Source organism: Oncorhynchus nerka, linkage group LG23 (genome assembly GCF_034236695.1).
Source record: "Oncorhynchus nerka isolate Pitt River linkage group LG23, Oner_Uvic_2.0, whole genome shotgun sequence".
Taxonomy (NCBI): Eukaryota; Metazoa; Chordata; class Actinopteri; order Salmoniformes; family Salmonidae; genus Oncorhynchus; species Oncorhynchus nerka.
The window spans coordinates 33,246,103-33,390,281 of NC_088418.1; the positions used below are offsets into that span (position 1 = coordinate 33,246,103).

Here is a 144,179-nt window from a genome sequence, read left to right on the forward strand (position 1 = left end):
CCATTCTTCCCTCCCTCTGAAAACTCCACTGCATTACCTAAAAGTCACATGTAAAGCAGTACATGTACAATTCCATTACACAAAATAGTGTGGAGGGTATTTGTAAAGCAAGACAAAAAGTTCAGTCCAAAAATAGTATAAACCTCAACTTACTCTGATCTTGTAGGTACAGTGCCGCCACAGTTCCCACTGATCTTTGTAGGCTCCCCCAGTGCCTCTTCATCTCCCGGACCAGGATCCTCTCTTCCTCCTGCAGTCTGTTCACTAACATCAGTCTGTTGAAGATTGCCTTTTGATGGCAGTTGCCTGTGAGCTGTAAACCCAGAGGTATATAACAGAACAGCAATGATTGCAGCCTACGCTGAAGGTAAACATTCAATCACAAAAGATACTTTCTGCAATCATATATTTACTGGTGCCAAGTCTCTCCCATGGCCACAGAAAGTTATCAGTATTGAGCAGCTCATCCACTGTGGGGAGCCTAAACTCTGCCTGCTGCTCGTGAAGTTGAACAATGGCAGCTGTCAAGGCTGCTTTGTCCTCAATTTCTCAGAATCAGATGCCGCCTCTTGTTGCCGTCAAAATAAAAAGGGTGATTAGATGGACTGTATATTCAGATATATTACATGACTATAAGTTAGAGCTACTATAGAGGCACAAACAAAGAATACAAAGCAAGCAACTCATTTCCAAAGCATTTGTCGTCATGTAGTTAACATTACACAAGGCATGCAGAGGTGTGGCTCACAAGAGGTTCATGGTCACATGATTTCTCAGTTTAATTACATGTTTTGCATTAGATCAATTAATAACATAGTTCATACCTACATTTGATCATTAACATGGTCTGATGTGTATGACTAATGCATTCTCTTTCACAACTCACTTTTACTGCTTGATTAATAATGTGTTTGCGGTCATACTGTTGTTGGGACTTACCTGTCAAAAGGTAGAAGTAGTTTCCTCTTTCACACTGTGGTAAAGTCCTTCAAGCTTCTTCTGGAGATGCCCCATCTGACGATCCTGAAGTGTGTCTGTCAAACATGACTCCACTGACATTAATGCAATTATGAAGTTGAGACAGAAACTGTCATTTTTCTACCTGTTGGATTCTGGCTTGAAACATACTTATTCCTGTCATCATATTAGAACGTATTGATTACTTTACATGTTAGGTGTCAATGAAGGGTGAATAGGAACTTTGGGTATGGAAAGTTACTGAGTGAGACAGGGGAAGTGCAGAAAGTTCATATTCTATTCAAACATGTTATTGCTGAATATTAATATTTCTAAGTAAGGAGGCAAAGGGTAGCAGTTAGGTTTCAGTTACTGATAAGGCAGGCCAGTTCTTGTGGAATTAGGACAATGAGGGATGTGGAACTCAACTCAGGATAAGGTCAGCAGTTGGAGAGAAGACACTGCTGGGAGGGGGGGCCATAGGGGGCCCACCCCGAAAACCATCTGACTACAGTCCTATCCCATACACACTTCCACGCCCATGAGGTTCCTAGACTTAGGCAACTCCCACCTAGTCGGAAGGTATAAATATGTGCTTGTGGGTAGAATAAACTTGGTTTGAGATTTCTGGTTGTCTGTTTCAGTTTTTGCTCTATTTGTTCAGAACCTAACATACCATCAGGCCACTGCTGGACCTCAGTAATCCACTCCTGTAGCACAGCGGTGTTGATGTCTAGCTCTTCCCGCTTTTCACGAGGCTGGTCTCCTCCAGTCTTTTGACATTCTGAAAAAATGCAATTCAATGAATGAACAACATGAGTGAAGGTGAAGGTTCTACTTTTTCAAGTGAATTACACTAAGATATTTGACTTTAATGTATACAGTCATCTTGATGTTTTCATACATCAAGATGACTAATAAAATAAAACGCTGAGCAAGGGTTGAAGACATGTAGAAAAAGAATGAGCAAGCAGATACAGGTAAAAAAAAAAAAAAATTATAATAATAATGTTCACATCTTTGCCAACATGCGATGTCACGCCCTGACCTTAGAGAGCCTTTTTTATGTCTCTATTTGGTTTGGTCAGGGTGTGATTTGGGTGGGCATTCTGTTTTGTATTTCTTTGTGTTTGGCCGAGTGTGGTTCCCAATCAGAGGCAGCCGTCTATCGTTGTCTCTGATTGGGAGTCATACTTAGGTAGACTTTTTTCCCCACCTATGTTGTGGGATCTTGTCCTTGTATTGTTGCTGTTGAGCCCTTCAAGGCTGTACATTTCATTGGTTCTCTCTCTCTCTCTCTCTTCTTTTTGTAGTTATCATTAAAGAATATGATTAACCTACCCCACGCTGCATCTTGGTCCACTTCTTCAAACGAGTGTTACATGCGATCCATGTTGGTGAACTTCCTCTTATTCCAACCCATTGACTGTTGTGTAATAATCTCTGTCCGTACTGTTGGAAAAACATCTTCAGTCAGTGATTCTAATAATTTACTACTGTGTGCCTAACCAATCAACATAAAGATTGCAATTACAGTCGTAAGATAAAAAAATAATTATTAACCTTACATAATATCATAGCATCATCAGTTATGCCCAAAAAGTAAATGTCCTTCACTGTCTGCTTCTCCCTTCAGCAGTAACATGTGTCCCCAAAAAATGTCCTGCTTTGGGACAATTTATTTGGTTTCCATTCGGCAATGTTTCTGGGGTTTTTTCTGGGATGGGGTAGTTAGCCCCACATGGAGGACCATGGACTGCTTCCTACGATTCGACCTGGCCGGCTTGGTTGCACCTGCCGGGAGTATAAACCCCACCCGGCTTAGCGCTCAGGGTCATTGGAGTATGCAAGCCTCCCCACTGTGGCAAGGTGACAGTCCAGGAGGGGCAATTAGGTTTATCTTATTCATTGAAGTGTGCTGGAGCTCAAATATAAAGGACCACTTAATAGTTCAACAATAAGGGAATTATGTTGCAATCCTAAACCTTATTCAGCATTAGTTATGTTATCATAATACAATTACCAGTCTTGGACATGTAATTTGTCGTGACAGCAACTCTGGATATAAAACTATTCACCTGCCCGACTTCTCTCCGGTTGTGTTGCCGGCACCAGGCTGATTGCGGCCTCTCCATTTGTGCTATACTGCCATAATGAACAAATAATAATAAGTTATGTATTAATTATATTATTTAAAAAAGCATTACAATATCCTTTCTGCATAACACAAAAATAGTCAAGGAAAACAATTACCTCACAAGACCATTCATGTGCCTTAAGCATGAATAGCGGAGAGGGTGCCTTTTTAGAAGCTCCTCCAACTCTGTGTACGCCTGCACAACGATCTGCAAATATGGCCAGTATTTGCATGCAACAGTGCAGCAGAAAAAGCCCACCGTGCCAGCAGTAGACAGCTTCTTCTGCAAGTACATTGGCATGTATCTCGCTTCTGTACATGTTGAGGGCCTTGAGGAGCACGTTGTGTCGGCAAACTGCTATCTCAAGGCCCTCCTCTACTTTGGCAGACAATTTTCCTGACGTCTTTGGCCGCTGTCCATTCTGATCTGCCACACACTCCTTTGCCTGGCGTCTACAACATTAAAATCACAGTGAAGTGCAGATATCAACTTTAAAAGAAACAAGCTCTAAACTGGGTGACATTAAGCAGTGTTATAGAAACTGAGAATGATTGGTCTTTGTATGGACATGTTTGATGAAGGATGACACATCATCTTGTTTCTCCAGGAAGACATCATAGAAGCCCTTCTCAACATTCACATAGCCTAGAGAGGTGGGTTGCTGGTTTAAATCTCAAACATCTGACCATGTTGCTCCAACCTGTGTGTCTGAGGGATTTGGATAACGCAAAGAGACAAATCACTGTCCCACAATTTCTCTTCATGGAAAATGACAATTCATCTTCTAAAAAGATGATCAACGGCAATATAACAAACATATACGTCATAACAAAAAGACCAGCATGCACTTTAAAAAGGTATAATTATACCCTGAACAAAACACAAAAGGTAGTACAAACCCTGAGGCTTTCCGAAAGCAGTATTGCTTGCGATTCCCATCCACTGATATAGCATGCATCAGGACAATGTAGGAGATCGCTTCCACAAAGCTTGTCTATTTCAAACTGCCCGTATGTCCACTCGAGGAATGCTTTCTGGAACGTGTCGCCACATATCTTTCCACTTTAACATGCAAAACAGAGGGGACATACAGGGGAAAATGTTATATTATGGACAAATATTAACCACTAATTCATTCATATTATTATTTGATTAGTATATACACTTACCCTGTCAAAGTGCTTTGCTCTTCCGTCAAGCATTCCCACAAAGGCTTGACAGGAGCATCCTGGGGCCAACACCTTCATGTCTTCAAAAGACTTGAAGTGGTCCACTGTGAAGATGGTCTGGTGAGTCACGGAGCCTGGCCGGTAGCCACTCTTTACAAAATTCATCCAGCCCCACTGTCCAATGTCTCAGACACCCGGGTAACATGTTTCAGGAGAAGACCCAGATGCAAAGAGTGTCAAAGTAACACAAGTTTACTAGAACAGGGGGCAGGCGAAATGACAGGTTAAGGGCAGGCAGAGGTCAGTAATTCAGATCAGAGTCCATGCGGTACAGAACAGCTGGCAGTCTCGGGGTCAGCGCAGGGAGAGGTCAAAAATCCAGGCTGGTGTGACAAGGTACAGAACGGCAGGCAGGCTCAGGGAAGGCAGAAAGGCAGAAAAAGACAGGCGCAAGGGGGAAACCGCTGGTAAGCTTGACGAACAAAATGAACTGGCAACAAACAAACAGAGAATACAGATATAAATACACTGGGGATAATGGGGAAGATGGGTGACACCTGGAGGGGGGTGGAGACAAGCACAAAGACAGGTGAAACAGATCAGGGTGTGCCACCCGGAGCAGTTCAGAGCAGGAAGGGACAGGTTGTAGCACCCTGAATCAGGAGTAATTATTAGGAAGTAATTAATTACATTCTTTAAAAATGTGAATAGAAGTAAAGTCCTTAAAAAACACACACTTACCAATTATACCAATCAGGATGACCTGCTTGCCACTTGCCACTGTCAGGGTGCAACCACACAACTGTGGCACAGCCATGGGTAAAAGACAAAGTGGAAACCAAAATGTGACGCCAAAGAATCCCAAATAAATGTTTCTATATATTTGGACTGTAAATACTTGTAGTGGCAGGTAGCCTAGTGGTTACAGCGTTGGGCCACTAACCAAAAGGTTACTGGATCGAATCCTCGAGGTGACAAGGTAATAATATGTTGTTTTGCCCCTGAACAAGGCAATTAACCCACCGTTCCGGGGTAGGCCGTCATTGTAAATAATAATTTGTTCTTAACTCACTTGCCTAGTTAAATATGGTTCAATCAATACTGATCCATTGAAAATTGTGCAGCATGACTAAAAAGTTGGTATTGCAGGATGTACTATCAGATTTAATTTGAAACACCAAAACAATAAGCACACCGTGCTCCTGGAAGGCAAGGGACCCCTCATCATCTTGATGAGTTACGGTGGTTGGGGACAAGGGGCGATAAAACCCTTCAACCCGAGATTCCCTGTTGTGCAAAACCTTGGTGCTATGGGTGGCCAAGTCACATGCGGCACAGAGAAGATGCCTGGGCAGGCAATCTCTCTACGCCGCACAACCGCATCCTCACTGTTGCAATACTGACACTGGCCCAACACAGTACCTGAGAGAGCATGCCTCACTCTTTTCAATCACCCTTTTATGCACACAAGGTCTGCATCTCTGCCTAAGTCACCTTTGGGGTTACATGACAATCTGGCCCCGTGAAACTCCCCATCAGCTCCTGTAGGTCCTGCATCAGGGAGTCGTGTGGAGATAAAAAATAATAATACTAAAAAAACATGACAGAACTCATGAAAAGAATAGCTGTATGAACATTCTTTAAGGTTGGCATGGTATTTGTTTGACATTCTAGGACACTGTAGCTGTATCTTGTGGGGATTAGGTGCAGGAACATGGGTACTGTAGGAGGATCGGTACAGGTACTGGAAACTATTACCTAAAAATTTAGTTATATTTCTTCATCAATGCAACTAAAGTATAACTTACTATAACTGTGTTTTTTGGGTGAATAGATGAGAATCCACTCTGACAGATATGTCGTAAAATTATGATATATATCTCAAATAATAACATACAATAACATATAAGTCAGAAGTTTACATACACCTTAGCCAAATACATTTAAACTCAGTTTTTCACAATTACTGACATTTAATCCTAGTAAACATTCCCTGTCTTAGGTCAGTTAGGATCACTGCTTTATTTTAAGAATGTGAAATGACAGAATAATAGTAGAGAGACTGATTTATTTCAGCTTTTATTTCTTTCATCACATTCCCAGTAGGTCAGACGTTTACATACACTCAATTAGTATTTGGTAGCATTGCTTTAAATAGTTTAACTTGGGTCAAACGTTTCGGGTAGCCTTCCACAAGGTTCCCACAATAAGTTGGGTGAATTTTGGTCCATTCCTCCTGACAGAGCTGGTGTAACTGAGTCAGGTTTGTAGGGCTCCTTGCTCGAACACACTGATCTCAATCCAATAGAAAATTTGTGGGCAGAACTGAAAAAGTGTGTTCGAGCACGGAGGCCTACAAACCTGACTCAGTTACACCAGCTCTGTCAGGAGGAATGAGCCAAAATTCAGTCAACTTATTGTGAGAAGCTTGTGGAAGGCTACCCAAAACATTTGATACAAGTTAAACCATTTAAAGGCAATGCTACCAAATAGTAATTTTGTGTATGCAAACTTCTGACCCACTGATGAAAGAAATCAAATCTGAAATAAATAATTATTTCTACTATTATTCTGACATTTCACATTCTGAAAATAAAGTGGTGATCCTAACTGACCTAAGACAGGACATTTTTACAAGGATTAAATGTCAGGAATTCAAAAAAACTGAGTTTAAATGTATTTGGCTAAGGTGTAAGTAAACTGTATATACAGTTGAAGTCGGAAGTTTACATACACTAAGGTTTGGAGTCATTAAAACTCGTTTTGCAACCACTCCAAATGTTCTTGTTAACAAACTATAGTTTTGGCAAGTCGGTTAGGACATTTACTTTGTGCAGGGCACAAGTAATTTTTCCAACAAATGTTTAAAGACAGATTATTTCACTTTATCACAATTCCAGTGGGTCAGACGTTTACAAACACTAAATTGACTGTGCCTATAAACAACTAGGAAAATTCCAGAAAATTATGTCATGGCATTAGAAGCTTCTGATAGGCTAATTGACACAATATGAGTCAATTGGAGGTGTACCTGTGGATGTATTTCAAGGATTACCTTCAAACTCAGTGCCTCTTTGCTTGACTACATGGAAAATCTAAATAAATCAGCCAAGACTTCAGAAAAAAAATTGTAGACCTACACAAAACTGGTTCAACCTTGGGATCAATTTCCAAATGCCTGAAGGTACCACGTTCATCTGTACAAACAATAGTACGCAAGTATAAACACCATGGGACCACACAGCCGTCATACCGCTCGGGAAAGAGACTCGTTCTGTCTCTTAGAGATGAACGTACTTAGGTGCGAAAAGTGCAAATCAATCCCAGAACAACAGCAAAGGACCTTGTGAAGATGCTGGAGGAAACAGGTACAAAAGTATCTATATCCACAGTAAAACGAGTCCTATATCGACATAACCTGAAAGGCCGCTCAGCAAGGAAGAAGCCACTGCTTCAAAACTGCCATAAAAAAAGCCAGATTACGGTTTGCAACTGCACATGGGGACAAAGATTGTACTTTTTGGAGAAATCTCCTCTGGTCTGATGAAACAAAAATAGAACTGTTTGGTCATAATGACCATCGTTATGTTTGGAGGAAAAAGGGGGAGGCTTGCAACCCAAAGAATACCATCCCAACCGTGAAGCACAGGGGTAGCAGCATCATGTTGTGGGGGTGCTTTGCTGCAGGAGGGACTGGTGCACTTCACAAAATAGATGGCATCATGAGGAAAGAAAATTATGTGGATAAATTGAAGCAACATCTCAAGACATCAGTCAGGAAGTTAAAGCTTGGTCGCAAATGGGTCTTCCAAACGAACAATGACCACCAAGCATACTTCCAAAGTTGTGGCAAAATGCCTTAAGGACAACAAAGTCAAGGTATAGGAGTGGCCATCACAAAGCTCTGACCTCGCCCTGTGTGCGAGCAAGGAGCCCTACAAACCTGACTCAGTTACACCAGCTCTGTCAGGAGGAATGGGCCAAAATTCACCCAACTTATTGTGGGAACCTTGTGGAAAGCTACCCGAAACGTTTGACCCAAGTTAAACAATTTAAAAGCAATGCTACAAAATACTAATTGAGTGTATGTAAACTTCTGACCCACTGGGAATGTGATGAAAAAAAAAAGCTGAAATAAATAATTCTCTCTACTATTATTCTGACATTTCACATTCTTAAAATAAAGGAGTCTTCCTAACTGACCTAAGACAGGGAATTTTACTTGGATAAAATGTCAGGAATTGTGAAAAACTGAGTTTAAATGTATTTGGCTAAGGTGTATGTGTACTTCAGACTTCAACTTTATATATCTAGAATTAAAAATAACACCACCCTACTCCACTAGGCCATAAATATTTAGGGTTAAAACTATTTAGTCCTACCTCAGGCCAACAACCTGAAAGGATGGGACACCACCACTTAACACACCTTGTAACTCTTCTGATGTCAAGTCTCACACACCCAAATACCTCTCTGCAGCTGCCACCACAACCTCAATTTTCTGCGACTTACAGTCCATCCCTGCAGTACAGTTGATAACCATTGCTATAAATGCTAAAAATACAATCCTACTGAAATATCCATCACTTGTTGGCCTACACCTTCGTACTGGTACAGATCCACTACTCACACCACTCCTCTCAGGATCCCTCCCCGTTGACCCATCTTCCTCTAATTTCTTCACTGTCTCAGCATATGACAATATCTGCACTACTCTAACCCTGGAAACCTCAACCTGCCTCTCTTACACAGGAAATTTCTGATCCCCAGCCCCATGGGCACCCCTACAATTAACACATACCACTACTTTCCCCAATGCTACACATTTCTTTGTCTCATGCCCTTCTGCACAATTCTCACACATAGGAACCTCCCTCCTGCACACTGCTGCCACATGCCAATAAGCTTGACACATGTAACAACTTAATGTATTTGGCACAAAAGCTTGTACAGGATAACTTATATATACACTACTAACATCACTTTGTCAGGCAAAGACTCAACATCAAAACTCAATGACAATGACTCTTCTGTTTCACCACTCAAGCCACCCTGTCTGCGTCGCACCAAACAACGAGCATCACAAACACCGGGAATCTTCCCCTTCAGTTGGTCAACTTTAAATGTACTGCTACCCCAGTAATCACTCCTTTCAATGGCGCCCTTTAATTGGGAGCAAACAAATTCACATTTCTTGCTCCCTTTCCTTTAACGCGGAGCGCCTTCTCCCTCTTACCAGCAGAAACACAAACAATTATCACAAGACCACTTCTGGTTACCCTCACCAATTCCACAGCACCCCTCTGTTTTCACCCACCCTGAAACCACAAATGGATCAGCCAAAGGGCAAGGGTCTTCCAAAAACTTCACTCCTACTGTCACAGACTCATCTTCATCCTGACCCTCGGTGCAAGCCTATGGCTCCAAGAACTTCACTACACCTCCGATACTTCGCCCTCATTCACTTCCATTTCCCCTGCTGTCTTCGGCTTACTCTGTTTACACTTTCTACCATTCTTCTTTAACAACCAGTCTACCTTTTTTCCCACAATTTTTAACCGACTCAAGCTCACCTTCTTCCTCCCTCTATCTCTTATACCTCCTCTGCCTCTCCTTTTCCCTACATTCCTCCTCCGTATTCCAAGTATGCTTCTCCTTATGAAAATACTGCACTTCTCCTGACATACATCTTGTTCTTGCCTCTTCTCAAGGGACGCCATTTAACCTGCTGTCCTGTCACAATATCCGTACAATAAGCATGAACCCCTCGGGATATAGCTCTCAAAAGTGCATCGAACTTATAAAGCAGCTGCTTCCTCTTGCTGTTCTTCTTTATCAAAGGCTGCCGCGATGCTTTTCCATTTCAAACAAGTGCGCTCTTCCAACCACCACATCTCGCTAAATGGGCTTGATATGCTTTCACTTTTTCATTGACAGTCCGTCACTCACTGCCAGACACTTTTAAATCATTAAATAAATACTTCAATAATTCACTAAAAAGTATTTCCATGTTTAATATAACTAAACCAAGTTACAGGCTGACTACACCGCTCATGTCGCGTGCGCGAGCGTTGCAAAATACATTTAGAAATCTATATTATTCAATTATTGCATCCACACTGCTCGTGCGTGCCAACAAGCATCTGCGTTGCCAAGGGCTAAAATAGAAGTCAGTTCTATTTGTGACGCAGATCACGCTGCAAGTCCTGCCTCCATCTCCTCATTGGTTTATAGAAGTAGGTACCAACGTGTCATCTCCTCATTGGTTATACCCACATGGGTGACTGAAAGAGGAACGAGGTCAGTGGCGGTAATGCACCTAATTTATGAATGTTGCATTTCTGCATATATCAATGATGTTGCTCTTGCTGCCGGCAATGCCCTGATCCACCTCTACGCAGACAACACGATTCTGTATACTTCTGGCCCTTCCTTGGACACTGTGCTATCTAACCTCCAAATGAGCTTCAATGCCATACAACACTCCTTCCGTGGCCTCCAACTGTTCTTAAACGCTAGTAAAACCAAATGCATGCTTTTCAACCCTTCGCTGCCTGCACCCGCACGCCCGACTAGCATCACCACCCTGGATGGTTCCGACCTAGAATATGTGGACATCTATAAGTACCTAGATGTCTGGCTAGACTGTAAACTCTCCTTCCAGACTCATATCAAACATCTCCAATCTAAAATCAAATCTAGAGTCGGCTTTCTATTTCGCAACAAAGCCTCCTTCACTCACGCCGCCAAACTTACCCTAGTAAAACTGACTATCCTACCGATCCTCGACTTTGGCGATGTCATCTACAAAATAGCTTCCAATACTCTACTCAGCAAACTGGATGCAGTTTATCGCAATGCCATCCGTTTTGTTACTAAAGCACCTTATACCACCCACCACTGCGACCTGTATGCTCTAGTTGGCTGGCCCAACGGTCCTCTACTCCAACAATTAATCCACACATAAAAACGGTCAACTAAGTAATTTCTAGTCATCTCTCCTCCTTCCAGGCTTTTTCATCGTTGAACTTATATGGTGATTGGCATCTAAACTTTCATAGTATTACCACGACAACCGGCAACAGTTCGTCTGTCAATCACCCACGTGGGTATAACCAATGAGGAGATGGCACATGGGTACCTGCTTCTATAAACCAATGAGGAGATGGGAGAGGCAGGACTTGCAGTGCGATCTGCGTCAGAAATAGGAATGACTTCTATTTTAGCCCTTGGCTACACAGATGCTTGTTGGTGCACACGAGCAGTGTGGGTGCAATAATTGAATAACATAGATTTCTAAATATTTTGCAATGCTCGTGCATGCGAGCGGCGTGGGCAGCCTATTAGACCACAGCCTGTCGTTTCCAATGGGAACATATTGTGCAGAACAAGCAAGCTGGGAGGGCAAAGCCAAGCCTGAGCTAGCGAGATCCTATTGGTTCGTTTCAGCATACATATTCATATTTCCGTAAGGGAACGCCTTCTCTGTGAAATACGAGCCTGCAATAACTCAATTCGACTTTGCACTCCTAAACAACGCGATTTAAAACAACTTTGACAAAGGCTAAAGTCTACAAAACTTAGTCCACTCTGTTCATAACATATTCTAGTTTTGGGAACATAAAACAACTGTATTGAGATCAAATGTTTCATCGCTGAGACCATTTACAGAATCATCCATCTCGTTCCATTTTCTCCCACTGCCCCCCAGTGGGCTTCCTCTTACTACCATATTTGGTAGTGAGAGAAAACACCAAGAGGCTGCTTCATATTTATACATACAGTGAAATATCTGTCTCATTGTTCTATCTGTGATAATACTGTTGGCCAGAGCGAAAAATCACTTCCTGTCTACAAGATTAGCCAATATACGTAACTGATTAAAATACAATACATTAGAATTATGATGGCCGAAATACAGAAAATACTAGATTATGTGTCATTTCTTGTCCAATAACGTACCTCATTCTCACTGTAAAATAGCTCGCTAGCTTCAACTAAATAAGCAGTTGTGTTTATTTGTACTAATAGCAAACTCAGGGCGCGGCATCAGATGTATCGTATCTGGCGTTATTGAGTATGATTCGCCATACGTTTGTGCTATTAGTACATAAAAACATTGTGCTTATTTGTATATACTTAATAATGAGAGACTGGGTTGAAAATAAGGACATTTTCCGCTATTACTTCAAAACTACGGCAACAGCAGGGGTACATGGTAACGTTATGAAACTGGGCTACACGGCGGATGCAATGAACTAGTTTTTAATCAGAAAAAAGCGTTGTTAAAAATGTGACGTGTCCAGTCTACCAAGAGGGCAGATAACTAATACGGTGCTTGGTTAAGTTATCTATTTTTCCTGCAAGCCACCTAGCTAGCTGACTTTAGTATATCTACTGAAACATATATTTCTAACATACTAATGTGTTACAATGTGTAGGGAAATCGAATAATTGTTATGTTTGCTAACTTATCTAGCGAACTAAGTTGGCTAAACAACTACCGCCCGGTAGCCATATCTATGACTAAAAATAAAATCGTTTTTAGAATTTGAGATCTTCTGTTTCTCGATTGTAAAACCCATTCTCTTTTTAGTCATAGATATGGCTACTAAACAGCAAGCTATAACCAGCCACCTAAGCTAGGTTTACCAGGAAACGTTACACATGAGTGATGTATTACTTGATTTTGCTGGCAAGTTAGCTTGTAAATGTAATATCTGTGCCTATGTATGCATGTAAACTAGTCTACCCTAATGTTGATGTTATGCTGGAACAGTTCAACTATCGTTCAAACTGTACAATAGACTAATTTATTAGGTGACTCCTGAGCTGAATGGCAGTTTGATCATGACAACACTCCTCCCACAACTTTACAAGTATTCCCTGAACATTAGTACACTGACCATAGTATATGTTTCTTTGTGAGTGGCATTTTAATCATGACCACCAGTTCTCTTAACTACAGTACAAGTTGTTACCCCAGATAATGTGATTTAACCAAAGATTTTTGGTATCCATTATTGGGAGTTACAAAATAGATCATGTTTTTGGTGTAGCGCAGAGAATTGGACCAACCTTAGCGAGTCTCAAAATGTCTGTGTCCAGTTGCAAGGGTCATTTTTTAAATTTAGAAAATGCTCCATTATTAAAATAACAGTTTTTGCATCATGAAGTAATTCAACAATATGTGTGCCGCCATGTTGTCTATTTCAAGTCTTCTCTCACGGATGGAGACAGTTCTCTATCATCATGACATGCAGCACTTTGGGGTGGAAACCCACCTGTCTTGATCAATGAGAGAAGACTTGAAATAGACAAGATGTCAGCTAAAATCTTTGGGTAAATCACATCTGGTGTAACAATCTGTAGCTACAGTACTCTACACTTGGGTGTACACCTCATACACACTGAACTTTACTACACTGTTCATGCTATATTTTTCTGTGTGTTACTTTTACCATCACATGTTTGTTGAACACCCAGTTGTCTTGAACTAGCATTAAATAGTGTAAACACCCCTGTATTTTAGATTGACAAATTAACATTATTTGGATATCTGAATGTCTAGCATCTGTTTGATGCTACAGATGCTACAGAGCCCTGTAAATAAATATAAATATAATATTATAAATATATTCTGTGAATCCCTCAAGGCAGAGACATTTAAGATTGATATACAGTGCATTCAGAAAGTATTCATACCCCTTGACTTTTGCGTTACAGCCTTATTCTAAAATGGAGTAAATCCCCCCTCCAATCTACACACTACCCAATAAAGACAAAGAAAAAAACAGGTTTTAGGAAATTTTAGCAAATGTATTCAAAATAAAAACTGAAAATATTACATTTGCATAAGAATTCAGACTCTACTCAGTACTTTGTTGAAGCACCTCTGGCAGTGATTACAGCCTTGAATATGACGCTACAAGCTTGGCACACCTGTATTTGGGGAGTTTCTCCCATTCTTCTCTGCAGATCCTTTCAAGCTCTGACAGGTTGGATGGGGAGCGTCGCTACACAGTTATTTTCAAGTCTCCAGAGATTTTAGATCGGGTTAAAGTCTGGGCTCTGGCTGGGCCACTCAAGAACATTCATTGTCCCGAAGCCACTCCTGCGTTGTCATGGCTGTGTGCTTAGGTTCGTTGTCATGTTGGAAGGTGAACCTTTGCCCCAGTCTGAAGTCCTAAGCACTTTGGACCAAGTTTTCATAAAGGATCTCTTTGTACTTTGCTCCGTTCATCTTTCCTTTGATCCTGACTAGTCTCCCAGTTCCTGCCGCTGAAAAACATTCCCACAGCAAGATGCTGCCACCACCATGCTTCATCGTAGGAATGGTGCCAGGTTTCTTCCAGGTGTGACACTTGGCATTCAGGTCAAAGACTTCATTCTTGGTTTCATCAGACCAGAGGATCTTTTTTTCTCATGGTCTGAGAGACTTTTAGGTGCCTTTTGGCAAACTCCAAGCGGGCTGTCATGTGCCTTTCACTGAGCAGTGGATTCGATCAGGCCACTCTACAATAAAGGCCGGTGGAGTGCTGCAGGGATGGTTGTCCTTCTGGAAGGTTCTCCCATCTCCACAGAGGAACTCTGGAACTCAGTCAGAGTGACCATCGGGTTCTTGGTCACCTCCCTGACCAAGGCCTTTCTCCCCCGATTGCTCAGTTTGGCTGGGCGGCCAGCTCTAGGAAGAGTCTTGGGGGTTCCAAACTTCTTCCATTGAAGAATGATGGCCAGTGTGTTGTTGGGACCTTCAATGCTGCAGAATTTGTTTGGTAACCTTCCCCAGATCTTTTTTTTTTGTTAACCTTTATTTAACTAGGCAAGTCAGTTAAGAACTAATTTTACAATGACGAACTGCCCCAGACAGATTTGAAAAAAAATTGATTATCTACACAGGTGTACAAAGGTACAAATGCCCATTATCAGCAACCATCACTCCTGTGTTCCAATGGCATGTTGTGTTAGCTAATCCAAGTTTATAATTTTAAAAGCCTAATTGATCATTAGAAAACCCTTTTGTAATTATGTTAGCACAGCTGAAAACTGTTCTGATTAAAGAAGCAATAAAACTGGCCTTCTTTAGACTAGTTGAGTATCTGGAGCATAAGAATTTGTGGGTTCAATTACAGGCTCAAAATGGCCAGGGTAAGCACAAAATTCCAGCAGTGCTAATTAAAATGATAAACTTGGATTAGCTAACACAATGTGGCATTGGAACACAGGAATGATAGTTGCTGATAATGGGCCTCTGTACGCCTATGTATGTCATCCATAGAAAATAAGCCGTTTCCAGCTAATAGTAATTTACAACATGAACAATGTCTTTCTAATCAATTGGATGTTATTAATGGTAAAAAGAAAAGTGTTTTTCTTTCAAAAACAAGGACATTTTTAAGTGACCCCAAACGGGCTGGGGGGCTCAAGAAGTTGTGAAAAGTCTTAGGGGAGCAGTTCTTACACAGTATGAATTGCTGTGAATGGGAGATTTAAGAAATGGCACTTCTCAATCGCTCTGATACACAATACATGTACTGTCTAAGCACAACCCTGCACTACCAAAACCCTCTTCCTCATCTCAAAGTACTGTCTGTGAAGCTCCCCAATCCATTGACTTTGACAGATAATTCTTGTCAATAGTAGCCCTTTGCAGGGTATTTTTGTAGACATGTCTTTTGTATTTAGTTTTGAGAATTCACAGAGAGAATAATGAGTTGATTGTGTCATCACTGTTGTAGTCTTGATTTCATTATCCCTTGCTAGCTTATGTCACACAATCTTGTTGTGCTCCATAACCACAATGTGCGTCCACTCCCTCTTGCTCGTGTACCCAAAATGCTTCCGCTTTGAGGTATTTTTCATAAGGGCACTACTTTCAGAAATGGAAAGGGTAAAGCCAAAGCAGTGTCTGTATTCTTGGAACTTATATTTTAACATGTTGGGTGGGACAGACATTCAAAAATGAAATGTAGCTATTTATTTCCTACCTATAACATGTATTTACTATTTGGTATTATCAGAGTGGAAGAGGGGCCCAACTCGATGGAAAATATGTCTCCCTCCAGCAGGTGGCGGTTTTTCTTTGTTTTGCCCACCAAGCAAGGAGTTTTTGTATGGAGGTCAATGAGTGTTGAATTTGGCCCCCAAAAAACATATGGCTAATTTTCTGAGTGAGGTTTATTTGATCGAATAGAAGTTTCGTAATGCTAGAGTTGTTACGAGTATGCTGATATAAGTAGGCCACGTGACATCTCGGCAACTTTGAGAAAAAACACTATATCAACATTGTCTCGAGATGGCTATGCATATTCATGTAATGAAGCAAGTAGCATAGCGTCACTCTCCATTGAATACCGACAGTTGATGTCAACAACCCTTATCGATATAAAAAAATATGACAATAATTAGATATATCCACTAATCCAAAGAAAGGATTAGGCGGAGCCGCTTTATGGACAACTACTAAATTTGTTAGGGCTTTCGTGTCATGGAATCAGTGGTCCTATATCCCATGGCATTTATGAGTGTGTTTGTAAATTAAATCTGGAGTGCCAGAGTGCGCTCTGGGAGTTCGTAAATTCAGTGTTGTCAGATTATCGTTTCGTAAATTCAGAGCGTTTCGCGTTCAGCGCGCACACGCGACGCTCTTGCAGAAAGTAGAGTTGATTCGAGCGTTCTGACCTCACAACGACAGTCAAGCACCCAAGCTAATTGGCTAGCTTACTTTCAGATACAAATAAGAGTCCACCTCACTCTGAACATTTTACTCACCCTGCCAAGTAGAGCTGATTAGGCTGTTTTAGTGTTATCCAGAGCGTTGGTGACTGTAACTCTGCTATTGGCAACAATATAATTACGCATTTTGCCAACGTTTACTGACACCGGCCATATTCAACTGGTGTTGAGCATTCGTAAATTCAGCAGTTCTACTGTGGTCTGGCGAGAGTGCTCTGAAATCGGAGTAGATAGCCAGAGTGAATTTATGAACGCACCCTATGTCTCCTATTGTTCCAACCATAGGGTTCCAACAAATTTAGAGTACCATCTGCTGGTCTCATGTCAAAATGCAGGGAAGCTGTTGTACAATATTAAAATTGTAAAAATATATATATACATTTGATTTCCAGGGCTATCTGACATGTAGGCTATTCAATTAATTAAATAAGTATCTATTTTCACAGGGTTAGTAGAGGAATTGGACATAACATTTAGCTGACAAGGTAAAAATCTGTCATTCTGCCCCTGAGAACAAGGCAGTTGACCCACTGTTCTTAGGCTGTCATTGAAAATAAGAATTTGTTCTTAACTGACTTGCCTAGTTAAATAAAGGTAAAATAAATCAAATAAAAACTGTAAGTACAACACCGATGAGGCCTGGTAAAAAAATGACTTAAAGTTTGAGTAATAACATTATTGTTCACCTACAAAACAAAGGTTTTGAACAATATCTGCCCAACAGTCTGGGTGAATAGGTATCTGGATTTTTAGACTATACACATATTAAATTGTAGAGTTTGAATGGCAAGTAATCAATTTTAAATCTATGAGGTTTGTTTTTTGTTTATTATGATATGTTCATTTGTAACGAACAAAACAGAAACAATATGGTTTGCTAGGCCGAAACAGAACCGGTGAATGGAGGACAGAAAAAAAACAGATTGCGCGTGTGCTTGAGAGATGTGAGTGAGGGGAGGGAGAAAAGAGAGCGAGCCAGCCGCCTTCAAACATGGCGTCTTCATAGGAAAATAACAAAAAAATATTTTAAAAAAGAGGCCTACTTCTACCGTCTTCATTGATTTTCGGAATTTAGATTATGGTTTCCAGACCTCGCGATATCGTCGTTATCACTATTTTCTAATGTAAAAAGAGAAGGCAGCATAGCAGGCTTTATAAATAGTAATTCCGTTTTATTTAGATGCGTCGACAGGGCTAGCTAGCATCTGCTAATGTAGCCCACAACAATTTTAGGGTGGGAAGGTATTTTGCATGCTAAAAAAATTCACGATAATATGATCTCTTATCGTTTGATACATTTTGCAACAATCGTGTGATATCGATGGTAATTTTATAAATCTCGGAATATGTTCAGTAGATAAAATAAAGGGGTTGAGACACGGCAGGAAAGGACGCGTTTGATCAAATGTTTCTCTGCAACTTATCGATGATTGACAAATACAAAAGTGTTATCATGATCATGCATAACTTCGTTGCAAATTGGCAATTGTGGAAATGATATTTGGAGAAAGTGTAGGAAAGGACAGACTGATTTGAGGTGGTTAGAGTACACCCCCAGACCCCCCTTTTTTCATCCAGATTTCTTCTCCCCTTCATTTCTCTTTCAATATGCTGTTTTCCATGGCCAATGACTTGTTTATGACAAGGGGGGAAATAGTCTAAAGTCGATCACGGGAAGACGGATACCCCACTTCTGTCATAATTGCTTTCGTCCTTGTCACACACCTCGTAAATTCAAAATGGATAGAAATTACCCGGGAACAGGGTTCGGTGATTTGGGCGCAGGATGGAGTTACGAAAGATCCGCGAAAGCAAGGTAAGCCACTGATTTAGTCCATATAATGTTTACACACTAGCTAATATATTACATTATCGTTGTTTTTTTTGTAATCGATTGGGCGTTAATTTGGTACATTGACGTCGAAATGTATCCTGCTTATTGGCAGCATCGCGATGTTGTTACTATTATAAACAGCAGGGAATGGAACAAGTGGGGTGGAAAGACTAGCAAGTAGAACTCTTAACAATGCGATTGACAGACAAGATGCGTGGTTTTAGGTATACAGACAGGGAGGGAATGGGAGCAAAATGGGATGGGTTGGAACTAGCTGCTCTTAGCAACGCAGGTGTATTTACATACACTAGCGTTGCTTTCAATTATATTGGGTTGCACCAAACAGTCCACGGGAAGGCAGAAATGTAATACAATTCCATTTCAATTTACTGTGCCGGTGGGCAGGGAATTTGGTCATTATGACGGGGAAATCTGATAAAATATCTCTGATCGTATTATTAAACAGACATTCCAAACGTGGATCTGTTGTAGGGTCACTTCCGATTACCTCATGTCAAAATAAAAGTCCTGTACGTGCGCAATGTGTAAAAAAATATATAACTTGTGTGGGACGTTTATTTTGAATAGCTTGATGCCCAATTTGTATCTAACCAGTTTTCTCCTGTGACATTGCATGATACCATGTTTCGCATAGTAAGAGAGATCACTCAGCCCGTGAAGTATCAAAAGTGTACAATTAAAATTTTTGAGTGGCAAGTAATTACCATTAGGGAGATTACCTAAAAACACACCACTTCGACACAGTTATGACCGGAAGTGACATTTTCATAGCAGATTAGAAAAGCATTTTCGCTAACTTTAGGAGAATTAGGAAAGGTTAAGGTTAGCGAAAATGCTTTTCTAATCTGCTATGAAAAGTCACTTCTGGTCGTAGCTTGCTTTTAGGGAGTCACAGCACGAGGTGCCAGTGGTCGAATGTTGGCAACTCTTATGCTATGAAGTGTGATAATGAGAGTCAACACATTGACTCCTTAAATAACACCACAACTTTAGGTTATTGTGGTTAAGTAAATTACAATGCATTACACCCAGTCTTGCTAGTGACCAAAATACGTTAGTTAAATTTTTATTTACATTTCTCTTATCAGTGTTTTCAGCATATTGCCATCAATCTGATAGACCATATGACTGGACAGGAAAAGGACAAAGCATCAACTGAATGTTAAATGTGTTTCCTGTCAGGTATTTTAATTGTCTGTACTGTCTACTTGTTGAATGTTTGTGAAGACTTGATTTGTGGTTGTTTGTAATGTCTTGTTATTTGGTGTTGGACCCCAGGAAGATTAGCTAGCGTTACAGCGTTATCTAATGGGGATCCTAAATAAAAATTACCCAAAAATTATAATAATCCATAGGGATCTCTACTATGATTTGGATTGCTAGCTAGGCTACCTAATGACTAGGGCTGACCCCATTTAGTGGACTGGTCAATTGTTTGGTCGATAGGTTGTTGGTCGGCAGTGTAGCCTAGTCGTTAGAGCGTTGGACTAGCAGCCGAAAGGTTGCACGTTCAAATCCCCGAGCTGACAAGGTACAAATCTGTCATTCTGCCCCTGAACAGGCAGTTAACCCACTGTTCCTAGGCCGTCATTGAAAATAAGAATTTGTTCTTAACTGACTTGCCTAGTTAAATAAAGGTTAAAAAAATATATATATAGATTTCTTTAGTCGAGCAGTAGCAAAAAAGACACCTGTACAAGACATCTGTCTGGTCTGTGCCTGTCTGTGCCTGTCTAAGTGGACAAATCCATTGTGGAGACCTTGGGGATGGCACAGTCCATCAGTTTAAGACATGTCCTACTGAAATTGTATATGGTTATATTATGTAAGAACAAGGGAGCAACACAAATACAAATATTATTTTATAACAAATGCGCTTTCTCCAGTTGGATAGTGGTCGCAGTTCTGAAACACATCAATGCACTGTTGTATTGGTGCCTTTTTCTAGACCATGTTACTATGTGCATAATAGCAAAGTTAACCAGCATGTTGGTGTTGAGAACAATGTGGTGGAGGTGGCAGCAGCAGAGTTAGGCAATGAGAAAACAGCCCTTTGCTTAATTTTCTAAGAAAAGTGAGAAGAGAGGAAACCACAATTTAATTAGGTCTATAATCAATAGCCTAACTGTTAAATGTGCCTGATTTTATAAATCATCCATATACACTACCGTTCAAAAGTTTGGGGCCAATTAGAAATGTCCTTGTTTTTTAAAGAAAAGCAAAAAACGTTGTCCATTTAAAAGGACATCAAATTGATCAGAAAAGTTGATAGTCATCACGAGGTCTGTTGCGTTGACCATATTACCGGCAGTCATGACTGCAGTAAAATTCTACATGACCGCTGAGTCATGGTAGTCTCCTCTTATGCACTCTGGACAAACATTAGTAGCACCCAACTCGCCTGGTACTCAGGCCTCTATTGTCTTTCTTACCAGTCTGACATCAATGCAAATGCAATTAAACATCACATCAAACACTTATCATCAAAACAGTATGTGTTTTTAAAACTCACCTCACTGTGATTGATCAATTTAAAGAAAGAAGTTAAACAACAGGTTGCAACTGAGTGGAAAACATGGTCGTTATGGATGTTGTTTCAAAGCCTAACACAAGAAATGGACAGCACTTTCTAAGGTGAAGGTTAATTCAAAACACCCATATGCATGCATATTAGAGCTGTTCTGAACAAAATGAGTAAAAACTCAGGGACAACTAGAAAAAGCTCAAACCAAGTTTATTCACCCACTGGGTCATACAGCTACAAAGACAGTTTTACACAAGCACATATATTTATACCCTCCTCCTAGGTGCAGTCAACTCCTTACACATCTAGACAGCCAATACATCTCTGTTGCTAGTCAGGGACTTAATTGGTTCCTCTCACTAGCGATGTTAGTGCTGACTAGTTTCTATGGAGTGAAGCTGGCCCCTTTTCCCAACGAGGTGGATGTTTTTACTGACCCACATTGGCAAATGAAACAGTTGCCCTTGACAACAGTTTGCCCCGGCAACAAAACTGCCCACACAGACTGTGAACAAGCGATTCGGTGGCATTCTCTCTTTGTGTCGCCACCATGCTCGATGCTATGTACAAGGACCGCTACTTCGATGCAGACAAGAAAATGGGTTTATGTGAAATGTTACATGCACAACTGGACAAGATGGAAACGGACACAGCGACAGTGTGCACCGAGGAAGAGGCCACGACATGACCATGGTGGTGGCAGCATCATGCTGTTGGGATGTTTTTCAGTGGCAGGGACTGGGAGACCAGTCAGGATTGAGGGAAAGATTAACGGTGCAAAGTACAGAGAGATACTCGATAAACATCTGCTCAGGACCTCAGACTGGGGCGAAGGTTCACCTCCCAACAGGACAACGACCCTAAGCACACAGCCAAGACAACACCGGAGTGGCTTCGGGACAAGTCTCTGAATGTCTTTGAGTGGCCCAGCTATAGCCTGTAATTGAACCCGATCGAACATCTCTTGTGAGACCTCAAAATAGCTGTGCAGTGACACTCCCCATCCAACCTGACTGAGTTTGAGGATCTGCAAAGAAGAATGGGAGAAACTCCCCAAAATACAGGTGTGCAAAGCTTGTAGCGTCATACCCAAGAAGACTCGAGGTTGTAATCGCTGTCAAAGGTTTTTAACCCCGTTCAGCTAGCGGAACTCCCTCGCCAACAGCCAATGAAATTGCAGGGCGCCAAATACAAATCAACAGAAATCTCAAAAAAATCAAATTTATCAAACATACAAGTATTAGGCACCATTTTAAAGAGCAAAAGCTCCACAAACGATTGTTGGGTCACCACCAAGTCACAGAAAAACCCAGCCATTTTTCCAGCCAAAGAGAGGAGTCACAAAAAGCAGAAATATAGATACAATTAATCACTAACCTTTGATGATCTTCATCAGATGACACTCATAGGACTTCATGTTACATAATACATGTATGTTTTGTTCGATAAAGTGCATATTTGTATCCAAAAATCTAATTTTACATTGGTGTGTTATGTTCAGTAGTTCAAAAACATGCTGTGATTTTGCAGAGAGCCACATCTATTCACAGAAATACTCATTATAAATGTTGAGCCTGTTCATACGTTTTTTTTAACGTAGTTATTACACATTGATTACACCATCACTCGTATTTAATATGTCACAACGATTCATCGATACGTATGCTATGACGCTGGTAAGGTTGTCTCACGCACCTACAGTGCTGGTCATAAAAAAAAGCTAGCTAGCTCATGGATGCAAACATTGTTCTTCCCCAAAAACAGCTAAATGACATCTGCAGCTCAATTTTACATGGCGTAATTACGTCATGTACCTACACTACCATTCAAAAGTTTGGGGTCAATTTCCTTGTTTTGTCCATTTGAAATAACATCAAATTGATCAGAAATACAGTGTAGACATTGTTAATGTTGTAAATTACTAATGAAGCTATAATAAAAAAAAATTGTAGGATATATACAGTCGTACAGAGGCCCATTATCAGTAACCATCACTCCTGTGTTTCAATGGCACATTGTGTTAGCTAATCCAAGTTTATAATTTTAAAAGGATAATTGATCATTAGAAACCCTTTTGCAATTATGTTAGCACAGCTGAAAACTGTTGTTCTGATTAAAGAAGCAATACTTTCGGCCTTCTTTCGACTAGTTGAGTATATGGAGCATCAGCATTTGTGGGTTCGATAACAGGCTCAAAATGGCCAGAAACAAAGACCTTTCTTCTGAAACTCGTCAGTCTATTCTTGTTCTGAGAAATTAAGGCTATCCCATGTGAGAAATTGTAAAGAAACTGAAGATCTTGTACAATGCTGTGTACTACTCCCTTCACAGAACAGCGCAAACTGTCTCAAACCAGAATAGAAAGAGGAGTGGGAGGCCCCGGTGCATAACTGAGCAAGAGGACAAGTACATTCGAGTGTGTAGTTTGAGAAACAGACTCCTCACAAGTCCTCAACAGGCAGCTTCATTAAATAGTACCCGCAAAACCCGTCTCAACGTCAGCAGTGAAGAGGTGACTCCAGGATGCTGGCCTTCTAGGTAGAGTTGCAAAGAAAAAGCCATATCTCAGACAGGCCAATAAAAAGAAAAGATTAAGATGGGTAAAATAACACAGACACTGGACAGAGGAAGATGGGGGAAAAAAGTGTTATGGAAAGACAAATTTAAGTTTGACGTGTTCGGATCACAAAGAAGAACATTCGTGAGACGCAGAACAAATTAAAAGATGCTGGAGGAGTGCTTGACGCCATCTGTCATGCATGGTGGAGGCAATGTAATGGTCTGGGGGTGCTTTGGTGGTGGTAAAGTGGAAGATTTGTACATGGTAGAAGGGATCTTGAAGAAGGGAGGCTATCACTCCATTATGCAACACCATGCCATACCCTGTGGACGGCGCTTAATTGCAGCCAATTTCCTCCTACAACAGGACAATGACCCAAATCACAGCTCCAAACTATGCAGCAACTCTTCAGGGAAGAAGCAGTCAGCTGGTATTCTGTCTATAATGGAGTGGCCAGCACAGTCACCGAATCTCAACCCTATTGAGCTGTTGTGGGAGCAGCTTGACCGTATGGTAAGAAGTGCACATCAAGCCAATCCAACTTGTGGGAGGTGCTTCAGGAAGCATGGGGTGAAATCTCTTCAGATTACCTCAACAAATTGACAACTAGAATGTCATAGGTCTGCAAGGCTGTAATTGCTGCAAATGGAGGATACTTTGATGAAAGAAAAGTTTGAAGGACACTTATTTCAGTTAAAAATCATTCTAAACTTGTCGAACGTCTTGACTCTTTCCTATTGATTTTGCCAATACTTTTATGTATGTTTTCATGGAAAACAAGGACCTTTTTGAGTGACCCCAAACTTTTTAACGATAGTGGGTGTCATTTACGTCATGTACCTGCGTTTATATGTATGCACGTCAGCTTTGACATTGGTTTTGCACGTAGGCATTAAACTAGACATCGGGCCGATAACGATGTTGGTATTTTTAGCTAATATCGGCTGATTACGATATGTTCACAGATATATTGTGTATCCCTAATTAATATGCAGTTGGTCCCCCCTTTGCTTCCATAACAGCCTCCACTATTTTTGGAAGACTCTCCACTAGATGTTGGATCATTGCTGAAGGGACTTGCTTCCATTCAGCCATGAGCATTAGTGAGGTCGGCCACTGATGTTAGGCGACTTAGGCCTGGCTCGCAGTCGGTGTAACAATTCATCCCAAAGGTGTTTGATGGGGTAGATGTCAGGGCTCTGTGCAGGCTAGTCAAGATCTTCCACGCCGATCCCTGCCAATCATTTCTGTATAGACCTCGCTTTGTGAACAGGGGCATTATCGTGCTGAAACAGGAAAGGGCCTTCTCCCAACTCTTGCCACAAAGTTGGAAGCACAGAATTGTCATTGTATGATGTAGTGTTAATATTTCCCTTCACTGGAACTAAGGGGCCTAGCCTGAATCATGAAAAACAGCGCCAGACCATTATTCCTCCTCCACCAAACTTTACAGTTGGTACTATGCATTGGGGAAGGTAACGTTCTCCTGGCATCTACCAAACCCAGATTCGTCAGTCAGACTGCCAGATAGTGAAGTGTGATTCATCACTCCAGAGAAGGCGTTTCCACTGTTGCAGAGTTCAACGACAGCGAGCTTTACACCACTCCAGCCGACGCTTGGCATTGCGCATGGTGATCTTAAGCTTGTGTGCAGCTGCTCGGCTATGGAAACCCATTTCATGAAGCTCCCGACAAACCGTTGTGTTGACGTTGCTTCCAGAGGCGGTTTTGAACTCGGTAGTGAGTGTTGCAATCAAGGAGAGACAATTTTTAGGTGCTACACGCATCAGCACTCTGTGGTCCCATTCTGTGAGCTTGTGTGTGCCTACCACTTCGCGGCTGAGCCGTTGTTGCTCCTAGACATTTCCACTTGACAATAACAGCACTTACAGTTGACCGGGGCAGCACTAGCAGGGTGGAAATTTGACCAACTGACTTGTTGGAAAGGTGCCATCCTATGATGGTGCCATCATAGGAAAGTCACTGATCTCTTCAGTAAAGCCATTGCATGGCAGTGTGCTCGATTGTATACACCTGACAGCAACGGGTGTGCTGAAATAGCCAAATCCTCTAATTTGAAGGGGTGTCCACATACGTTTGTGTTAATATATAGTGTACAATTTATACACCAGACTCCAATATTGCTTGTTCTAATATTTCTTAATTCCATTCTTTCACTTTAAGATTTGTGTGTATTAGATATTACTGCACTGTTGGAGCTTGGAACAACACCCGCAATAACATCTGCTAAATATGTGTATGGGTCCAAAAAAATTTGATTTGAATGCACAGAGTGACAGTGACGTGCCATTCATCACCTCATGTTTCAGCATGACAATGCACAGCCCTATTTCGCAAGGATCTATATACAATTTCTGTAAGCTGAAAATGACCAATTCTTCCATGGCTTGCATTGTCACCAGACATGTCATGTCATGACCTGTTGCCTTGGCAGCAGCTAATGGGCATCCATAACAAATACAAATCAACAGCCTGATCAACTCTATGCGAAGGCAAATGGTGGTAACACCAGATACTGACTGGTTTAATGATCCATGTGCCTACCTTTTTCTTAAAGGCATCTTTGACCAACAGATGCATATCTGTATTCCCAGTCATGTGAAATCCATAGATTACGGCCTAATGAATTTATTTCAACTGACTGATTTCCTTCTGTGAATAGTAACACAGTAAATATTTGAAATTGTGGCATGTTGCGTTTTTTATATTTTTATGTTTGTTCTAGCTTATAGGCTGGATGTTTTAACAAGAATGCGCCATTCTATCGATCTACTTTAATTCTTGAAATGTGCTTGTTAAGCCCACACTTAAAATGAGGTATTATGCGTCATAATAATAATTATAACATCCCTAGGAGGGGGTACAGGCATAAAGTAGAGTTGGTCAAATATCAAAGATAGGAATTGTGAATAAAGAAGTCTACAACAGGCTTTAAGATCTTTTTGATTTTGTTGATAAAGCTAATTGATTATCTTCTTACTGATTTTGTATAATCCATAGCCACATTTTTTACAATGCCAAGAATGGTGACCTAAAGTAATTATGCCATATTCATTTTTATTAGGATGGAGATGCACTCTAAGTTGACTGATGTATCTGAATAACTTTTAATACGATTGCAAGGTTTTCTAAACAGAGTGTTGTACTTTGTCATGACAAACAATCCACTTAGTATTTACATAGTCGTTGAATACATTTCAATTTCACAGCCTCTCCCTAAAGGTTACCCGTTGGAAAATTTTCATATGAAAATGGACTTGAACGGTTAAGTTAATTACCTCTTCTCCTCTTCCCCAGTCTCGTCTATGGGAGCTCCAGATCATCACACCCTGAGTCGGAGCTTCTCCATCGACAAGCCTACGGCACTCCTCACCCTCTGCAGGGCTATGCCACCAATCACCACCCGGGCAGCTCTGGCCAAGGAGGTGCTTGGGGTGCAGGACGGAGTTTGGGTGAGAGACATGTCACACACCTTACTATTTTGTCGCCACTTGCCACAGTACAGGGCTTTCGGAATGATATATGACAGGCCATGCTTTTGGTAGTAAGGTTGCTGCCACTGACAAATGCATTTCACCGAATTCTATTGGAGGCAGTTTCTATGGAAGCCACTTGTGTGGGGGGAAAAAACTGTATTTGTTTTTACAGAGTAACATATAGGGCCACATTTTATTTATAACATCTGTTAGGCCTACGTATTATGGTGAAATGGACACTCCTTGACCTATTCAGTACAGTTATACAATTCTATAACATAGGTACAGCTGTCTTTTGTTAATTCCCTGTGCCCGGTTTCCTGATAGAGGTGGAACTTAGGCTTACAAGTGTTTTAACGATGCATCATTCCTACAATGTCTGAAGATGTAACATGCATTTCCCAAATCACCCCGCAGAGATAACGTTCGCTAAGTACGTTGCTGGAGCATGTGTCGATACTGATACGATCGAAAGAAAGCAGCACTGCTCTCGGATCAGCTTTCTCCGTTCAAATCTTACCTTAAAGTGGCAGTGCATTTAATGAGATTTTCCTGTTTTTTTATATATTTTTAATGGTATTTCCAAACTAACACTGAAATTGTGAAAATTATGATTAATACCCTTTTTGTGTCAGTGCAGTTTGCAAATATGGCTTGGAATTTCTTATTGTTCAGGTGGGATTTAGTGTTTGGGCCGCCACATAACATCATACAGCGATCTGATTCTAATAGACCAATTCATTTTTTATTTGCATATCCTCCTACACTGCTGTTGGCCCCGCCCGGTCATATTGACATTCCATTCCTCAATGTTGGCACCGTGCAGAGATAATTCCTACTTCAAAGCAATGAGCAAAAGGAAGAGAAATTGTGCAGTAGCTGGCTGCAAGGCAGCAAATGTTTCTTTGTACTGTCTTCCACCTGAAAAGTCAATTTGTCTGATTTGGCCAGAGAAGTTCAATCCATTGTTATGAGCACACTTTACATTGGACTGCATTGCAAATCAGGCTATGTACAGTTCATTGGGAAAGTATTCAAACCCCATGAATTTTTCCACATTTTGTTACGTTACAGCCGTATTCTAAAATGAATTATATATTTTTTTCTCATCAATCTCCTCACCATACCCCATAATGACAAAACAAATACAGGTTTTTAGAAAATAAATACAATCACATTTACATAAGTATTCAGACTTGGGGCTCCCAAGTGGCGCAGTGGTCTAAGATATTGCATCTCAGTGCTAGAGGCGTCAATACAGACAACCTGTATCACAATCCAGGCTGTATCACAACCGGCCGTGACTGGGAGTCATAGGGCGGCGCACAATTGGCCCAGCGTCGTCCGAGTTTGGCCGGTGTAGGCCGTCATTGTAAATAAGAATTTGTCCTTAACTGACTTGCCTAGTTAAAAACAAAAATACCTTTTACTCTACTTTATTGAAGCACCCATGGCAGTGATTACAGCCTCAAGTTTTCTTTGGCACACCTGTATTTAGGGAGTCTCCCATTCTCTGCAGATCCTTTCAAGCTGCCAGGTTGGATGGGGAGCGTCGCTGCACAGCTATTTTTAGTTCAATTGGGTTCAACTCCGGGCTCTGGCTGTGCCACTCAAGGGCACTCCTGTGTTGTTTTACCATGTGCTTAGGGTCGTTGTCCTGTTGGAAGGTGAACGTTCACCCCAGTCTTAGTTCCCGAGCGCTCTGGAGCAGGTTTTTATGAAGGATCTCTGTACTTTGCTCCATTCATCTTTGCCTCGATCCTGCCTAGTCTCCCAGTCCCTGCCGATGAAAACCATCCACACAGCATGATGCTGCTGCCACCATGCTTCACCATAGGGATGATGCCAGGTTTCCTCCAGACTCGACACTTGGCATTTAGGCCAAAGAGTTCTATCTTGGTTTCATCACACCAGAGAATCTTTTTTCTCATGGTCAGAATCCTTTAGGTGCCTTTTGGCAAACTCCAAGCGGGCTGTCATGTGCCTTTTACTGAGGAGTGGCTTCAGTCTGGCCACTTTCCAAATCGTGGACTCCAATGAAGTTGTAGCAATAACTCAAGGATGATCAATGAAAACCGGATGCACCTGAGCTCAATTTCGAGTCTCATAGAAAAGGGTCTGAATACTTATTTAAATAATGTATTTCTCTCTGCAAAAATGTCTAAAAACCTGTTTTCGCTTTGTCATTATGGGGTATTGAGTGTAGATTGATGAGGTGAACAATTAATTTAATACATTTTAGAATAATGCTGTAACAACATAATGTGGGAAAGGTCAAGGGGTCTGAATACTTTTCAATTGCAATTTACACACATGGATTTGCCAGTAGCTTGTTCCTCCACTCCCATGCATCTTGCACCTGGCAGCGGCAGCAACCATTCAAGAAGTGTCTAGCTAGAAGACTAACTATTATTAAAAGGACATGCTAATCACGGATTGCACGTTCCGTTTTGAATGTTCTTTTGAAGACTGAAAGCTAACTTTAGCATCGCTAACCTCAGCTTTTTTTTACAAACTTGGCTAGCTAATGGTAACATTGTCATCTCTCTAAAGTAAATTTGATGACATCATAATGATGGAATAGTTGTTTCCTATTCATTATTTGACTACTTTAGCAATCTCATCCTGTTTCCAGGTCACTATAGTGTAATTTAGGCGAAACAGTCATTAGCTAGCAGCAGCAAAACTGGCTAGTTAGCTAGCTATGTTTTAGCAGCAGCATCATCAATGCTAAATTGACAACTTGATGAAAAGTTAATTTACAGTTGCTGTAACTTAGTTATAACTTGTTTACTACTTAACAGTACCAGTCAGAAGTTTGACATACCTACTCATTCTGTTTTTTTTTTTTTTTTTACAGTTTTCTACATTGTATTATAATAATAGTGAAGAACTATGAAGTAACACATATTGAATCATGTAATAACCAAAAAAGTGTTAAACAAATCAAAATATATTTGAGATTCTTCTAAGTAGCCCTTTGCGTTGATGACAGCTTTGCACATTCTTGGCATTCTCTCAACCAGCTTCGTGAGGTAGTCACCTGGAATGCATTTCAATTAACAGGAGTGCCTTGTTAAAAGTTCATTTGATTTCTTTCCTTAATGGGTTTGCCAACCAGTTGTGTTGTGACAAGATAGGGATGGTATACAGAAGATAGCCCTATTTGGTAAAAGACCAAGTCCATATTTTGGAAAGAACAGCTCAAATACAGTTGAAGTCGGAAGTTTAGATACACTTAGGTTGGAGTTATTAAAACTCGTTTTTCAACCACCCCACAAATTTCTTGTTAACAAACTATAGTTTTAACAAGTCGGTTAGGACATCTACTTTGTGCACGACACAAGTAATTGTTCTAACAACTGTTTACAGACTTGTTGGAATCTGTTTACAGATTATTTCACTTATAATTCACTGTACCACAATTCCAGTTGGTCAGAAGGTTACATACTCTAAGTTGACTGTGCCTTTAAAATGTAATGGCTTTAGAAGCTAATTTACATAATTTAAGTCAATTGGAGGTGTACCTGTGGATGTATTTCAAGGCCTACCTTGACCTTGCTTGACATCATGGGAAAACCAAAAGAAAATCAAAAGAATTCAGCCAAGACCTTGGTAGACCAAAAATGGTAGACCTTCACAAGTCTGTTTCATCCTTGGAAGCAATTTCCAAATGCCTGAATGTACCACGTTCATCTGTACAAACAATAGTACGCAAGTATAAACACCATGGGACCACGCAGCCGTCGTACCGCTTAGGAAGGAGCGGAGTTCTGTCTCAATCCCAGAACAACAGCAAAGGACCTTGTGAAGATGCTGGAGGAAACGGGTACAGACGTATCTATATCCACAGTACAACGAGTCCTATATCAACATAACCTGAAAGGCCACTCAGCAAGGAAGAAGCCACTGCTCCAAAACTGCCATAAAAAAAGCCAGACTACGGTTTGCAACTGCACATGGGGAGAAAGATTGTACTTTTTGGAGAAATGTCCTCTACTCTGATGAAAGAAAAATAGAACTGTTTGGCCATAATGACCATCGTTATGTTTGGAGGATAAATGGGGATGCTTGCAAGCCGAAGAACACCATCCCAGAACCAGGAACACATCGACAACAGCCACCCTCGAAGCATCGTTACCCATTGTTCCACAAAAGCCGCGGCCCATGCAGAGCAAGGGGAATAACTATTTCAGGTCTCAGAGTGAGTGACGATTGAAACGCTATTAGCGCGCACCCCGCTAACTAACTAGCCATTTCACATCGGTTACAACAGCCTAATCTCGGGAGTTGATGGGCTTGAAGTCATAAACAGCTCAATGCTTGAAGCATTGTGAATAGCTGCTGGCAAACGCACGAAAGTGCTGTTTGAATGAATGCTTACGAGCCTGCTTTGTGCCTACCATCGCTCAGTCAGACTGCTCTATCAAATCATAGACTTAATTATAACATAATAACACACAGAAATACGAGCTTTAGGTCATTAATATGGTAGAATCCGGAAACTATCATCTCAAACAAAACGTTTAATTCAGTGAAATACGGAACCGTTCCGTATTTTATCTAACGGGTGGCATCCATAAGTCTAAATATTCCTGTTACATTGCACAACCTTCAATGTTATGTCATAATTACGTAAAATTCTGGCAAATTAGTTTGCAACGAGCCAGGTGGCCGAAACTGCTGCCTATACCCGGTTGCAAGAGAAGTGACACAATTTACCTAGTTAAGAGAAATTCATGTTAGCAGGCAATATTAACTAAATATGCAGGTTTAAAAATATGTACTTGTGTATTGATTTTAAGAAAGGCATTGATGTTTATGGTTAGGTACACGTTAAAGCAACGACAGTCCTTTTTCGCGAATGCGCACCGCATCGATTTTAAGCTAGATGAACTAGTAATATCATCAACCATGTGTAGTTAACTAGTGATTATGATTGATTTATTGTTTTTTATAAGATAAGTTTAATGCTAACTAGCAACTTACCTTGGCTTCTTACTGCATTCGCATAACAGGCAGGCTCCTCGTGGAGTGCAATGTAAAGCAGGTGGTTAGAGCGTTGGACTAGTTAACCGTAAGGTTGCAAGATTGAATCCCCGAGCTGACAAGGTAAAGATCTGTTGTTCTGCTCCTGAACAAGGCAGTTAACCCACCGTTCCTAGGACGTCATTGAAAATAAGAATGTGTTCTTAACTGACTTGCCTAGTTAAATAAAGGTGTAAAAAAAAATATATATATATATATATATATAAAATCGGCCAAATCGGTGTCCAAAAATACAAATTTCCGATTGTTATGAAAACTTGAACTCGGCCCCAATTACTCTGCCATTCCGATTAATCGGTCGACCTCTAATTCCTACCGCAAGCTTTGAACCTTTTCTCCTGGATCATCACAGCTAGCTAGCTGCTAACCGAGTGGCCACTCCTGGTTGACGTCTCTGTCCCGGTGCAAGAACCAATTAGCCTGGAGCTAGCCCTGCTAGGCCCATCTACCAGCTAGCCGAAGAGGTCCATCAGCCACTCCTTGGGCTATAATACCTATTTTGCCAATCGGCCTGGACCCCCGCCGACCCATCATGACTGGACTACCAACGTAATTTGCCCGAGGGGGTTTATCAACTGGCTCCTCCGTTGCGATGTCCCCTGAATACACATCTGCCTGCCCCGGCCCGCTAGCTGCCTGAATTGCCTCGTCTCCGGCCCGAGCCACTTACTGGACCCCTATGATCACTCTGCTACGCATGCCTCTCCCTAATGTCAATATGCTTTGTTCATTGCTGTCTTGGTTAGTAATTATTACCTTATTTCACTGTAGAGCCTCTAGCCCTGCTCAATACGCCTTAGTTAACCCTTTAGTTCCACCTCCCACACATACGGTGACCTCACCTGGTTTTAATTATGTTTCTAGGGACATTATCCCTCTCATTGCATAGGTTTACCTCCACTATATTCACATCCTACCATACCTTTGTCTGTACATTATGCCTTGAATCTTTTCTACCGTGCCCAGAAACCTGCTCCTTTTACTCTCTGTTCCGAACGTACTAGCCGACCAGTTCTTATAGCCTTTAGCCGTACCCTTATCCTACTCCTCCGATGATGATGTGGAGGTTGATCCAGGCCCTGCAGTGACAAGCTCCACTCCCATTCCCCAGGCGTTCTCATTTCTTGACTTCTGTAACCGTAAAAGCCTTGGTTTCATGCAGGGTAGCCTAGGATAGCCTAGTGGTTAGAGCGTTGTACTAGTAACCGCAAGGTTGCAAGTTCAAACCCCCGAGCTGACAAGGTACAAATCTGTCGTTCTGCCCCTGAACAGGCAGTTAACCCACTGTTCCTAGGCCCTCATTGAAAATAAGAATTTGTTCTTAACTGACTTGCCTGGTTAAATAAAGGTAAAAATAAATAAAAAATTAACATTAGAAGCCTCCTCCCTAAGTTTGTTTTATTCACTGCCTTAGCACACTCTGCCAACCCAGATGTCCTAGCCGTGTCTGAATCCTGGCTTAGGAAGACCAACAAAACCCCTGATATTTCTATCCCTAACTAAAACATTTTCTGACAAGATAGAACTGCTAAAGGGGGAAGTGTTGCAATCTACTGCAGAGAGAGCCTGCAGAGTGCTGTCTTACTTACTATCCAGGTCTGTGGCCAAATTCAAGCTCCTACTTTTAAAAATTCACCTTTTCAGAAACAAGTCTCTCACTCACAGTTACCGCTTGCTATAAACCACTTTCTGCACCCAGCTGTGCCCTGGACACCATATGTGAATTGATTGCTCCCCATTTTCTTCAGAGCTCGTGCTGTTAGGTGACCTAAACTGGGACATGCTTAACAGCCTAACTGTCCTACAATCTAAGCTAGATGCCCGCAATCTCACTCAAATGATCAAGGAACCTACCAGGTACAACCCCCAAATCCATAAACACGGGCACCCTCATAGATATCATCCTAACCAACTTGCCCTCCAAATACCTCTGCTGTCTTCAACCAGGATCTCAGCAATCACTGGCTCATTGCCTGTGTCCGTAATGGGTCTGCGGTCAAATGACCACCACTCATCGCTGTCAAACGCTCCCTAAATCACTTCAGCGAGCAGGCCTTTCTAATCGACCTGGCCCGGATATCCTGGAAGGACATTGACCTCATTCCATCAGTAGAGGATGCCTTGATATTCTTTAAAAGTGCTTTCCTCACCATCTTAAATAAGCATTGCCCGTTCAAAAAATGTTGAACCAGAAACAGATATAGCCCCTGGCTCACTCCAGACCTGACCGTCCTAGACAAGCACAAAAATATCCTGTGGCGTACTGCATTAGCTTCGAATAGGCCCGGCAATATACAACTTTTCAGGGAAGTTAGGAACCAATATACACAGGCAGTTAGGATAGCGAAGGCTAGCTTTTTCAAACATAAATTTGTGTCCTGTAGCACAAACTCCAAAAAGTTCTGGGACACTGTAAAGTCTATGGAGAATAAGAGCACCAGCTGCCCACTGCACTGAAGCTAGGAAACACTGTCACCACCGATAAATCCGCGATAATTGAGAAATTCAATAGGCATTTTTCTATGGCTGGACATGCTTTCCACCTAGCTACCCCTACCCCGGTCAACAGCCCTGCACCCCCCACAGCAACTTGCCCAAGCCTCCCCATTTCTCCTTCACCTTTATCCAGATAGCTGATGTTCTGAAAGAGATGCAAAAGCTGGATCCCCTACAAATCAGCCGGTCGCTGAAATTGTTGCAACCCCTATTACTAGCCTGTTCAACCTCTCTTTCATATCGTCTGAGATCCCCAAAGATAGGAAAGCTGCCGCGGTTATCCCCCTCTTTAAAGGAGGAGACACTGTAGACCCAAACTGCTACTGACCTATATCAATCCTTCCCTGCCTTTTCTAAAATCTTCAAAAGCCAAGTTAACAAACAGATCACCGGCCATTTTGAATCCCACCGTACCTTCTCCGCTATGCAATCTGGTTTCCGAGCTGGTCAAGGGTGCACCTCAGCCACGCTCAAGGTCCTAAACGATATCAAAACCGCCATCGATAAAAGACAATACTGTGCAGCCGTCTTTATCGACCTGGCCAAGGCTTTCGACTCTGTCAATCACCACATTCTTATCGGTAGACTCAACAGCCTTGGTTTCTCAAATGACTGCCTCACCTGGTTCACCAACTACTTCTCAGATAGAGTTCAGTGTGTCAAATCGGTGGGCCTGTTGTCTGGACCTCTGGCAGTCTCTATGGGGGTGCCACAGGGTTCAATTCTCGGGCCGACTCTTTTCTCTGTATACATCAATGATGTCACTGTTACTGCTGGTGATTCTCCGATCCACCTCTACGCAGACGACACCATTCTGTATACTTGTGTCCCTTCTTTTGACTCTGTCTGGAGGTGAGTTAACACAATCTTCAATGCCATTACAACTCTCCTTCCGTGGCCTCCAACTGCTCTTAAATGCAGGTAAAACTAAATGCATGCTCTTCAACCGATTGCTGCCCACACCTGCCTGCCCGCCCGCCCAGCATCACTACTCTGAACGGTTCTGACTTAGAATATGCGGACAACTACAAATACCTAGGTGTCTGGTTAGACTTTAAACTCTCCTTCCAGACTCATATTAAGCATCTCCAATCTAAAATTACATCTAGAATCAGCTTCCTATTTCGCAACAAAACATCCTTCACTCATGCTGCCAAACATACCCTCGTAAAACTGACTATGCTACCGATCCTTGACTTCGGCGATGTCATTTACAAAATAGCCTCCAACACTCTGCTCAGAAAATCGGATGCAGTCTATCACAGGGCCATCCGTTTTGTCACCAAAGCCCCATATACTACCCACCACTGCAACCTGTATGCTCTCGTTGGCTGGCCCTCACACTTCATATTCATCGCCAAACACACTGGCTCCAGGTCATCTATAAGTCTTTGCTAGGTAAAGTCCCACCTTATTTCAGCTCACTGGTCACCATAGCAGCACCCACCTGTAGCACGCGCTCCAGCAGGTATGTTTCACTGGTCACCCCCAAAGCAAATTCCTCCTTTGGCCGCCTTTCATTCCAGTTCTCTGCTGCCAATGACTGGAACCAACTGCCAAAATCACTGAAGCTGGAGTCTCATATCTCCCTCACTAGCTTTAAGCACCAGCTGTCAGAGCAGCTCACATATCACTGCACCTGTTCATATCCTATCTGTAAATAGCCCATCCAACTACCTCATCCCCATACTGTTATCTATTTTATTTATTTTTGCTCCTTTGCACCCCAGTATCTCTACTTGTACACTCATCTTCTGCACAGTTATCACTCCAGTGTTTAATTGCTATATTGTAATTATTTTACCACTATGGCCAATCTATGGCCTTTCCTCTGGTATACTATCTCATTTGCACACACTGTATATAGACTTTTTTTCTACTGTATTATTGACTGCATGTTTGTTTATTCCATATGTACCTCTGTGTTGTTTGTGCTGCGCTGATTTGCTTTATCCTGGCCAGGTCGCACTTGTTCTCAACTAGCCTTCCTGGTTCAATAAAGGTTCAATAAATAAATAAATACATAATTAATTGGACATGATCTGGAAAGGCACACCTGTCTATATAAGGTCCCACAGTTGACAGTGCATGTCAGGGAAAAAAACAAGCCATGAGGTCGAAGGACTTGTCCGAAGAGCTCCGAGACAGGATAGTGTTGGGGCACAGATCTGGGGAAGGGTACCAAAACATTAATCACTCTGACAGAGCTTTAGAGTTCCTCTGTGGAGATGGGAGAACCTTCCAGAAGGACAACCATCTCTGCAGCACTCCACCAATTAGGCGTTTATTGTACCACTCTTCAGTGTAAGGCACATGACTGCCCGCTTGGAGTTTGCCAAAAGGCACCTAAAGGACTCTGACCATGAGAAACAAGATTCTCTGGTCTGATGAAACCAAGATTGAACACTGGCCTGAATGCCAAGCGTCATGTCTGGAGGAAACCTGGCACCATTCCTGCGGTGAAGCATGGTGGTGGCCGCATCATGCTATCGGGAGGTTTTTCAGCGGCATGGACTGGGAGACAAGTCAGGACCGAGGGAAAGATGAATGGAGCAAAGTACAGAGATCCTTCATATGAACCTGCTCAAGACCTCAGACTGGGGCGACGGTTCACCTTCCAACAGGACAACAACCCTAAGCACACAGCCAAGACAACGCAGGAGTGGCTTCGGGACAAGTCTTTGAATGTCCTTGCAGAGCCCAGACGTGATTCTGATCAATCTCTGGAGAGACCTGAAAATTGCTGTGCAGCGACGCTCCCCATCCAACCTGATAGAGTTTGAGAGGATCTGCAGAGAAAAAATGTGAGAAACTCTCCAAAAACAGGTGTGCCAATCTTGTAGCTACATACCCAGTAAGACTTGTGGCTGTAATCATTCCCATAGGTGCTTCAACAAAGTACTGAGTAAAGTGTCTAAATATGTATGTAAATGTTATATTTCAATTTTTTTTAATGAATTTTCAAGAAAAATACATTTTAGAATAAGGCTATAATGTAACAATGTGGAAAAAGTGAAGGGGCCAGACGACTTTCCAAATGCACTGTATATTGGGGTAAAAAATTAGACCGTAGCCTTCAATTAGCAAATTGGAACATGAAAGTGTTTTTATATGATTTTAAATATATAGGCCTATATGCCTACTGTATTTTATTTTATTATGCGGTCGTCTCGTTTTTGTATTTGAAGCGTGTTTTTATCCTTTAACTTCAGCGGTGACAGAGAACTTGTTGATTCTATGTTTTAGCGGAGATCTTCTTTGTATAAAGTGATGAGGAAAGGTGGCAAAAAAGCATCTAAACGACGCACTTAGCTCTTCTACGAATGGTCTGTGGCAGTCGGTAAATAATAAGCGTTTTCAACTCCAACTTCAGTCACAATGGTTTTGGGGAAACAGCTCTTTGTTTTACCGATGCTTCTTTGACAGTTCTAATGATATACCTAGCCTTAAGATGCTTTGGAGAAAGCGGGTCCTGTTGAGTTTGCTGTCAAATAAGGACATGGTCATCACGGTTTACTCATGGTTGTATTTGTCTCATCAGGTCTCTCTGGACTATTTGACACAGGTCTGCACCACGCCAGCCCCTCTGGCCCAGATGCCTCAGTCATGAATCTGATCTCTGCTCTTGAGTCCCAGCGGGGTCCCCAGCCTCAACCCTCCGCCTCCTCCCTGCTTTCCCAGTTCCGCACTCCGTCCTGGCAGACAGGTAGGCATGTGACCAGGCATGTGACCAGACCTGTGTTAATGTGTTGACATTCAAAACAGGGTTGCAAAAGTCAATATGACATTTCCAACGCCAAACAATGTCGAATTGTTATTCCTCTCTCGCGCCTCGCCTTATTCTGAACGGTGATTACTGTCAGTGATTTGTATTGAGGTTATGTTGGTGTCATTTGGATATTGGTTTGTCTTATCTGTTTAAATTTTACAGGAGGGGAGTGGGTTACAATTTATTTACTCATGCTTGTCAGTTTTTTCAGTTGACGGGTGTTGAATAATCGTCCTCTTGTCTCTTTATCTGACCCTGACAGCGATGCACACCCCTGCCCCTGCCGAGCTCTTCATCTCCGGCTCGGGCTCCTTCCCCTCTTCCTCTGCCCTCTCTGCCTATCAGCACCCAGCCTCCTTCTCCAGCCGCTCCTTCCCCACCCTCCAGGACACTCCCACGTTCAGCCCTACCTCCAATGGACTCCTCTCCCCCCACGACCCTCTGCTACACATTAAGGGTCCCGCCCAGTCCAGCCTGGGCTTCGACCGCCTCCTGTCCTCTCAGGGCGCCGCCGCAGCCTACCGTGGTGCCCAGGACTCCACAGGCGCCGCCTCCTCGGCCCAAGCTTCGTCGGCGCTACACATCCAGTCCCACCAGTTCAACCTGCTGTCCTCCCAGCTGCAGGACCAGTCCTCCCAGTTGTACAACGCCTCAGTGTTCTCCTCAGCCCAAGCTCAGGCTCAGGCCCAAGCTCAGGTCCAAGCTCAGGCCCAATCTAACTCGGTCCAGGAGAGGGCTGTGCCCCGGCAGGACAGCGTAATCAAGCACTACCAGCGGCCCACGCCGTCCCAGTCACAGCTCTCCTCCTCTGCAGCCCACTCCCTACAGCAGTACCTCAGCTGCGGAGGAGCCGGGTACCAGCAGATAGCCCACCCCCGGCATGCCGGCCTTTCCTGCAGCCCCCTGGGTGACCAGAGTCCCTCCTCGGACCACAAGGCCTCTTCCCGGACAGAACAGGTTTATCGGCCAATCATCCAGCCCCCTTACTCGTCCTCCTCCTCTTCAGCAGTGGGGAAGGGCGCCAAGAGCAACTCTAGCAGCGGCTACTCCTCTGCCAGCTCGGTGTCCTCCTCCCGCACCCCTCACACGCCCCCTTCTGCATCCTCCACTTCTTCGACCTCTTCTTCTTCCTCCTCTGCCTCGGGAGCCCACCCCTCCAACTCCATTCCCCCCTCCAGCTCTAGCTCGGGCCCCTCTAGACAGCAGCCTCCCACCCAGAGCGCTCCCCCAGCTCCCCAGCAGCAACAGCCCCCTCCAACCTCATCCTCGTCTGCCCAGCAGCCCTTACCCAAGCACAGGCTCTCGAGCTACAGCTCACCCGCACCCCTTGTGAAACCCCCCACCGCTGCCCTCGCAGGCCAAACCCCGCCGCAACCGCAGACCCAGTCATACTCACCCAGTCAGCCCCCTCTCTCCCACCTCCCCCAGTCATATGGCGGCTTCAGCTCCCCTCAGGCCCAAGACCTGAGCTCATCCGGGGTAAGAAAAGGCTATGGGAGCCTGGGAGGGCAAAGCCAGTCGTACTCTGCGGATGTGGTATACGGGACTGACTCTGCTTACGGTTCCCTCCCCTCCTCACTAGGCGGAGAGGGAAGTCCGTCAATAGGTTACGGCCCAGGCCACTCCCCCGCCCTTTTACGGTCGGGTGGGCCGTCTGGGGGTGGAACCTCAGGAGGCGGTGGTAGTAGCAGCTCAGGAGGTGGGACTTCCGGCTCAGGAGGAGGAGCCACAAGCAGTATGGTAAATGAGAGAGGAGGTGGCGGAGGAGGGTCTTACCATATCCCTGAGTCGATCCCCTCCCCGTCGGCCAACTCTGGGATCATCCGTCCAGGGTTGCACTCCCCTGCCCCTACCTGCCCCACCAAGACCCCAGGAGGAACGGGCTCCAACAAATACATCTCCTCTGTCCTTTCCCCCACCTTCATGTCCTCCCCTCAGGGCTACCCTGACACCAGAGGCCCTCGGCCCCAGTCCTACCACCCCAACTCCAGCAAGACCAAATCTGACCCCAGCAGCATGCTAGGTGTGGGCTCTCAGAGGTCTCAAGAGGACGTGGATGACGACTTCTTGATCCAGCACCTTTTCCAAGCCCAGGCCAGTCCAGCGTCCCAGGAGTCCCATCACCACTCCCAGCAGCAACAATCTCAACAGACGGCCCAACAGCAGGCACCTCCACAGCCCGTCTCCTCCACCACAGATGGCGGCAAAGGGCTGTCGTCCTATGAGCTGGGAAAGAGCTCTGAGGAGAGGTGCCACCTCCAGAGCGTTATCCGCACTCACAGTGCCACCTCCAGCACCGAATCGGGCGGGGGGGTTACTGGCCTAGACAGGCAGCTGGAGATGTCTCTCAAGAAACAGCAGCAACAACAGAGGAATGACAGACGAGGTGGTGGCAGGATTGGAGGAAGAGGAAGTACTGAGCAAAGTCACCCCCTCCACCACTCTCTGGGATCAGTGGTGCACTACGGCCGGGGCGACCCATACTCCCTGGGCCCCCAACACACCTCCCACCCGCAGCAACAGCACACTGCCTCCCATGCCCACCTTCAATCCCTCACTCAAATGGACCCGCAGAAGAAGCCACAAGAGCACTCGGAGCTGGTGTACCCACGCAAGACCCCCGAGGTCCAGCAGCAACAACACTCTCAGTCTCAAGCCTCAGCCACCCTCATGGATTCCCCCACACACCAGTCCCGACAAACACCCCACCTGCTCCAGTCTGTGCTGTCCCACACCACCCGCAACAAGATGGAACCCCATCAGCAGCAGCAGCATTCGGTGAGCCAACAACAAGCTATGATGGATGGAGCCGGAGGGCGAATGGGCCCGAATAAACACCAGACTCCGACCCAGCAGGCTTCCCAGCTTCAGCTACAACTCCAGTCCCAGGCTTTGGAGGCCGCAGTGGCGGCCACTCACTACAGCCAAGGACCTCCTCAGCAGGACCAGAGCCAATCCAAGCAACAACAGCAGAGCTCGGTGGTGTCCTCCCTGGACATGCTGGAGTGCTCGCTCTCCCAGACCTCCAGTACGGATGGAGGGGGAGTGGAGGGGAGGAGAGGAGGAGGGAGTGGTGGAGGGAGCGGAGAGTGCCGCATGCAACAAGAGCAGCAGAGGCTCTCGTCCCACCACCCTCAACACTCAGAGGTCCACTCATTACTCTCTGAGCCTGACATGGGCTTATCCGCCTCCTCGCAAGTGCACCACCTCCCCCAGCACCATCAACAACAGCAACACCCCAACTCACACCACCAGCAAAGCCACTCAGGGCACCACTCCCAAGGCCATGCTCACCCCCTGTCTAACCACTTGCCCCCTCCCTCAGCTTCCACACACTCACAGCAACAGAAGTCCCAGTCCCACCCTTCCCAGCTCACCCTGGGCCAGCAGGTCCAATTGGACCAGCAACAGCGCTCTGAGCAGAACCCGTTTGACACGGTCAGCCCTGTGGAGAAAAGCGGCGGCCAGAGCCAGAACCACTTCGTCCCACTCACCTCCATCTGCTTCCCGGATTCGCTCCTGCAAGACGAGGACCGCTCCTTCTTCCCTGGCATGGAGGACATGTTCTGCTCGGACGACTACTCCAAGTCTAGCTGCACCGGAGGAAGCGCTGGCCCAATGCAGGGGGAGATGAACAAAGAGGGACCAGGAGATGGCCATGAGGAGACCATGAAGGCTAATTCAGGTGGAGGAAGTGGAGGGGGAAGCGGAAGAGCCAGCTACGACATGCATGGCCACCACGGCGGCGACCAGGGCTATGTGCAGTACTGCCACGGTCTCTCCGAGTCAGGCACTAGCACCATGGATCTGGACTCCCTTAAGACCCACGAGCTGCCCTCCACCGTCAATACGGAGCAGCTGGGCCTGATCCAGTTGCAGGGCCCTGGAGGCATGGGTGTCACTGGCCCGGGGAAATTGTCCTCGAGTCCAGGTGGGGGCGCTGGCGGTACTGGTGTCAGTCCTGGAGGCCTCACCTCACCCATCTTCTGCTCTTCGCGCCCCAAGAAGCTACTCAAGTCGAGCTCGTTCCATCTGCTCAAGGAGCGCCGGGACCCCAACACGCTGCCCAAGAAGAGCTACGCGCAGGAGTACGAGTTCGAGGATGACGAGGACAAGGACAACCAGCCGGCAGACATCCGCCTGAACAGCCGCCGGCTCCCTGACCTCCTCCCTGACCTGGTCTCTAGTTGCCGTAAGACAGGAGTTGGGGCTGGAGGAGGAGGCACGCTCAGCCCCCTCATGGGAGACCTTAACTTCTACCACACGACAGGCTACCCCCCCCTCGGCCCCCCTCCCCAGCTCATGTCGCAGGACATGGTCAAGAAGAGGGGCCGTAAGCCCACCAAGCAAAAGAGAGATGGGCCTCCCAGGCCCAGGGGTAGGCCTCGCATTCGCCCGCAGCCAGAGCAGCACACGCCCTGCGAAATGTTGACCGGTGAGATGGGAGGAGGAACCGGAGTAGGAGGGGGGAATGGAGGAGGAATGGAGGGTAAACTGGGCAGGGATCGTGGTGGTGGATGCCGGGTGAGGAGAAATGACATGTTTATGGAGATGACTAGGAAGGACCACATGCAGCAACACCACCATCAGCAACAACAGCATCAGCTCCACCACCAGGCTCCACAGCATCAGGAGCCCATACCACCTCTCAAGGTGAGTGATTGAATTGAACTTTATTAATCCCCAGGGGGAAATATAGATGTCATAGCAGGCCTATACTTAAAGGGACATTACACTTTCAAATCAAAGATTGTCAGACAGTTTCAGATCTCTAAAGTAGTCAAATGTCAAGATTTAACCACTTCCCATAAATCTGGATCTACACAACTGATGACATGGGATTTGAATGCATCATGACATCTGACAGCTTTTCATTTTGGAGTGGAATGTTCCTTTAATGTGGCGGGCATAGCAAAGTTTACTGTACTCTGTACTCTATTGGCGTTTTAACAAAACCTTTCCCGTTTTTTTCCTGTCGTAGATCAAACTGCCCATCGGCTCCATGTCCTCTTCCGACGACCTGCTGAGGATAGACTCTCTGTCTGGTACAGACCCCGCTCTGTCGGACGGCTCGGTGGGCTCGGCACCCTCCCTTGGCCTGAGTCCCGGACCCCCGTGCGGAGGGACAGACTCCAACAGGACCCAGAACAAGAGCAAGCAGAACAGCCAGATGCTGAGTGATGGAGTGGACGGAGAGGGGATGGATGGAAGGGTAAAGGACTTTCACATTTGTTTGTCCACTGAATCGGTTTAAATTGTTTTATCCTTTGTGTTGTATGTGACAATATTACCCTTCTTAGTTGGTAAAATGAAGAGTGGAAAGCAGTATTTCCCCTCTAATCTATTCCCGACCCGCTCCCTCTCTGTCTCGCTCTCAGGTGGAGGAGAAGGATTCGGAATCTAAGGCAGGCTTCATGGCCTCCTTCATGGACTTCCTCAAGTCGGGAAAGAGACCTCAGGGCTTGGAAATGCCTATGGGAATGGAATCAGGACATGGTGACACCTCACCTCTCAAATGTGGCGGTCTCTGTCCCTTGTCCCCAGTGCCGCCTCCATTCGGGGAGGGTGAGGGCAACGGCGGCCTGGCCCTGGTTGGCTGCCCCAGCCCCTGCAAGCGCACCCTCGATGACGAGCTGAAGAGGAACCTGGAGACGCTGCCCTCGTTCTCCTCGGATGAGGAGGATTCGGTGGGCAAGAACCAGGACCTGCAGAAGAGCATCTCCTCAGCCATCTCGGCTCTCTATGATACACCGCAGCTGGCCTTCCAGCCTCCTCCTCCCCCACCCCAGTCCCAACCCCAACCCAGGCAGGCCCAGCACACATCGACCCCTCTGCAGCCCCCCACCCTCAGCCCCCAGACCCCCTCACACACCCCTCACACCCAGCTCCAGGCGGCCGAGCCGGCTGTACTACAGCGAGAGGACCGGGAGATGGAGGAGAATGATGATGATGAGGAAGAGAGGAAGATGGGAGGAGGGGGTAATGAGAGTGAAGTGAAGGTTATGGAAGAGGAGGCGCCAGAGTTTGAAACACTTGGTGCACACAAATTAGAAGGTAAGGGAAATACCGGGCCGATACAGATCATATTGATGATATTTTGTTGTCGATGATTGCCAATGCCAGTATGGCAAAAGGAGAAAAAAAACATGTCCTTGCGAGGTGAGGGGATCAACTGAGATTGCAAATAAAACCTTTGTCATATTTGGATGACAAGTTTTTAATAAACGTTGCACAGTGCAGCATAAAATGTGGCAAGCAACCACTTAGTAGTAGTTTCCCACATATTTACTATTTTGGCTCAGATGTAATAGTATAAAATATTGTACCATAATATCTGAGCCCCTTGACTTTTTCCATATTTTGTTGTGTTCTAAATTGGATTAAATTGTTGTTTTTCTCAGCAATCTACACACAATACCTCATAATGACAAAGCCCCAGAATAGCCCAGACATTTTTGCAAATGTATTGAAAATAAAAAACGATCACATTTACCTAATTCAGACCCTTTACTCAGTACTTTGTTGAAGCACCTTTGGCATCGATTACAGCCTTGAGTCTTCTTGGGTATGATGCTACAAGCTTGGCATTTCTATTTCTTTCATCGCATTCCCAGTGGGTCAGAAGTTTACATACACTCAATTAGTATTTGGTAGCATTGCCTTTAAATTGTTTCACTTGGGTCAACTGTTTTGGGTAAACTTCCACAAGCTTCCCACATTAAGTTGGGTGAATTTTAGCCCATTCCTCCTGACAGAGCTGGTGTTACTGAGTCAGGTTTGTAGGCCTCCTGGCTCGCACACGCTTTTTCAGTTCTGCCCACAAATGTTCAATAGGACTGAGGTCAGGGCGTTGTGATGGCCACTCCAATACCTTGACTTTGTTGTCCTTAAGGCATTTTGCCACAACTTTGGAAGTATGCTTGGTGTCATTGTCCATTTGGAAGACCCATTTGCGACCAAGCTTTAACTTCCTGACTGAAGTCTTGAGACATAATTTTCCTACCTCATGATGCAATCTATTTTGTGAGTGCACCAGTCCCTCCTGCAGCAAAGCACCCCCACAACATGATGCTGCCACCCCCGTGCTTCACAGTTGGGATGGTGTTCTTCAACTTGCAAGCTTTCCCCTTTTCCCTCCAAATATAATGATGGTCATTATGACAAAACAATTATATTTTTGTTTCATCAGACCAGAGGACATTTCTCCAAAAGTACGATCTTTGTCCCCATGTGCAGTTGCAAACCATAGTCTGGCTTTTTTATGGCTGTTTTGGAGCAGTGGCTTCTTCTACATTCAGGTTATGTCAACATAGGACTCGTTTTACCCTGGATATAGATACTTTTGTACCTGTTTCGTCCAGCATCTTCACAAGGTAATTTGCTGTTGTTCTGGGATTGATTTGCACTATTCACACCAAAGTACATTCATCTCTAGGAGACAGAACGCTTCTCCTTCCTGAGCGGTATGACGACTGCGTGGTCCCATGGTGTTTATACTTGCGTACAGATGAACGTGGTACCTTCAGGCATTTGGAAATTGCTCCCAATGATGAACAAGACTTGTGGAGGTCTTGGCTGATTTCTTTTGATTTTCCCATGATGTCAAGCAACGAGGCACTGAGTTTGAAGGTAGGCCTTGAAATACATCCACAGGTACACCTCCAATTGACTCAAATTATGTAAATTAGCCTGTCAGAAATTTCTAAAGCCATTACATAATTTTCTGGAATTTTCCAAGCTGTTTAAAGGCAAAGTCAACTTTACTGTATGTAAACTTCTGACCCACTGGAATTGTGATACAGTGAATTCTAAGTGAAACAACCTGTCTGTAAACAATTGTTGGAAAATGTACTTGTGTCATGCACAAAGTAGATGTCCTAACCGACTTGCCAAAGCTATAGTTTGTTAACAAACATTTGTGGAGTGGTTGAAAAATTAGTTTTAATGACTCCATCCTAAGTGTATGTAAACTTCCGACTTCAACTGTATGTGTATAAGGTATTTGATTTTTTTATATTTAATAGATTTGCAAACAAGAACCTAAGAACCTGTTTTCACGGTGTCACTAAGGGGTATTGTGTGTAGATTGAGGAATAATTTAAAAATATATATATTTCAGAATAAGGCTGTAATGTAACAAAATGAGGAAAATGTCAAGGGGTCTGGATATTTTCCGAATGCACTGTATATAGTGAATATAAATACATTTCAAAGATTATACTGAATTACAATTCATCAGTCAATAAAAATGAATTCCTTAGTCCTTAATCTATGGATTTCTCATGACTGCGAGTACAGATACGCATCTGTTGGTCACAAATACCTTAAAAAGGTCGGGGTGTGGATCAGAAAACCAGTCAGTATCGGGTGTGACCACCATTTGCCTCGTGCAGCGCGACACATCTCCTTCGGAAAGAGTTAATCAGGCTGTTGATTGCGGCTTGTGGAATGTTGTCCCACTCTTCAATTGCTGTGCGAAGTTGCTGGGTATCAGCAGGAACTGGAATACGCTGTCGTACATGTCGATCCAGAGCATCCCAAACGTGCTCAATGGGTGACATGTCTAGTGAGTATGCAGTTCATGGAAGAACTGGGAAATTTTCAGCTTCCAGGAATTGTGTACAGATCCTTGCGACACAGGGCCGCACATTAGCATGCTGAAAAATGAGGTGATGGTGGCGGGTGAATGGCAGGATCTCATCATGGTATCTCTGTGCGTTGAAATTGCCATTGATAAGTTTCAATTGTGTTCGTTGTCCGTAGCTTATGCTTGCCCACACCATAACCCCACCACCACCATGGGCACTCTGTTCACAACGTTGACATCAGCAAACCGCTCTCCCACACGACGCCATACACATGGTCTGCAGTTTGAGGCCGGTTGGACGTACTGCTAAATTTCAAACGGCTTATGGTAGAGAAATTAACATTCAACAGCTCTTGTGGACATTCCTGCAGTCAGCATGCCAATTGCACTCTCCATCAAAACTTGAGATGTGGGGTTGTGTGACAAAATTGCACATGAGTGAGTGGCCTTTTATTGTCCCCAACACCTTTTATTGTCCCTGTATAATCATCATGCTGTTTAATCAGATTCTGAAATGCCACACCTTGTAGCTGAATGGATTATCTTGACAAAAGAGAAATACTCACCAACATGGATGTAAACAAATTTGGGCACACTTTACATCTTGCGTTTATGTTTTTGTTCAGTGTAGATAATATATCTATTTTTGGAACCAGGAAAAAACGTTCCCCTTCTCATATCTTACAAGACTTTTCTTCATATTCTTGTTGGTTCAGCTCATGCCCCATTTTTCTTCTAATTTATTTTCAGGAGTTAGCTCATGACAAATAATTATTTTAGCCTGTGGCTGTGCTGTTGCTGTACAATTCTGTCCTTGAATTGCACACAAAGTAAAGAACTGAGTAATAGAAACGTTATGATGATAGTTCTAAAAGTTTGAACTGAATGATATTAAAGGCCCACAACTGTGATCTTTACAGCTGTTTTGGTTCATTTAAATTATACCGTATATACCTATTGATTCTTGAAGAAAATTACATGAGCACTTCTCTCCATTTTCCAGCTTCCCTCCCAGAGTCCCAGGAGGCACCAGTCGCACCCCCACCTCCCTCCGCCTCCCCCGCTCAATCCTTCTCTCCCTCTCCCCCGCCTTCCCCCTTACCTCCCCTCTCTCTCCCTTCATCACCCCTGCCGCCACAAGAAGAAGCACAACAGCAGAAGTCCCAACCTCTGAGCCCCCTCCCTCCTTTCAATCCCTCCCCTCTTCATCCTGCTCACGCAACCCTCCCTCTCTATCCCTCCCCTCTTCATCCTGCTTCTGCCACTCTACCTCTCTCCTCCCCGCTTCCTCAGTCATCCCCGGCCACGGATATCCCCAAGTACTCACCGGAGCCCCGCGTCCCCGGAAGAAGCCCCTGCCTCTCAGGTCACCTCGCTGCACGTGGCTCAGAAGCAGGAGGATGCCGCCATCGCCGGAGAGAGCGAGGAGGATGAGAGCGAGAGCGGAGGTGAAGGCATTTTCCGAGAGAGGGACGAGTTTGTGGTGCGTGTGGAAGACATTGCAACTATGAAGGTATTTGTGTGTAAAAAATACATCACTAATCAACAGTTTGTCAAAATAGTCCATCTGTTCCGTTAAGTGTGTGAGAGTATGTGTGTGTTCAGTATGTGATGTATTGACTCCCTCACCCCTCAAACCCTAGCTGGCCCTGAAGACCGGTCGAGAGCCTCCCCCCATCTGGAGGGTGCAGAAAGCCCTGCTGCAGAAGTTCAGCCCTGAGATCAAGGACGGAGAGAGGCAGTTCTGTGCCACCAGCAACGTGAGTCAGTCCGTCTGTCCACCAAACACATGACTGTCACTGCTCAATGTCAACACAGCATGTATGTTACTGTCTATCAACAGAGGGCACGCAACGGAAAATGTTTTAAAACATTTTGTTAAAATGAAATTAAAATTCTCTACCTGATTCAGTACCATTTCCTCCATTTAGTGCCTAATGAACACGACCCTGATGATGTCTGTCTATGTGTGGTTGTTTGTTGCATTACAGGTCGTCTTAGTTCTCAGAAGAGTGCTTATATCATATTAATGTGATTCCTGATATCTAAAATGCCCAAACTGTTTCTAGATCAGCACTTGTACTACTTTGCCTTTTTAGATTCTAACAAATGGACAGTGTGGTCCTGGTCCTAGATCAACACTCCTAAAGTGAGACACTTTATGACTGTGGAACCTGATAACCTGTGCAGCACAACTGCAATAAAGATTAACCTGGGACAGGCCCATTGATTTGTGTGGATCCCAAGATAGGTACTTATTGAACAGCTACTCATCAGGTATCCAAATAAACAAAATGGCTACTCTTCCTCAGTATCTGGGCTATTTTGGAGATGCCAAGAGGCGGTACCAGCGCCTGTACGTCAAGTTCCTGGAGAACGTTAACAAGAAGGACTTCGTGAGAGTGTGCTCTCGACGACCCTGGCACAGACCATCTGGACTGAGGTACCCATTAGGGTATTTATTCAATTCTAATCTAGACATGTCCAGTGTTTTTTGTATGTCTTCACTTCTCAAAGTTATTCTTCCACCTTGTCATTGAACAATCCATAAGACAGTACTGTCTGAAAGATATGCTTGGAAGGTTTATTACTTGCACCTCTCAAATATACATTTCGGAGAGTGCTGTCCTGTTGAATGTCCATGGACAATGTTTAAGAGGAAAATACTAGCCTAAAGAGCTAACATGGTGTTTGCACTTTGATCTAGCCATCCAGAGTGTTCCAGAAAATCTGAAGTAGCCAGCATACTGAAAAATGTAGCAAGCTAGAGGGTGCGAGGGCATAACCCCCCACAAAATGAGGGTTAGTAGTCAGCTATTTTGCTGGCAGAGGGTGCTTATGGAACTGGCCATCTGAAATATTGTTCCGTTCTCTTTATTCAAATCTCCACTCGTCTTCAACAGGCGACAGGCCCTCCCCAAAATAGCGTCCCCGCCTCCCACCACCCTGACCCCGCCTCGAGCCGAGAGGGAGCAGCGAGTGGCACTGCCGCGTGAGCCAGTGCAGCGCGAACCGAGGGAGAGAACAAGGGCAAAGAACGAACAGCGAGAAAAGGCGACCGCGGGGTTGAAAGAGAAGCAGAGGGAGAAGGAGAGGAGGGTGCAACTATCTCAGGAGAAGCCTGAGAAACGGGCCGCCGCGGTGGCAACGATGGAACGAGGGAAGGGGAAAGAGGAGAAGAAAGGAGGAGTGGAGAAAGAGAAGATGGAGTGCCCTCCCAAGTCGAAGCCAGCCAAGGTCAAGGCAGAGCCTCCTCTGAAAAAGAGGAAGAAGTGGCTGAAGGAGGTCCCCTCTTCATCTGATTCAGACTCGTCCGAGGAGGCAGCCAGTGAGGATGAGAGTGAGAAACCATTTTGTGCCTATAAGGGCCAGTTTCCCAGACACGGATTAAGCCAAGTCCAGGACTAAAAAGCATTCTCAATGGAGATTCTCATTTGAAATATCTTTTTAGTCCAAGACTAGGCATAAACTGTGTCCATGAAAGTAGCCCATAATGTTTTTGATACTTTGTGAACCCATTTTGTACCGATTTATTGATAGCTACACCATACATACTATATAGTGCACTACTTTTGACCAGAGCCCCGTGGGCCCTGGTCAAAAAGTAGTGCACTATAAAGGGAATAGGGTGCCAATTGGAATGTAGACCATATCTGTTTAGCCTATAAGTATGTGTTTGTGCATTCAAACTGGGTGGAGGGATTATGAGATGTTCGGGGGAGTAATAGGTGTCTGTGTCTGCCCTCAATGAATGGAATAGAATGACTCAGGAGGGGAGACAAAAAGAAATTCTGTCAGGAATGTATTTGGCAATTGGGTAGAGAGGCTGTGTGTGTAGTGTTGTCACGATAGGAACACACAATGCAGACTACACTATTTTTTTTCCTTTATGAATTGTACTGTATGTTACATAATTGTGTGCAAAAGCTTGGAAATGCATTATTATTTTTTTACTTTGAGTTACAACATAAGATAACATTATGCCCATCTTCCTCAGTTTCCATACCATAATACGCCTGAGTATTTTGATACAGGTGGTTTGCCAACCCTATGTATGTGTTTGTGTGTGTGTGTTGTCTAAACCCTGTATGTGTGTGTAACCTCTGTGCAGTGCCAGTGCGAGGTGGGGTGAACAACCGGGCCATGCGCGAGATGTTCAGGAGCTATGTGGAGATGCTGGTCAGCACGGCCCTGGACCCCGACATGATACAAGCCCTGGAGGATACAGACGGTGAGAGCCCAGAACACACACACACACACACACACACACACACACACACACACACACACGACCCTGGACCTCGACATGATCCAAACCCTGGAGGCCAGACATTAAGAGCAGAACACAGTCAATTTCAAGGAATATAACTTTTTTATTTTATTTTGATTCGGAATAAATTAAAATGTGGTACTGACTCACCCATGGCTTGATGATTTACCATTGTCTCAATGAAGAGTTCGATGAGCTTGTGCGACATGCACGTACAGATACAATTCAGCTAGAGTTAGCGGTTGGTGGTCAAGAAATATCCACCTCGTAGTACGGATGAAGCCTGTGTTGTAATGTACACCTAACTAAATCTGGCTAGTTAGAAAACCCTGAGTGTAGATCTAGCTTCCTTCGTTGTACTGCCCCTTCCCATTTAAACCATTGAAGTTCAAGGCCGACCGCAGTACTACAGGCATTGTTTGCAGAAAACAGGATCTGCTTCGTGGTCAATTTTCGTATAAAAAAAAAAAAATTAAAAGATGATTTTTGTACCAAAAATTGCTTCTAATACACAAGATGTATAGTATGTCCTTGAACTGATTTATTTAAAAATGGCACTCAGAAGAAGTTAATAATAGTTGCTAATGGAAGCCTGCAGTACCCCAGTCAGCCTTCAACTTGAGTTACTCAAAGAGAAGGGGCAGCACTGAGCAAGTCTGCAACGTCACTTCCTGGAGTAGCTCAAACTGCGCATGTTATGTCTCCATGAGACGCCATTTTAAGTCTTCATTTGGCTTCAATGCGCGATTGAGTCTTCAAATAGGAATGAATGGTGTCATGTGATCGATGGTTTTGTCCATGCATATACTGAACAAAAATATAAATGCAACAATTTCAAAATGTTTACTGAGTTACAGTTCATATAAGGAAATTAGTTGAAGAACCCGAATGTGGAGGTCGTGGACTGGCGTGGTTAGACTTGGTCTGTGTTTGTGAGGCCAGTTGGACGTACTGCAAAAATGGTCTGAAACGATGTTGGAGGCAGCTTATGGTAGAGAAATGCAATTCTCTGGCAACAACTCTGGTGGACATTCCTGCAGTCAGCATGCCAATTGCACGCTCCCTCAACTTGAGACATCTGTGGCATTGTGCAGTTTTGTCACACGACACATTTTAGTGGCCTTTTATTGTCCCCAGCACAAGGTGCACCTGTGTAATGACCATGCTGTTTACTCAGCTTCTTAATATGCCACACCTGTCAGGTGGATGGATTATATCTTGGCAAAGGAGAAATGCTCACTAAAAGTGATGAAAACAAATTTGTGCACAAAATTTGAGAGAAATAACCTTTTTTTGCATATGGACATTTCTGGGATCTTTTATTTCATCTCATGAAACATGGGATCAACATTTTACATATTTTTGTTCAGTGTTTGTGTATATAGTCATTAGTCATTGCAAGAGGTATTTTGTTGACCAATAAGAAGGCTGCTCCATTAGTATACAATTTTGTGTGGGCCCAATAAGCATTTTGGGGAAACAGTGTTTCACAGTGCTGTCATTCCACTATTACTGTAGACATATATAAAGGATGTTTTCTGAAATTACAATGCAAAAATATTACATAGCTCCTTTAATCAAATGTTATTTTGCGTTAAATAGTGATATTCTAATGCATATCACAGTACACATTTAGTAATGACAGGATGCATTTGAAACTTCACAAGCAGTAAAACTTTTCTATGACTTAATGCGTTTACATTTTTTGGATAGGAGTGGGTTAAAATGACTTGTGCATTGATAAGCACACGAAAGACGACACTTCTAATAGCCTAGTTCCCACCATAGCCAGCTGTATTTGCAGGATAACCTTTCATTTTGATTTCGGCAAAAAATATTACTATTTCAGCGTTGTCTCAATGAAGACTTTGGCGTTCGACTATCCACTTTCAACACGAATGCGCAGTTACAAGCTGGCTCGAGTTAATGGTGGTTGCATGATACATTTCCACCTTCGTAACATGGATGAAGCCTGAGCTGGAATTTTGAAGCTAACTGAAGCTGGCTAGGTTTAGAAAATCATGAAAAGATCTAACTATCGTCATAGAACACCCCTCTGGACCCAACATGACACAACACACACACACGTACTCGGCCCTGGAGGACACTGACAGTGAGAGCAGAACACACTCACTCACACAGCCCTGGACCCCGACATGATCCAAACCCTGGAGGACACAGAAGTTGAGTGCAGAACACACTCATTCACAAACACACACACACACACTACCAATATTTTGTAAGAACAGCTGTATCTAACATACAATGCACACCAGTTGACCTGGGTCATATTCATTAGACAGCAAATGGAAGAAATTGGACTGAAACAGGGTGGGACTCTTTGGAAGTTGTTCAATAGGAAATGTTACAAAACATTCAACTTTCTCCATGATGTGTCCTAATGAACAGGGCCCTGATCAGGAGTGTGAAAAGTTACAGAATGTCCAGATAGACATATATTGTGTAGAACAGATACGATTATCTATCATGATAAAATTGGGAATCATGTCTGATATATTCATAACATTCAGAATGTTTCACCTCACTGAATTATACCCCAGTAGCATCTAGGGAGTTGGAGTTAGTAACTTACCCGCCATTCTTTGGGACAAATCCTAACTTTACTGTGCCCTTTGGGGCAGAGAAATGTTTGCAAATCTGAAGGAATGGACATACAGTTGAAGTCGGAAGTTTACATTCACCTTAGCCAAATACATTTAAACTGTTTTTCTCAATTCCTGACATTTAATCCTAGTAAAAATTCCCATTCTTTAGGTCAGTTAGGATCACCACTTTATTTTAAGAATGTGAAATGACAGAATAATAGGAGAGTGATTTATTTCAGCTTTTATTTCTTTCATCACATTCCCAGTGGGTCAGAAGTTTACATACACTCAATTAGTATTTGGTAGCATTGCCTTTAAATTGTTTAATTTGGGTCAAATGTTTCAGGTAGCCTTCCACAAGCTTCCCACAGTAAGTGAATTTTGGCCCATTTCTGCTGATAGAGCTGGTGTAACTGAGTCAGGTTTGTAGGCCTCCTTGCGCACACACACTTTTTCAGTTCTGCCCACAGGTTTTCTATAGGACTGAGGTCAGGGCTTTGTGATGGCCACTCCAATACCTTGACTTTGTTGTCCTTAAGCCATTTTGCCACAACTTTGGAAGTATGCTTGGTGTCATTGTCCATTTGGAAGACCCAATTGCGACCAAGCTTTAACTTCCTGACTGATGTCTTGAGATGTTGCTTCAATATATCCACATAATTTTCCTACCTCATAATGCCATCTATTTTGTGAAGTGCACCAGTCCCTCCTGCAGCAAAGCACCCCCACAACATGATGCTGCCACCCCCGTGCTTCAAAGTTTGGATGGTGTTCTTCGGCTTGCAAGTCTCCCCCTTTTTCCTCCAAACATAACGATGGTAATTATGGCCAAACAGTTCTATTTTTGTTTCATCAGACCAGAGGACATTTCTCCAAAAAGTACAATCTTTGCCCCCATGTGCAGTTGCAAACCGTAGTCTGGCTTTTCTATGGCGGTTTTGGAGCAGTGGCTTATTCCTTGCTGAGCGGCCATTCAGGTTATGTCGACATAGGACTCGTTTTACTGTGGATATAGATACTTTTGTACCTGTTTCGTCCAGCATCTTCACAATTTCCTTTTCTGTTGTTCTGGGCTTGATTTGCACTTTTCGCACCAAAGTACGCGCACAGAACTCCGCTCCATCCTGAGCGGTATGATGGCTGTGTGGTCCCATGGTATTTGTACTTGCGTACTATTGTTTGTACAGATGAACGTGGTACCTTCAGGCATTTGGAAGTTGCTCCCAATGATGAACCAGACTTGTGTTGGACTACAATTTTTTTTCTGATGTCTTGGCTGATTTCTTTTGATTTTCCCATGATGTCAAGCAAAGAGGCACTGAGTTTGAAGGTAGGCCTTGAAATACATCCACAGGTACACCTCCAATTGACTCAAATTATGTCAATTAGCCTATCAGAAGCTTCTAAAACCGTGACAGAATTTTCTGGAATTTTACAAGCTGTTTAAAGGCACAGTCAACTTAGTGTATATAAACGTCTGACCCACTGGAATTGTGATACAATGAGAAATAATCTGCCTGTAAACAATTGTTGGAAAAATTACCTGTCTTGCACAAAGTAGATGTCTTAACCAACTTGCCAAAACTATAGTTTGTCAACAAGAAACTTGAGGAGTAGTTGAAAAATGGGTTTTAATGACTCCCAACTTAAGTTTATGTAATTTTCCAACTTCAACTGTAGGTCTTGCATTATGCCAATGCTTTGTGAGAAAGTACAAGTTGCCTCATGGTTATCCCAAGTTGAGGACTTGGCCCTAAATCATTCTGATTAGGAGTTAGATGTATTTGATAGAAAGGGTCACTGTTGCATGATTTACACAATTGCGCTGAACTTGTTAGGCCTGGTTATGCATTCACCTTTAATTGCAGGAACAAGGTTATTAGAAAGTGTCTGATTCAGCAGTTGCTTTGTGCTCATTTGTGAAAAGCAGCTAGTGTGGTCATGTCAGCTGTAATATGTCAGTAAAGAGTTTTGTAAGGGCCCAACGCTTCACGTTAAATTGAACGTAAACTGTACTGTTCTAAATGACCAGTTGAAGAAAGTTGTGGTTATGGTGGCTGAGAGATCAATTGTTTGGTATTTTGAGATTTCAAATGGTCAAACCCCTATTGATCAGGCTACACCATGCCACACACACCAAACAAGAGCAAACATACCTTTAGGAATGTTGAAGAGCAGTGCACACTGTTGTAGGAAAGTGTGCCGTTCAGTACAAACCGTTGAGGATTGTATTAAAATATTTCATCAACTGAATATGCCCCTGGTTAGTCTCCCCAAGGTTTGGAATGATTGAGAGCCTTGTGAAACATATCCATTTAATAATGTTTTGCTCTCCATTGGTTCCCTCAGATGAGCTGTACCTCCCCGGGATGAGGAAGATTGACGGCATCATTGTGGAACAGAAGAGGAGGCTGATGAGGAGAATTAACATGGGTACTCAGCACCAGGTAACCTGCTTTGAATGTACTCTGTGTGTGTATATACAGTACCAGTCAAATGTTTGGACACACTTACTAATTTCAAGGTTTTTCTTTATTTTTACTATTTTTCTACATTGTAGAATAATATTGAAGACATCAAAACTATGAAATATCACATGAAATCATGTAACCAAAAAGCGTTAAACAAAATCAAAATATATTTGAGATTCTTCAAGGTAGCCACCCTTAGCCTTTTTTTCACACCTTTATTTAACCCGGTAGGCAAGTTGAGAACAAGTTCTCATTTACAGTTGCGACCTGGCCAAGATAAAGCAAAGCAGTTCGACACATACAACAACACAGAGTTACACATGGAGTAAAACAAACATACAGTAGAAAAATAAGTCTATATACAATGTGAGCAAATGAGGTGAGATAAGGGAGGTAAAGGCAAATTAAAAGGCCATGGTGGCGAAGTAAATACAATATAGCAAGTTAAACACTGGCTGACTTGGTAGATTTGCAGTGGAAGAATGTGCAAAGTAGAGATAGAAATAATGGGGTGCAAAGGTGCCTTGATAACAGCTTTGTACACTCTTGGCATTCTCTCAACCAGCTTCACTTGGAATTCTTTTCCAACATTCTTGAAGGAGTTCTCACATTTGCTGAGTGCTTGTTGGCTGCTTTTCCTTCACTCTGTAGTCCAACTCATCCCAAATCATCTCAATTGGGGTGAGGTCGGGTGATTGTGGATGCCAGGTCATCTGATGTAGCACTCCATCACTCTCCTTATTGGTCAAATAGCCCTACCACAGCCTGGAGGTGTGTTGGGTCATTGTCCTGTTGAAAAACAAATGATAGTCCCACTAAGCGCAATCCAGACGGGTTGGCGTGTCACTGCAGAATGCTGTGGTCGCCATGCTGTTTAAGTGTGCCTTGAATTCTAAATAAATCACAGACTAAGCACCATCACACCTCCATGCTTCATGGTTGGAACCACACATTCGGAGATCATCCGTTAACCTACTCCGCATCTCACAAAGACAAGTTGGTTGGATCCAAAAATCTCAAAAGACGGACTTCCACCAGTTTTATGTCCATTGCTCGTGCTTCTTGGCCCAAGCAAGTCTCTTCTTTTATTGGTGTCCTTTAGTAGTGGTTTCTTTGCAGAAATGTCACCATGAAGGCCTGATTCATGCAGTCTCCTCTGAACAGTTGATGTTGAGATGTGTCTGAACTCTGTGGAGCATTTACTTACTTGGGCTGCAATTAACTCTAATGAACTTTTCTGCAGCAGATATAACTCTAGGTCTTCCTCTAGGTCCTCATGGGAGCCAATTTCATCATAGCACTTGATTTTTTCAATTGCACTTGAAGAAACTTTAAAAGTTCTTGAAATTTTCCGGATTGACGGACCTTCATGTCTTAAAGTAATGATGGACTATCGTTTCTCTTTGCTTATTTCAGCTGTTCTTGCCATAATATGGACTTAGACCTATTTGGTAAAAGACCATCTTCTGTATTAGAGGTCGACCGATTAATCAGCATGGCCGACCGATTTCAAGTTTTCATAACAATCGGTCATCTGCATTTTTGGGCGCCGATGACATTGCATTCCACTAGGAAACTGCGTGGCAGGCTTGACCACCTGTTACACGAGTGCAGCAAGGAGTCAAGATAAGTTGCTAGCTAGCATTAAACTGATCTTATAAAAAACAATCAATCTTCATATAATCACTATTTAACTACACATGGTTGATGATATTACTAGTTTAACTAGCTTGTCCTGCGTTGCATATAATCAATGCGGTGCCTGTTAATTTATCATTCAATCACAGCCTACTTCGCCAAACGGGTGATGATTTCACAAAAGCATATTTGTTGCAGGAATGTACCTAACCATAAACATCAATGCCTCTCTTAAAATCAATACACAAGTATATATTTTTTAAACCTGCATATTTAGTTAAAATAAATTCATGTTAGCAGGCAATATTAACTAGGGAAATTGTGTCGCTTCTCTTGCGTTCATTTCACGCAGAGTCAGGGTATATGAAACAGTTTGGGCTTGCCTTGCTCGTTGCAAACTAATTTGCCAGAATTGTACATAATTATGACCTAACATTGAAGGTTGTGCAATGTAACAGCAATATTTAGACTTAGGGTTGCCACCCGTTCAATAAAATACGGAACGGTTCTGCATTTCACAAAGAATAAAAGTTTTGTTTTAAAAATTATGGGTTCCAGATTTGACCATATTAATGACCAAAGGCTCGTATTTCTGTGTTTATTCTATTATAATTAAGCCTATGATTTGATAGAGCAGTCTGACTGAGCGGTGGTAGGCAGCTGCAGACTCGTAAGCATTCATTCCAACTTTCCTGCATTTGCCAGCAGCTCTTAGTAATGCTTGAGGCACAGCGCTGTTAATGACTTCAAGCCTTTCAACTCCTGAGATTAGGCTGGCAATACTAAAGTGGCTATAAGAACATCTAATAGTCAAAGGTATATGAAATACAAATGGTATAGAGAGAAATAGTCGATGCATCATGATTCCTATAGTAACTACAACCTAAAACTTCTTAACTGGGAATATTGAAGAACTGGGAATATTGAACCACCAGCTTTCATATGTTCTGAGCAAGGAACTTCAACATTAGCTTTCTTACATGGCACATATTGCACTTTTACTTTCTTCTCCAACACTGTGTTTTTGCATTATTTAAACCAAGTTCAGCATGTTTCATTATTTATTTGAGACTAAATAGATTTTATTTATTTATTATATTAAGTTAAAATAAGTGTATATTCAGTGTTGTAATTATCATTATTACAAATATATACAGTTGAAGTCGGAAGTTTACATACACCTTAGGCAAAAACATTTTAAACTCGGTTTTTCACAATTCCTGACATTTAATCAGAGTAAGAATTCCATGTCTTAGGTCAGTTAGGACCACCACTTTATTTAAGAATGTGAAATGTCAGAATAATAGTAGAGGGATTTATTTAAACTTTTATTTCTTTCATCACATTGCATCAGAAGTTTCATACACTCAATTAGTATTTGGTAGCATTGCCTTTGAATTGTTTAACTTCTCTGGGATAGGTGGGACGGTAGCTTCCCACCTGGCCAACATCCAGTGGAAATGCAGAGCGCCAAATTCAAATAAATTACTATAGAAATGTAACTTTCATGGATTCACACATGTAATACACCAAATTAAAGCTACACTTCAGCCAAATTGGTAGAATTTCAAAAAGTCTTTATGGCGAAAGCAAACAATGCTATTATCTGAGGACAGCACCCCAGCAAGCAAACACAGACGATCATATTTCGACCCACCAAGCTCGACACAAAATGCAGAAATAAAGATATAATTCATGCCTTACATTTGACGAGCTTCTTCTGTTGGTACTCCAATATGTCCCATAACCATCACAAACAGTGATAAACAGTGTTCAATACCGGAGGAAAACAAAGTGTAGCGAGCTTTCAGGTCACACATCTCTAACAAAGAGTACACTTCCCTCTACCCTCGTTCTGAACAATGCTGCTACTTCATTTCTCAAAGGGAAAAACCTCAACCAATTTCTAAAGACTGTTGACATCCAGTGGAAGCGATAGTAACTGCAAGCAAGTCCCTTAGAAATCTGGATTCCCAATGAAAACCCATTGAGAAGAGTGACCTATCTGAATTGTTTGGCCTCGGGGTTTCGCCTGCCAAATAAGTTCTGTTATACTCACAGACATGATTCAAATTGTTTTAGAAACTTCAGAGTGTTTTCAATCCAAATCTACCAATAATATGCATATCTTAGCTTCTGGGCCTGAGTAAGCAGGCAGTTTACTTTGAACACGCTTTCCATCCGGATGTGAAAATACTGCCCCCTATCCCAAATAAGTTTTTTAACTTGGGTCAAAACATTTCGGGTAGCTTCCCACAATAAGCTGGGGGAATTTTGGCCCATTCCTCCTGACAGAGCTGGTGTAACTGAGTCAGGCTTGTAGGCCTCCTTGCTAGCACATGCTTTTTCAGTTCTGACAACAAATTTTCTATAAGACTGAGGTCAGGGCTTTGTGATGGCCACTCCAATACCTTGACTTTGTTTTCCTTAAGGCATTTTGCCACAACTTTGGAAGTATGCTTGGGGTCATTGTCCATTTGGAAGACCCATTTGCGACCAAGCTTTAACTTCCTGACTTTATTTCATCACCAGCAGCATACCACCCTGCATACCACTGCTGGCTTGCTTCTGAAGCTAAGCAGGGTTGGTCCTGGTCTGTTCCTGGATGGGAGACCAGATGCTGCTGGAAGTGGTGTTGGAGGGCCAGTAGGAGGCACTCTTTCCTCTGGTCTAAAAAATATCCCAATGCCCCAGGGCAGTGATTGGGGACACTGCCCTGTGGAGGGGGACGTTAAACGGGTCTCCTGACTCTCTGAGGTCATTAAAGATCTCATGGCACTTATCGTAAGAGTAGGGGTGTTAACCCCGGTGTCCTGGCTAAATTCCCAATCTGGCCCTCAAACCATCACGGTCACCTAATGATCCCCAGTTTACAATTGGCTCATTAATCCCCCTCCTCTCCCCTGTAACTATTCCCTAGGTCGTTGCTGCTAATGAGAACGTGTTCTCAGTCAACTTACCTGGTAAAATAACAAATAAATAAATGATGTCTTGCGATGTTGCTTCAATATATCCACATAATTTTCCATCCTCATGATGTCATCTATTTTGTGAAGTGCACCAGTCCCTCCTGCAGCAAAGCACCCCTACAACATGATGCTGCCAACCCCGTGCTTCAAAGTTTGGATGGTGTTCTTCGGCTTGCATGTCTCCCCCTTTTTCCTCCAAACATAACGATGGTCATTATGGCCAAACAGTTCTATTTTTTTTTTCATCAGACCAGAGGGCATTTCTCCAAAAAGTACGATCTTCGCCGCCATGTACAGTTGCAAACCGTAGTCTGGCTTTTTTATGGTGGTTTTGGAGCAGTGGCTTCTTCCTTGCTGAGCGGCCTTTCAGGTTATGACGATATAGGACTTTTTTTACTGTGGATATAGATACTTTGTGAAGATGCTGGAGGAAACAGGTACAAGGTCCTTTTCTGTTGGTCTGGGATTGATTTACACTTCGCACCAAAGTACGTTCATCTCTAGGAGACAGAACTCGTCTCCTTCAGCAGCTGCTTGGTCCCATGGTGTTTTTACTTGCGTACTATTGTTTGTTTGTTCGTTCAGATGAACATGGTACCTTCAGGCGTTTGGAAATTGCTCCAAAGTACGAACCAGTTTTGTGGAGGTCTACAATTTGTTTTCTGAGGTGTTTGCTGATTTCTTTTGATTTTCCCAAGCAAAGATGCAGAGTTTGAAGGTAGGCCTTCAAATACATCCACAGGTACACCTCCAATTGACTCAAATGATGTAAATTAGCCTATCAGACGTTTCTAAAGCCATGATGTAATTTTCTGGAATTTTCCAAGCTGTTTAAAGGCACAGTCAACTTAGTGTATGTTAACTTCTGACCCACTGGAATTGTGATACCTTGAATTCTAAGTGAAATAATCTGTCTGTAAACAATTCTTGGAAACATTACTTGTGTCCTGCACAAAGTAGATGTCCTACCTGACTTCCCAAAACTATTGTTTGTTAACAGGAAATGTGTGGAGTGGTTGAAAAATTAGTTTGTGACTCTAACCTAAGTGTATGTGAACTTCTGTATAAAAATCGTCCGATTAAATCGGTATCGGCTTTTTTTTGTTCCTCCAATAATCGGTATCGGCGGTGAAAAATCACAATATGTCCACCTCTATTCTGTATACCCACCCCTACCTTGTCACAACACAACTTATTGGCTCAAACACATTTAGAAGGAAAGAAATTCCACAAATTAACTTTTAACTGGGCACACCTGTTAATTAAAATGCATTCCAGGTTACCTTATGAAGCTGGTTGAGAGAATGCCAAGTGTGCAAAGCTGTCATCCAGGCGAAAGGTGGCTACTTTGAAGAATCTCAAATATGAAATACATTTTGAATTAACATTTTTTTGTTACATGACTCCATATGTGTTATTTCATAGTTTTGATGTCTTCACTTTTATTCTACAATGTTGAAAATTAAGAAAAACCCTGGAATGAGTTGGTTTCCAAACTTTTGACTGGTACTGTGTATATACAGTGCATTCGGAAAGTATTCAGACCCCTTGACTTTTTCCACGTTTGGTTACGTTACAGCCGTCTTCTAAAATGTATTTAATCGTTTTCCCCCTAATCAATCTACACACAATACCCCATAATGACAAAGCATGAACAGGTTATTCTCTTTTTTATATATTTTTTATTTTATAAAAAATAAACTGAAATCACATAAGTATTCAGACCCTTTACTCAGTATTTTGTTGAAGCACCTTTGGCAGCGATTACAGCCTTGAGACTTTTTGGGTATGACAGTACAGGCTTGGCACACCTGTATTTGGGTAGTTTCTCCCATTCTTCTCTACAGATCCTCTCAATCTCTGTCAGGTTGGATGGGGAGCATCCCTGCACACCTATTTTCAGGTCTCTCCAGAGATGTTCGATGGGGTTCAAGTCCTGACTCTGGCTGGGCCACTCAAGTACATTCAGGGACTTGTCCCGAAGCCACTTCTGCGTTTTTTATTTTTTATTGTGTGTGCTTAAGGTTGTTGTCCTGTTGGAAGCTAACCCTTCACCCCGGTCTGAGATTTTAAGCTTTCTGGCGCAGGTTTTCGTCAAGGATCTATCTGTACTTTTCTCCGTTCATCTTTCCCTCTATCCTGACTAGTCTCCCAGTCCCTGCCGCTGAAAAACATTGGGCTGCCGTGCCTTTTTCTGAGCAGTGGTTTCCGTCTGGCCGCTCTACCAAGACCTGATTGGTTGAGTGCTGCAGAGATGGTTGTCCTTCTGGAAGGTTCTCCCATCCCCACATAGGAACTCTGTCAGAGTGACCATTGGGTTCTTGGTCACCTCCCTGACCAAGGCCCATCTCTCCCGGTTGCTCAGTTTGGCCGGGTGGCCAGCTTTAGGAAGTCTCGATGGTCCCGAACTTCTTCCATTTTAGAATAATGGAGGCTACTGTGTTCTTGAGACCTTCAATGCTGCAGAAATGTTTTGGTACCCTTCCCCAGATCTGTGCCTCCACACAATCCTGTCTCTGAGCTCTATGGACAATCCCTTTTGACCTCATGGCTTGGTTTTTGCTCTGATATGCACTCTCAACTATGGGACCTTTATGTAAACTAGAGGTCGACCAATTATGATTTTTCAATGCCGATACCGATTAGTGGAGGACCAAAAAAAGCCGATACCAATTCATCTGCCTATTTTAAAAAAAACTTGTAATAATGACAATTACAACAATACTGGATGAACACTTATTTTAATTTATTTTAACTTTTGACTGGACTCCAATCAACATTTTATTCATTTTAGAATAGTGTTTTTGTAAAATGGTTAAATTAAAATATCAATCTACACACAATACCCCATAAAGACAAAGCGAAAACAGGTTTTTGAAATGTTTGCAAATTTATTAAAAATCAAAAACAGAAATGTTATTTACATAAGTAATTCAGACCTTTTGCTATGAGATTACACTGAGTGTACAAAACATTAGGAAAACCTAGTTGCACCCCAATTTCCCCTCAGAACAGCCTTAATTCGTCGGGGCATGGACTACAAGCTGTCAAGCATTCCGCAGGGATGCTGGCACATGTTGACTCTAATGCTTTCCGCAGTTGTCAAGTTGGCTGGATGTCCTTTTTGAGGGTGAAAAACCCAGCAGCGTTGCAGTTCTTGACGCACCCTTATACCGGGTGTGCCTGGCACCTACTACCATACCCCGTTCAAGGGCACTTAAATCGTTTTGCTTGCCCATTCACCCTCTGAATGTCACACATACACAATCAATGTCTCAATTGCCTCAATGCTTAAACATTATTCTTTAACCTGTCTCCTCCCTTTCATCAACACTGATTTTAAAGTAGATTAATTAAGTGACATCAATAATTGTATTTTTATTTTACCTTTATTTAACTAGGCAAGTCAGTTAAGAATAAGTTCTTATTTTCAATGACGGCCTAGTGGGTTAACTATCTGTTCAGGGGCAGAACAACAGATTTGTACCTTGTCAGCGCGGCGGTTTGAACTTGCAACCTTCTGGTTACTAGTCCAACGCTCTAACCACTCGGCTACCCTGCCGCCCCAATAAGGGATCATAGCTTTCACCTGGTCAGTCTGTCATGGCAAGATCATGTGTTCCTAATGTATTCTTCACTCTGTGTATGCTTCTCTGGCCATCTGTTGTATGTATTTGTTTGCAGGATTCTCATGAATTTACATTTGATATTTGTTTTATAGAATATTATGTTTCTATTTAACCTCAAACGTTCTAGCCTTTTCAATATTCAAGGTCTACCTTTCATTCTGTCCTTCCTATTTCTCTCTCTCCACCTATTTAGGATACCCTGCACACGTACCCTCAGATGGCGGGGGACCCCCTGGACTCAGGAACTGTGAGGGTGCGGTTCAGTGGGGAGGGCTACAACCGCAAGACTCTCAACAGAGTCAAGAAGAGCCTGCCCAAACCACAGGTGTGTGTTTGTTGGTAATTCTGTGTGTGTGTGTGTTTGGGGGAGGGTGGGGTTGGTTGTCCATCTCTTATAAGTTGATAGTGTGTGTGTGTGTATTCCCATGTCGTGCTGTTGAACCTTGATTAGATGTGTCGGGGGGGGGGGGTTCATATGTTTTTATACTATTAGAATAACCTCTCTGTCTTCCGCCAGGACCTTAAACTGTCAACAGAGTCATGTCGGATCTACAGCCTCTATCACTCCCTGCATCATTATAAATATCATACTTTCTTACATTGTAAGAAAGAGGTAAGGACATCCGACCTGTATTTTATACTATTGTAATAGGTATTTAAATATGTTGCGATATTTAAATAGCATCGAGAACAGTTCTTTAAAAATATATATATTTACCCAGCAGAAATATTAGTCCATCTTGTTTGATTCCCGAACCACTGCTTAAAGACACAAGCTTATATTGTTCCAATCAACACACAAGAGATGTAATATATAGTGTTTTATATGTCCCATGCTTACATAGTCAACTAAATTAAATTCATACTTCATTGCCAATCAACAATAGTTGATAGGAATTCTAAATATTTTGTTTATATTAATATTGTGTTTCCCCAGCATACATCAAATATTGTTTATTCCTTGGGTAGATACGCCATAGCCTAGACATGAACTTCTATTTTTCAAATAGACATACTATTACCATAGTCAAAACATATATTGTGCTTATATTCTGTCTTCCCTGGCAGACCAACACTATAGAGCAGGCAGCTGAGGACCCTGGGCAAGAGGAGGTGGTGCAGCAGTGTATGGCCAACCATGGCTGGCTGGACACCCTCTTCAACTCCTTCATCGAGCTGCTCACACTCAGCACCAAAGCCTGAGGGACAGACCAAGGGGAAAGAATACAGAAAGAAAGCGGGAAAGCCAAAGAACATAAGGCACAGAAACTAGGGCCCCAGAAACAGGTTGGTGAACGAGTGGAAACGAGGGAATAGAGTTGTATAGAGGCCCCATCCCACCTGGAGTCGTGTGGGTCTGAGGGACAACTTGAAAGGCCACTCTAGGAACAAGAGGGTTGGTAGGTGTGACCTTGGAGAGTGAACTCTCCTTAGTTGCTCAATTACTAAAATATAGAATTACTTGACCTTGAGAATGGATGATGACCCCACAGGTGCTGGGGTCGTTCCTGATGGGCCAAGAGAGGAGACTGACCAATCAGGAGACAAAGACTGACATTAGGGTCACAGAGAAAAGACAAGGCAGATGGATGAGGTATTGCACCAAGTTACAGAGGATTGTCATACTGACATTGTAAAACGGTGTCAGTCCCAAACAGTTCAGAGAGAATCTATTACTGTTTCGTTTTTACATAAATTATCTTTTAAAGACTCTAACGGCTTTTAATGAGTGGACGTGGGCGAGAATGCTTTTTAAAACATTGTCTTAGAGGAGTGCAGTGTGACTATATGGGAACGGATGCAACATAAAGGTGTTAATTCTCGCTCGCTCTATGCGACAGTAGTCGGCAGTACCGGCGCGCTATGTGGTAGTATATAAACACATTTGTATTATTTATGAGGTTTTTAATATAAACTCTCACAAGTGCTGGGATGCCGCCTTAGCATTTTAAGTAACATTTTTCACAGGTTATACATAAAATCGTACACCCACATATCCGAGCTGTCTTCCTTTTTTTTTTCTATACAAAAGATTTGAGGACGAGACGAAAACATGTTATCAACTATGTCTGTAAAAGGGGAGAATGGGAGAGTATATTTGAAATGTAGACATTGTAGTGCATTAGTTCATTCATCAGAATCATGCAGGTTAAAAATGAAAGAAACTAATAACCATATCCAGTTCCCTTATACACGAGTGGTTATAAATAAGTAATATTTAAAAAGGAAATAGTCATTTCAATTTTATTAGTTTGATATTTGGGCATATTACTATGTTTCCAAAAAAAAGTCAATCAAATTTTCCTTCGATAGAAAGTCTTTGTGTAAATATTGTACAGTTCTTGACACATTGTTTTCTTCTGTACATTAACCCTGTATTTGAAAAACAAATAAAACCGGCAAAGAACAATTTGTTGTTGAAATCAATGTATATGAAATGCAACAACTCCTCCACTATGCTGATCCTCAACACTGGAGCATAACAAGGGTGCCTGCTCAGCCCCCTCCTGTACTCCCTGTTCGCCCATGGCTGCGTGTCCACGCATGTCTCCAATTCAATCATCAAGATTGCAGACAACAACAGTCGTAGGCCTGTTTAACAACAACGATGAGACAGCCTACAGGGAGGAGGTGAAGGCCCTGGCAGAGTGGTGCCAGGAAATTAACCCCTCCATCAACAAAACGAAGGAGCTGATTGTGGACTTCAAGAGACAGCAGAGAGCAGGTGAAAAGGTTTAAGTTCCTCAGCGTACACGTCACTGACAGCCTGAAATAGTCCATCCACACAGACCGTGTGGTGAAGAAGTTGTAACAACAGCACCTCTTCAACCTCAGGAGACCTGTTCACCCCACTACCTTCTAGAACACAGGTGTCAATCCCTTTCTACGGAGGGCAGAGTAGAGTGTCTGCGGGTTTTCGCTCCCTTGTACTTGATTGATTGAATTAAGTTCACTGATTAGTAAGGGAACTCCTTACCTGGTTGTCTAGGTCTTACTTGAAAGTAAAATACAAAAACCAGCAGACATTAAGCCCTGGTCTAGAAGGTAGAGATAGTACAGGTGCATCAAAGCTGGGACTGAGACTGAAAAACAGCTTCTATACTCAGACATCAGTTACAAACGAAGCATGTGTTGAGTGAGTCCACCAGATCAGAGGCAGTAGGGATGACCAGGGATGTTATCTTGTAAGTGTGTGAATTAGACAGTTTTCCTGTCCTGCTAAGCGTTCCAAATGTAATGAGTACTTTGGGTGTCAGGGAAAATGTATGGAGTAAAAAGTACATGATTGTCTTTAGAAATGTAGTGAAGTAAAAGTTGTCAAAAATATAAATAGTAAAGTACAGATACCCCCCAAAAATAGTTGAAAGTACTACTTGAAAATACTTTACACCCTGTAAATAGTCACCAATAGCCAGCCTACGCCCAGTACCCTGCCCTGAACTTAGTCACTGTTACTAGACAGTTACAACCTGGTACTCTACCCTGCACCTTTAGAGACTGCTGACCAATGTACTGCACATAGTCATTGAGCACTGGTCACTTTAATGTTTACATACTGTTGTTTTACCCACTTCACATGTATTTTACTGTATTCTAGTCATGGCTCATCCTGTACAACTACTGCTGTACACACCTTTTAAATTCCTATACTGTCCAAATACTCTATATATACACACACACACCATCATATATATTTATATTCCAGAATCATTGCTTGTTCAGGTATTTGCTTAAAATGTCTGATTTATTTTTGGGGATTTGTGTGTATTGTTCGGTTATTACTGCACCTATGATAACATCTGCAAAATATGTTTAGGCGACCAATAAAATGTGATTTGATTTTGAAATAGTGTGACTACGCCACCTAGTGGTATTGGATAGATCACAAAAAGGAAGTTACCTCAGAGCTGTTTGTGACGTATAAACTGGAAAACGAAACTGAAGACACTGGATTTCCCAAGAAAGTATTCGCTTGATAGGACATATAGAGAGAGAGATATCGGTTTGAATTTGATGCGAGTTTCTGTAGTCACGGTCGACACACTTCATATTTTTTGCATAACATATCTTAAGGATAATTACCAGACGGAGCTTTACTTTAATCCAGACAATACTGATTCGTGAACTTCGGCACACTGTCCGAAGACGAGGTAAGATACCATTTAAATGTGCAAATCTTTGTTACCACTATATCGTTACTCAATCTAATGCAAATGTCAATTAACTGTGTGTGTGGGAAAGTGACACAATCAAATCGAAGTCTGTTATTACACGCTACAATCTCTGGGAATGATTTATTGCGGTCCTGAACTATCAAAGAGTATTTAGGATTACCCATAACATGCACAATGAATATATTTATGATACAGATACAGTGGAGTTGCATTTCGTTGAAATCCATAATCTACGATGATACACAGCCTAAACCAGAATCTTAACAGTTTTAAAATACATGGATAGATCCATAGATGTGTAATTTGTGTTGCATTGCTCAAAATATTTTTTACACAAAGTATACTCAACCCGTTTTATAATTTCCAATGTTTATGTACCGTCTAATCTGAATACTAGGCTATATTTGGATTATCTCTGATTTTAAAACGCGTGTATTTTTGTAATATGATGACCCCTATGACTGTTACTTTATCTTTTCATTCTATCGCTTTTATCGTTTGCAGTCTGTGAATGTAAATGCATGTCTGTTTTTTTCATCTTTTTTTAAAGGGAGTATTCAAAAATAAATCTGTGATTTACAGAAAGATACTGACTATACTGACCACAATTTATTTATACACATTGTTCCCAGTTTACACAGGCTGTCACAATGCTCTTCTTTAACTCTTTTAGATTAAGACATGTCTCAATCCAAACCGCTCCTCATCCCTTGGCTGCGCGATCAGATAAATAGTGGCCGGTATCCCGGGGTTACCTGGACCAATCAGGAGCAAACAGAGTTCTGCATCCCTTGGAAACATGCTTTGAGGCAGGATTCATGCAGCGATGATGTACTTATTTTCAAGGTAAAGTCAATATCTCGCTCCTCACTTAAAAAATAAATAAGAACAGTGTTACTCACCATTTACTGCTCCCAAAACTTAAAGCAAAGTTCCTCCCAAAAACTATATTTTGGTACAGTATTTGTTTCATTGGTCCATTGTTTATAGTCCCAAAATGTGTTGCATGTCAGCAATCAAGTTTTCAAGATAAATAACTTTCAAAAATACGATATGATACGGTATGATTACAGCCCCCACTTCTCCTTAGGCGTGGGCTGAGGTTAGCAATGGTAGGGTTCAAGGCGACCACTCCATTTGGAAGAGAAACTTCCGTTCTGCCCTCCGAGCCAAGGGGTTCAAAATGCTCCTTGACAACAAAAATGATGCAGCCAACCCCAACAAACTGTTCCAGTGGCCAGATGAGGCACCCACAGGAGGTAAAGCACCAACACAAAAAATACAAAGGAAAACAATTCAATGCTTGGTTTATTATTAAAACAATGACATATGGGTGTGACATAGGAGTTAAATATGAGTCAAATAGAACACGTTCTCTTTAATATACAGTAAATGGCCAAGAGATAAACATTTACTGAAAGTTGCAAAAATATTACATATCTAAATGGAGACATACGTTAGTAGCAGAACTTCAGTTCTGAAACAACATGAAATGACACTCAATCATTTTGTTTTCAAACTTATGCATCTCTAAAGGATCTCAGCACCCAGAACATGATCTGTATCCAGATCCCAGTCCATTACAAGAAGTGAGTGTGCTTATAAGAATTCTCACTTGTGAATGGAATGCAGTACCTGTACTGTAAAATCTTTTTAAACACCACTTCTTTTTCCCCAACTCTTTTAGAGTCATGGTCTACCATGTTTGAATGACCTTTACCTTGTAGCAGAAGAAACTGTATACACAGGTAATGCAGATAAAAGTTTGTGACAATTTAACGACAATCTTTCAGGAAATGGATGATATTTAATGCAATCTAAAAGTAGGGTAAATGTACATTTATGAAATGTACTATGTCTCTTTTGTTATCTCATGTTATGTCTTCACTCATCTTTCCCACAACTACTCACCAGCGGAGGGGATCTCAACCACTATCAACCAGGATATACTTCAGAAATGTCTGCAAGGGTTGAACATTGAACAAACAGGTGGGAACCAACCTGGCACTCTAGACCAGCAACAGGTCAATCGCGAGCTACCAGTAGTTATGAAAAATATATTTCACAGCAGTTGCGTCGGTGCAATGATTCTATACACTATACTTGATTGTTTCGTCACCTAATTAGGTGAACTATTAGAATTTTATCAACCAGGAAATAACGGAGTGGTTTCAGCATAGTGCATCTTTTATCTGGCTATCTGCCTAGCAGCCAGCTAGCATACGTTCACCGGCTACCGTAGCACTGTAGTAACTATCACACTCAACTGAACGACTTGATTAGTGTAGTATTAGCTATCTACATAGTTGTCTTTGCTGTCTTCGTATCCAAGATAATTGTGTAGTTTAGAGTGTGTAGTCTTAGAGTGATTATCTTAATTCACCGAGGTTAGCTAGCCAGCTATTTTGTCGTCCTTAACGTAGGAGACACTCCTAGCTAGCCAATAGCCAGCCAACGTCTACTGAATAGAACTTTCGCATTCCGGTCGCATTCCGCTTCGCTCCACAGGTAGTATCACATTTTCATTTCATTTCATTACAGTCCCAACGGTGTGATTTGTTTGATCGTAGCTAGCTACATAGCTAGCTACATAGCCGTCTTTGTTTCAAAGATAATTGTGTAGTCTAGAGCGATTTTCTAGGTTAGCTAGCCAGCTATTGTCGTTCTCCTAACGCAACGTAACGTAACCAACACTGCTAGCTAGCCAGCTAGCTCCCGAAAAGCAGCATTGTAGAAACTTCACACTCAACGGTACGACTTGATTAGGGTAGTGTCAACAACGCAGCTAGCCTACCCCAGCAGTACTGTATCATTTTAATCATTTTAGTCAATTAGATTCTTGCTACGTAAGCTTAACTTTCTGAACATTCGAGACGTGTAGTCCACTTGTCATTCCAATCTCCTCTGCATTAGCGTAGCCTCTTCTCTAGCCTGTCAACTATGTGTCTGTCTATCCCTGTTCTCTCCTCTCTGCACAGACCATACAAACGCTCCACACCGCATGGCCGCGGCCACCCTAATCTGGTGGTCCCAGCGCGCACGACCCCACGTGGAGTTCCAGGTCTCCGGTAGCCTCTGGAACTGCCGATCTGCGGCCAACAAGGCAGAGTTCATCTCAGCCTATGCCTCCCTCCAGTCCCTCGACTTCTTGGCTCTGACGGAAACATGGATCACCACAGACAACACCGCTACTCCTACTGCTCTCTCTTCGTCCGCCCACGTGCTCTCGCACACCCCGAGAGCTTCTGGTCAGCGGGGTGGTGGCACCGGGATCCTCATCTCTCCCAAGTGGTCATTCTCTCTTTCTCCCCTTACCCATCTGTCTATCGCCTCCTTTGAATTCCATGCTGTCACAGTTACTAGCCCTTTCAAGCTTAACATCCTTATCATTTATCGCCCTCCAGGTTCCCTCGGAGAGTTCATCAATGAGCTTGATGCCTTGATAAGCTCCTTTCCTGAGGACGGCTCACCTCTCACAGTTCTGGGCGACTTTAACCTCCCCACGTCTACCTTTGACTCATTCCTCTCTGCCTCCTTCTTTCCACTCCTCTCCTCTTTTGACCTCACCCTCTCACCTTCCCCCTACTCACAAGGCAGGCAATACCCTCGACCTCATCTTTACTAGATGCTGTTCCTCCACTAACCTCATTGCAACTCCCCTCCAAGTCTCCGACCACTACCTTGTATCCTTTTCCCTCTCGCTCTCATCCAACACTTCCCACACTGCCCCTACTCGGATGGTATCGCGCCGTCCCAACCTTCGCACTCTCTCCCCCTACTCTCTCCTCTTCCATCCTATCATCTCTTCCCTCTGCTCAAACCTTCTCCAACCTATCTCCTGATTCTGCCTCCTCAACCCTCCTCTCCTCCCTTTCTGCATCCTTTGACTCTCTATGTCCCCTATCCTCCAGGCCGGCTCGATCCTCCCCTCCCGCTCCGTGGCTCGACGACTCATTGCGAGCTCACAGAACAGGGCTCCGGGCAGCCGAGCGGAAATGGAGGAAAACTCGCCTCCCTGCGGACCTGGCATCCTTTCACTCCCTCCTCTCTACATTTTCCTCCTCTGTCTCTGCTGCTAAAGCCACTTTCTACCACTCTAAATTCCAAGCATCTGCCTCTAACCCTAGGAAGCTCTTTGCCACTTTCTCCTCCCTCTTGAATCCTCCTCCCCCTCCCCCTCCTCCCTCTCTGCAGATGACTTCGTCAACCATTTTGAAAAGAAGGTCGACGACATCCGATCCTCGTTTGCTAAGTCAAACGACACCGCTGGTTCTGCTCACACTGCCCTACCCTGTGCTCTGACCTCTTTCTCCCCTCTCTCTCCAGATGACATCTCGCGTCTTGTGACGGCCGGCCGCCCAACAACCTGCCCGCTTGACCCTATCCCCTCCTCTCTTCTCCAGACCATCTCCGGTGACCTTCTCCCTTACCTCACCTCGCTCATCAACTCATCCCTGACCGCTGGCTACGTCCCTCCTGTCTTCAAGAGAGCGAGAGTTGCACCCCTTCTGAAAAAACCTACACTCGATCCCTCCGATGTCAACAACTACAGACCAGTATCCCTTCTTTCTTTTCTCTCCAAAACTCTTGAACGTGCCGTCCTTGGCCAGCTCTCCCGCTATCTCTCTCAGAATGACCTTCTTGATCCAAATCAGTCAGGTTTCAAGACTAGTCATTCAACTGAGACTGCTCTTCTCTGTATCACGGAGGCGCTCCGCACTGCTAAAGCTAACTCTCTCTCCTCTGCTCTCATCCTTCTAGACCTATCGGCTGCCTTCGATACTGTGAACCATCAGATCCTCCTCTCCACCCTCTCCGAGTTGGGCATCTCCGGCGCGGCCCACGCTTGGATTGCGTCCTACCTGACAGGTCGCTCCTACCAGGTGGCGTGGCGAGAATCCGTCTCCTCACCACGTGCTCTCACCACTGGTGTCCCCAGGGCTCTGTTCTAGGCCCTCTCCTATTCTCGCTATACACCAAGTCACTTGGCTCTGTCATAACCTCACATGGTCTCTCCTATCATTGCTATGCAGACGACACACAATTAATCTTCTCCTTTCCCCTTCTGACGACCAGGTGGCGAATCGCATCTCTGCATGTCTGGCAGACATATCAGTGTGGATGACGGATCATCACCTCAAGCTGAACCTCGGCAAGACGGAGCTGCTCTTCCTCCCGGGGAAGGACTGCCCGTTCCATGATCTCGCCATCACGGTTGACAACTCCATTGTGTCCTCGTCCCAGAGCGCTAAGAACCTTGGGGTGATCCTGGACAACACCCTGTCGTTCTCTAATAACATCAAGGCGGTGGCCCGTTCCTGTAGGTTCATGCTCTACAACATCCGCAGAGTACGACCCTGCCTCACACAGGAAGCGGCGCAGGTCCTAATCCAGGCACTTGTCATCTCCCGTCTGGATTACTGCAACTCGCTGTTGGCTGGGCTCCCTGCCTGTGCCATTAAACCCCTACAACTCATCCAGAACGCCGCAGCCCGTCTGGTGTTCAACCTTCCCAAGTTCTCTCACGTCACCCCGCTCCTCCGCTCTCTCCACTGGCTTCCAGTTGAAGCTCGCATCCGCTACAAGACCATGGTGCTTGCCTACGGAGCTGTGAGGGGAACGGCACCTCAGTACCTCCAGGCTCTGATCAGGCCCTACACCCAAACAAGGGCACTGCGTTCATCCACCTCTGGCCTGCTCGCCTCCCTACCACTGAGGAAGTACAGTTCCCGCTCAGCCCAGTCAAAACTGTTCGCTGCTCTGGCCCCCCCAATGGTGGAACAAACTCCCTCACGACGCCAGGACAGCGGAGTCAATCACCACCTTCCGGAGACACCTGAAACCCCACCTCTTTAAGGAATACCTAGGATAGGATAAAGTAATCCTTCTCCCCCCCCCCCCTAAAAGACCTAGATGCACTATTGTAAAGTGGCTGTTCCACTGGATGTCATAAGGTGAAAGCACCAATTTGTAAGTCGCTCTGGATAAGAGCGTCTGCTAAATGACTTAAATGTAATGTAAATGTTTTAAGCCTTTTTCTGGACTAGGAAACCCTAGGACTAGGCTTAATCTGTGTCCGGGAAACCGGCCCATAATGATTATCATAATATAGGCTATTATCCAAGTCTTTCTCTTCACTCTTCCAACCTCTTCTGCAGAAGCTATTCAGGGTTATGATCTCCCCGTCGAGGAACTGCAATATCCAATGGAGGGCACGATTGGAGGGCATGTTTTGCTAGGGCAACCGCAGTATCCGGTTGTAATGGAGGATGCTGTGTTGCCCCCGCAACCGGTGTATCCAATGGATGGAGCCGTCGGTGGTGCCCATGAACAGCAGGTGGTGGAGCAGTTAACAAATGAATTGTCCAGAACCATGGTGGGCGAACATTTTAGTAAGTTATGAATATTATTAGATTTCTACTTGTGGGTGCTAGGATTGAAGTTAATGCCAATTGGCTTCTCTTCACACAGTAGTTGGTGTCAATAGTCTATCTTTGAAAAACATATAATTATAAATTATAATGTGGGCGTGCCAATGTTAATAGTTTAAATGCTTATAGGGCTGCTCAAGATTTTGTTCAGCAGGCATTGTTCATGTAGAACACAATCTGTGTTCTACATGAACAAGTTTAACATCCTTCTTCCCTCCATTTCAAAATGTTTTTTTTTGCTACTGAAACAACCCTGTTTTGTTATGGGAGTGCCACTCCCGTTGGGTTACCCATGATTTCAATGTTGTATCTAGACAGTATATGGTCATGCACAGAACACTATCTTTCCCCAGGTTTAGTTGTTCCTGTCATCTTGACAACAATCTATTATTTTCCTTTCTTCCCCTAGAAACTCACTTCAGGGTTTCTGTGTACTACCGGGGAGTGAAGATGCCTGAGCAGCTGGTTGAGAACGAGGCAGGGTTCAGATTAGTCTACAGGTAAAATGGCATATAGCACAGCTAGGCTACATGTTTGTAATTTTTGTTGTTGTCTATTGTGTGTTTGGTTATGAACCCAGGACGATTAGCCCTGATGGACTAATTGGTAGCTCTGTCTCTACTAGACCTGAACTTACACAACCGCTTCTGGACCCAGATTCTGGCATGAATCTGGTCTCTCTGCCCAGTCCACCGCCTGTCCAGGACGAAACTCAGGCCAAACTGACCCAAGATATCCTGGCTCTCCTGGGAGAGGGTCTGGAGGTGGGTGCCTCCGGGTCCATCATCTACGGACTCCGTAAGGGTGAAATTAAGGCCTTCTGGAGCCTTGACAAGTTTGACAATAGCAGGAGGCCCCAGGGAGTGTCCAAATGCCCGGAACCACTATATCAGGCCAAGGACTTCTATGGAGGTGAAAGAGGAAAATATATACTGAGACTGATTTATTTTTTTAGAAAGGAGGCATGATAAAAATGTTTTAAAAAATTATTTCAGAGAAAATTATTAAAGGGGAAGTTCAGTATTTACTAAATGTAAGATGGTTCCTTAACCTTAAAGTAGTCTATGGGCCAGGAGAAAGTGTACTAACTTTAGCCACCGCTAGCTAAAGATCAATGGGAGTGATGGGAGCAACCTTGCAATCTTCTAAACGGATTGGCTGCGTGACCAGATTATCTGGACACCTCTTCCCGATAGCTAAACAGCCGTCCCTACCTTCTGCGCATATGCTACTTCACAAACAATTTTTCTACGTAGCTCCTCTGCTCCCTCCGCTGCTGCTTCTGGCGCTCTTCCTGTTCTCATCCAATTATTTTCTCTGCTGTAACTATAAATGACATGATTGACATGTTGTAAAAACTCAACAGCGCACGCCACTAGGCAAAATATGTGCTTTGTTTGAAACAAAACACAGATAGGCAACAGTTTAACACCATCTGCTAAAAAAAATGGTCACGAAACAACACTACGTAATTCAAGAAGATCTAAATGTATATTCCCATAAAACTGAATGAGATTATATGGTTGCCATGCAGATGCTACATGGAGATTTCACCGGTAAAACGTAAATAATTATCGCTCATGATTGACAATGAGAAAGGGGTGCCTTGGTTCAAATGAATCATATCTGGTCTAGAGTTTGTGTGGATCGTTTGTAGAAAGAGAATTCAAGGAATTTTTCCTACTTCCCTACTTAGCTACAGTTTAAGTCAGAAGTGTACATTAACTTAAGAGTCATTAACTTGTTTTTCAACCACAAATTATTTATAATTCACAGTATCACAATTCCAGTGGGTCAGAAGTTTACATACACTAAGTTGACTGTGCCTTTAAACAGCTTGGAAAATTCCAGAAAATGATGTCATGGCTTTACAAGCTTCTGATTAGGCTAATTGACATAATTTGAGTCAATTGGAGGTGTACCTGTGGATGTATTTCAAGGCCTACCTTCAAACTCAGTGCCTCTTTGCTTGACATCATGGGAAAATCAAAAGAAATCAGCCAAGACCTCAGAAAAAAAATTGTAGACCTCCACAAGTCTGGTTCATCCTTGGGAGCAATTTCCAAATGCCTGTACACACAATAGTACGCAAGTATAAACACCATGGGACCATGCAGCTGTCATACCGCTCAGGAAGGAGACGCATTCTGTCTCCTAGAGATGAATGTACTTTGGTGCGAAAAGTGCAAATCAATCCTAGAACAACCGCAAAGGACCTTGTGAAGATACTGGAGGAAACGGGTACAAAAGCATCTATATCCACAGTAAAACGAGTCCTATATCGACATAACCTGAAAGGCCGCTCAGCAAGGAAGGAGCCACTGCTCCCGAAACCACCATAAAAAAGCCAGACTACGGTTTGCAACTGCACATGGGGACAAATATCTTAGTTTTTGGAGAAATGTCCTCTGGTCTGATGAAACAAAAATATAACTGTTTGGCCATAATGACCATCATTATGTTTGGAGGAAAAAGGGGGAGGCTTGCAAGCTGAAGAACACCATCCCAACTGTGAAGCACGGTGGTAGCAGCATCATGTTGTGGGGGTGCTTTGCTGAAGGAGAGACTGGTGCACTTCACAAAATAGATGGCATCATGAGGTAGGAAAATTATGTGGATATATTGAAGCAACATCTCACAACATCAGTCAGCATGTTAAAACTTGGTCGCAAATGGCTCTTCCAAAAGGACAATGACCCCAAGCATACTTCCAAAGTCAAGGACAACAAAGTCAAGGTATTGGAGTGGCCACCACAAATCCCTGACCTTAATCCCATAGAACATTTTTGGGAAGAACTGAAAAAGCATGTGTGAGCAAGGAGGCCTACAAACCTGACTCAGTTACACCAGCTCTGTCAGGAGGAATGGGCCAAAATTCACCCAACTTATTATGGGAAGCTTGTGGAAGGCTACCCAAAACGTTTGACCCAAGTTAAACAATTTCAAGGCAATGCTACCAAATACTAATTGAGTGTATGTAAACTTCTGACCCACTGTGAATGTGATGAAATAAATAAAAGCTGAAATAAATAATTCTCTACTATTATTCTGACATTTCACATGCTTAAAATAAAGTGATGATCCTGACCTAAGACAGGGAATTTTTACTCTGATTAATTGTCAGGAATTGTGAAGTACTGAGTTAAAATCTATTTGGCTAAGGACTTCAACGTTAAGTAAAGTTATATGGTTAAAAAAATATTTTGGTCTGTAGGCTATGGTTTAGGCCTATCTGACAAATAGGCTACAGATTTGAAAACAATGCAGCACCCTACCTATGTTAATTTTGATCATGGGGATGTATGTAGCCCAGGCTACTGCTGGAAAACTTGAGGAATGCGGCAGCTCCGAGTTTCAAGAGAGAGTACAACTGTTTAGAATAGACAACTTTCAGGGTTGGAAACATTTTTTGTTTTCTTTTTTTTCTTTAACTTTTAATCAACTAGGCAAGTCAGTTAAGAACAAATTCTTATTTACAATGACGGCCTAACCCGGACGACTCTGTGCCGCTGCGTCACCCGGGAGTCCTGTTAGGAACATCTAACAATAAGTTGTAAAATACTGAACTTCCCCTTTTATAGGTTTGAGAGGGAGTGATTCAGTCTTTCAGGTAGATGTGTAGTTCTCTGGCATTGACCTTCGAATCCCTTCACCCTCTTTCCTTCTTTCTCCAGGGCTGTTGAAGTTCATAAACAATGAAGGAAAATGTCCCCCCTTTTCTCTATTCTTCTGTCTGGGAGAGAAGTGGCCAGACCCGGACAACAGACCCTGGGAGAAGAAACTGGTCATGGTCGAGGTAAGACACACACAGTCATAAGCAGGCCTTGTGAACTTGGCATAATTTTGTTTAGTAATACATACTTTTTGTTATCTTGCCTTCCTCCTCTGCTCGAGGTTCACCTACGCTTGTTAGTTACCTACGATGTGCACTATTAGCGGTAGTGACAAGCAGAATGGTTTCTGTTTTCTCACAGACATGATTCAAACAGTTTTAGAAACTAGTGAAAACTAGTGTTTTCTATCCAAATCTACGAATAATATGCATATCTTATATTCTTGGCATGAGTAGCAGGAAGTTTAAATTGGGCACAGTATTTATCCAAAAGTGAAAATTCTTCCCCCTAGCCCCAAGAGGTTTTAACCAAGGTAGTCAGTCGTCTTGCCTATTTGTCTCCTTCTCTCTTGCATCCAAAGGTTGTCTCCTCCATTTATATCTCACTGGGTTGGGGTTTTTTAGTCTTCAAATATCCACTATTTCTAATGTGTCCATAATATTTGTGATTTCATTAAGGGCACAGTGATGATAGTTTTTGGAGTGATTTCCTTTATGGTCCATTGAGGTACTTAGCACTGTGTTATAGACTCTTACCATAATGATTTGATCATTTGTTGCCTGTAAGTTCAATAAATTGGTATAAATATTTTAGATAAGTATGGATCATCCTGATTTGGATCATATAGATTAATGAGCCAAATCTATTTTTCGTCCACTTTCGTATTCAAAAAGATCCACCTTCCTTGCGAATCATTCCTAATTATTTTTTACATTCAGATCGACATTTTTGATAATTAATATCATCACACCTTTTGAGTTCCTTTGCCCATGACAGAATATTATTTCACAACCCCATTCCTTTTTCCACACAACTTCATCTAAGGATGTGGAGTGAGTTTCCTGTAAACAGTATATGTTATATTCCTTTTCCTTTAGCCACGTTTATAACCTGCTAAACCATTACAATCATAACTGGCTATACTTATTTCACCCCTTACCATGACTCAATACTATTCTCAGTCTAAATTGACCATAATTAGTGCTTGTGAAGTTACTGCCATAAGAGGTATTTTGACGGTCAAAATTAGAGCTTTCAAATGTCTTATATTTAGAATTCAAGAAATAGGTTCTAGCAATATTTGTGTTATTCCCTTGCCTGATGCCTTGCTCAAACAATTATTGCCTGATGGTCTTCCCTGATGTTTTCCCGAACTTACCAGTACCTTTTTACATTTACATTTACATTTAAGTCATTTAGCAGACGCTCTTATCCAGAGCGACTTACAAATTGGTGCGTTCACCTTAAGACATCCAGTGGAACAGCCACTTTACAATAGTGCATCTAAATCTTTTAAGGGGTGGGGGGGGGGTGAGAAGGATTACTTTATCCTATCCTAGGTATTCCTGAAAGAGGTGGGGTTTCAGGTGTCTCCGGAAGGTGGTGATTGACTCCGCTGTCCTGGCGTCGTGAGGGAGTTTGTTCCACCATTGGGGGGCCAGAGCAGCGAACAGTTTTGACTGGGCTGCGCGGGAACTGTACTTCCTCAGTGGTAGGGAGGCGAGCAGGCCAGAGGTGGATGAACGCAGTGCCCTTGTTTGGGTGTAGGGCCTGATCAGAGCCTGGAGGTACTGAGGTGCCGTTCCCTCACAGCTCCGTAGGCAAGCACCATGGTCTTGTAGCGGATGCGAGCTTCAACTGGAAGCCAGTGGAGAGAGCGGAGGAGCGGGTTGACGTGAGAGAACTTGGGAAGGTTGAACACCAGACGGGCTGCGGCGTTCTGGATGAGTTGTAGGGGTTTAATGGCACAGGCAGGGAGCCCAGCCAACAGCGAGTTGCAGTAATCCAGACGGGAGATGACAAGTGCCTGGATTAGGACCTGCGCTGCTTCCTGTGTGAGGCAGGGTCGTACTCTGCGGATGTTGTAGAGCATGAACCTACAAGAACGGGCCACCGCCTTGATGTTAGTTGAGAACGACAGGGTGTTGTCCAGGATCACGCCAAGGTTCTTAGCGCTCTGGGAGGAGGACACAATGGAGTTGTCAACCGTGATGGCGAGATCATGGAACGGGCAGTCCTTCCCCGGGAGGAAGAGCAGCTCCGTCTTGCCGAGGTTCAGCTTGAGGTGGTGATCCGTCATCCACACTGATATGTCTGCCAGACATGCAGAGATGCGATTCGCCACCTGGTCATCAGAAGGGGGAAAGGAGAAGATTAATTGTGTGTCGTCTGCATAGCAATGATAGGAGAGACCATGTGAGGTTATGACAGAGCCAAGTGACTTGGTGTATAGCGAGAATAGGAGAGGGCCTAGAACAGAGCCCTGGGGGACGCCAGTGGTGAGAGCGCGTGGTGAGGAGACATCGGAGGGATCGAGTGTAGGTTTTTTCAGAAGGGGTGCAACTCTTGCTCTCTTGAAGACAGAAGGGACGTAGCCAGCGGTCAGGGATGAGTTGATGAGCGAGGTGAGGTAAGGGAGAAGGTCTCCGGAAATGGTCTGGAGAAGAGAGGAGGGAATAGGGTCAAGCGGGCAGGTTGTTGGGCGGCCGGCCGTCACAAGACGCGAGATTTCATCTGGAGAGAGAGGGGAGAAAGAGGTCAGAGCACAGGGTAGGGCAGTGTGAGCAGAACCAGCGGTGTCGTTTGACTTAGCAAACGAGGATCGGATGTCGTCGACCTTCTTTTCAAAATGGTTGACGAAGTCATCTGCAGAGAGGGAGGAGGGGGGGGAGGGGGAGGAGGATTCAGGAGGGAGGAGAAGGTGGCAAAGAGCTTCCTAGGGTTAGAGGCAGATGCTTGGACTTTAGAGTGGTAGAAAGTGGCTTTAGCAGCAGAGACAGAAGAGGAAAATGTAGAGAGGAGGGAGTGAAAGGATGCCAGATGCCAGGAGTTTTCCTCCATTTCCGCTCGGCTGCCCGGAGCCCTGTTCTGTGAGCTCGCAATGAGTCGTCGAGCCACGGAGCAGGAGGGGAGGACCGAGCCGGCCTGGAGGATAGGGGACATAGAGAATCAAGGGATGCAGAAAGGGAGGAGAGGAGGGTTGAGGAGGCAGAATCAGGAGATAGGTTGGAGAAGGTTTGAGCAGAGGGAAGAGATGATAGGATGGAAGAGGAGAGAGTAGCGGGGGAGAGAGAGCGAAGATTGGGACGGCGCGATACCATCCGAGTAGGGGCAGTGTGGGAAGTGTTGGATGAGAGCAAGAGGGAAAAGGATACAAGGTAGTGGTCGGAGACTTGGAGGGGAGTTGCAGTGAGGTTAGTGGAAGAACAGCATCTAGTAAAGATGAGGTCGAGCGTATTGCCTGCCTTGTGAGTAGAGGGGGAAGGTGAGAGGGTGAGGTCAAAAGAGGAGAGGAGTGGAAAGAAGGAGGCAGAGAGGAATGAGTCAAAGGTAGACGTGGGGAGGTTAAAGTCGCCCAGAACTGTGAGAGGTGAGCCATCCTCAGGAAAGGAGCTTATCAAGGCATCAAGCTCATTGATGAACTCTCCGAGGGAACCTGGAGGGCGATAAATGATAAGGATGTTAAGCTTGAAAGGGCTGGTAACTGTGACAGCATGGAATTCAAAGGAGGCGATAGACAGATGGGTAAGGGGAGAAAGAGAGAATGACCACTTGGGAGAGATGAGGATCCCGGTGCCACCACCCTGCTGACCAGAAGCTCTCGGGGTGTGCGAGAACACGTGGGCGGACGAAGAGAGAGCAGTAGGAGTAGCAGTGTTATCTGTGGTGATCCATGTTTCCGTCAGTGCCAAGAAGTCGAGGGACTGGAGGGAGGCATAGGCTGAGATGAACTCTGCCTTGTTGGCCGCAGATCGGCAGTTCCAGAGGCTACCGGAGACCTGGAACTCCACGTGGGTCGTGCGCGCTGGGACCACCAGATTAGAGTGGCCGCGGCCACGCGGTGTGGAGCGTTTGTATGGTCTATGCAGAGAGGAGAGAACAGAGATAGACAGACACATAGTTGACAGGCTACAGAAGAGGCTACGCTAATGCAAAGGAGATTGGAATGACAAATGGACTACACGTCTCGAATGTTCAGAAAGTTAAGCTTACGTAGCAGGAATCTTATTGACTAAAATAATTCAAATGATACAGTACTGCTGAAGTAGGCTAGCTGGCAGTGGCTGCGTTGTTGTTGTTCTATCTCTCTATAGTGCTGTTTCTTGTATTATGGTCTCTTGTTTCTTTAGAGGTTTCACTTTGTTGTCCTTTTTCTTTTCCTTTTTCTTCTGTCCTTATTTTGTCTTCCTTTCTTCTGTTAACTATTTTATTTTTTCTATTACTTTTTGATGCAATGTTTGTTTTTTGTTTTTACACCTTTTAATATCCAAGTCATTTGACATCTTTTCTTAATAGCCTTATAAACATAGGGGCGGCAGGGTAGTCTAGTGGTTAGAGCGTTGGACTAGTAACTGGAAGGTTGCAAGTTCAAATCCCAGAGCTGATAAGGTACAAATCTGTTGTTCTGCCCCTGAACAGGCAAGTTAAACAACTGTTCCTAGGCCGTCATTGAAAATAAGAATTTGTTCTTAACTGACTTGCCTAGTTAAATAAAGGTAAAATAAATAGAAACCTGTTTGCTGTTTGTATCTGCGCTAGAAAGGTTAAAAAGGCAAAAAATATATTGGTATTGGTCGATATCGCAAATTGTTTTACTGATATACACTACATGACCAAAAGTTATGTTGACACTTGCTCGTGTTCCAAAATCATGGGCATTAATATAGAGTTGGTCCCCCCTTTGCTGCTATAACGGCCTCTACTCTTCTGGGAAGGCTAACCACTAGATGTTGGAACATTGATGCAGGGAATTGCTTCCATTCAGCCAAAAGAGCATTATTGAGGTCGGGGCACTGATGTTGGGCAATTAGGCCTGGCTCGTGGCCAGCGTTCCAATTCATCCCAAAAGTATTCAGTGGGGTTGAGGTCAGTGCTCTGTGCAGGCCAGTCAAGTTCTTCCACACTAATTACGACAAACCATTTCTGTATGGACCTCGCTTTGTGCATGGGGGCATTGTCATGCTGAATAGAAAAGGGCCTTCTCCAAACTGTTGCAACAAATTTGGAACACAGAATTGTCTAAAATGTCATTGTATGCTGTATCGTTAAGATTTCCCTTCACTGGAACTAAAGGGCCCAGCCCTAGACCATTATTCCTCCTCCATCAAACTTTACCGTTGGCACTATGCATTCGGGTAGGTAGTGTTCTCCTGGCATCCGCCAAAACCAGATTCATCAGTCCAAAGAATGCTTTTCCACTGCTCCGAGTCCAATGGCGGTGAGCTTTACACCACTCCAGCCGACGCTTGGCATAGCGCATTGTGGTCTTAGGCTTGTGTGCGGATGCTCGGCCATGGAAACCCATTTCATGAAGCTCTGCCGACGAAGAGTTATTGTGATGAAGTTGCTTCCAGAGGCAGTTTGGAACTTGGTAGTGAGTGTTGCAACCGAGGACAGACTATTTCTACGCTGTTAGGTTCTAATTATTGTAGTAAGAACTCAACGGACACTGTGAAAGCTTAAACCAACTTTATTCTTCCCAGAGGATCAAAGAGCTGAATCGACAAAGACGTGATTCCACCCGTGGTAGTATACGTACCCCACTTTGGGTTGAGTCTCCTCCTTATCACTAAACATTGCGTCATTATTGCTAGGCAGGGAGCTGAGTGACATGGGCAATAAACGGTTCCTCCCCTTATCAGTACTGCCACATGTGACCGTTTTCCCTGCACCCATCCCCTCCCAAGTTTAAGTACGGCACCTCTCATGTCTCTATTATAACTAATGATTAATAGTTAAATCTCAGAAATCCAAACCCATCAACGTGCCACACGTTTCAGCACTCGGCGGTCGCGTACTGTGAGTCCGCCTCTGCACACACTCCATTAGGTGTTTGGAAGTGAGATTCTGTTTTGTTTCCTCTGCATGTTTTTTTTTAAATATTCATACACTTTCTATCAGGTGGTGTTAACCGCTCTGGAGCTACTGAAGTCAATGGCGGTGGAAGGTGGTGCCTCCTCTCTGCAGTCTGTGGAACTGCAGCTGTCCTTGCAGGAGTCCCTGCAGGAGATGATGGACTTGTGCTAAAGAGGGACTGATCCACCTACTGTAAAATACTGAGTATCCATTCTGTCATAATGTTTACTATTTTGTATGACCATATTTGATCAACTGTTCAGAACCAAAACAACCGTATGTGAGGGGGAATGGGTTAAATAAGCATTTAAGTTTAATGTCTAATAGGGAACCTCACTCTGTTTTGGGTTTTTTCAATGATACTGTAATCAACAAGGCATGCAGGGTTCTAAATTGCAACTATTTTGGTCACATATGCTCCTTAATATTTTGCTGTGCGACCTGGATTTTTCATTTGGGAGTACCAGTGTGCTGGTGCTGATTGCACACGTAGACTACAGAAACACCGCTAACCAAACAACAGTCTATGTATTGCTGTTGGTTGCTACACTCAAAATGTAAACTTCTTAGATTTGTCCTGACCTCAAAGGTGCCCTCATGATGTGGTTTAATTTAGGACAAAACGGAATTAGCCAACAAAAATGCCCAAACTATGTAGAAGCCTAATATTCTACTCATGTAGTTTCAATGACAGGTATTTCTATCAATTTTAGCTTTTTATAATAAACAAATGTGTTTACAGGGTTACCTATTCGTTTCTAGGGCACAACATGTGCTTCAGAAGTTGTTTGAATTCATATAGGCTATATCCACTTTTCTGGTGCTCTTAAATGTTATGTTGTGCTCCTAACTTTTTCAAATTGTGAGCACCAGTTCAGGATTATTAATTGAGGATAAATATCAAATCAAGCACAGTTATTATCCATCTAAACTGGAGAGGTAATGCAAGGCATGGCATCTATTTCACTTAAGTCTTAATAAATAATAACTGTAATATGGTACAATGGATTTCACACCTTTATTTAAAGGTCGACTGGCCAATAGCATGTATGTATGTATGAGATTGAATGCATCACTCATCATAACTATCTCATCTCGTTTTAAAAACCAATATTCATAAGACGAGACTTAACTGTATGCTGCGGTGAGACTAATTCAGACTACAATAAATAAAAAATACCTTTAAAATGTGTTTTAATCTACATCACTTTCTTCACTCTGTCATTGTAGCTGACCAAAAATACAATTTATGGAATATTGATATATTTGCACACAGCTTCTCTTCAGGATTCACTCCCTGCCTGGATAATGTTGTCCCTGTGGACCAATGAGAAGAAACCATGATCGAGAACAGTTTTCAAAAACAGTAGTGCTGACAGTAGGCACTTGTAGATTTGAGAGGATTGGTAAAGCATTATGATAAAAGGCTGGGTTGAGATGTCGCCATATTGCTTACACCTATCCAATCCTCTCAGATCTATAAGCGTGGTAGGGAGTAGGGTCAAGGGATCGATTTTGGGATTCAGAAAGTATGTCCAAGAAAAATGTGGCTGACTTGACTGAAAGGTAGACCAAATGAAGCTGCTGGGTAGGGTATAGACCTGTGTAATGGTGTACTACAGTGCCTTCATAAAGTATTCACACCCCTTTACTTTTTTTCAAATTTTGTTGTTAGAAAGTGGGATTATAACGTATGTCATTTTTTTGTCAAATATCTAGACAAAATATTCTGTCAAAGTGCAAGAAAATTAAAACATTTAAAAATGGAAAATATATAAGTATTCAACACCTTAGTCAATACATATTTGAATCACTGATAGCGATTACAGCTGTGAGTCTTTCTGTGTAAGTTTCTTCAACTTCAACTTTTGAACACCTAGATTGTTCAATATTTAGTTGTTGATCGTTGCTAGACAGCCATTTTCATGTCTTGCCATATATTTTCAAGCCAAGTCAACTGTAGCCAGGCCACTCACAAACATTCAGTGTTGTCTTGGTAAGGAACTCCAGTGTACATTTGGCCTTGTGTTTTAGGATAAAAATGTGTTTCTTTGCAAATGTTTTGCAGTATTACTTTAGTGCCTTTATTGCATTTTTTTGAATATTTTTATTTACAGGCTTCCTTTTCACTCTGCCAATTAGTTTGTATTGTGGAGTAACTACAATGTTGTTGATCCATCTTCAGTTTTCTCTTATCACAGCCATTAACCCTCTAGAGATGCTACTCCTCTTGCACTGTTTAAACTAGAAAGGCCATTCTATCTTTAAAACATGTGAACTGATCTGGATTAGATTGCTTGCATACAACCTTTTGATACTATTTATACTTAAAAGTATTCAAAAGTATGAATACTTTCTGAAGGGATGTAAACACTTATTGCAAGTAATGAGTCCATGCAATTTATTATGTAACTTATTAAGCACTCCTGAACTTATTTAGGCTTGCCATAACAAAAGGGTTGAATACTTATTGAGTCAAGACATTTGTTTCGTTTAACAATTTTGAAAACATCATTCCACTTTGACATTATTGGGTACTGTGTGTAGATCAATGACACAAAATCACAACATCTCTATACTGTATCCAGTGAACCGTATATCTCTATGGGCCCACTCCTATTCTGTTCAGAATGCTTTGCTTATACGTGGAGCCAAGGGATGGTATTGGCCAGGTGATGAGCGGTGCATTGTTAAACGAAACAAATGTCTTGACTCAATAAGTATTCAACCCTTTTGTTATGGCAAGCCTAAATAAGTTCAGGAGTGCTTCAGGTCAAATAGTTCAATCTTTCATCATTCCAGAAAATCTTGTATTGCATGTTCTGAGAGATAGGTGCCTTTTGGCAAACTCCAATTGGGCTGTCGTGCCTTTTACTGAGGAGTGGTTCCGCCTGGTCACTCTACCATAAAGGCCTGATTGATGGAGTGCTGCAGAGATGGTTGTCCTTCTGGAACAGGCCTGGGCAATTATTTTCCATGGAGGGCCACATTAGAATATATTAGTGCCTTCGCTGGCCAGAATCATATTACAGGATTAAACATCATATGTATGACTGTTGACAGATATATCTACTGTAAATCACATCCCAATATGCTACTTATTGAACTTTAACATGCACAGAAAAAAACATCCATGTTCTCCTTTTGGTAGGTATTTTCATTATTAAACATGCAATGAACTACACGAAGGGAAATGTACTGTCGTGGAAATTTCCTCTATTTACCAAATCATGAGCGCAAACCACACACAAGTCAGAGTTAGTTATCAAAGTCCATCTTTAATTATATGAGCTCTATCACAACCCTGTGACTCAATGAATTCTCTGAGAGCCCCCTCTACATTGCAACTGAGATCCTTTAATAGCAAAGATCCACCCCCCCTAGACGACATGACAAACCACAGGTCTTAGGAACTTACACAAAGAAAATACTTTACTTCAGAGAGGAGTATCCCCTAGCCAGACAGAGTTGGCTATAAATTATCGTTCAGTTTGGTCTCCTAAACAAAGCTCTTATTTCGTCCTTGGTACAAAATGGTACCAAGACATTATCCCCACCCTATGATATATATATCAAATTGTCATTTAGATACAACCAATTCTAAATACAACCAATCCTCCATATCAACAGGCATATATCAAATCCATCCTATCTTGACAAGATCACAGAGACACACTGACTGGCACACAGACATTGTGGAGCCAAGAGATACACACTTGACCTCTCCCCTCTCTCCAGCCCAAACAACTTAGTCTTGACATAGAACAGATACTGCAACCCTGCCACAGTATTATACAAAAATAACATTCTGATGAGAAGTAATTTACAAACATATGATGAATATAAAACATCTGATGATTATTCCCCAACAGTACACTGTGCATTCAGCACCATGGACAGAACTCTTGTTAATGGATATGCACAAAAACACAAAGAGAGAGAGCTCAACATTACATTTAAACTACTCAATCAGTGTGAGGACTGAAGTCTCATGTTATATTTCATCACTGACAATGTCTGTTCAGTGATGAAGATTGTTGGCTTCTCAATTTTCCATACAAACATCTTCTGAGCATGACTCCTAATCTTTGGAAATCCTCAAAGCAACGAGAACCAACCGTTCATGGCACGCAACAAATTTAATCAAATCAAATGTTATTTGTCACATGCTGAATATAACAACCTTACAGTGAAATGCTTACTTACAAGCCCTTAACCAACAATGCAGTTAAGACAAATACCAAAATAAGATAATAATTAAAGAGCAGCAAGCAGTAAGATAACAATAGCGAAGTTATATACAGGGGGTACCAGTACAGAGTTAATGTGTCGAGGTAATATGTACATGTAGGTAGAGTTATTAAAGTGACTTTGCATAGATAATAACAGAGTAGCAGCAGCATAAAAGAGGTGGTGGTGAGGGGCCATGCAAATGCAAATAATTTGATTAGATGTTTGGGTGTTTTATGGCTTGAGGGTAGAAGCTGTTTAGAAGCCTCTTGGACCTAGACTTGGCACTCTGGTACTGTTTGTCGTGCGGTAGCAGAGAGAACAGTCTATGACTAGGGGGGCTGGAGTCTTTGACAATTTTTAGAGCCTTCCTCTGACACCGCCTGGCATAGAGGTCCTGGATGGCAGGAAGCTTGGCCCTGGTGATGTACTGGGCTGTACGCACTACCCTCTGTAGTGCCTTGCTGTCGGAGGCTGAGCAGTTGCCATACCAGACAGTGATGCAACCAGCCAGGATGCTCTCTGGTGCAACTGTAGAACCGTTTGAGGATCTGAGGACCCATGCCAAATCTTTTCAGGCTCCAGCGATGTATACTTCTCCCTCTGGTCATCTGATAGGGAACAGACTAGTCGTGTCGGAAGGTAGGTAAGATTGTTGGCTTCTCAATTTTCCCTTGAGGGCTTTGACAAGGCTGTTCATCTGATGTGCAAATAGGCCCTTCCCTTGTAGTTTGGAATTCAGTTCATTCATTAGGGCCATGATGTCATTGGTGAAGGCAAAATCAGCCAACCATTCTTTCTTGCAGTTGAGGGAAATCCACATATTTTCCTTTCATTTGCAAATACTTGGCAATCTCTGACTTCAGGTCCCACACCCTTTTAAGCACCTTCCCCAAACTCATCTCACATGTGTGTGGTAGGGGAGATCTGTATGATCCGACTGCCTCTTCCAACAGTGAGACAAACTGCCTGTGGTTTAAAGATTTTGCTCTTATGAAGTTTACCAGTTCAGTGACTGTATCCACAACATGGCCAATTTTCAGAACACATTTACAATGCACCTCTTGATGAATAATGCCATGCAGGAAAATCATTTTCTGATCTGGGTTCAGCTCAGCTACTTGATCTTGTGTCCTTTTCAAAAGGCCAACGTTTTTTCCTGTCAAGTTTGGGCACCTTCAGTGGTCACACTGGATAACTTCAAAACTCACTCCCAGCTTTGCCACACACTTATAAACCTCCTCCAATAAATATTTCCCTGTGGTTGTTCTCTTCATTGACTGCACTGAAGTTAGCTCCTCTGTAATTTCAACGCCAGACTTTGAATATCAACAACTGCGCCTTGTCATGTGCATCACTGCTCTCATCCAGGGCCAAGAAGAAATAGGTGAAATCCTTTACCTTGTCTTTCAACTGTTGTTCCATATTCTCTGCGATGTCCCCAACACGCCATGTCACTGTTCGTCTTGACAGGGAAACATTTTCAAACAGATCTCTCTTGTCGGAGCAAAGTATTGCTGAAGAATCAGTTAAACATTCTTTAATGAATTCGCCCTCAGTGAATGGCTTGCTAAGTTTAGCCATTTTGTGGGACAGTAGATAGATAGCTCTTACAATTCTGTCGTTTGCTGAATGCAGTTTTGTGAAAAGTCCTTGCTGCGTTTGCAACTGAGAAAAAAACTCTTGATGCACTTGCCCTCTTCTCAGCAGACATACATTCCTATACATTCCTATACATGCTTCGTCTGGAAGTGTCGGGACAAGTTTTAGCCTTTCAAGACAGCGATGCTCTCTTTGCACACTAAGCACACATCTTTCCCTGGGCATTATGTGTAAATTGATTTAATACATTTTAGAATAAGGCTGTAACATAACAAAATGTGGAAAAAGTCCAGGGGTCTGAATATTTACCGAATGCACTGTATATCCTCCAAACACTGTGTTTTGAGGGCATTATCATTTTAATACGTGTTACCAACATATTGAAATAATGATTTACATAAATGTTATTTTGATTCATTTATTTATGCTATTTCATCCTTCCACAACATATACTCCCGCCACAAATCTAGCGTTTCTACCCAAGCCGGCTGGTCTTTCGTTCTATCGGACTTATGAGGCGTCTGTTTCTCAAACTACACACTCTAATGTACTTGTCCTCTTGCTCAGTTGTGCACCGGGGCCTCCCTCTCCTCTTTGTATTCTGGTTAGAGCCAGTTTGCGCTGTTCTGTGAAGGGAGTACTACACAGCGCTGTACGAGATCTTCAGTTTCTTGGCAATTTCTCGCATGGGATATCCTTCATTTCTCAGAACAAGAATAGACTGACGAGTTTCAGAAGAAAGGTCTTTGTTTCTGGCAATTTTGAGCCTGTTATCGAACCCACAAATGCTGATGCTCCAAATACCAACTAGTCTAAAGAAGGCCCATTTGCTGTTTCCAGCTGCAATAGTCATTTACAACATTAACAATCTCTACACTGTATTTCTTATCAATTGAATGTTATTTTAATGGACAAAAAATGTGCTTTTCTTTAAAAAGCAAGGACATTTCTAAGTGACCCCAAACTTTTGAACGGTAGTGTACATACTACTTCAGAAAGTTCAGACCCCTTCCCTTTTCCACATTTTGTTCTGTTACGTTTCTTCATCAATCTATACACAATACCCCATGTGAAGATAAAACGAAAACAGGTTTTTAGAAATGTTTGCAAATTCATAAAAAAGAAACAAATACCTTATTTACATAAGTATTCAGACCCTTTGCTATGAGACTCAATTCAGCTTCGGTACATCCTATTTCCATTGATCATCCTTGAGCTGTTTCTGAAACTTGATTGGAGTTAACCTGTGATTGGACATTATTTTGAAAGGCACACACCTGTCAATGTAAGGCCCCACATTTGACAGTGCATGTCTGTGCAAAAACCAAGCCACGAGGTTGAAGGAATTGTCCGTAGAGCTCCAAGACAGGATTGTGTTGAGGCACAGATCTGGGGAAGGGTAACAATATGTTTTTGCAGCAATGAAGGTCCCCAAGAACTCAGTGGCCTCATTCATTCTTAAATGGAGGAGGTATGGAACCACTATGACTCTTCCTAGAGCTGGCCAACCTGCCAAACTGAGCAATCGGGGGAGAAGGGCCTTGGTCAGGGAAGTGAGCAAGAACTCGATGGTCACTCTGACAGAGCTCCAGAGTCGCTCTGTGGAGATGGGGGAATCTTCCAGAAGGGCAATCTCCGAAGCACTCCACTAATCAGGCATTTATGGTAGAGTGGCCAGACGGAAGCCACTCCTTAGTAAACATGACAGCATGTTTGGAGTTTGCCAAAAGGCACCTAAACGACTCTGACCATAAGAAACAAGATTGTTTCTGATGAAACCAAGATTGAAATCTTTGGCCTGCATGCCAAGTATGGTATGTCTGGAGGAAACCTGACACCATCCCTATGGTGAAGCATGGTGGTGGTAGCATCATGCTGTAGGGATGATTTTCAGTGGCAGGGGCTGGGAGACAAGTCAGGATCAAAGGAAAAATGAACAGAGCAAAGTAGAGAGAGAACCTTGACAAAAACCTGCTCCAGAGTGCTCAGGATCTCAGACTGGGGCGAAGGTTCACCTTCCAACAGGAGAACGACCCTCAAGTCTCTAAATGTTCTTGAGTGGCCCAGCCAGAGCCCCAACATGAACCCGGTCGAACATCTCTGGAGAGACCTGAGAATAGCTGTGCATGGACGCTCCCCATCCAACCTGACAGAGCTTGAGAGGATATGCAGAGGAGAATCAGAGAAACTCCCCAAATACAGGTGTACCAAGCTTTATTATTATTATTATTTCACCTTTATTTAACCAGGTAGGCCAGTTGACAACAAGTTCTCATTTACAACTGCGACCTGGGCGAGATACTCAATACTGTAATCGCTGCATGTATTGAGGAAAGGGTCTGAATACTTATGGAAATGTGATATTTCAGTTTTAATACATTTACAACATTTCTAAAAACCTGATTTTGCTTTGTCACTATGGGGTATTGTGTATACATTGAGAGAAAAAAAACGTTAACACTTTGATGAAATCGATTAATTTTAAGTTAGCACTGTAGGATCAATATATTCTTTACCTTCTGGAACACAACTTGAAACTTCAGGAGGAGGAACCGAAGTGGTGGACCTGGTTTCAAGGACAGAAAAGTAATTTCTACATTTGCGGCTTAATTCATATTATTTTTTTCCACCTTTGCCAAACCATTCTCCAATGACCCTCTAAGGATAGGATTTTTTTTTTTTTTTTTACATTTTCGCATAAAATGACATACCCAAATCGAAGTGCCTTTAGCTCAGGACCTGAAGCAAGGATATGCATATTCTTGATACCATTTGGAAGGAAATACTTTGAAGTTTGTGGAAATGTAAAGTGAATGTAGGATAATATAACACATTAGATCTGGTAAAAGATAATACAAAAAAAAACAGCTCCCATCTTTGAAATGCAAGAGAGAGGCCATGATGTATTATTTCAGCCCAGGCACAATTTAGATTTTTGCCACTGGATGGCAGCAGTGTATGTGCAAAGTTTTAGACAGATCCAATGAACATCTGTTCAAATTGTCGTATCACGACTGCCCGTCGTTCATAATTGTGCACACTCCTCAAACAATAGCATGGTATTATTTAACTGTAATAGCTACTGTAAATTATACAGTGCAGTTAGATTAACAAGAATTTAAGCTTTCTGCCCCTATCAGATATGTCTATGTCGTGGGGCATTTTTTTGTTACTTACAACCTCATGTTAATCACACGTTAGCTCAACCATCCCGTGGGGGAACAATCCCATAGAAGTTAAGAACAATTTATTTTTACAATGACAGCCTACCCTTGTTTAATCCGGATGATGCTGGGCCAGGTGAGAATAATGAAAATCTTTGTACCATTGTTGGAGTTTTATATGCATATTAGGATAACATTATCTAAACTGTAATACTAACTAACTGTAACACAGTTTTGTTTTTCATTTCAGGGGGTCAAGCAATGGCGACAAGGTTGTCAAGGCATATTTTGAAACTTAATAACAAAATCAGGGCATCAATAAAACTGAATAACCTGAATAGGCGTGCCATACCATTCTCCAATGTCCCTCAACTGCTGACTTTCAAGGTGACAATAAATCTTGAAGGTGATGTCTGGAGAGTTTCTGTTTAACCTCAAACAAAAACAAGCTTTTCTTGCTATGAGAAAGCTTGAATGTAGACCTTACCACATTGTTCATTAATGTTTATTTAAATAATCAGACTGTTCTTGCTTTTCTTTTGTCCTGGAAAAATGTTTGGATTTCTTTATACTGTAATTGTAAATAACATTTATCAAATGAATGTTGTTATCACTCTCTCCTTGGTGAGGATCACAGGACAACAGATAGCCCAGACCCCCTCTCTCCCATACCCCCTCTCTCCCATAAACGGATCGAGTTCAACAGAGCGACAAAGACATCCACACCTAAATATATACATTGCAAATATTTTCCAATGAGCAGTCGTTCATGTGCAAAGTATGCATATTCCCATGAGCATAGCTTTTCATGTATGTACGATAAGTCCCCTCTTTGTCTCTCCCCACCCCCTTTCCATTGTGCAACAAGCCGTCATATCGGGTTAGTCCACTAGGGAATTTTCATTGCATTATGTTAGTAATCAATATAACCTATACCACGTGTTTGTAATTGTGTGATTTAGTTAGTAAACAAACAAATAAGCCAATTTGTGTATCGCTGATTCATCACTTAGGCTAGAGTTCGTGCAGATATCCAAGGATTATGCAACGTTTCTGAATAAGACCGGTATGAGAAAATGATTGATTAATGACTGGTATGATATTAATAAATTCTTGAGTTAATTCGGGAAACGGTAACTCCCGAAACTTTTCCCGTGATGCCCCAAATTACTAATTAATTAATTGTTACATGATTAATTTAATTGAGTAATAATGAAACGTAGGAGGTAATTATTCAATGAATAGCAGTCATCACATTAATGATAGTCATGTCATGACAATGTGTCAACAATGAATGTGTCTGGTTGGTTATGTTTTTCACTTTGGATGTACCAGAGTAAAAAGTATTATCAATGTAATGGATATGAAACAAGAAGCATTTGTCTTGTGTTTACCAAGGTAATGTATTTCCATTGCCACTTTTTATTGACATAATTTATCTATTAATATGTGTAGACTTTTACTGAACCAAAAATAGAACCCCAGGTGTTCTTCAATTAACCAAAATTGGATCCATATTGAACCCTGTATGGTGCCATTCATTAATTATTGCTACAACTACAAAATATTATAGCATATTAAACCGGGTGGTACCGGTGAATAGGCTGATTTGACTTATGTCTAAACTCAGCAAAAAAGAAACATCCACGCACTGTCAACTGCGTTTATTTTCAGTAAACTTGTAAATATTTGTATGAACATAACAAGATTCAACAACTGAGACATACAGTGGGGCAAAAAAGTATTTAGTCAGCCACCACTTGTGCAAGTTCTCCCACTTAAAAAGATGAGAGAGTCCTGTAATTTTCATCATAGGTACACTTCAACTATGACAGACAAAATGAGAAAAAAAATACAGAAAATCACATTGTAGGATTTTTAATGAATTTATTTGCAAATTATGGTGGAAAACAAGTATTTGGTCAATAACAAAAGTTTATCTCAATACTTTGTTATATACCCTTTGTTGGCAATGACAGAGGTCAAATGTTTTCTGTAAGTCTTCACAAGGTTTTCACATACTATTGCTGGTATTTTGGCCCATTCCTCCATGCAGATCTCCTCTAGAGCAGTGATGTTTTGGGGCTGTTGCTGGGAAACACGGACTTTCAACTCCCTCCAAAGATTTTCTATGGGGTTGAGATCTGGAGACTGGCTAGGACCTTCAAATGCTTCTTACGAAGCCACTCCTTCGTTGCCCGGGCGGTGTGTTTGGGGTCATTGTCGTGCTGAAAGACCTAGCCACGTTTCATCTTCAATGCCCTTGCTGATGGAAGGAGATTTTCACTCAAAATCTCACGATACATGGCCCCATTCATTCTTTCCTTTACACGGATCAGTCGTCCTGGTCCCTTTGTAGAAAAACAGCCCCAAAGCATGTTGTTTCCACCCCCATGCTTCACAGTAGGTATGGTGTTCTTTGGATGCAACTCAGCATTCTTTGTCCTCCAAACACGACGTGTTGAGTTTTTACCAAAAAGTTATATTATGTTTTCATCTGACATTCTCCCAATCTTCTTCTGGTTCATCCATATGCTCTCTAGCAAACTTCAGACGGGCCTGGACATGTACTGGGGGACACGTCTGGCACTGCAGGATTTGAGTCCCTGGCGGCGTGGTGTGTTACTGACGGTAGGCTTTGTTACTCTGGTCCCAGCTCTCTGCAGGTCATTCACTAGGTCCCCCCGTGTGGTTCTGGGATTTTTGCTCACCGTTCTTGTGATCATTTTGACCCCACGGGGTGAGATCTTGCGTGGAGCCCCAGATCGAGGGAGATTATCAGTGGTCTTATATGTCTTCCATTTCCTAATAATTGCTCCCACAGTTGATTTCTTCAAACCAAGCTGCTTACCTATTGCAGATTCAGTCTTCCCAGCCTGGTGCAGGTCTACAATTTTGTTTCTGGTGTCCTTCGACAGCTCTTTTGTCTTGGCCATAGTGGAGTTTGGAGTGTGACTGTTTGAGGTTGTGGACAGGTGTCTTTTATACTGATAACAAGTTCAAACAGGTGCCATTAATACAGGTAACGAGTGGAGGACAGAGGAGCCTCTTAACGAAGTTGTTACAGGTCTGTGAGAGACAGAAGTCTTGCTTGTTTGTAGGTGACCAAATAATTATTTTCCACCATAATTTGCAAATTAAAAATCCTACAATGTGATTTTCTGGAAAATGTTTTCTCATTTTGTCTGTCATAGTTGGTGTACCTATGATGGAAATTACAGGCCTCTCATATTTTTAAGTGGGAGAACTTGCACAATTGGTGGCTGACTAAATACTTTTTTGCCCCACTGTAAACTGAACAAGTTCCACAGACATGTGACTAACAGAAATTGAATAATGTGTCCCTGAACAAAGGAGGGGTCAAAATCAAAAGTAACAACAGTCGGTATCTGGTGTGGCCACCAGCTGCATTAAGTACTGCAGTGCATCTCCTCCTCATGGACTGCACCAGATTTGCCAGTTCTTGCTGTGAGATGTTACCCCACTCTTCCACCAAAGGCAACTGCAAGTTCCCAGACACTTCTGGGGGGAATGGCCCTGGCCCTCACCCTCCGATCCAAAAGGTCCCAGACGTGCTCAATGGGATTGAGGGTTCGTTGCTGACCATGGCAGAACACTGACATTCCTGCCTTGCAGGAAATCACACACAGAACGAGCAGTATGGCTGGTGGCATTGTCATGCTGGAGGGTCATGTCAGGATGAACCTGCAGGAAGGGTAACACATGAGGGAGGAGGATGTCTTCCCTGTAACGCACAGTGTTGTGATTGCCTAAAATGACAACAAGCTGAGTCCGATGATGCTTTGACACACCGCCCCAGACCATGACGGACCCTCCACCTCCAAATTGATCCCGCTCCAGAGTACAGGCCTCGGTGTAACGCTCATTCCTTTGACGATAAACGCGAATCTGACCATCACCCCTGTTGAGACAAAACCGCAACTCATCAGTGAAGAGCACTTTTTGCCAGTCCTGTCTGGTCCAGCGACGATGGGTTTGTGCCCATAGGCGACGGTGATGTCTGGTGATGACCTGCCTTGAACAGGCCTACAAGCCCTCAATCCAGCTTCCCTCAGCCTATTGTGGACAGTCTGAGCACTGATGGAAGGATTGTGCGTTCCTGGTATAACTCGGGCAGTTGTTGCAATCCTGTACCACAGATGTGATGTTCAGATGTACCGATCCTGTGCAGGTCTTGTTACGTGGTCTGCCACTGCGAGTATGATCAGCTGTCCTTCCTGTCTCCCTGTAGTGCAGTCTTAGGCGTCTCACAGTACAGACATTGCAATTTATTGCCCTGGCCACATCTTCAGTCCTCATGCCTCCTTGCAGCATGCCTAAGGCACGTTCATGCAGATGAGCAGGGACCCTTAACGATCGTTCCACAGGTGCATATTCATGAACTGCTTATGGTTCATTGAACTAGCATGGGAAACAGTGTTTAAACACTTTACAATGTAGATCTGTGAAGTTATTTGGATTTTTACTAATTATCTTTGAAAGACAGGGTCCTGAAAAAGGGACATTTCTTTTTATGCTGAGTTTATCTGTCAACATAGTCTATATAAAAACTATACAAATAAGTATATGAACTTACATTTATTCTCTCCGGTAGGCTTTTGTGTTTGCATCATATTGCTAGGCCATGAATAGATTGACATATAACATAGCTGCACACAAAGGGACCCTTATAAAATATTGTTTGCCCCACATTTCAAGCTTGTATATTAATGACCGGAAAACACCTTTTAAAAAAGTGCACCATTTAAAACTTTGAATTAGCATGTGCTGGTGCAGTATAGCTTTATTAGGGTTCCAATGAATGTACATATCCTTTTACAAGTCAATTACAGTGATATTGGGAAGTATATTTATCTATTAGAAACTAATTAGGCGTATTGAAGGGGGAAAAAAACTACTAAATGGCGACATACTGTACCTGCAGTTAACTTTTCCGGTTTAGGGAATGTAATTTAAGTTATTATATTCACAATAATTATTTAATAGAAACTGTGATTCAAATGAAACGAAGTGTTAAATCAATGAAAGTTAGATGGAGCAACAATAATGTATGAATATCAAAAATAAATAATACAATTCCGACTTCTGAGACATGAACTACATAACCCGGTTGCGCCGTACCCGGCCGGAAGACCACAGCACCAAAACAAGAGCTGTGTTCGAATACCCATACTAACATACTGTATACTACATATATACACACACACTATAAATTCAATTTAGTATACTGTAAATTAACGGTATTGTTTCAGTTGAGCGCACTAGTGCTTCGCCTGTCTAACGGAAGTTGATGCTCTTGCTAGCATAACAAATGACTAGAGAGACATTGATTTCGGGTGCGTTTGTAAATTCAAATCTGGATTGCCAGAGTACATTGTCAGATTGAATTTACTACCGGACAATTTTACAACGCTCTGGATTTACGAATGTCCAGAGTGCACTCTGGCACTCCAGAATTTAGAGCGTTTCGCTCTCGGAGCGCACACTGGACGCTCTGGCCGAGGAGTAGGGTTGAGCCGAGCGTTCAACAGCATTCAAGCACCCAAGCTAACTGGCTAACTTTGGCTAGCTACTTCCAGACACAAACGAGAGAACACCTCACTCTGATCATTTTACTCGCCATAGCAGAGCTGGTTAGGCTGTTTTCCTGTTATCCAGAGTGTTGGTGACTGTAACTGTGCTGCTGGCAACAATTTATTGAAGCTTTTTTTTGCCAACGTTTTCTGACACCGGCCATATTCAACAGGTGTTGAGCGTTCGTAAATTCATAAATTATTATGTGCTCCGGCACACAGATGAGTGCTCTGAAATCGGAGTAGATAGTTAATTCTGGCTATGTCCATTGAAATGCAAAATGACTATACCACTTAACTAAGAATGATGTGAATAATCAAGTCAATAAACATTGGGTAGTAAGTTAGATAGTTAAGTAGTTTCCTGGTAAGTTCGATGTATTAGTAGTCAGCTAATGTTAGGTAACTAGCTAACATACTGGTACATAATGCTGTAATGCTATGCTGTTCGTAAGGATAGCGTAGCCAACAAAATGTCAGCCAACATAACGTAACGTAATTTATTTGAGAAGTCATTACTTTATTACATTGCTAAACAGTTGTCATAATTAGTTAAAGCAATGAATTTGTATCCGCTCTCGTCAGACTTCGGCTGCAAATTTTCCGCCATTTTCTTCAAATTTGAGAACTTTGAAGCCACGCTCATTTTCTGAAGGATTGCAATTATGGGACATAAAAGGAACAGAAATAGTGTCCACTGCTTGTATACTTCATATTTTTATCACTTCCTGATAAACTCAGTCACCGTGTCAGTGTATACGTCAATTCTTAAAGGCAACCCGGAACATATCCCAGTCCGCGTGATCAAAACAATCCTGAAGCATGTATTCCGATTGATCAGATCAGCTTTGAATAGACCTTAGCTTGGGTACTACGGTGTCATCAGGTGCACCTACCTTTGACACTAAACTGTGCAAATGGAGCCATTCACACTCTTTCATTCCATTGAAAGACAGACATCAGACACACCTAAATAGTGTACTATAATTAACTTGAAAGAAATATGTGAATGCATAGTTCAAAACAGTAAAAGAAATGTCAAGCAATGTCAGTGTTATGTCATGCTTAAAGTGTTAGACTCTGGGGATCTCCGCATGATTCTTTATCCACGCCGTCATCTGCTCTTTGAGGGCGAATCTCTGGGTGAATCTGGAAGAGTGGTGCTTGTCCATTTAAAAAAAATGTGTTCCTCTGCTGAGACTTAGGGTTCTATTCAGTCTGCAAGCTGAAGCGTAACAGATTCTGCGATTAGACATTAAGGTAATTTCTGGTTGAGCCATCATATGCAGCTTTTACCATGAATGCAGCCACCACTAATGCGGGAACATTTCCTTTAAATTTCAATCACGCTGTAAAGCTGAACATCTGCAATGCGGAATGAATAGTGCCCTAAAGCTCACTGTAAAGGCTGGTATACAGTAGGTCTATTGACATGTCTGTAGAGAGTTGTCGTAATGACATCATGAACATTCTATTGTCGTCCGACATAAAACTTGTCATTAGTATAATGTATTAACACAAAAATGACAGCCTGGTGGTCTAAAATAGCATAACTGCGGTATTTTAATATCAATAAACCCATCGGTTTTATGAATTTAGTATATGTCAATCTAGCAATCCAAGCAACTACTGTAAAAGCAACTTTTTAAACAATGTTTTGGTTCGTTTCTAGCTTATCTGGCTAGCCAGTTCAAATAATGACCATATCATAGCTTTAGCTCATTGTTAATCATTATTACAGGAGAAATGAACTCACAACAAGATAATTATTGAATTTTGATTCATTTTTTATTTAACCTTCCCTATCTGACTGAGTGCCGGGGGACAGTTCATGTCAGAACATGTTAATAGGCTTGAGCAGTGCTTGCCTCACTCCAAGCCTTTTATGCAACTCCCTGACAGATCTCAGCCAGTGTTTCTTGGCTGTGCTCGCCTTTTCGGTCACACTTTATTTAGATGTTCCATCAGTAAATGCTCTACAGATGGTCATACTATACAAAATAATACAGTATATGGAATGTGTCCAAAAGTGATAATCTATTTTTTGTGTCACATGTCTATGCCCTTTTATGGACATCCTGTCTGGATGTTCTCACGCTATCGAGTGAGTGCTTTTGGGTAAAGCAAATGTTTGCAATAAAAATGTCCTGGCTATTATGTGTAGTGACCTTAAACTGAAATAAAATGTGAAACAGTTGGGAAATTTTGTACTGAACTTATGGATCTGCTGTTTATGGAGCTTGTATATGAAAAAGTAATTTCCGGGGTAGATCTGCCTGAGTATAATTCATCTTACCTGTCCTGTGCCATGTCTAACACAGATCAACTACAGAAGACCTGTATCCTAGACCAATTCTAGGTGTACTTCATGTCTTTGACACAATGACAAAACCATCTTAAGCCATTTTCTCCTGCGTTTCGCTTGAGAGAGTGGCTTAAGATAAGACTTGCTCCATGTTAGATCAAACAGGCCCTGAGTGGAACATCCCTGCCTGGGTACACATTGGAAGAGGAAGTCTGTGGGTGAGATGATTTGAAAGCCATAAGAATTTCTTCAGTGGTATATAGTCCAGACTCCAAAGTGACAATTTTAGGTTGTGCCGAATTCAATAGCTCAAATGCAACCAAATCTGTTTGTGCATGCTTTGGAAAATACATACGAACTGAGGTCAACTATTTTGTACCTGTCTTTAGCTTTAGGAGGGGAGATTATTTTAAAGTGCTTGATATGATGAAACAAGTACAACAGTTTTTTCACCATTGTGAACATTTACAACGATGGGCTCTTCTGTCCTCAAGACATAATTTGGGTTTAAAGGCAAGAAGGAATAGAAAACATACGAAACCTGGAAGGTCCTGGAGATCCAGCGTGGAAGAGACATTGTCTGACGCGCTTACAGCTTGTAGATGGGGATTTATAGACTAATGGGGGTGTTGGTTTACAATAGATCCTTGCCAAGGCCTTTTTCTCTAAGAAAGGAATTAAAGAATAATAATTTAAAATAAACATGAGGTATAGTTTCATAATGCATAGTACACTTTTTAATAATTGTAACATGTAGGCATTCATGTATTAACATTTTAGACAAAAATAAAAGGTTTTAAAAAGATAATTGTATTTACCTTCAATGAAATATCAGGCTCTGTCTCTCCGCAAGGTTGTGTGTGTGTATGCGTGTGTGTGAGGCAAGGTGTTAGGTCACAAGCTATGGGTTTACACAGAGGAAAATACTCAAGGACTTTTTTTAAATAGTCATTGTAATATGTTTAAATGTGGGTCGTAACATTTTGAAGGAAAAAAATAAAGGGTTTTAAAAAGCAGCATGTATTTACATTAATGGAATTATATATCTCTTCCTCTGGCCTTCTGTCTCTTGTCCTCGGGCCCTCTGGCTGCATGGTAGGTGTCAAGTTACGAGCTGTGGGTTGACACACAGAGAGAGAGAGAGAGAGAACCCTGATCAAGGAGCAAAGGCCTTATTTTCCATGAATACATTTAAAAAGTCTTTCCTAAAACAAAATTACTATACATAAACATTTAATGGGTATTAAATGTAGCATTGTTTAATAATATGTATGATTTATATACATTTAGTAAAAATATTTGTTTTTTAAAGAGGTATAGTTTTATATTGTATAGTAAACTTTTAATAATATGTATGTTTAAAGGTCTGTACTAAATATTTAGAATTAAATTAAGTGGTTTAAAAATGTATTTACCTTCATAGAGATTTCATTCTGTCTGTCTCCCCAATCTGTTTATCTCTACACAAGAGAAAGTTGTTTGTAGGGGTGTCTGTGTGTCTTTCAAAACAACTGTCCAGGGGGCCTCCAAGGATGTCCGGACCCCCAAACAGTTGTGACCATCCTGGGCGTCCGGATCTCTGTCTCTCACCGCAGCAGGTTACTGTATGTACATAAGGGTAACCCCAAACAACTGTTGTTTATTCCCCTGAGGATGCCCAAGGATGGAATGTACTTTGTATGTCTCTGTTAATTACACCCTCTTTGAAATGGTTATTGTATTATTTTTATTTTATTTTTAAAGATGGCCCCATTTCAATGCTGACCGAAACAGATCCCCTGAATAACATTTTTACAGTGGGTTAAATCAAAGGGTTAAAACGCAGCATAGGAAATAACCTTTTTCATATCATTCATCTAAAATGTTGTTTTGCTTGCAAAAGCCCCCAGGCGAATGCTAATTCCTTGACAAAACACTTCAAGTTGGTCCACAGACATTGTCCAGGAAAGACACGGTCTTAAATGCGGTGAGGCTGGTTGTTCACAAGTTTATGGCACCTTTTCTGGGTTCAGAAAGCATCTTAAAAAGCACATGAACCTTCTGATCATGAAGGCCCCTCTACAGCTGAATTACATATCAGTAATTTTGATTACTTGCCATCAACTAGTTCCCCTTCTGCCTCAGTCCTTGTCAATAAGAGTCTTGTAGACAGCTGAGCTGCAACCATAGCTGAACTTAGTGGCAGGTGTAGGTGAAACAACCATTAACTCTTTGGTAATTTCCATGGGTGAGATAGTTGATGATATTCATAATCAAGCTAAAGAATCTGTGAAGAAGTGTCTGTCTATACAGGAGCCTATTAAAAGTGACATTGAGTGTAAAATTGATCAGTGTTTTGAAAAAATTGAAAATCATTTTGGTGTATTAAATTCTGAAAGTAAGAGAAGGCAGTATTTTACAGAAAAGTGGGGAAGGGTAGACCCAGTGAACACGTTCTTGGTACAAGATTTGATACACAACGCAATCGGACTACTGGAGGCTATGATCAAATTGTTGTTACTGATACATTTGTTAACATCCCAATTTTGAAAACATTAGTTTATTTACAAACAACCTAAAGGAGATGCAGACCTGATTCCAGTTCAAGAAAACTTTATGACTTATCTGTTCAAGAGCCATGATCTATTTTCAAAACAGAAGCATGCTATTCAGATACAGCTTTTCTATGATGATTTTGAAACAGCAAATCCTCTTGGATCAAAACAGGGAATACATAAATTATGAGCAATCTATTTCACCAAAGTTCAACTAATTTCTGCTTAATATTCATTTGGTTGCTTTATTTCATGCCCAAGACGTTAAAACATATGGCTTTTCTAAAATACTTGATCCAATTGTGCAGGATATTCAAGTACTTGAGAGGGATGGAATTATGGTCCCCTTGTATGATAAACCAGTGTATGGAACTATTGTGACAACCTTGGTCTTCACTGTGTATTTGGTTTTGTTGCATCATTCAGTGCCACATATTGTTGCCGCTTTTGCCTTGCTGAGAAAGAGGACTCAGACTGAATTTGATGAAGATTCACCCAAGATAGTAATGTGAACTCGAGCACTTCATGCAGAACAATGCCAAAAAAAAGACAAATCCCAGTCTTCCCTATGTGATGGGTGTTAAACTCCTTGCAGTACTTCAATACATGTGAAAACTTGTCTGTCAATATTATGCATGATATCTTGGAGTGGCACAATATGAAATGAAACTGCTAATACTGCACTTGTCTATCAAGTACACAACATCAAATGAAATAGACAGGAGAATAAAGAGCATTAACTATGGTTACATGGAGCAAAACAACAAGCCTCCTGCTGTGAAGTTAGGAAAGGACTAATGACTTGGGGTTAAATGCTATCCAGTCCTGGTGTTTACTTCGCAATCTACCACTTATCTTTGGAGACTTAGTTTGTCCAAATGATCTACACTGGTATTTACTGTTGCTTCAGATAATACACTGCTCAAAAAAATAAAGGGAACACTTAAACAACACAATGTAACTCCAAGTCAATCACACTTCTGTGAAATCAAACTGTCCACTTAGGAAGCAACACTGATTGACAATAAATTTCACATGCTGTTGAGCAAATGGAATAGACAACAGGTGGATATTATAGGCAATTAGCAAGACACTCCCAATAAAGGATTGGTTCTACAGGTGGTGACCACAGACCACTTCTCAGTTCCTATGCTTCCTGGCTGATGTTTTGGTCACTTTTGAATGCTGGCGGTGCTTTCACTCTAGTGGTAGCATGAGACGGAGTCAACAACCCACACAAGTGGCTCAGGTAGTGCAGCTCATCCATGATGGCACATCAATGCGAGCTGTGGCAAGAAGGTTTGCTGTGTCTGTCAGCGTAGTGTCCAGAGAGTGGAGGCGCTACCAGGAGACAGGCCAGTACATCAGGAGATGTGGAGGAGGCCGTAGGAGGGCAACAACCCAGCAGCAGGACCGCTACCTCCGCCTTTGTGCAAGGAGGAGCACTGCCAGAGCCCTGCAAAATGACCTCCAGCAGGCCACAAATGTGCATGTGTCTGCTCAAATGGTCAGAAACAGACTCCATGAGGGTGGTATGAGGGCCCGACGTCCACAGGTGTGCTTACAGCCCAACACCATGCAGGACGTTTGGCATTTGCCAGAGAACACCAAGATTGGCAAATTCGCCACTGGAGCCCTGTGCTCTTCACAGATGAAAGCAGGTTCACACTAAGCACGTGACAGAGTCTGGAGACGCCGTGGAGAAAGTTCTGCTGCCTGCAACATCCTCCAGCATGACCGGTTTGGCGGTGGGTCAGTCCTGGTATGGGGTGGCATTTTTGGGGGGGCCGCACAGCCCTCCATGTGCTCGCCAGAGGTAGCCTGACTGCCATTAGGTACCGAGATGAGATCCTCAGACCCCTTGTGAGACCAGATGCTGGCCCTGGGTTCCTCCTAATGCAAGACAATGCATGTGGCTGGAGTGGGTCAGCAGTTCCTGCAAGAGGAAGGCATTGATGCTATGGACTGGCCCGCCCGTTCCCCAGACCTGAATCCAATTGAGCACATCTGGGACATCATGTCTCGCTCCATCCACCAATGCCACGTTGCACCACAGACTGTCCACACACACAATTGGTTAGAGCCTGTAAGTAAGCATTTTGGCGCACGTGACATATAAACTTTGATTTGACAATAGTAATATTTTCAGTGTCAAAATCAGGTGGAATTTTTGAAAGCTAATTATTCATAGAAATAAATGTGATGAAAATAGGGTTTTGTAAATCCTGGTGGATTTTAGTAAGATATTGAAGTAAAAGACAGTGTTATTTATTACATTATGAAAATTGTTTAGTTATTCATAATTGTCACGACTTCTGCCGAAGTCAGCCCCTCTCCTTGTTCGGGCGATCGACGTCACCGGCTTTCTAGCCATCGCCGCTCCATTTTTCGTATATCTATTTGTCTTGTCTTGTTTCCATACACACCTGGTTTTCATTTCCCCAATTAAGCTTCTTGTATTTAACCCTCTGTTTCCCCATCATGTTTTGTTTGTAATTGTTTTCATGTTAGGTAGTGTTAGTTTACGCGCTCTATATTTATCGTCCGTTTTTTTGAGCGTGTTTGTTTCATGTCGTGCTCTCGTTTTTGGAACTATAATAAAAGTGCGCCTGTTCATTGTATCTGCTCTCCTGCACTTGACTTCTCCTCCAATACACCATCTTGACAATAATAGAACTTCAAAACAGCATTCAGTGGAACAGAAGAAAATGTGCAGCACAATAAACAGTGCAATTAGCTAACACAAATACAATATTACCATTAGAAGCCAACACACACAGCAAGCTACCAGATTTCATTAATTTAAAAAACATTTATTTGTACTGCAGTTTTACTGCATTTGAACAGTAATGCGTTTTTGTAAGGGTATCCTGTATTATTGTGCATGTTTATATTTAATGCTGGTGAATGTGCATTTTTCAATTGGGTGGACTGCAACTATGTAAAACACTGCCATAGCCTGTATAAAAGCACAAGCATTTATAGCATCGGTGATTCTCTAAATTAGGGACCATCTCTGATAGCTATAGGACTGCAGAGACTGTCACAAATGTTTGCTTTTAATGACCTAGCAAATTCCATGACTTGAGGGTGAAGTATATCACACATTTTAAAATTGTATTATTGTATTTCCACACCTGCCGAATAAAAACCTAAAATGGCCCTACTCCTGAACAGGTTAATCGGGCCTGACTGGGTACAGTATGCCACGAGACCCTAACCTGCTTTGGTGTGCTCTGCCGGCTGTTTGCCAAATGTGCTAAACTGAATCATTCAAACCTTGCTTAAAAAGAACATTACTCCAACTGTAATAATTGTAATGGTTCTAGTGTCTTGTATGCAGTGGGTGCATGGCCCACAAACACTGCCGATGCTTATATAGATTGATATGAGTAGCATTTAGATATAACTGGTTAGTAGTTTAATCAGATTTCAACTAAAAACAGATATCAACCAAAATAAAACTTATTTCTTTAAAACACGTCTTAATCTGGATGCGATCTGGTTATAAGGCATCCTGACCAGATTTCAACCAGTAAAATACATCGTATGCCCACTGGGAGCCTATTCCTGTCTAGAAAAAAATCATTCCAAATAGGCTAATAAAGCCTGATTTGGCCACAGAGGATCATTAGCTTATTTAACAAATCGCATTGCCTACAAGTCGGAAGGAAAGGCAGCCCACACAATTTGTACAGCACTCGCTTGTTCAGTTGCTACTGTCAGTGAAAAGGAGAGAGGCCCAGCCAGGCATATCACTGTAAAGCGAAGACAATTAAAACATGAATCTGTTAAACTTAATTGAGCGAACAACCGCAGCCTATATATGGTCTTATTGGCATCGGGATATCCCCAATGATTGTGCACTGCACATATTCACTCTTTATCACTGTTGGGTCAGTGCCACTTGAAAGTTTGTTTTTGGACAATAACTTCATCCTCCAGTTTAGTTGGATGTCAAATTCTACAGTATTTGTGTGTCCCCTTTTTGCTAACTTATGGACAATGTCGTTTTTATTGAGCTGTTTGTCAGTGTCAACAGAGTAGGCTACTTTGTAGAATGGGTTGGGGTTAAATGTCTCTCAGGATTAAACACCACTTACTGTCAGCCCAAAAAAATGGAACACTTTCCCTGGATACCACTAGTCTTGCTCAACTAAAAATGTAGTCTGTCTCATCTCAACTTTTTAAGTAACTCCCCAAAAAATAATTTCATTGACAACCATGAATGCTGTTGTCATTGAACATAATTTTGCCTGACGGTTTTGATATCCGTTCATCATGATCGATTACACTTAATGGCACAACAAGCTTAATACCAATATAGAATATATATATATATATATATATATACAGTGCCTTGCGAAAGTATTCGGCCCCCTTGAACTTTGCGACCTTTTGCCACATTTCAAACAAAGATATAAAACTGTATTTTTTTGTGAAGAATCAACAACAAGTGGGACACATTCATGAAGTGGAACGACATTTATTGGATATTTCAAACTTTTTTACCAAATCAAAAACTGAAAAATTGGGCGTGCAAAATTATTCAGCCCCCTTAAGTTAATACTTTGTAGCGCCACCTTTTGCTGCGATTACAGCTGTAAGTCGCTTGGGGTATGTCTCTATCAGTTTTGCACATCGAGAGACTGACATTTTTTCCCATTCCTCCTTGCAAAACAGCTCGAGCTCAGTGAGGTTGGATGGAGAGCATTTGTGAACAGCAGTTTTCAGTTCTTTCCACAGATTCTCGATTGGATTCAGGTCTGGACTTTGACTTGGCCATTCTAACACCTGGATATGTTTATTTTTGAACCATTCCATTGTAGATTTTGCTTTATGTTTTGGATCATTGTCTTGTTGGAAGACAAATCTCCGTCCCAGTCTCAGGTCTTTTGCAGACTCCATCAGGTTTTCTTCCAGAATGGTCCTGTATTTGGCTCCATCCATCTTCCCATCAATTTTAACCATCTTCCCTGTCCCTGCTGAAGAAAAGCAGGCCCAAACCATGATGCTGCCACCACCACGTTTGACAGTGGGGATGGTGTGTTCAGGGTGATGAGCTGTGTTGCTTTTACGCCAAACATAACGTTTTGCATTGTTGCCAAAAAGTTCAATTTTCATCTGACCAGAGCACCTTCTTCCACATGTTTGGTGTGTCTCCCAGGTGGCTTGTGGCAAACTTTAAATGACACTTTTTATGGATATCTTTAAGAAATGGCTTTCTTCTTGCCACTCTTCCATAAAGGCCAGATTTGTGCAATATACGACTGATTGTTGTCCTATGGACAGAGTCTCCCACCTCAGCTGTAGATCTCTGCAGTTCATCCAGAGTGATCATGGGCCTCTTGGCTGCATCTCTGATCAGTCTTCTCCTTGTATGAGCTGAAAGTTTAGAGGGACGGCCAGGTCTTGGTAGATTTGCAGTGGTCTGATACTCCTTCCATTTCAATATTATCGCTTGCACAGTGCTCCTTGGGATGTTTAAAGCTTGGGAAATCTTTTTGTATCCAAATCCGGCTTTAAACTTCTTCACAACAGTGTCTCGGACCTGCCTGGTGTGTTCCTTGTTCTTCATGATGCTCTCTGCGCTTTTAACGGACCTCTGAGACTATCACAGTGCAGGTGCATTTATACGGAGACTTGATTACACACAGGTGGATTGTATTTATCATCATTAGTCATTTAGGTCAACATTGGATCATTCAGAGATCCTCACTGAACTTCTGGAGAGAGTTTGCTGCACTGAAAGTAAAGGGGCTGAATAATTTTGCACGCCCAATTTTTCAGTTTTTGATTTGTTAAAAAAGTTTGAAATATCCAATAAATGTCGTTCCACGTCATGATTGTGTCCCACTTGTTGTTGATTCTTCACAAAAAAATACAGTTTTATATCTTTATGTTTGAAGCCTGAAATGTGGCAAAAGGTCGCAAAGTTCAAGGGGGCCGAATACTTTCGCAAGGCACTGTATCTCCCTCACTAGCTTTAAGCACCAACTGTCAGAGCAGCTCACAGATTACTGCACCTGTACATAGCCCACCTATAATTTAGCCCAAACAACTACCTCTTTCCCAACTGTATTTAATTTATTTATTTATTTTGCTCCTTTGCACCCCATTATTTTTATTTCTACTTTGCACATTCTTCCATTGCAAAACTACCATTCCAGTGTTTTACTTGCTATATTGTATTTACTTTGCCACCATGGCCTTTTTTGCCTTTACCTCCCTTCTCACCTCATTTGCTCACATTGTATATAGACTTGTTTATACTGTATTATTGACTGTATGTTTGTTTTACTCCATGTGTAACTCTGTGTCGTTGTATCTGTCGAACTGCTTTGCTTTATCTTGGCCAGGTCGCAATTGTAAATGAGAACTTCTTCTCAACTTGCCTACCTGGTTAAATAAAGGTGAAATAAAAATAAAATAAATAAATATATCTAAATCTTACAAAATGTAGCTTTTTTTCTGTCAGGAAATAGACATTTCCCTTAAGGGGGCATTTCCTCCAAGTTACCACAATTTGTCATACTAACAAAAAAAAAATTCTGCTAATGTCTCCAGTCATTATATGTGTAGAAGAATTGCATGAAATATGTTTATAAAAAGTCCACATTTTTCCCATGCAAAGAAATCTGATTTAGCATATAGCTAAGCCTACTCTATGCTATACGACGTGCTCAGCCATGCATTGAATGGTCATTTTTGCAAACAGTGATAGAGTTATTGTTACACGGAGTGGAACAAGGGAACCCAAGAGCAGACTTAGACGAGGAAACTGGGATGAAGTAACCAAAGGTATTTATTGAAACACGGGGAAGATGGAGTGCAGGTCAGAGGAAGCGAAACGGAGGTGGAGGTGAGAGTAGTGAGAGGTGCTGCCAGACGGCTGTAGTTGCGGATGAAACGTCTGTAAAAATGTGCAAACTTCAGGAAATGCTGTAGCTGCTTCAGGTTGGAGGGCACAGGGCACTCTGTGACTGCCATGACCTTGGCGGGGTCCAAACACAACTGTCCCTGTGCAAAAATATAACCCAGGAAAGACACTTTGGCAGTATGGAACTCACATTTTTCAGCTTTATTCAAAAGCTTATTCTCCAACAGCCGTTGAAGAACGTGTTGCTGGTGAGCCTCAGGGTCCTTGGAAAAAAAATCAGGATGTCATCTAAATTAGACAAAAAATGAAGCATCCAATCACATCCCTCAGCACGTCATTGACTAGGTTCTGGAAAACAGCAGGGGCGTTAGGAAGACCAAAAGGCATGACCAAATACTCAGTGACCAAGTGTTGAACGTAGTCTTCCACACGTCCTCCTCTCTTATGCGGACAAGGTGGTAGACATTCCGGAGGTAGAGTTTGGTAAACACCGTGGCACCATGGAGGGGGGCAAAAGCAGAGCTGATGAGTGGCAAGGGGTACTTGTTCTAAACAGTGATATTATTCAGCCCACAGAAGTCTATGCACGGCCTCAGTGACCCATCCTTCTTCACAATGAAAAACCCAGCACCCACCAGGGAGTAAGATGGCTTGATAAGACCTGCAGCTAGAGAATCCTGAATGTACCTCTCCATAGCCTCTTGCTTGGGACGAGAGAGGTTAAACAACCAGCTACTGGAGAGAGGAGCTCCAGGCTGGAGACCAATGGCGCAGTCGTATTGGCGATGAGGTAGCAACAGGGTGTGGTGGAGGGGGTAGAGGGCGTTGCAGGAGCAGATGTGACAGTTATATTATTAGCCTAAATTATGACTATCCCATCTACTCATCACTGTATGAATAGTAGGCCATCTGACATACAACTACAAATGCGATGATCCATGGAATGCTTTATTATAGAGGTACATTTTTAGGGTGAAAATTAGCTTCCCCAAACTTGAAACTCACAAGCTGCCTATGTAGACATTCCTTTGTCCCATGCCCTCCTGCACACTTCTCACATCTCAGAATCTCCCTCCTACACACTGCTGCTACATCACCATAAACTTGACACCTTAGTTTGTTTGGCACAAAAGCTCTCATGGACATATCCTTTCAAGCTTAACATCCTTATCATTTATCGCCCTCCAGGTTCCCTCGGAGAGTTCATCAATGAGCTTGATGCCTTGATAAGCTCCTTTCCTGAGGACGGCTCACCTCTCACACTTCTGGGCGACTTTAACCTCCCCACGTCTACCTTTGACTCATTCCTCTCTGCCTCCTTCTTTCCACTCCTCTCCTCTTTTGACCTCTCCCTCTCACCTTCCCCCCCTACTCACAAGGCAGGCAATACGCTCGACCTCATCTTTACTAGATGCTGTTCTTCCACTAACCTCATTGCAACTCCCCTCCAAGTCTCCGACCACTACCTTGTATCCTTTTCCCTCTCGCTCTCATCCAACACTTCCCACACTGCCCCTACTCGGATGGTATCGCGCCGTCCCAACCTTCGCTCTCTCTCCCCCGCTACTCTCTCCTCTTCCATCCTATCATCTCTTCCCTCTGCTCAAACCTTCTCCAACCTATCTCCTGATTCTGCCTCCTCAACCCTCCTCTCCTCCCTTTCTGCATCCTTTGACTCTCTATGTCCCCTATCCTCCAGGCCGGCTCGGTCCTCCCTCCCGCTCCGTGGCTCGACGACTCATTGCGAGCTCACAGAACAGGGCTCCGGGCAGCCGAGCGGAAATGGAGGAAAACTCGCCTCCCTGCGGACCTGACATCCTTTCACTCCCTCCTCTCTACATTTTCCTCCTCTCTCTCTGCTGCTAAAGCCACTTTCTACCACTCTAAATTCCAAGCATCTGCCTCTAACCCTAGGAAGCTCTTTGCAACCTTCTCCTCCCTCCTGAATCCTCCTCCCCTCCCCTCCTCCCTCTCTGCAGATGACTTCGTCAACCATTTTGAAAAGAAGGTCGACGACATCCGATCCTCGTTTGCTAAGTCAAACGACACCGCTGGTTCTGCTCACACTGCCCTACCCTGTGCTCTGACCTCTTTCTCCCTCTCTCTCCAGATGAAATCTCGCGTCTTGTGACGGCCGGCCGCCCAACAACCTGCCCGCTTGACCCTATCCCCTCCTCTCTTCTCCAGACCATTTCCGGAGACCTTCTCCCTTACCTCACCTCGCTCATCAACTCATCCCTGACCGCTGGCTACGTCCCTTCCGTCTTCAAGAGAGCGAGAGTTGCACCCCTTCTGAAAAAACCTACACTCGATCCCTCCGATGTCAACAACTACAGACCAGTATCCCTTCTTTCTTTTCTCTCCAAAACTCTTGAACGTGCCGTCCTTGGCCAGCTCTCCCGCTATCTCTCTCAGAATGACCTTCTTGATCCAAATCAGTCAGGTTTCAAGACTAGTCATTCAACTGAGACTGCTCTTCTCTGTATCACGGAGGCGCTCCGCACTGCTAAAGCTAACTCTCTCTCCTCTGCTCTCATCCTTCTAGACCTATCGGCTGCCTTCGATACTGTGAACCATCAGATCCTCCTCTCCACCCTCTCCGAGTTGGGCATCTCCCGGCGCGGCCCACGCTTGGATTGCGTCCTACCTGACAGGTCGCTCCTACCAGGTGGCGTGGCGAGAATCCGTCTCCACACCACGTGCTCTCACCACTGGTGTCCCCCAGGGCTCTGTTCTAGGCCCTTTCCTATTCTCGCTATACACCAAGTCACTTGGCTCTGTCATAACCTCACATGGTCTCTCCTATCATTGCTATGCAGACGACACACAATTAATCTTCTCCTTTCCCCCTTCTGATGACCAGGTGGCGAATCGCATCTCTGCATGTCTGGCAGACATATCAGTGTGGATGACGGATCACCACCTCAAGCTGAACCTCGGCAAGACGGAGCTGCTCTTCCTCCCGGGGAAGGACTGCCCGTTCCATGATCTCGCCATCACGGTTGACAACTCCATTGTGTCCTCCTCCCAGAGCGCTAAGAACCTTGGCGTGATCCTGGACAACACCCTGTCGTTCTCTAATAACATCAAGGCGGTGGCCCGTTCCTGTAGGTTCATGCTCTACAACATCCGCAGAGTACGACCCTGCCTCACACAGGAAGCGGCGCAGGTCCTAATCCAGGCACTTGTCATCTCCCGTCTGGATTACTGCAACTCGCTGTTGGCTGGGCTCCCTGCCTGTGCCATTAAACCCCTACAACTCATCCAGAACAGCGCAGCCCGTCTGGTGTTCAACCTTCCCAAGTTCTCTCACGTCACCCCGCTCCTCCGCTCTCTCCACTGGCTTCCAGTTGAAGCTCGCATCCGCTACAAGACCATGGTGCTTGCCTATGGAGCTGTGAGGGGAACGGCACCTCAGTACCTCCAGGCTCTGATCAGGCCCTACACCCAAACAAGGGCACTGCGTTCATCCACCTCTGGCCTGCTCGCCTCCCTACCACCGAGGAAGTACAGTTCCCGCTCAGCCCAGTCAAAACTGTTCGCTGCTCTGGCCCCCCAATGGTGGAACAAACTCCCTCACGACGCCAGGACAGCGGAGTCAATCACCACCTTCCGGAGACACCTGAAACCCCACCTCTTTAAGGAATACCTAGGATAGGATAAAGTAATCCCCCTCACCCCCCCCCCTTAAAAGATTTAGATGCACTATTGTAAAGTGGCTGCTCCACTGGATGTCATAAGGTGAATGCACCAATTTGTAAGTCGCTCTGGATAAGAGCGTCTGCTAAATGACTTAAATGTAATGTAAATGTAATATCCTAGCATGACTTTGTCAGGTAAAGACTCAAAACTCAAAAAAGGACAAGACAGTGTTATCTCAGTTTCACCATGCTCAGTTTGCTGTGTCTCATCAAACTGCAGGCGTCACATAGACACAGAGAATCTTAATTTCAGTTGCTCCTCCTCAAAACTTAACACTACCCTAGTAGTCACTCGTTTCAAAGGCACCAGACAAAAGCGTCAATTCTTGTGACGTGAGGTGCCTGCTCCCTATGGGCAGAAGAAACACCGAAAATGATCACAAGCCCACTTGGAGCTACCTTCAGTGATTTAACAGTAGCCAATTTATTTTCTACCCAGCCTTAAACTACATATGGGTCAGCCAAAAGGCTTAGCTTGCTTCTTGTTGCTTCCTCTCAATGTGAAGAAGAACAGCACGCACCAGCAGTAGCAACACTCTGAAAGTCTCCCTCTAGTGGTAGCACTAAATATTGACGCTACAGCTAAAATGACATTTGACATTTGTTCTCTATGATTTTAAAAACAGCTGGAGAACTTGTGTTATCAACCTAAACATTTAATTGACCGAAACCGTATATCTATGCATTCAAAAAAAATTGAAGGTGCATGCTTTCACATCTCAAATAGAGTGTGAGCCATACAGCATTTGGAATACCAAATTATTTTATAAGTACAGCAAGGCAAATGCACATGCATCCTTCAAAAAACCCATATCAGTCATACTGTGACATTCTCCGTAGGTAGAGTTGGGATACGGGACCAATATGTAACTTTATGAAATCACATTAAATTTTAGTGACTGGCCAGAGTATCCCATACCTCACTTGCGATGGCCATGTGGCGTGAGGTAACGTTCTCTGGGAGAGGAATGAGGGTCAGCACATCCTCAAGGGATACCAAAGGAAATTGTCCCTCAACAGCCAGAAAAAAACGGTTTACCCCCACTCTATGCATACATTTCACCTGACGTTGGGTCTTATTCACCTCTTGGATGATCCCTGAGTAAATGGTGTGGTCGTGCACCAGTGCACACCATTTCCCCACAACCTCTGTACTGTGCCACTGCACTCATTCTGGTGTGCTGTATGGGATCTTCTGTGAGGTCATCTGTGGGATTAAAGCTGGAGCACTTTGTTTTTTGACAATCACACTTCAGATTCCTTGTTGCAGAATACATGCAGCTGACGTCGCAGTAGAGAATTTTCCCAGGTGAAAGTGACCACCTGGTGGAGCCTCATTGTGGACAGTACGGCTGGAAGGTAAGCTAGCATTTTTTTCACTGCATCCTCCACAGTTTTCTCCTGAATGTAAAACAATTTCACCTTCGATTAACCCTAACCCTCACTCAGAGTTTGGTACAGGGACAATGCTGTGGGGATATCAACTCCTTGGCTGACAAGCCTGTCAGCCCTCCTCTTCAATGTGCCACCCACACCATCTGGGGCACCTTTGCCATGACTGGCTTTGAAGTAGTTCCAGGTTCCTCTTGTAAACCCCTTGAAAATTTCAGTACAAAATAGGTACAAATGTTATAGAGATGGTGCCTGAACTTCTGGCCCAAAATGTTAAAAGTTTCCACCAGCTCTTCTTGGGGACATTCAATTATTTTTTCAAAGTGATCTTTGAGGCTGCTCCAGGATCATTTTTGTGCTCTTTGTCCACAGTGGCCCACCGAAGGTAGGAGACGCGATCGGTGGCTCTGTAGCGAATTTTGAGTGTATAGGTATTATTGCTGCATTGCTCATTCTCCATACATACAGTGGGGAGAACAAGTATTTGATACTGTAATTTTTGGTACACTTCAATTTCATAGGTACACTTCAACGGAATCTAAAACAAAAATCCAGAAAATCACATTGTATGATTTTTAAGTAATGAATTTGCCATTTTATTGCATGACATAAGTATTTGATACATCAGATAAGCAGAACTTAATATTTGGTACAGACCTTTGGTACAAACCTTTGTTTGCAATTACAGAGATCGTACGTTTCCTGTAGTTCTTGAGCAGGTTTGCACACACTGCAGCAGGGATTTGGCCCACTCCTCCATACAGACCTTCTCCAGATCCTTCAGGTTTCGGGGCTGTCGCTGGGCAATACGGACTTTCAGCTCCATCCAAAGATTTTCTATTGGGTTCAGGTCTGGTCAAATTTCAACGAAATGTACCATCTTACTACCCCTCCTAATCTGTCTAAATAAAGCAGAGAAAAAAATATTCTCCATAGGACCTTATCATCAATCAATATTTAGGCTATAAACCATTTGCATTTCTAAACCATTGATTGTGTGAGAAAAAAACGTTTTTGTGTTTTGATCCCTTTTTCATGCACTGAAACCCCAAAAAGTGTTTTTACAACACTGTCAAAAACACCAATATTCAGGTTGAAGAACCACTTTGGGTGTTTCAGAGTACTTCATTTCTGTTTTAAAAAACATTCTGTGTATTAATACAATTACATTGAGTTACATTCAATCACCATCCAAACACCAGATCTCAGCTTAAGTGCACTACTTTACATGATTTCATTTCACAATCATGGTGTTCTGAGACTTTTTAGTTTTACAGTGTAGGGTAAATGAGCTCAAATTAAATAGACAGAACAGAACTAACTGTTACTTTTGTACCTGCCGGCGGGGTGGGAATAATACAGCCTTGGATGAAAGTAACAGCTGTCAAGAAATGCACAATATCTGTCTTATTTCCATGTTACTGGTTTGTAAATGCTTGTTACTTTCAACAAATGTACAATCAGCCATCATTTCATGTTTGTGTCGATTTGAATAATTCATGCTATAGGTTCTAATTGTAAATAAACTATGTGTCAACATCATGCAAACACAACATTTTGCCTTACAATATTCATCGGACTAAAATGGATCACATAACCATATTTTTCTAATTTCATTTCAATTGGCATTTAGTCCGATGTTTTTCACAATTTTCAATTACTATTCATGCTTAGATCTACCAATCAGGTCAACTCTAGCTGTCCTTGTCATGCACACTCCTCGTGTCTTGATAGAATAAACATTTTTATTCTTTTCACGAACGGCAAACTCATCATGCTTATCACAAAGTTCCATGGCTTGACACAAGGTAATTTACCTCCAGATTCATAAAGATATATATGTTTAACCACTAACTAACCTGTTAATAAAAGCTTATGCGACAACCTGATCCATCAAGTCAGTTGATTAAGGCATAATTCTAATGATGTCATATCATTTTCAGACATTGTCACATATTTTGCTAAGATTATAAAGCAATATGAATTAGAGGAGACAATGGCCTGTGCTTAAAAATTATTTAATTTTATTCCAGGTCATCAGTTAACATTGTGTTACTTTGCTGACTTCGCTGTTTTCATTCTAGCTTCTGTTTTATCTGAGAAAATGGCCGTGTTACATTAGCCCTGTGTTACTTTCGTCCCGGCTCTCCCCTACTGTAGTCTTTATTATAGGGGTTAAATCAGCTTTAATATTGCAGATAAATTGTAGGTTCTATCAATTTAATTTTTTCCCCCTAAATGGACTAAATGGACAAACAATACTTATACTGCTAGGTACAGTTAAATAACTAGAGATTCATTATATTCCTAATTTCCTCTTTCCTCAAGTACTGGATTTTTTATCCCATAGCAACCAATTCACCATTCATTCTGATTTTAATTCCAATCCTTCGACTGTTATGGGTGTGTACTGGAGGCGAAGTCAGGTGCAGGAGAGCAGAGTGTAGTGAACAGGCACACTTTTTATTCCGGTCCAACGAAAGCACAAAAGTACATAAATGTGCCCAAACACGGAACAATAGACAAAAAGTATGGCACGTAACAATACCCACATAACATAAATACAATTTCACACAAAGACATGGAGGGGAACAGAGGACTAAACACATGCAGTGTGATTAGGGAATGAAAACCAGGTGTGTATGGAACAAGACAAAACAAATGGAAATATGAAAAATGGAGCGGCGATGGCTAGAAAGCCGTTGACGTCGATCGCCGAACGAACAAGGAGAGGAGCCGACTTCGGCGGGAGTCTTGACACCGACGTCCAGAGATGAACCCATCTTTCCCAGTATAATGCCATTTTATAATATTTCCCATTGACTGATCGTGGTTTCTCAGATCCCCTAACAATACAGTTTGCAGGTACTTCTGAACCTTGATATTATGACATAACAACCATTCCTGGACCTGACTCCAAAACCGAGACACCGATTGACAGTACCAGAAAATATGTTCTATTGATTCTGTTTCCTTGTAGCAGAGTCTGCACAAGGCTGATTGTTCAATGACCCATATATTGAGCATTCCTTTTGTAGCAAGTATTTGATATAATAGCTTAAATTGAAACGAACGGATTGATGTGTCAATTGTTGTTTTCTACTGTGTGGAGGGCTGAATGCTGTCCTTCAGGGGTGCAAAGCAGGCTGGGTGATGGAGACCAGTTGACTGGGTGAGTGACTGTCCTTCTGGGGGGCAGAACAGGGTCCCTGGGGTGGCCCCATTCCTCCCTGGCCCTTTCCCTGGGGCAGAGAGCTGGCTAGACTGAGTGGCGTCCCCTGGCAGCCGTGTAGTGGGTAATATTTGATATATACACCTCGTGGGGTGCAAAGCAGGCTGGGTGATGGAGACCGGTTGACTGGGTGAGTGACTGTCCTTCTGGGGGGCAGAGCAGGGTCCCTGGGGTGGCCCCATTCATCCCTGGCCCTTTCCCTGGGGCAGAGAGCTGGCTAGACTGAGTGGCGTCCCCTGGCAGCCGTGTAGTGGGTAATATTTGATATATACACCTCGTAATAAGACTATGCAATTAGCCCATTAAACGAAATATCTGACTCCATAGGATAAATGGATACAGTGGCGCCACCTGGAACCCCAGCCCTCACTGGCCCTCCGGAGCTCTCTCATTCAATTCAATAAAGTGCGGATAAAGGGAGGGAGTAACTGTAGATAGCCAAATGATGACACAGAGCTCTAAAATGGCCAGTGTAGCAAAAGTTGGACTCTGTAATTGTTTTATTCATATGTAAGTAATTAAAGTTAAGGAAGTATTTGTCATGTAAATACAATTACCATTGATAAAAAATGGTGCTTGCCAGTTAGAAAGTCAAAAAGCAATTGGAGGGAAGAGGTCCCTCAACCAATAACAGTTGGTTGTATTCATGGAAGTCATATTGGGTTGAAGCTATTGAAGATTTTAGGATTCATTTTTCCTGAAAGTCAATACAAATTCATTAAAAATAGACAAAGTCAAAAAATACAAAAATAATTGCCGTAGATTGTACAGACAAGGTCCCTGAACCAATAACAGTTGATTGTATTCATGCAAGTGATATGGGGTGGAAGCTGTTGAAGTTTTAAGCATGTATTTTTTACAGTTAAATGTAACTAAATGTAATCCATAATGTAATAGAGAGAGAGCTCTAGCTTGGCTTCCTGAACTCCTTAGGAACTCGCCTTTCATCGCATATTAATGTTGTCTGTCTATGACCAAAAGAAAGAAAGTTTTCATTTAAATTGAATTATTTTAGACGACTGGGTATAAATCTGAATGTGCTAAAGTGATAAAACCATTCTCCTGCTGCGCTACGATGCTTTATCAGTGGCTTTGACATAGGGTTCAGCCAGGAGTATGACAGTCGAAAGCGCAAATTAAGTGGTATTAGGGACATCCCGGCTTCAAGTAGTTACAGATTTCAAATCCTACATCAAACAGGCTCCAAAAATATTATATTGTGTCCATAGGAACCAGGGCTTTTGCTCAATGCAAGCCATTCCGATCTACGGTATTCACAGCGATTTATACGCAAACATGTCAGTCGAAATCGGTACCAGAACCACACAGGTCTCCTAAAAAAGGGACTTGGGTTGTGCCATGGCGGAGATCTTTGTGGGCTATGCTCGGCCTTGTCTCAGGATGATAAATTGGTGGTTGAAGATATCCCTCTAGTGGTGTGGAGGCTGTGCTTTGGCAAAATGGGTGGGGTTATATCCTGCCTGTTTGGCCATGTCCGGGGGTATCGTCGGACGGGGCCACAGTGTCTCCCAACCCCTCCTGTCTCAGCCTCCAGTATTTATGCTGCAGTAGTTTATGTGTCGGGGGGCTAGGGTCAGTCTGTTATATCTGGAGTATTTATCCTGTCTTATCTGGTGTCCTGTGTGAATTTAAGTATGCTCTCTCTAATTCTTTCTTTCTCTCGGAGGACCTGAGCCCTAGGACCATGCCTCAGGACTACCTTGCCTGATAACTACTTGCTGTCCCCAATTCACCCGGCCGTGCTGCTGCTCCAGTTTCAACTGTTCTGCCCGCGGCTATGGAACCCCTGACGTGCTACCTGTCCCAGACCTGCTGTTTTCAACTCTCTAGAGACAGTAGGAGCGGTAAAGATACTCTCAGTGATCGGCTATGAAAAGCCAACTGACATTTACTCCTGAGGTGCTGACCTGTTGCACCCTCAACACTGATTATTATTTGACCCTGCTGGTCATCTATGAACATTTGAACATCTTGGCCATGTTCTGTTATAATCTCCACCCGACACAGCCAAAAGGACTGGCCACCCCTCATAGCCTGGTTTCTCTCTAGGTTTCTTCATAGGTTCTGGACTTTCTAGGGAGTTTTTCCTAGCCACCTTGCTTCTACACCTGCATTGCTTGCTGTTTGGGGTTTTATGCTGGGTTTCTGTACAGCACTTTGAGATATCAGTTGATGTAAGAAGGGCTTTAAATAAATTTGATTCACATTTAAGAGGTTAAATTCATTGAAAAGCCAAAGCAAAAAAAATAGCCATTTGTATTCACGCAAGTGATACAGGGTTGAAGTTAAGTATTTTTGTTTTTTACATTTGAGCTATTTCATAAAAAAAAAATACAAAGGTTATTGCCATAGAGTGTACAGAGAAGGTCTATGAGCCAATAACGTTTGGTAGTATACTTGGAAGTCATATGGGGTGAAAGCTATTGACGTTTTAAGGAAGTGTTTTTAATTTAAAGTCCATTCAATATTATTTTTATTAATGAAAGTCCTTAGTGGAAGATAGAAATTAAGCAATTATTAATGACAAAAAACACAAAAGTTAATGCTGTAGCTCGGAGATGGCCGAGACCTCCGCAGTAGAGGCAGCAACGTCAAAAAGGCGCTCACACGTTCTGAGGCGGTTGTCGATCCTGACTGCCAGCATTAAATCAGGGACTCGAGGTCCTCTCCCAGTTCATCCATGGAGTTAGACAAACACTGTTGGAAAGCGGTGACCAGTACCTCCGTATTACACCCACTCTCAGAGGCGAGGGTGCAGAACTCAGCCACTGGTCTGACCCCTTGGCGGATGTAGAACAGTTAACTGGCTGCTTCTCGTCTGCTGACTGGGTGTTAAAGGAATTTCATTCCTATATGTTCATCAACCAATTCAATTAAAACACTGCCCATTTCTAAGAATTTGTAAGATACTTATTTGCATAAAATGGACAGAGACCAGTCTCAAAATCAATCAATAGCGTTTATTCTCGAGAGTACTGATCATAGTACAATATACATCAGGTTATATACAAAAAATGACATCATAGGTTTTAAAATGTCCTTCCTCCACTCCGATACAATGGCAATATAGTTCACAAGCCTTCCCCACATTGTCTACCACCTGTTAAATAATCTACTACTAGCCCAAGGTCTATCCCCTCCCTGGGTAGAGACAGGATGTCCTGTAAAGGAACACAATATTCCAGCCGGTCTGACGATAACTCCATTAGTTTCTAACAAGGAACAGACAGTCCCTGTTCAAATTACACACATATCCAGTACTATGATTATAATAAGATTCATACAGTAACAGTAGTATTCTGTTTAGTTATAGTTAAGCTAAATGTATACATAATTTAGTCATTATTCATCAAAATCCCATAACACTGGGTGGTCGAAGACTCGTTGCAGCTCGGCAGTGAAGGCTAATGTGGAGCTGCAGGATGGTGGCAGCTGTTCCCACACAGCCGTTGCCCACGCCAGGGCCATGCTTGAGAGTAGAGAGATGAGAGATGTAGGTGATCATGGCCCAATCTGTGTAGAACGAGGAGGACTGTAGCTCGAACACCAGAGAACACTGAGTGAGGAACCCCTTGCATCCTCCCAGGTGGCCGTCATATCGCTCGGGGGCTGAGATCTTAGGTTCCATGGAGGAACTACAGCGACACCTGTAGCACTGGGCGATGAGACTTGGCAGCTCCTGGGTTGAAGTTGGACTGTGGTTGGAGGGAGTAGGTAAGTGACCAGAGGGTCTCATATTTGTGAGAGTTGTTCTTGCTGTCGCCCCAGCAGTGCTCCTTGATCTGGGTGATCTCTGCTGGGTCCATGTTTTGGCAAAAGCTTGCTGTGACATGGTGAAGTTGGACCCAGGCGCAGAGAAGAGACCAGACAAGGAATCAGTGGTTAAGGATAAACATAATACTTTACTGAGAAACAGTAAACAAAGGATCACAGTAACATTGGGAAACCACCAAATACTTAGTCTCAAAAACTCACTCAGGAGACAACCGCACACAGCAAACAATTCAAGCTTCTGCAAATGAAACCAGAACACACACCTCTTTTAACAGGGAAATCATAATGAGTAACAGGACACACCTGAGTGTCATTATTGTCTCTAGGACGGTCTCTGCCACCCACTGGTGACAGGTGGAACCATGACATCAGGGAAGCAGTGAGTGATAGAGAGTGGGAGAGGGAAATGGGGAGGGATTGGGGTATTGTGAGAAACACTAAATTACAATATTGCCTCCCTGTGTAATTGGAGAGATTAAACGATAACCTCCAAAAAGATTATTTCCTGCAAGACTGGGTTATACTATGACATGAAAATAATTCTGAAACTGAAATGAATCTCTTTATAATTATTATAAATTCTCTCCTTTGGGATGTATTGAGGGGGAAATCTTGGGAAACTGGTCATGAGGGAGTTTTCTGGTGAGATGTGTTTGAAGGATATTTCAGTAATAAACATGGTAATGTAAAATTTGACTCAAGGGAAATATGGCATGAAAAATTGAATTATAAAGAAAGAGTGAGAGGAGACTGAGTTATTTTGAGCCGTTGGGTTTCCTGCAGGTGAAGAAATTAAACAATGTTTTTGGAAACAATCGCTCCACTGCGAACGGGGCGGGGGGAGAGGAGGAGTAGGAAAGGGAGGGAAGTGTACAAGAAGAGGAGTGATTATAGCACAAACACATAAACAAAATAATATCTAATATAAACATTTATGATGTTGACTTGGCTACTTTATAAGAAGTGTTTATATTTAAAGTGTAGCTATTACTAAATGTACAATAACACTGTCAAAAGTATTGATTAATTATAGGAGGAGAATTTGGCTTGTGAGTATAGTAACCCTTGGACACACCTCCCCTCATCCCATCTCTCCAGCTTATGAGAGAAGGAGAAGAATATAACAAAAATAATTTCAGGATTAATGGTTTACCTAAAAAGGCATAACACGATTTTCAGTTTTCTTAGTGGTGAGTTTTTATTCATGTATCCACTTGTATTAATTAATTCAAAGTCTGTTGCATTTGTATGTATAAATATGAGGGTGTATCAGTACTAAAAAACGTTTTTAAAATATTTGTTTTATATAACCTCCGATGAGAAATTATAAATGTATGAAAATATAAAAAATGTATTCCATGTTATTCCAGTGATAGCATGGATAATCATATCCCGAAAGGTGCAATATATTACTCTATGCTATGTATGCAGTGTAATATTACAGTATATAATGCAATGTTATCGTCATTTCTATGTAATAATCATATCGTCTTCCTTATAGACAGTATTGAGATGGCTGTACTGCTGCTTGTGACTGTGTCTCTGACTGTAGCCTCACCTCTCAGATCAACACACAGGTGACTTATTGATCCCTTATAGACTGCATCTATGACCATAACCCTCAGACTTAACACAGGCAGAGCTACACTTTTAAAAAATGAGCGGGATAGGGTTATACTAAGAAACGTTTTCATCTGAAGAACCCTTTTTGGAAGAGAAGGCAAAGAGTTCTACCTAAAACCTTTTTCATTCTTTGATTGTTTGGAAGGCAAGAAGGATACCTTGGAAGGCAAGAAGGATACCTTGGAAGGCAAGAAGGGTTCTACAAAGAACCCTTCTGAATCTGAATAAGCTTTTTTACTGTATATTTTCTTCTTTCTTTTAAATAGTGCCTGAGCATTAGTGTTGACTGCAGTGTTTCAACTTTAACTTCAGGAGTTTGCATAATCTGATACGTATGAAAAGATATGTGTGAGAATGTTCTGTACCTATAATATTTGCGCATGTCACTTGTTAAATCCACTCAATCAGTGTAGATGAAGGGGAGGAGAAGGCAGTCATTCTGAATGCAATGTGTGTGTGATTGATAGTTTCAATTGTTGGATAAACACATTCTGGCTAAATTCCAATAAGAATTACACATCACTCTGCTAGTGATGGGAAACCGAGGCTTTCTGAAGGCGTTGGCGCTTTCATCAAATTATACTGAAAAACGGTTCACTTTGCGCTTCATTATCTGTTCACAATGCACATTGGGGACCTCTGCCAGCCAGCAATACTTTTTTTCTCCACTGTTTTTATCAGAACTCCGTGGCTCAGTGGTAAGTCGTTGGCTTCAGTAGCCTATAATCAGTTGGAATACCAGGTTTGCATTTTACATTATGTTTACCTTTCTTGCCTTCCAGTTGACTATTTTTTTATTTTTTTTTAATCTATGCATTATTTAGGATGCTTAAGATAGAAGCTTATACTATACCAAATAAAACAAATAATTTGAACAACAGTGCAGAAAGTGTCTTTGAATGTCAGGTGAAACTTTTAGTACAAAATCCAGTCGAGGTCGATGTTTGAAAGCAGCATGGGATCGAAGAAAGCACTGAAACCACAGCGAAATCAATGGGATCTCACATTTTGCAACACACAGTTTGAAAAAGCATGTGATCAAACGTGTGTTATGTGACAAAACAGCACATTTTAGAGTGGCCTTTTATTGTGCTTTAATTAATGCAAAATTGTAATTATTTTGGCTCTATGGCCTATTTATTGCCTTACCTCCCTACTCTTCTACATTTGCACACACTGTATATAGATTTTTCTATTGTGTTATTGACTGTACGTTTGTTTATGTGTAACTCTGGGTTGTTGTTTGTGTCGCACTGCTTTGCTTTATCTTGGCCAGGTCGCAATTGTAAATGAGAACTTGTTCTCAACTGGCCTACCTGGTTAAATAAAGGTGAAATAAAATTGTCCTCAGCACAAGGTGCACCTGTGTAATGCTCATGCTGTTTAATCAGCTTCTTGATATGCCACACCTGTCAAGTGGATGGATTGTCTTGGCAACAGAGAAATGCTCACCAACAGGAATGTAAAAAAACTGTGCACAACATTTTAGAGAAATAAGCTTTTTGTGCATATGGAACATTTCTAGGATATTTTATTTCAGCTCAATAAACATGGGACCAACACTTTACATGTTGCATTTATATTTTTGTTTGTGTTATTATGAAATATTAAAGGTGGATAGTTTGGCGCATATTCAACGTTACTTTCCGCATTATTAAGTCATGCCATGCCTTAATTGTCTGTCTAGACTTGACTTGTTATCCATATGCTGCATTGGTCTTACCCCATTTTCGCAATAAACTTTTTTCAGATTTCCTTCTACATACCCTTTCTTGATTCTAACCACACCTACCTAGCAGACGTGTCGCCGAATGTAACCACAACGAAACTGGATTTTCATACTCAATTCTGAACGCTCACCGCATGGCCAGTAATTTAGAAAAGGTTTAGTCAAATGGATAATTTATCTGTCCATAGTTTTTCGGGAATAAAACGATAGGTATTTGAGATGAGCGATACGGAAGGAGAAGACGGCGGCGAAATGTCAAAGACAGAGAAAGATCAGGTGGGAATGCTTCCAAAATTTGTGAGAAATTGTATTCCGTTGTAACCTAAAGTTGACTGTACTATACAGTATTGATTTACTGTATGTGGGGCTATTTATTATGTGGGGGCTAGACTACGATTTAAAAAGGCTGAGAGTACCGTGTGTGGCGCGGCAGCAACACGCTTTTAACACGGCTTCAATCAACATTTTGAAACTTGTCTTTCGAGTAGCATAGCTATGCACTACTGTAGAATGTGGGATAACAACATACTTATGGTATTATTAGTTTGTAAAATAAATGTTGGCTATTCTTCCTGGTATCACATTATTTTACAATTGGTCAATTGTAAATCTGAGTGAGTTTTTACGCATTGTGATTTTGCATACACTGTGTTCCAAGCATCGCCAAAAGTATGCTGCATGACCATGAGTTTTTAAATACACAGCAAAGTCCCCTGTGTTAAATCCACACAGAGTGTTACATCTACCACTGGTCTGATTTAACACCGGTCCAGTGTATAGGGGTGCACACTTTTCAGTGTTAAATTAACACACTGCTTTAGTGTAAAGCCTTATTTGCGTATTTCCTAGAGTGCCTTGCCTTTCGAGCATAGCGGTTGAAGTACCCCCTGATAAATCACAATTAAAAAAATATATATAAATAAAAGTTATGCGCACCAAATTAGTGCACTAAGCCTGTATTACTCCTGTATGAGCTGAGAAAAATACTCATCAGCAGAGCGTTGAGCAAAATACACATTTTCCATTTCAGTCCTGTGGCCTTCACCAAGTGAGATCCTAAGAGAATATTATTAAATGTATAAAGTAAACTCACCCCATTCCGTACAAATGTGCGCCACCGCAATATTCAAACGAGGCTACAAAGAAAACTAATGGGACTGTAGCGACTGTGTTGACTTCAAAATCGGGGGTGTGAACTAGGTTTCTATTCATGCGTTGACATGGTGATGGCTCTATAGTATTGGAGAAAAGTTGAAAAAATTGACCCTCCGTTACATCATGGCGTGTCGTGTCGTAACGTACAGCACGCATAAAGCAACTATTTCTGTCTTACAATCTCTCTCCACCAGGTGTAGCACTTCTATCATCCTTTAAAAACAAGAAATGGACAGTGACTGGGGTAAGGGGGGATACCAAATCATTTTTTTGCGTCATCATTGCATGCGATCATCATTCTCAAAGCCGCTGTTTACTTCAAAGATCACTTGAGCACCGCCCCAAAAAACGATTAAAATTCAAACACAAACCTCCAAATAGGTATGTAATAACATTATATTTATATTGTTTTATTAACATTTTAGAGGCGATATTGTGATAAGTTGGACAGATCGAGTGGGGAAAAAAAGCAATTTTCCCACACGACATCTCTCCTCACTATCTCGCATTAGTTTCGCTTCCCCACACTCCATTTTTAAAAAGACCCGACAGGGCTCATTGCCTGCTTGACTTATGCAGAAACGGGCAACGTTTAGGTCATGTCATTTATTTTGTTGGAAAGGGGAGAAATTTTGCTCTACAATGGTATTGATATTGCAGTTGATCTGGAATTATTACTATTTGGGGCGCTAAAATAAGAGCAATTGTACGGACCAAGGCAATGTACGAGTTTACGTTATTCTTTAACACAATACCACGCAAATTTTTATAAAGGGCCTAGCTTTACCCTAATACAGTGGCCTGAACTCATGGTTTTACAGGTAACAGTAGGACTGCAAGTCACATTATGCAGGCTTGGAATTCAGCAAGAGTGGACTGATTTTTTTTTTGAGTTTTTTAGAATTTTTATTCACCCACAATATGAGACTACCTAAACCAAGAGGGGACAAAGTACGGCCCGTCGGGCACTTCAAGCCGGCCCGCGAGACAAAATATATATATATATTTTTTATTGTCCTTTTTTGTCCCCAATTTCGGGGTATCCAATTGGTAGTTACAGTCTTGTCCCATCGCAGCAACTCTCGTATGGACGCAGGAAAGGCGAAGGTCGAGAGCCTTTGCGTCCTCCGAAACATGGCCCAGCCAAGCCTCACTGCTTCTAGACACAATGCCCGCTTAACCCAGAGGCCAGCTGTAGCAATGTGTCGGAGGAAACACCTGGTAACCGTGTCAGCGTGCATGCGCCAGGCCTGCCAAACCCTTTCCTAACCCAGATGACGCTGGGCCAATTGTGCGCTGCCTCATAGGTCTCCCAGGGATCAAACCCGGTCTGTAGTGACGCCTCAAGCACTGCAATGCAGTGCCTTAAAGCGCTACGCCAATCAAGAGGCACCCGCAAACTGCTAAAAATAAATAAATAATTGGGTCTCCCAAAAAATGCGACCCTCTGTAGAATTTCAAAATCCCGTTTTGGCTCTCGAGCCAAAAATTGCCCACCCCTGACCTAAAACAGTAATGGGTGCAATAAATCCAAGTAACAAGTTGGATTAGTTTAACAAATTGTACGTTATTTATATTTGAGTAGCACAAGATTAATGAATCAATCAATGTACATGCAAAGACATAGATATTAAAACAAACAATTCTAAAAATCAACCTGCAATAGAGCATGCTGGGAAATATGATAATGGTGGGTGTGGATTTTAATACTTGAATCAACACAAGAAATGTTACACTGAAGATCAACACTAGGTAAGACTGGCCTATTTGCTATGTAGGAGTAATAATATGGCAAATGGGTGGCAAACCGGTGGCAGATTACTTGACAATTATGCCATTGTTGATTAATGCTTTTTTCATTAGCTATTTTCTCTTGAATAATATGGCTATCCACTAGAAACTCATGACATGGACAATATGGACACAGATGTACATTTGAAGAAAAAAAGGAATATATTAATACATTTTTTAAATATTATTGAAGTATAAATTACCACATTTTCCATAGATTACTTGTTAATTACAGAAACTTCAGGTAACTTTGGTAAATTATTGGTAGTTTTCCAACACTACATGGCACTTATTTCAAAGCACCTATTACTTTCAACCTTTGGGGGCATTGGTGAGGTTTCAAGGTGTCCCAGAAAAAGCTGGAGAAAAACTAGCAAACAGAAAACAGCAGCAAGATCAATATTTTTCACATGTAATGCATGAGCACAGTTTGACAGGGTTGAAATATAAAAAAACAGTGGCATAGTTTGGATTTAATATTACAGGAGGCCTAACAGTTAGGCCTACTCTTAATTTAGTGAGGTACCCTGAAAGTCTCAGGGTGGAAACCGAACACCTGCAATAACACACCAATGTGTATTTTGCTTCTTGAATCAATCAAATATCAGCAATCTTGATGGTTATAAACTAACCTTCTAATTATAATTTCAGAGCTGGATACCCAAAATTATCAAGAAACGAGTGTGCACAACTTTCGTAGAGGATTCTTTCAGGTAAAGTCTAATCGCATTCCCAGTTTCCCACATTCTCTACATTTGTTTTATGAACATTTCAAATTTTTCACCTATTGCTCAAAATAATGCAAGCTCAGGAGGCCAATAACTGTGTAAAGCTTGAATATAGTAATGATGAATATGTTATTCTTATAATGTAAATTATCAAAGTAATAATGAATATTTTCCTATGCTGCTGCTGCTGATTGTCCCATTTCCTCTCCCTTAGTAATGGCAGGCTGTGTCAGTGTGGGGGTACGCGGGACACCCATGAGTCAGTCGCTCTGGGGGACTATTTCAGCACAGCCATCGTCAGCCACTGGGACAGCTCCCAGCATTCCTCCGAGTACCCCACCGACGCCTTCGGAGAGCTGGAGTTCGCCGGTGCCAGCAAGAGACACAGCAAAGTAGGTGTCTGTCTTTCTGTCTGTCTGTATGCTTCTCCCTCTCTCTACAGTGTTTCCTCCTTTAAAAGTTGCGAGCTTACACCGCTGGACTTAGAGGTACCCAGCGTCACGGCTGCATTGCTCCAGACCACCGCAAGGGGGAGTGAAAACACTCATTATCTATTTGGGTCCCAAGGTTTTTATATGACCAATCATTCCGAGTGGTTCTAATGACGAATTTGACGCGAGCCACCCATCTCTGGTGACTTTCAAGGATGGCTGACAAAACACTGGTGGAAGCAAATTTAAGTAATTATAACGTCATAACGAGTCAAGCAAAAAATGTACAATTGAGAGGAATATGTTAGTTAATGTAGAGACAAACGATTGTGCATATTTTTTTGTTATAAAGTACATTTATGAAAATCGCTATTTAGGATGTTTTTTTTTCAGTCATATCCAATACCAAGTGTATCAAACTACATTCTTTGAATGATGCTGTGTCTGCATGTATGTATTACAATTATACACTTCAACAGTGTTTACCACTCCTGCTCCTGGGACATCAATGATTACACATTGTAACTATGCAAAAGACTAGAAACCTTGGTTTAAGTAAAGGCTGATTTGTAGTTCATATATACCGTGGGGCAAAAAAATATTTAGTCAGCCACCAATTGTGCAAGTTCTCCCACTTAAAAGGGTGAGAGGCCTGTAATATCATCATAGGTACACTTCAACTATGACAGACAAAATTAGAAAAAAATCCAGAATATCACATTGTATGATATTTAATGAATTTATTTGCAAATTATGGTGGAAAATAAGTATTTGGTCACCTACAAACAAGCAACATTTCTGGCTCTCACAGACCTGTAACTTCTTCTTTAAGAGGCTCATCTGTCCTCCACTTGTTACTTGTATTAATGGCACCTGTTTGAACTTGTTATCAGTATAAAATACACCTGTCCACAACCTCAAACAGTCACACTCCAAACTCCACTATGGCCAAGACCAAAGAGCTGTCAAAGGACACCAGAAACAAAATTGTATACCTGCACCAGGCTGGGAAGACTGAATCTGCAATAGGTAAGCAGCTTGGTTTGAAGAAATCAACTGTGGGAGCAATTATTAGGAAATGGAAGACATACAATACCACTGATAATCTTCCTCGATCTGGGGCTCCACGCAAGATCTCACCCCGTGGGGTCAAAATGATCACAAGAACAGTGAGCAAAAATCCCAGAACCACACGGGGGGACCTAGTGAATGACCTGCAGAGAGTTGGGACCAAAGTAACAAAGCCTACCATCAGTAACACACTACGCCGCCAGGGACTCAAATCCTGCAGTGCCAGACGTGTCCCCCTGCTTAAGCCAGTACATGTCCAGGCCCGTCTGAAGTTTGCTAGAGAGCATTTGGATGATCCAGAAGAAGATTGGGAGAATGTCATATGGTCAGATGAAACCAAAATATAACTTTTTGGTAAAAACTCAACACGTCGTGTTTGGAGGACAAAGAATGCTGAGTTGCATCCAAAGAACACCATACCTACTGTGAAGCATGGCGGTGGAAACATCATGCTTTTGGGCTGTTTTTCTGCAAAGGGACCAGGACGACTGATCCGTGTAAAGGAAAGAATGAATGGGGCCATGTATCGTGAGATTTTGAGTGAAAACCTCTTTCCATCAGCAAGGGCATTGAAGATGAAACATGGCTGGGTCTTTCAGCATGACAATGATCCCAAACACACCGCCCGGGCAACGAAGGAGTGGCTTCGTAAGTAGCATTTCAAGGTCCTGGTGTGGCCTAGCCAGTCTCCAGATCTCAACCCCATAGAAAATCTTTGGAGGGAGTTGAAAGTCCGTGTTGCCCAGCAACAGCCCCACAACATCACTGCTCTAGAGGAGATCTGCATGGAGGAATTGGCCAAAATACCAGCAACAGTGTGTGAAAACCTTGTGAAGACTTACAGAAAATGTTTGACCTCTGTCATTGCCAACAAAGGGTATATAACAAAGTATTGAGATAAACTTTTGTTATTGACCAAATAGGCCTCTCTCATCTTTTAAAGTGGGAGAACTTGCACAATTGGTGGCTGACTAAATACTCTTTTGCCCCACTGTATAGAATAAAAAACAGTCCATCCTGCCAGCATGCCCACAAGAGAGCCACTCAGGAAAAGAATGACGCGAGGAACGAGATCTGAGTTTTTTGCTCTGAGACCGGCATAATAAAGTAATGAAACAAGGAGGGAGCAGGTTTTGAACCCTCAACATTTTGGCCCGAAGTCCAGCACGCTATCGACTGTGCCCAAATGTATTAATTGGGGTTGGGGCCGATTGTGGCCAAAAACACTTTATCAATTGTAGTCTTCAACATGTGGAAAGGGGTAAAAGTATTATTATTAGTTTTTTATAAGCGTAGTAGCAGGATGAGCTATTAGCTGAACAATAGTCTATTCAACCTTTACTAAAGAATTGTCTAATAGACGAGCTAGGTGTGAAGCCCCCTGCCCAACTTGAGCTAGGTGAACCCGCCCCCCAACTAATCATTTGTATCGGCATTTTTCCTATTTTGTTACTTTACAATCTGGAATTAAAATATATTTTTGGGGGGGTTTGTATCATTTCATTTACCCAACATGCCTACCACTTTGAAGATGCAAAATATTTTTTGTGTGAAACAAGCAAGAAATAAGACAAACTGAAAACTATTCACCCCCCAGTCAATAATTTGTAGAGCCACCTTTTGCAGGAATTATAGCTGCAAGTCTCTTCGGGTATGTCTCTATAAGCTTGGCACACCTAGCCACTGGGATGTTTGCCCATTTTTCAAGGCAAAACTGCTCCAGCTTCTTCAAGTTGGATGGGTTCCACTGGTGTACAGCAAAACAGTCATACCACAGATTCTCAATTGGATTGAGGTCTGGTCTTTGACTAGGCCATTCCAAGACATTTAAATGTTTCCCAATAAACATCTCAAGTGTTGTTTTAGCAGTATGCTTAGGATCATTGTCCTGCTCAAAGGTGAACCTCGGTCCCAGTCTCAAATCACTGGAAGACTGAAACAGAAGTAATTATTTTCATTTCACTTCACCTATTTGGACTATTTTGTGTATGTCTATTACATGAAAATAAAAATACAAATAATTACAGGTTGTAATGCAACAAAATAGGAAAAACGCCAAGGGGGATGAATACTTTTGCAAGGCAATATACCTACACGTATCTACCTACACACAGTTAGTGTTCTGAAATACATAAACATTTATTTATTTATTGGTCATGGCTCCCGAGTGGTGCAGCAGTCTAAGGCACTGCATCTCGGTGCAAGAGGCTTTACTACAGTCCCTTGTTCGAATTCAGGCTGTATCACATCCGACCATGATTGGGAGTGCTATAGGGCGGCGCACAATTGGCCCAGCGTCATCCGGGTTTGGCCGGAGTAGGCCGCCATTTGTAAATAAGATTTTTTTCTTACCTGACTTGCCTAGTTAAATAAAGGTTCAATTTAAAAAACAACTGGCGGCAATCAATACAGAGGCTGGTGCTGAAAATATAGCTAACTTGTTATGCAAGTGTTGCACACCAACAGATGGAGAGAACCTACACCAGTCAAGCAATTAATTTCAACAATAATATTCATTTTAATTTGACTTTACAAACAACAAGAGGGCTTAATTGGAGTCTATTTCTTCAGAGCCTAGACCTATATAAAATTACTTAACTGGATGAGGTAGGCTATTCGGCTTAACAGCCTAATTTTTTTTTTATTTAAATTTTACCTTTATTTTACTAGGCAAGTCAGTTAAGAACAAATTCTTATTTTCAATGACTGCCTAAGAACAGTGGGTTAACTGCCTGTTCAGGGGCAGAACGACAGATTTGTACCTTTGTCAGCTCGGGGATTCAAACTTGCAACCTTTCGGTTACTAGTCCAACGCTCTCCCTGCCGCCCAAATAGAAGTAGGATTTATTTTTTTAGCCCTACTTACAATTGCAACTGGTCAGAAATGTAGCATACTACATAAAACAATAGTTCAAAGAAAAAAAGTCTGCACGTTCTAACTAAAACTATGTAACTAATATTGAAAAGCGCACATTTGTAAATCCCAAACTCTAAAAGTAATTGGAAAGTTAGATACAAATGATGTGTGACACAATAAAGAATGTAAACAAGATGTTATGTTTTTATTTACAGTAGTATGGACAACTGGAGGCATTTTGAAAACAGGTTTTCAAACTTGTTTTTCACAACTGTAGCAGGTGTAGCCAGCCCTTCATGCAAATGTTTCCTATTAGCAGGACAATAGACTTTTTATAACCCGGCCACTGTTGTGAAAATCCCTCAACTTGCAATGTATTCGATGCTTAAGCACTCTAAAGTGTTACATTTCTAACTCAAAACAGCAGTACAGTATTTCTTCATCAACATCTTTATGCTTTCGTTAATAAAATAATGAGAAAAATGCATTCAAATGGGGATGTTTATATAAACTACATTTTAGTCGCACTTCCACCCAGCTCCACGACCACAGTTAAAACCTTGCTGAGATGAATGTATTTGTTGCATTGTTCTGTCGTCAATTTCTCTTGCCAAAACATCTTGATGGCCTTGACTAGTTCATCTTTGCTTGTCGGCTTGGCAGAGTTACGGATGAATGTTTTCAGTTGATGCCAAACAAGTTCAATCATGTTTAAATCAGGAGACCAACATGTATAGATGAATTATTATTATTATTATTATTATTTTTTACATTTGACCCGTTTTTCTCCCCAATTTCGTGGTATCCAATTGTTTTTAGTAGCTACTATCTTGTCTCATCGCTACAACTCCCGTACGGGCTCGGGAGAGACGAAGGTTGAAAGTCATGCGTCCTCCGATACACAACCCAACCAAGCCGCACTGCTTCTTAACACAGCGCGCATCCAACCCGGAAGCCAGCCGCACCAATGTGTCGGAGGAAACACTGTGCACCTGGCAACCTTGGTTAGTGTGCACTGCGCCTGGCCCGCCACAGGAGTCGCTGGTGCGCGATGAGACAAGGATATCCCTACCGGCCATGCCCTCCCTAACCCGGACGACGCTGGGCCAATTGTGCGTCGCCCCACGGACCTCCCGGTTACTACAGAGCCTGGGTGCGAATCCAGAGTCTCTGGTGGCACAGCTGGCGCTGCAGTACAGCGCATTTAAAAATAAAAAACATATCGTAGGCCTACCAAAGGTTTTGTAGGTCTTTTACTTATTTGTATTTAACCTTTATTTTACTACATAAAGGGCTACTCTCTCTGCTGGCGTCTTGACCCAGTTTATGCCCTCATTTGCAATGCAAAACATTGCGGCAGTGTGTTTTGGGTCATTGTCTGCATTTGGAGAAGAAAAAATACATTTAGGTACAATAATAGAAATATACATGTAAATAGGCCTTAAACGTAACAAAATATTGTTATAATCCTATATAGAAATAAGCGATGTGTACCCAGAAACACCTCTCTGACAGGGTCCAGCATATCTCTGATTTCTTCATCGTTTTCATCAAGCCAGCTTCTTTCTATGGTGCTATCCGTTCCAGAGTTAGGACTGTAACCACCAGAGGACTTGAAAATGAGCCGGTGCTGAGAGGATCACCAAAACTAAAGGTATTTTGGTTTCAGAGCATTTTATATAAAAAAGAAGGTATATAGCCAATCAATGTGTAGGCATACTGTGTAATAAAATCGATAATTGTGTACTTCAAACCTTTCTAGGGTATGTGGGACGCTAGCGTCCCATCTGGCCAACAGCCAGTGAGATTGCAGAGTGCCAAATTCAAATACAGAAATACTCATTATAAAAATTCAGAAAACAAAACATATTTTACATTGGTTTAAAGATTAACTTCTTGTGAATCCAACCACGTGTGTCAGATTTAAAAAATGCTTTACGGCGAAAGCATACCTTACGGTTATTTGATAACAGCCCAGCAGACAAATCATTACAAACAGTAACCAGCCAAGTAGAAGAGTTACACAAGTCAGAAATAGAGATCAAATGAATCCCTTACCTTTTGATGATCTTCATATGGTTGCACTCAGAAGACATTCATTTACTCAATAAATGTTCCTTTTGTTCGATGAAGTCTCTTTATATCCAAAAACCTCCGTTTTGTTTGCGCGTTTTCTTCAGTAATCCACAGGCTCAAACACAGTCAAAACAGGCAGACACTATTTTAACAGTTTTGGAAACGTTAGAGTGTTTTCTATCCACATCTACCAGTTGTATGCATATCATATCTTCTGGGCCCGAGTAGCAGGCCGTTTATTTTGGGCATGCTTTTCATCCAAAATTCCGAATGCTGCCCCCTACCCTAGAGAAGTTAATACGTGAATGTGTTTTTGGAGAGCTTACAACCATGCTGACAACCATCCGTGGAGATCAGTGGACAAAGGGCTGGAAAAAAGGCATGGTTGCCAAGAAAGCGGTTGAGGCTAGGGTCCTTTTTTCAGAATTTCCGCCTGACTGACGTGCCCAAAGTAAACTGCCTGTTACTCAGGTCCAGAAGCCAGGATATGCATATAATTGGTACCATTGGATAGAATGCAAAGTTAAAATAATATATGAGACTATAACACAATTTATATGGTAGGAGAAAATCCAAAGAAAAACCAACCAGAAGTTGTTTTTTTGGAGATCCCGTGCTCTTACAATGGAAAGCTATGGGTCCTATGCAATTCCAGATTGCAATTCCTATGGCTTCCACTAGATGTCAACAGTCTTTGTTCAAGGTTTCAGGCTTGTTTCTTCCAAAATGAGGAAGAATTTTGAGTTTTGTTGCTGGGAGTCACAGTTGGAAATCACTCTGTGGGTGCGCGATTAAGACGACACACACTTTCTAATCTTACTTTTCGTTTGAACAAACTTCTTTCCATATGAAATATTATAGTTTAATCACATTTTAGGGTGCCTGAGGATTAATTAGAAACGTAGTTTGGCTTGTTTTAACAAAGTTTAGTGGTAGCTTTATGGATACCTTTGTCTGCATGTAGAACTCAAATCAATGGCGCCAACTAAACTGACTTTTTGGGAAATAAAGAAGCATTTTATCTCACAAAACGACCATGCATGTTGTAGCTGGTACCCTTTAGATTGCAAATCAGAGGAAGATTTTCAAAAAGTAAATGATTATTTAATCGCTATTTGTGATTTTATGAAGCCTGTGCTGGTTGAAAAATATGTTGATCTGGGACGCTGTCCTCAAACAATCGCATGGCATGCTTTCGCTGTAAAGCCTATTGTAAATCGGACAATGCAGTAAGATTAACAAGAATTTAAGCTTTTAACTTCTGGATGCACCCATCCCTTTAGCGGGATCCTTTTCATCAACATCCTCTCAATTGCAGAGCGCCAAATTCAAATTAAATTTCTAAAAATATTAATTTATAATAATTTTCATGAAATCACACGTGCAATATAGCAAAACACAGTTTAGCTTGTTGATAATCCACCTGGCGTGTCAGATTTCAATAAAGCTTTTCGGCGAAAGCATAACAAGAGTTTATGCAAGAACATCTCTCTCAGTCGACAAAATATTACAAACAGCTAGCAGCCAAGTAGATTGGTCATGAAAGTAAGAAAAGCAATAAATTAAATCGCTTACCTTTGATCTTCGGATGTTTGCACTCACGAGACTCCCAGTTACACAATAAATGTTCTTTTTGTTCCATAAAGATTATTTTTATATCCAAAATACCTCCATTTGTTTGGCGCGTTATGTTCAGAAATCCACAGGCTCGAGCGGTCACGACATCGCAGACTAAAATTCCAAATAGTATCCGTAAAGTGCGTCGAAAGATGTTAAATGTTTTTTATAATCAATCCTCAGGTTGTTTTTACAGTATTTAATCGATAATATGTCAACCGGAATGTAGCTTCTTCCATAGGCGAAAGAGAGAAAATGGCTATTGCGCATGAAAAACTCTGCTGGCACACAGCCATCCACTGACGCGATGGGTTCTTTCTAGCTCATTTTTCAAAATAAAAGCCTGAAACTATGTCTAAAGACTTCACATCTTGAGGAAGCCATAGGAAAATTTATCTGGTTGATATCCCTTTAAATGGAGGCAAGGCATCCATTGGAACAGAGCGCTTTCAGCACCTCCTTGTTGGATTTTCCTCAGGTTTTGGCCTGCAATAGCAGTTCTGTTATACTCACAAGCAATATTTTGACAGTTTTGGAAACTTTAGAGTGTTTTCTATCCTAATCTGACTGAATTATGAATTATATGCATATTCTATTTTCTGGGCCTGAGAAATAGGCCGTTTCAAATGGGTATGTTTTTTGTTGTTGCCAAAAACGAAAATACTGCCCCCTACACTCAAGAAGTTAACCGATAAAAGAAAATTGTATGTACCTAGATGTTTAATATCCATAATCTTTAAGATTATTTATTTGAATTACACGCCCTCCAATTTCACCATTTGACGGGACACCTAGCCCTAAGATTAAGCTAGATTCTTAAAATGTGTACGCCTCATTTGTGTGTTGGAGTCACTTTTCATTCTCAATTGATCTACCGTTTCTATCACAGGCTACTGTAATCTATGGGGGCTCAGGGCGGTACCATTCTGCTTATCTGATGAAGGTGCTCATGGGCGAGGAACGAGATGGACTCACATTCCATGTCATGCACACTTGTGAGCTCTGGAGCTCCACCTCCGACAGGCAGAGTCAACATACGTTGCGGGTTCGTCAGGTCATCGGTTCACCCTGACATTTCCATTCCTCTTCTGACAACAGAACTTGACCAACTGCTCACCAGGCACAGCATGGGCTGCCCAGACCGTTATGCTGTTCTTGTTATGCTGTTCTTGTTATGCTGTTCTTGTTATGCTGTTCTGCTATTCCAAGGATGTGTAACTGAAGAATATAGATTAAAAATACTCTTTCAAAATGCTGATGTTTATTTAGTTATGGATCCATAAGAAATTAATTTGTCAAATATTCCATGATATTCTTAAAATATGTGTTGACTGAATATAAGCTAGTGATGCCTGCTAAAAAATAATTCTAAATAACAAACTGGCTTTATTTACAAATTAGTGAGAATGTCTCACCCCATGTTCAAGAATAGCCTTTTTCTCACTCATTCTAGGTTAAATAAAAACAAAATCTTCAAAATATCGTTACTTTTTAAACAAAGCGATTTATTATTAATTCCTTTAGAATTATAAAAGTCTCTTATCTAATGGAAATGCCGCTTAGATATGAGTTTAGAGTCCTCCAATCCTCTAAATGTAATTATCGGCTGAGAGTTACGTCATTGAAAAAAATATGTTTTAGGCCTACCATAGGCGAAATGAGTCTCACTAGTGTTGAGTAATGTTCTGTTAAAAATGGTGTAGGTCTTATTTATTTCAAGAGAAAATTGAAGTTAGAAGCAAAAGCCTGCAACTGTTTTAGCACTGTTTCACGCTGCTCTGAGGCAAGCATGGGGACTGGTCTTGATAAATCAATTAGTTTTTTTACTTTCACTTAATTTCTGTTTGGGTATTGGTTAGACAATCATTTGAAAATTCGGGTGCAGAAATGTTATGCTCTTAGTGCAAACTTTATTTAACTAGGCAAGTCAATTCTTATTTACAAGGACAGCCTACTCCTTCCTCCCTGTCGGGGAATTGAACCCCGGTCACGCACGTGCACTGCGGGGATTCTTCAGCTAAATAGCCCAGTACTGTACTGCTGCCATATTTTCCGTTCCATCCTAATGGAAACCCAGAGGGTTTTTAGTTTTTCTTGGAATAGAAAAAAATATAATATTAATCAAATGAATTAAGCAAGTACCAGTTAAAAGTTTGGACCCACCTACTAATTCCAGGATATTTATTTATTTTTTACTATTTTCTACATTGTAGAATAATAGTGAAGACATCACAACTATGAAATAATACATATGGAATCAGTTAAAAACAAATTCTTATTTACAAGGACAGTTTACTCCTTCCTCCCCATCGGGGATTTGAATCCCGGTCTTCCGTGCGCCCCGCATTCTGTAGTACAGAAATGGCCTGCTCTCCCTTATGTAAGGAATGTTTACTACAGTATGTATTGTAGACTGCACAGAAGCATAATAAACACATTTTGTTAATAATATAATGATAAAAATACTCTTTCAAATTGTAGATGTTGATTTAGATATGGATCCATAACGAATTACTATGGAATAAATATCACTGATTTACAGAAATATTGGAACAAAGTTGTCTAATGAAGGCAAACCATTTAGAATGCTCCAATCCTGTAGCCTTCTCCTGACTGTCACATTGTACAGCGCCATATTTTCCATTCCACGAGGGTTTTGTTTTTTGTTTTTCTCTGAATAGAAACATCATAATATTAATCAAATTAATTAAGCCAAATGTCTTATCAATCCAATATACTATGTTATTACAAAAAGGTTTTAAATTCTCTGATAATGCCAATGCAGAAGACTATCAAATGCTTCTCAAAGATGTCCTCTGGTGGTCAAACTAGCAATAAGTTGCATTAACCTCTCTGCGCACGGAACCCGGTAGCGGGATGAAATTCGACAAAATACAGTGATCGCTTCATAAATAGTCATATTAAACATTCATGAAAATACAAGTGTCTCACATGCATTGAAAGCCTAGAATCTTGCTAATCCAACTGCGTTGTCAGATTTAAAAAAGGATTTACTGCGAAAGAATACGATGCGATTATCTGAGGATAGAGCCCCATAAAAAAACAACGATTTCAACCAGCACAGGTGTAACAAAATCACAAACTGCAATAAAATAAATAGTTTACCTTTGACGATCTTCCTCTGTTTGCAATCCCAATGCTCATTGTTTGATCAAATCCATTTTTATAGCCTAACACGAAACATTTTGTGAACCGCTTGTGTCGTGAATTCCGTCTCATTCCATTTTCGATGACACACTCGAGGTAAATACACACACAGAACGTGACTTTTCCAGTCATGTTTGGTTTCATTGCAATCAACTGGTTTGTTTGTAACACAACCAAACCTGATGGGTCATTTCGCGGGACGTATTGACTATAAGAAACCGATTTGAAGACAACAAGTAATGACATCATTGTGCACCAATGATTTGCCCTCTGTTTCGTTGATTGACTGTATTTTAACCCAATGACCACTGATCATCTTGAAATCTAGCTGGGTAGATGTGTTGGAAGACCAACCCATGTAGTAAACTCCGGCGTAAAGAGGGTCATTCAACAATGAAGTTTCATACCGGAAGGAGCAACGCATGTTGCGCACAGTGTTGTTTTGGTAAAGCGCATATTCAGCTGTTTATATATCAATCATTATGGCGACTAAGTCAGGGAAATCTAAGTCTAGATATACAGATGTACACACAATTTTAGAAGAAATTGACCGAGGACGATTTATTTATCGATTCCCAAATGGAGGAATATTTTTTGAACGGAGAGGACATAGTTTTGGACTGGTAAGTTCTTCTCATGCTAATGCCGTTGTTTGAAATTAATAATATAAAATATTATTTGTGAAATGAAATAGCCTATTTGAGGCTGTTGAGGGGAGGGCAGGACCACAACAATTGCCAAAGTGAAATGGAGACAGTAGATACAGCTGGTCTGTTGTAATATAATAAAGACAGTAGATCTAGCTAGTCTGTCATAATATAATAGAGACAGATCTAGCTGAAATGTCATAATATAAATGAGACTAGATCTAGCAGGTCTATAATAATATATCCAACCTTATGTTCCCTGTACTCTATATATATCTGTTTATTATACCTGTTGATACAGGGCTCATATGTGAAACTATTCGAACTGAACATTTTCTTTCACAGTGACACTGACTCCGAATGGGAGCCCCCAGTGCCAAGGTGTCCATCCCCCACTGAAGCTCCTGCCACAAGTGGTGTTCATCTGCGCAAATGTATTTCTGCAGGCATGGATGTGCTATGGCACCTGGCATCAGCAGCATAATATTGTGTCGAGGACTGAGGGTCTTCCATGTATTGAAAGTGTTATTTTGTAAATGTATATTTTTTTTCTTCATGTTTTTTCGCTATTTTTTTTGGGGGGGGGGGGGTGTTAGAATACCATTTTGGTATTTTGTATATAGTTGTTCCATTCAAAATGTATAACTTCACCAATTTGGCCCCTTGGTACATTTGGGCTACTTGTGTGGGACACCTGGGTCACTTCATGTCATGTAGCACACTCATTTGGGAAGTTATCATTCTGAAACTTTGCACAAGTACTGTTGCCCTCTAATGTTTTCACTGAAATTGTCCCCATCATCCTATCTGAATGTTTGTTTTATCTTGTTCATTTTAAAGATGATGATATAAAAATAAAAAACCTGATTTTTTTTTTTCATTGTATTATCTAATCCAGATATGTTGCGTTATATTCTCCTACATTCAATTCACATTTACACAAACTTCAGAGTGTTTTCTTTCAAATGGTACCAAGAATATGCATATCCTTGGTTCTGTGCCTGAGCTACAGGCTGTTAGATTTGGGTATGTCTTCAGGCGGAAGTTGAAAAAAGTAGTTATTAACAGAAAAAATGGCTGACAAATAGATAACATGCCACAGAATGCTGCAGCAGCCCCACAGTGTGCCGCAGTATGACACAACTTTTAAAGGAGGAACCACTATAGATCTATTTTCTTTCTCACTATGTATGTGCTTGTCTGACTGTTTCTCTCTCTGCTGCTTCCATCTTTCATACTGCTTTCTTTCTCCTGTCAACATTAATTTTGTTCTTGAATTGATTAATCATCATTACTATGGCTTTCTGGTGGTAATGATAGAGCAGAGATCTTTTACATTTAGTGCAGATGAAGGGAAGGAGACGAAGAGAGTATACTATACTATATACTTTATACAATATTATTGTATAGACTGTCTACTATTGGCATGTACTATTCTTTCTCTCTCTCCCCTAGTTCCTGCGTCTCTCGTGGGACACCCCTCCTTCCATCGTCTACACCCTGATGACGGCCCACTGGGGGCTACCTCCGCCCAACCTGGTGGTGTCAGTGGTGAGCGGGGAGGGGAGAGCAAAGGTCAAGACATGGGTACGGGAGGTCCTGAGGCAGGGATTGGTCAAAGCCTCCCAGAGCACAGGTACTGA

At 42.3% G+C, this 144,179-nt stretch overlaps 3 protein-coding genes and 1 pseudogene across 6 annotated transcripts in view; 3 read left to right on the forward strand and 1 right to left on the reverse strand.

Annotated features, from left to right (window-relative positions):
• Nucleotides 1-17,958: 17,958 nt before the first annotated feature.
• Nucleotides 17,959-67,329, forward strand: LOC115106746 (proline-rich protein 12-like). The gene is given in 16 exon segments (XM_029629775.2): nucleotides 17,959-18,815; nucleotides 27,257-27,411; nucleotides 38,522-38,686; nucleotides 39,012-43,402; nucleotides 43,731-43,961; nucleotides 44,128-44,803; nucleotides 48,340-48,667; nucleotides 48,669-48,849; nucleotides 48,980-49,096; nucleotides 49,649-49,779; nucleotides 50,240-50,676; nucleotides 51,448-51,567; nucleotides 56,562-56,659; nucleotides 65,113-65,244; nucleotides 65,437-65,532; nucleotides 65,988-67,329. Coding segments are annotated over 16 exon segments (7,470 nt in total). The 5' UTR covers nucleotides 17,959-18,738; the 3' UTR covers nucleotides 66,123-67,329.
• A 1,524-nt stretch (nucleotides 67,330-68,853) lies between these two features.
• On the forward strand, nucleotides 68,854-86,406 carry irf3 (interferon regulatory factor 3). Of its 4 annotated transcripts, XM_029629776.2 has the most exons (11): nucleotides 68,870-69,070; nucleotides 69,768-69,940; nucleotides 70,185-70,353; nucleotides 70,631-70,683; nucleotides 70,782-70,842; nucleotides 71,009-71,083; nucleotides 75,253-75,486; nucleotides 75,935-76,025; nucleotides 76,151-76,437; nucleotides 79,200-79,321; nucleotides 85,260-86,406. In XM_029629776.2, exons 2-11 carry the CDS (start codon nucleotides 69,776-69,778, stop codon nucleotides 85,383-85,385), a joined length of 1,383 nt encoding a protein of 460 aa, XP_029485636.1. In that variant the 5' UTR covers nucleotides 68,870-69,070; nucleotides 69,768-69,775; the 3' UTR covers nucleotides 85,386-86,406. The 4 variants fall into 4 exon arrangements, with proteins under 4 accessions (XP_064864128.1, XP_029485636.1, XP_029485637.1 ...); XM_029629777.2 differs by lacking the exon at nucleotides 71,009-71,083; XM_029629778.2 differs by lacking the exons at nucleotides 70,631-70,683; nucleotides 70,782-70,842; nucleotides 71,009-71,083 and having other exon boundaries at nucleotides 68,871-69,070.
• Nucleotides 86,407-86,497: 91 nt separating this feature from the next.
• LOC135563999 (general transcription factor II-I repeat domain-containing protein 2A-like) lies at nucleotides 86,498-90,869 on the reverse strand (annotated as a pseudogene).
• Nucleotides 90,870-127,039: 36,170 nt separating this feature from the next.
• The window catches only part of LOC135564000 (transient receptor potential cation channel subfamily M member 4-like), an 88,386-nt gene continuing 71,246 nt past the window's right edge, over nucleotides 127,040-144,179 (forward strand). The window contains exons 1-4 of the mRNA XM_065008390.1: nucleotides 127,040-127,271; nucleotides 130,593-130,654; nucleotides 130,884-131,061; nucleotides 143,992-144,172. Coding sequence (XP_064864462.1) covers nucleotides 127,215-127,271; nucleotides 130,593-130,654; nucleotides 130,884-131,061; nucleotides 143,992-144,172 — 478 coding nt within the window. The 5' untranslated portion in view covers nucleotides 127,040-127,214. The remainder of the gene's footprint in view (nucleotides 127,272-130,592; nucleotides 130,655-130,883; nucleotides 131,062-143,991; nucleotides 144,173-144,179) is intronic.

Coding starts and splice junctions, on each gene's coding strand:
- irf3 (XM_029629776.2), top strand. CDS start 69,776: ATGTCTCAATCCAAACCGCTCCTCATCCCTTGGCTGCGCGATCAGATA. Junction 71,084..75,252: donor GTTGAACATTGAACAAACAG/GTGGGAACCAAC, acceptor CCTCTTCTGCAG/AAGCTATTCAGGGTTATGAT. Junction 75,487..75,934: donor CATGGTGGGCGAACATTTTA/GTAAGTTATGAA, acceptor TTCTTCCCCTAG/AAACTCACTTCAGGGTTTCT.